Below are 130,341 nucleotides of genomic sequence, written 5' to 3'. Positions count from 1 at the left end.
GAAGATATTGAATAAAAATAATGTACGAAAATAATGTATGAAAATAATGAATGAATGAATATAATGAATGAAAATTATGAGTGAAAATTATGAATGAAAATTATGAATGAAAATAATGTATAAATATACTGAATAAAAATAATGAATGAAAAGAAAAAGAAGAAGAAGAGGAAGAAGAAGGGGAAGAAAAAGAAAAGAATTAAAAAAGAAGAAAATGAGAAAAAGAAAATAAAAGAAATGAAAAGAAAAATAAACGAAGTGGAAAGAAGGAGGAACGAATGGAAATTCGAAGGCCCAACCTGTAAAATAGTCTAAGGCACTAAAAGCAATGAGATACGAAACAGCTATTTTTTAATCGTACAACACAACACACACATACATATACACACCGCCCCCACTCCGATCGTGCTGACGATAATAGTATCGAAAAGTAATGTTCGATTTGATACTTCCTAGAGAATGAAAGAGAGAGAGAGAGAGAAAATAGAGTTAGAGTTAGAGTTAGAGATAGATATAGAGATAAAGAGAGCACGCAATCGATATATATATATATATATATATATATATATATATATATATACTATGTAATATAATAATATTCGTTTATATATTTCTCATCGTTCGTCTTAGATCGATAATAAAGTAATCAATTATAAATATCGATTAAAACAAACACAAAAGAGAAACAAATTATTTCTTTTTTCTTCTCTTTCTTTTTTTTCATTATTATTATTATTATTATTATTATTATTATTATTATTATTGTTATTATTATTATTATTATTATTATTATTATTAATTTTTACTATCTGAAGTAATCCTTTTCCTTTAAATATCGTTTCTTTACGGACTAAGTAATGTAAAATAACATTTTCTTAATTATTGGACAGAGGTATATATATAGATACATACATATATCAAATAAATACACACACACACGCATGTATATATATATTTTCGTCGGTCATTTAGACCTTGGAACGCGATTCGTGTTATTTTTACGCTTAGAATGAAGTTAGAGAAGCGAGATTAGATGACAAGAGAACTTGAGATTTCTCTTTTTCCTTTTTTCTCTTAATCAACTCTTAAACAATATTTTCTTTTAATAATAGTAATGTCTCCTCATTCTTTTTACCGATTACATGATATATATATATAAATTTAAAAATAAATAAACAAATAAATAATAAAAAAAGAACAAAAAAATTGTCTTAGCGAAATTATCGATCAACGCAGGGGAGGGGACAGGTTTCGGTAATCCTTATTAACTATATTCCATATGTAAAAATAAAAAAAAGGAAAATAATAATAATAATAATAATAATAATAATAATAATAATAATAATAATAATAATAATATGTAATCATTGTGATAGTTGATCTGTAATAAATATAAATATCGAGAGTGGCATAAAGACTGGAAATGTTTCGTACAATGTGAATGTTGTTTAAGAATATAATACACATACATACACATAATAGTATTTTTTCGTTTTGTCATGTATTTTATATTCTTGGAGTATATAGATGATGCGTGGCTCTAACAAAGTATTGCATGTATAAATTTATATTGTTTTCTTTTATTTTCTAACAAGCGTATAAAATTACGCGCTTGAGATTTAATTAGATGATAATAGTAATACTAATAATAATAATAATAATAATAATAATAATAATAATAATAATAATAATAATAATAATAATAATAATATTAATAATAATAATAATAATAATAATAGTAATAATAATAATAGTAATAATAATAATAATAATAATAATAATAATAATAACAATAACAATAATAGTAATATGTATTTATTATGTTAAGAAAAAGAGAAAAAAAAAGAAATTTTTAATCAGCTAATGAAGAGCCGTATATTTTGTGTTTAAAGAAAAAAAAAAAAAAAAAAAAGGAAAAAAAAAACAAAAAAAGAAAAAAAGAAATAAGATCGCACAACATTCACATTGTAGGATACTTAACGAAGATACATTGCACAAGAAAAACATCCGTTTTATGCCATAAAAACAAAACAAAAAAATTCGTATAATTTTCGCACTAACAAATACACTAACGTAAAACGTAAAATATTTATTTCTTTTATACGCCGCCGATTAATTTCTTACAACAAAATTCGTTCAACAAGAGAGAAAAGAAAATAATTATATCCGTGAAAATGCGGACTGCCTTTGATTATTATAGACGAAAGAATATTTAGTAGCTTAGAGTAATGACTGTTTATATATATATATATTATATATATATATATATATATGTATATATATATATGTATATATATCTACAGTATTTACAGTCATGTAAAAATCCAGAATAATAGCGATGGACGTTATAATATGTTAATACTTTTAAGTTTTTCGCCAGACGATGAAAAAGAAAAAAATTGATAATGAAAATGAGAAAGAAATGGGGAAGAAAAAATAAAAAGAAATTACGATTAAAATTAACAAAAAGAAAAAAGATCCACCAATTGTGATGTAAAATATTGATATAATAGAATATTTATAGATACGAAGGAAGTTTTGATAATAAACTAGTCTCGAATAAACTATAATTGGTATCTAATTAATTTTTCTTAAATCACATTTTGTTTTTTTTTTTTTTAACGCACGGCTTCTTCACGACGATGATATCGGTAAGAATATTTACACGTGTGTGTACCTATTTTTTCCTTTTTTATTTTTCTTTCAATCGAAAAATGAACCCAAATTTCAAGAAGAAATCAAACTGCAAGAAAAATCGATTTCTACGTTCTACTTTATCAACGAGAACAAAAAACAAAAGCAATTGAACACAATTCTCCGAGTAATTAGATATATATATATATACACATACACACATTATATATATATATATATAAATAATTTTTATTAAAAAGAAAAAAAAAACAAGAAAGAAAATTTCTTAGCAATCATATTTAATGGATCTTCCTTTTGATGGGTTTTTCAATAAACTTATACATCCGCAAAGCCACACTTACACATATTTACATTTGTGAATACGATCACACTCTTCAATAATCTATTCTTATTAAAAAAATCCAAGTACATACTACATGAGAAATGTACAAAATTTTTCTGAGATGATTTCCTTAACGATTTTTAATATACATTAACAAAAATAATCCTTGCAATATTAACGTACATCGCGTCCTTCAAGAAAAATAACCAAAAATGAAGTAATAATGAAAAATAATCGACCAATTTTTTGTCATTAAACCAACGATTCCCTACTGATAAAACGCACGTACGTAATAGAAAATTAAGAATAGTACACACACACACACACACACACACACACACACACACACACACACACACACACAAGTCGCAGTACAAATTTAGATAATATACGTATACACGTAGAAGATACATGGGTAATATTGTAAAAAAGGAAAGAAAAGAAAAAAAAATCAAAAGAAAAATAAGAAAAAAGAAAAAAGAAAAAAAAATAATTCGTATTCCCCCCTCCCTCCACTTGATTACCCCGCCAAAAATTTCATAGTTTAATTATCTTTTTATTGGCATACATTTCACGGATATAAACGATTCATTTCTATGGTATAATTAGTGTCGCGAGGAGAAATATAAATAAATGAATGAAATAGAGAAAAAAAGGAAAGACAAAATAAAAAGGAATGAATGAAAGAAGATATATGATTAGCCTTCGACATTGGACATATACTTCCTAATAAGATAATTCACGATGCGTGCTATCTAACTCTCTATATACATATATACACATATTACGATATATATGTATAGTACATATATATATATATATATATATATATATACATATATATATATATATCTCATGTAATAGAGTTCATGAGCAGTGTCCTGCTTATAAAACGGCGATGGGTCGGACGTTGGAAAATGTCTCTGATAACGAGAGAGCAGCACGTGATATAATAATTAATACGATTTTTTGGAGAGGGAACACGATGATTAAGGGTGTAAAGGACACTTTGAGAATGGTGACGCTATTAGACCATGGAAATTATTTCTACGAGAAATAAGATCGTTTGATTAAAAGAAAGAAAGGAAAAAAGAAAGGGAAAAAGAAAAAAAAAAAAAAGGAAAAAGAGAATACTCTAAAGGAAAGGAAATCGATCCTCGCGTCGCTCGACAATTACTCGCCTGTAAAATTTTTGCTTCTTTAGCAGAGTACAATGCCATTTATTTTTATAATAATACGTTTTACGTAGTATAGACTATTATTTTTATATAGAGGTTTTACCGTGCTATCGTAAATTTTATAGAGGCCTGCGTATGAAAATGAGAAATGAAAAATGAGCAATGAGAGAAATGAGAAAAGAAACGAAAAGAAAGAAAAGAAAAATATAGAAATGAAATGGAATGAATTTTTAGAAATGTGTAGAAGAAATTTCCCGCACGTACGTATAAATAAATAAATAAACGAATAGATAAATAAATAAATAAATAAATAAATAAATAAATGAATGAATGAATAATCGTCCAACCCTACCGTGTGTGTGTTTATGGATATATAAACCACATAAATGATGGTATGACACGCACTTCCGGCTTTGCTTTTGTAACACCATAAAACACCATAGACAGACAGACAGACAGAGACTTATTATGCTTTCAAGAAAAATAAAAAGTGAAAAAACATTTATAGAATTTCTGACGGGGGCGAGAGGTGGATGATAAGAAAAAGCCTAAGTAAAGAAAAAGAGAGAGGGATGGGGTCGAACCAATGAAAGATTATGTTTGTTTCGTTTTTCATTTTTTTACGGATTTACGGATTAATTGGAGAGAAAGTATATTAGCCCCGATTAACGTATAAGACAGCAATAAGACGATTTTCAGCGTGAGAAATTTCGGCAGTTAATCGATGAACTGCTTCGACAATAAAATTTGTAGTTCTCTTCATTCTTATTGGATTAGGATGACGATGACGATGACGATGACGACGACGACGACGATGATGATAATGATCACGATGATGAAGTATGTGTATAATTATTGCCGAAGTGGTAAAAGGGACTTTTTGCATGTTGTGTATTAAAAAAAAAAAAAAAAAAAAAAAAAAAAAAAAAAAAAAAAAAAGAAAAAAAAAGGAAAGAACGAAAAAAAGGAGCCGAATGATTTGTCACAGATTTGAACGTCGAATTGAATTTTATATATATTGATGAAATTTAAATAATTAAATAAAACGAAGAAATAAGAAACGCCGAATGCCGGGAAAAAGTCAAGCGTAAAGTAATAATCGTAGATATTAACGAAAAATAAATAAATAGAAAAAAAGAGGAGAAAGAAAAAAAAATCGCTGAAATTTCTGAACGTAAAATCTGATAGAACATTTTTGGGATACGAACTATTAAAAAAAAAAAAAAAAAAAAAAAAAAAAAAAAAAAAAAAAAAAAAAAAAAGAGAGAGAAACAAAAATAAAAAGAAGAAAGAAAAAAGATAAGAAATAATTATATTTTTACAGATCACACAGTTTGCACACACAAGAAGAACAAAAATATAACATACTCACGCAATAGTTACGTAATTTCCGCGTATATTTCACATGCGTGATATATGTATATATTATGCATATATATATATATATATATAAAGAAATCGTCTTCCTCCGTCTTTAATTAATTAGTTCATTCATTCAATCATATTTCTTTCCCAATTATCTTATTCACTTCGATCGTCCTATGTATAATTCTAATTCTAATATATTTTTTTTTGTATTTCTCTAATCTCCCACCGATTAAAAAGTTCTTTCCACGAATTCTTTTTGCCCTTCTTCGGCACGTATTAAATCGTAATAGTACGTAAGCGTTACTTTATCGCTAATATTTTTCTCGGGGTCTAATGTAAAAGAAAAAAAAAAAAAAAAAAAAAAAGAAAGAAATAACATGAGCGAAAACAAACAAACAAACAAACAAACAAATAAATAAATAAATAAAAGAAAATATGGTGCCTAAAGCTTTGATTAACGAGAGTGAAATTGCGTGTCGACGAATTTAACGAAAAAAAAAAAAAATTAAGGAAAACAAACAAACAAAAAGTAAATAAAAAAACAATAAAAGTAATAATAAAAAAAATACAATACTAAAACACATAAGAAAAAAAAAAAAAACAAACAGCGGCAGGGCAGATAGAGATATTCGCTATCCATTGAGGTTGGCATTTTGCGTTGCCCTGATAGAACAACACCACGATTTTCAAAAAAAAAAAAAAAAAAAAAGAAAAAAAAAAGAAAGAAAACAAAAGAAAAAAATAGAAACCACCGAAATAACAAAAATTATATACATACATACATATGATGATAAATAATTTAAAAACGATGCGTTTTAAAAGCCCAAGCGCGTTTTACATATAGAGACATGATATGTATGTACGTGAAGGATGTATGAGTAATTCTCGATGATTGTATCGTGTAACGATCAATTATGTCGAGCCAAATCGAGTGCTTAAATTCGTTCAAATAAGTTCCATTTATTTAAATAATATCAATTGTTCGACCTAAAAAAAAGGAACGACTTTAAGTAATTTGAAATGTTTGTCTTCGAATATCTATGGAGATTTTGTCTCGGTGATTCTTCTTCTCTCTTTTTTTTTCTTTCTTCTTTTTTTTTTTTTTTTTTTTAAACTAAATAAACGATGCGTATATAAAACAAATTGAAGCACTCGAATCGATATTGGGTAGGGGAATGTAAATTTCAAATACTCGTAACGCATACCCCTCTAATAATGACGTATATTCGCTCAAATACGAGAAGGTTGCGTATATAAGCGTGTATATAGTTACATATACATATGTATGCATGTATGTACGTATGATGTATGTATGATTGAGAAACAAAAAGAGAAGAGAATTAATATCTTTAGTGTATTTCGTTAAACGCGACGGGAAAGAAAAATTATTAATTATTAATAAAGAACAAAAAAAAAAAAAAAAAAAAAAAAAAAAAAAAAAAAAAAAAGATAATATTCGGAAATACTTAAACAATAACGACAAAAAAAGAAAAATAAAAGGAATTAATATAATGACAATGAACAACAACGTAGATAAGTTACACTGGTATATATGTTATGTACCTATAATGTAAGATGCGAGTAACGCATTTTTGTAATAGCGATTTTGAGGAAATTGAAACAAACAAACAAAAAAGGAAAAAAAAGAAAAAGATAAAATACTGTCGCGACATTGAAAGTGGTAAAAAAAAAAAAAAAAGAAAAAAAAAAGAAGAAAAGAAAAACAAAAAAGGAAAAAGTTGACGCTTGATATTACTATTATAGTTTTCACTGACATATCCTGGTTAAACACATCCTCCTTAAGTACATACTGCATACATAGCTATCATAATAAATACGTTAATAACAAAAAATAAATAAATAAAAAATAGAATATTTTATGAATAAATTATAAAATGATTATGATCACATTGAAATAATAATGATGCGACGACGACGACGATAACGACGACTACGACTACGACAATGACGACTACGACTACGATAACGACGACAATGATGATGATGATGATGATGATGATGATGATGATGATGATGACGATAACGATGATGACGATGGTGACGATGATTGATTGTGATCACTACTACTACTATTATTATTGTTATTATTATTATTATTATTATTATTATTATTATTATTATTATTATTATTATTACTAGTATCGTAATTAACGAGATATAATTATTTTTATGTTAATTAGTACCCGACATTAGATTATATAACGATGGTACAATTAAGGCAAGTATGTACTGTATATAACTGTCATCATTTACCTTATTGTGTATATGCAGCCCTTATATATTATCTAACATTAACTATTTGTGTTAATTATTATTACATTATGATTATATGATTATAATTATGATTATTCCTATTATGATTATTATTATACAGCAATATATCAATGCTATATATATATGTATACAACATATGCATATATATGTATATATATTTTTAATTAATATAAGAGATTATTGTTAAAGAAAGTAGACCCCCTCACTTTTAGCACATGTAATTAGAAATTGCGCGTTCTACTTTTTCGGATCGAATTCTACCTCAAGTTTATTACAATGAGTGTACTACGTAGGTGTCCTCCACGCATCAAAACTTATGTGCGCTTTTAAACCTTCCATGTATTATCAATGAAAATACATGGTATATTATTTGAAATACCTGGAAACACTATTGATCTGCGGTGACCTCAACCTGTGATAGTAACGATGGATATTACTTAAATTAAGGATTTGTTGTATTATGTTTGACATGCGTTTTTTTGAAAACACACACATATACACACACATAAGAAGAAAAGAAAAAGAAAAAAAAAAAAAAGAAAAAGAAGAAGAATTCATTTTACTATAAGCTTTTGTAACCATCGGAAATTTGATCCAATGTATCTCATCGATATCATAAAGTGTATGTAATTGATCTGATATATTGGACAATTCCTCAGGAAACATCTGCAACTTTGCCCTTAAAGTGTGTAGAAATATCTTTGTGATTTGTTCCTTGATAATATAGTACGTTAAGAAATGTAATCGTGTATAAATACGAAGTGAAATAAAAATTGTATAGAGATTAAAAACAAAAACAAAAAAGGAAAACCAACATGTAAATGACTAATGGAAGAGATGTGCTCTGTTGCTATAGTTTTATGAGTTTATGTTTAGCAGGATATTGAAAAGTTTTTCATATATTATAGCACGTCTGATTGATATTGAATATTACTTTGATTTGATTTGATTTGATTTTGTGCAAGACGTTCCTTTTTCTCTCAATGAGATATGCAGGGTCATTAATATTAGCGATAAATGTTACAATGGAGTTAATGATATTTTCAATATGTTATGTGATATTGTGATTTTAGCATAAGCCAAGACATTAACTCAAAGAAATATACTGAGGTCGCTGTAATCAATTGAACTGCTGCTAAGGTGAGGGATCATTTTCACATTTTTTAGGCCATCCAAAAAGTATCTATGCACAGATATCGACTGTTTTCAGAGAGTAAAGAACGAAAAATGTATCCAAATATTTGTCTCTGACTGCTAAAGTGCGATGTAAAAGAAATGTATATTATAATTAGTAAACAGACTACAATGTAGTTTGTTCGTAATAAAATGAACGAACAAAAACACTTGTGTAATAAAGTAGTAACCATTAAAAACTTACCATTTTTTATTCTATCCCTTTTTATTAAATTTGTATACATTAAATGTTAGTAAAGTGATCTTCAATTTTCATCAATTAAATTTTATTTATTCAATTTCAACGTCTATTATTGCATCTTCAACGATTACTTGTTCGCATGTCACAGGAACTTGTAATATGGGTAAGGGATCTGGCGATCGAGTATACATATTACTTGCAGTGTGCTCTTTCAAGTACTCACCACCTTTCTCTTCATACTCTTTACGGGTTACAAGGTATTCTGGCAGATTGCCACTCAAACCAAAATCTCTTGCACCATACCACGAATCTAAACTAGTATTTTTCGCTACGTTTATTTGAAAGTTAGAACCAAATGGTCTTATTTCTTTAAGTTCACGTTTCAGTCTTTCAAGTAATCCTGGTAAAGCTGTTGGTCCACCGGTGAGAAAAACATTGCTTACTAATCGTTTCTGTTGCTCAGGAGAATAAAGTTTTAAAACGAATTCAATAGTCTCTGCTATGCCAGCTTCAACTGATCCAATCATTGAAGGTTGAAAAAGTAATTCCGCTGCTCTTAAACGTTCTACTCCTACATGCAATTGATGGGTTTCACCAGGAATCATGGGAACGCTAGAGCCAGCTCCATCGAACTCTGGATCGTGATGACGTAGAACATCCTCAAGTTCCATTAGTTTTTCTTGCTCCAATTCTGAATCAGAATCTCCACCTTCCTATAATAGATTCTATTATTTTAACTATTCATACATGTATTCGCTTTATAAAATAATTACGAAACTTTACTAACCCTATTAATAACTTTATATACATCCCAGTCTTCATCTCTCATACCAAAATCATCGTCTCGTTTATCTTTTCTCGCTAGCTGACTAATTATACGCATTCTTTCCTGAGCCGCTGCTGTTCTACGTTTGGCCATATCTTGTCTACGTTGTCTTTTCGCCATACGTTTATCTAATATCTCTTGTCTAAAATGAAGAACATAATTTTTTCTTTTCTTTTTTTTTTTTTTGTTTCTTCTCATCTATCATATTTTTCATAGACTTTCGCACAATTCATTTACCGTCTTTTTCTGACACCAGCTATCCATTCTTCAAAGTCCTGCTGATCTTTCGGTTGAAGGCTTGATTTAATTTTTGGTTTTTGATCTTCCATAACAATGTTCTCCTCTTGCGAATTTGCAGCAACAATTTTTTGCCTGGTTCGTTCTACTTTCGCTTGCAAATTATTTATCATTTTTATTAGATCAGCCTCATTTGCCAAAGAATAAGTTTTTAATGCTTGATCAAATTCATCCGTTTCACCTTCTTCCAAAAGATCTTGTATGGCTAATAATTGATTTAATTGCTCCTCATCTTCAGCCAACTATTAAAATAAATACTTCAAATTCATGCTATGTTTAATCATAGATAAGTAAACCTAAAAGATCATACAACAACAACAACAACAACAACAACAACAACAACAACAACAACAACAACAACAACAATAATAATAATTTCTTTTACCCTTTCTTCCCTCTTCCTTGCATTAATTTCCATCAATCTTCGAGCCAGTTCCCTTTTCCTTTCTTTTTGTTGTTCGATTGTTAAACCAGGAGTACTTGCAGGTGCAACATAAGGTAATTGAACTCTTAATACATTTGCATCGTAATAATCTGGATCTGCCCACTTGGATACTACTTCTTGATAATTCAATGCGATCATGGAATGTTCATGTATCAATTCCTACAATTTATGAAATGTATGTTACAACACCTGATCAAATCTAACGTGATATTGAGATGATAAAAAAAAAAAAAGGAAAAAGAAAAATCATACCTCTGCACGACTTGGAGTTATTGCATTCACATGTACAGGATATTTAAGTTGTAGTAATCTATGCATATAAGATGTAATGTGATAACCACCGATATTAATTCTTCTAGAATTGACTGGATCCGCTTTGCCATCCAATATCGGTATTATTTGAGTTGTATGGTATCCTATACTAACTATTAAACCATCAGGAGGACAATTATTGTGCTGATATGAAAATAAGCAATCGACGCCATATGCTATGGATGGTACATTATAACATTCGAATAAAAGTTCTGCCATTACTGAAATATACATACGTATATAATAAATTTCTCCTTATTAATGTCAAATATTCAAATAAAAGCTTACAATTTCGAGAATAATTTGGATTTAAGAAAGCTTCTGTTAAAATAATTGGATGATTCACGGATCCTTCTGTATCTATTCCCATATGCGTAAAGGTATAATCGAATATTTGTTCTTGAGCTTCAAAATGCGTCACAACATTTCTATCGAACTGAGTTTTCAATTGAAATCTAACTGCCTCTATATTTGCTATGTCATTTCCTACTTGAGGCTCTCCGTCCTTCTTACCACGTTCCTTTCGGGGCTTTGCTATGAGATTCTTAAATATTAATTGCGGTTCCTTTTCTGTAGCCCAACCGACTCTACAATTGTATGAACCTACAATAGATATTTCGTGCAGAAAAAAATATTGAATCCTGTCAAATATATCCAATTGTCCAAATGCAATATTATTTCTTACCATTATCTACAACCAACGGTATTGCCTCATCCTTTATTTTATGGGGATAATTATGAATTATATCTGGAACTGCTTTCACATCCTTTAACTCGAGAACTTCCATATCCACAAATTGAAATATATTGTTAAATCACAAGAGAGTTTGTAAACATAACCTCTTCGACGTCACTCTGGTCTACTACTACAAAAAACAATTCGAAATACAGTGTTAAAAATATATTGTACATTAAGAATAGTTATTACCTTATATTATAGTTTCTCGTTGTTATATTATTTAATATAATATTCTTACAATCTTGATTAACTTTATAAATTTTATAATTTCACACAGGACTAAATAGCGAGTTTGAAACTTGCGTAATTGTACTACGTTGTCCATATTGCGATATATGTACTTCCGTTTATAATGACTCATGTAGTGATTGTACAATATTCAAATTTGTTAAAATAATTATTATTATACGATTATTTAGCATCGCTATTAATTATTCCTATGTATTTATATATCCATATTCTTTACAGCGTGTTTATTAAATACAACTGTTTAATAAAGTATTAAATATAAACAATAAAAAAAGTAAGTACAATAATAATAATATATTAAAAAATTTTGTGTCTACAACAAAATAAAAAGTAATTACTATTATAAATATTATGCAATTATTTGTTTTCAAAGTTTACCTCCTTTATCACATTATTCATTGAATTGATATTATAAATAAAATATCTCAGATAAATATGCAAAACACGATAATCTCTTTAAGTTATCTTGAAAAAAAAAAGTAATCGTATTAAATACGAAAAAGTGATTGTTGTTCGTATTTTTCTAAAAATTTCAGGCAAACTCATTTTGAATGGAATAAAGAACAAGGAAAAAGAAAAAAAAGAAATGGAATAAAGTGAGTCGGCTTCGATAGATTGGTAGATAGATAGATAGATCGATCGATCCATCGATCGATCGATAATGCGTGGAATAAACAAACGAACTAATTTCGATGCTTACACACGGTACGTACGCGACCTACGAAAGCTACAAAATACTTTTAGCTACGTGATTGATCTTTTTTCTTTTTTCTCTCCTTCTCTTTTTTTTTTTTTCAAACAAATGTAACAAACGTGATTGAAAAAGTTGCATCGCTTTGGAACGCGTTTGAGAGGCTTGAATTTCTTTTTATTTTCACTCTTAGCGTTTTCTCTCTCGTAGTTAAACGCGCGCGGGCAGGCGATCGATCGATAATAAAGGGTTCTCGAATAAAATTCTTTGAAATCTTGTGTAAGATGAAGAAAAAAAAAGATTTTAAGAAGAAGAAGAAAAAGAAAAAGAAAAAGAGGAGAGAGAGAGAGAGAGAGAAGAAAGTTTCACGAACTTGAAGCTTTCGTCGGTTGGATGCGCCTGAGCGCTTGAGCGCATCGATTTCGTACTTTGTCAAATTCTTTCACGATACTTTCACGCGCTTTCCGCTTTCGAGCTTTCGGGCCAAACTCTAACTAATTTTTCAGTATTACACGAAAATGCTAGTAGAGATATGCGACCGGTAATCGATACTCTCGAAGAACTTTTACAAAGTTTCATATATAACAAATTTTTTTTTTTTTTTTTTTTTTTATAAAAAAAGATCGTTTTCTCTTTTTGAGAGATGGCAATTACGAAAGTAGATCTAAGCCATTACAATTGTTAAATAATTCAATGCACATATTCGAAATGTACCAAAAATATTTCGAAACGAAAATATATGACTTACTATTATTATTATCATTAGAGATCATTTTCATAAATCAACAGCCCTCATTTTGTTTCATTTTTCCATTCTTTAATATTCTCTCGATTCAATTATATTTTTTATTAACAAAAAAAAAAAAAAAAAGAAAGAAAAGAAAAAAAAGAATAGTTCTTTTATTCTCTAATATTATTTGCATTTATATTAGTTATATCGATCTAATCGAAAAGTTAATAAACTTTAACTTTGAAGTCAAAGGAACGCGAGTAGATGGATCGCAATAGATCAATATTTTAGTTGGTTCTTTCTTGTTTTTCTTTTCTTCTTTTTCTTTCTTCTCTCTCTCTCTCTCTCTCTCTCTCTCTCTCTCTCTCTCTCTCTCTCTCTACTTTATTTCTTAACCATGTTTCTCAACAGACTTGTGTTGCTTACTCGCTTAACTTGTAGTCTCACGAATTTACATATTCAATGAAGCATCTAATTGTAACTTGGTATAGCACAGTGAAAATACGTGTCACTGCATTTATCATAACAAGCTCAAGAAACTTTTCACTAAACTTCTTCTCCACGTCTACGTGCTTTTACCTTTTTCTATTTTGACATTTTTACTGTTACATTTTTTTTCTCTTTCTTCTTCTTCTTCTTCTTCTTTTTCTTTTTCTTCTAGATTTCTAAACTTAAAGAATACAGTAAAATTTATTCATATTAATTTGTACATTAGACACTTAACTTCGATACTTTTAATCTTTGAAAGATTTAGAGTAAGAAAAAGAAAGGAAACGTTATAAAAGAGAGAAAAACATATAAGAATTTATCCTTAGCGAGAGAGAGAGAGAGAGAGAGAGAGAGAGAGAGAGAGAGAGAGAGAGAGAGAGAGAGAGAGAGAGAGAGAGAGAGTGATAAAAAGCATTCCTGATCAATTATATTTCCTATCGTTCTGGATTTCTTCACTCTGTCAGAAAAATTAATTAACGAAATAACTATAGCGATTACTGTAGCTTCCTTTCAGCCAATTTGTTTCTCGATATTTATTACCTTTCTTATCCTTATTTTATTTTTCTTTTACTTTTCATCCAAACGAAGGAATGTGTTACATAGATTACTCGTTCGAAGGAAGAATCGATTGGACGAAGGGAATAAATAAATAAATAAGTAAGTAAAATAAAGATGCAGAACGAAATAAAACAAAGAAGTTAATCGCGTTGCAGGTCGATCGACTTTTATCGATCTTCTTAACGTTTCTATCCAGAAAACCGTTCTTGGTTGTAGCCTGAACAAGGTAAAGAACGGTATCTAGTGGAAAAACGAAAATAAAAGATTGGAAGGTAAGAGGATTATCACAGAAGAAAGATCGAGAAGAAGGTGATGGGGGGTAGGAGGAGGAAATGGAGGTGGAGAGGATAGAAACCACCGAGTTTGTGGTGTGCAAAGAGAACGACAGAGAAAAATAACTTTATCTTCGAGCTTCGTCGTCTCGTTACATTTCCACGTTTACCAAGCTGCTGCTGCTGCTACTACTAATCGCCATAGAACGACTTTCTAAAGAAAATCTAATTGAAAATTTATGCAACGAAGTAAGGAACACATAAAACATTTTCTTAATTAATATCAAACATTAATTATATCGGGATGAGCTACTAAACTGCAACGCAACGACCTAGAGATATATATGTACGTCTGATTATAGATAAGTATAAGGGATTAATGGTCTCTCTCTCTCTCTCTCTCTCTCTCTCTCTCTCTCTATCTCTCTTTCTCTTAAGAGAGAGATGAAATTTTCTACCACGTTTGCTACCCTTACCGTCTCAACGAATTAAGTGATTAATTAAATTCCATACCGATTAAATTACATCATGTATACATTATACGTGTATATATATATATATATATATACATATATCTTATCATGCCCCTTATTTCTCGATGTATTTTTCATTAACACATTAAAGCAAAGACCAACACTCAATCATGCGACAAAAATATGTTTATGCGAGTAGACATAAATATATCGATCTAATATTATACGTTGTTATAGAAAAATTATATAAAATTTTTTATCGTATTTGATAGTTCGATCAAGAAGCATAGAACGATATTGTGTGAGAGTAAGGGTTATAGGATGATCATACTGTGTTCGCTATCTCTAATGACAGCTGACCTGATTACTCGCTCTACCAGTGACTCTCTCTCTCTTTCTCCCCTCCATTGACTGACGAATTAGTCGGTCGTCCACGTCTATTCGCGTAACGTCGCATCTAGGTGTATAGGTAAGTACTACTCCTCTTGTTGGGAAACAATAGGAACCCAGAATCCCTCACAGAATCTCGAGACTTGGGCTTTTGAGATAGCGAGAGATAGTTGGTGAAAAGAATAGTTGAAACAGGAAGAGAAAGAAAGAGAACAAGAAAAAGAGAAAGGCAGGTAGATGAACTGACAGACAAACAAACAAACAAACAAACAAACAAACAAACATACAAAAAAACAAACAAACAGACAGACAGATGCAACAAACAGACAGACAGACACAACAGACAGACACAACAGACAGACAGACAGATAGACAAGGGAACAGACAAAGACAAATTAGATAGACAAACAGAAAGAGATAGAGAAAACTCGATAAAACAGAAAATCAGAGTAGGGGAATTCTCTAGAGGGGTGGAGTCGGCACGAAGGGATAAGAAAATAGGGTGAAAAGTGCGATAGGTGTGGGTGGTAGGTTCCCGTAGGAACAACTGGCTGATATAAATCAATGACCGATAAGATCTCCTGTATCTCTCTCTCTCTCTCTCTCTCTCTCTCTTTTTCTCTCTCAGAAAAAAGAGAGAAGGAATAAAAGGTAGGAATAGCTCGTTGCTTTCCTCTGTCTTGCCCGGTTTGTTGACTCCAGTTGTCTTACCTCTAGTTGTTGGTTGTTCTTGATTCTTAGGTTCGAAAAGGAAAGGAGTTGTTTGGTCTTTCACCAGAGAAAGGTGGATCCCTGTTCATCGCGATAATGCCTCCTTTAAGGAATTATTTGTCGGTATACGCCTTTCTTAAGAAAATTCAACTGCCTCCTGTTAACTCCTCTCTCATTCTTCCCTTCATTCTTCTATTTCATTGTCAACTCCTTTACTTTTTCTGCAACCCCTTTCCTTCCCTCTCTTTCTCTCTCACACTTTCTTTCCTTCAACTATTACCTACTTATTTTAACTATCTTGTCATCCTGACAAATATAGTCCTTGATTTTTTTCTTTCGTTTATATTTTTTATGGGGATGGTATAATCTGCTAAATATATTATATTTAACTTTACAACACTTAGTAATTTGTTTTCTAATATTCATGCTGGATTCACATATGAGAGATTGTTTCTTTTTAATGTTCTTTTTTCTTTTTATTTTCTCTGTGTCTCGAGGGTTAAAAAAAAAGTTGATCGTACAATAGTTGCGATGATTTCTCGTACTTTCCTCAGATTTTTCAACGGGAGAAACGCTACGAGGCTTCGTTGGCTGATTGGTCGCTAGTGTATATACAACGTACGCATATGTAGATCGTAGATATGTAGAATTTTCACGCTGTGGTTAACAGCCGCGAGATAACAAAAGAGAGAGAGAGAGAGAGAGAGAGAGAGAGAAAGAGAGAAAGAGAAGTGCACGTAAGCGGAGGTCAGATAAAACGCAAAACATCGGGGCTGACACGCAATTAGTGGCAGCGCCGACTGCAAATCGTCGTGACGCAAGTCCGGCATCGCGGTCCTTCGGATTTACCGCTCTCATTCGTTCGCAATTTCTCCGCGAGTTCCGCAACATTTTGTTTCTCGTTTTTTGTCGAGTTCTCCGATCGATATCCCCTCTCTCTTTCTCTCTCTCTCTCATTTTCCTTCTCTTTTTTTTTAACTTCGAAAAAGAAAAAATGAGTTTTCCTTCAATTTTTTGTCTCATGATATACATATATCAAGTTTTATATTAATCTATATTAAAAGACCAGGATAGAAATATTTGTAAACGTTCCTCTGAATATTATATTATAAAAATATTAGATCAAGAGGAATTTATATGTATTGTAATTTGGTATCGATATTGTTCTGCGTTATTTTTCAATATTTTCTTTTTTTTTTATATTTTTTTTTCATTCATCGTCGACCACGAGTTATCATATATATAAAGGACGAAGGCAACGACGACGTTAATGGGAATCACGATTTCCATTAATGACAGAACCAGTAGGAGCAAATTCGTAGCACGACGTCGTTTTCCTTCTCTTCGTCTCTTTGCGGAGAAATTTTCGGAAGGGGTTAGGGTAAGAAGGATAAGGGTAAAGGTAGAGAGGTGTAAGGGTAGGTAGGATGATAAGGGAAGAGGAAGAGGAAAGTAATCGAAGCCCACCAAGAGTAGAAAGGATGAACGATTCTCGGTAGAGACATTTGAATTATTGTTTCTCCTTTCGCTATTCAATTAAGGGAAAGATTATCGGCCCTTCGAAAGTTACAATCGATTCTCTTGCAGCCGCGCGAAGACGCGAACGTTTGCTTTTGATATATAGGCTTCTCTTTCTCTCTCTCTCTCTCTCTCTCTCTCTCTCGTTTCTTCCTTTCTCTTTCTCTTTCACTTGTGAAAATCGAATCGTACCACCGTATTACCGGATCATTTATAATCTTAGCCTGGTTGAGAGAGTTTTGTTACTCTCTCTCCTTCTATCTATCTATCTCTCTCTCTCTTATTACTTCCTTTCTAAATGATTTTCTTGCTAGGACTTCGTTCGATTACTCGATATACCAACTAACATTTTCATTTCCTAAATGGATACTTCGAATTGCTTCGAAAATCGAACCAAACGATGAAATTTTACGATTTTATAAATTTACGATTGCAAAAGATTAGAGTTACTTCGAACACAATTGTTCAGACTTTTGGAAACTTTTATATATATATATATATATATATATATATATATATATATATATATATATATATATATATATATATATTTCATAAGTAAATCATCGTAGATTAATTAAAAGATCTCCCTGATAAGCCAATTAAAAACTCGACGTACTTACGATGAATAACAAAAGCGTAGTTTTTCTTTTCTCTCCTTTTTTCTTTCTTCTTCTTTTTTTTCCATTTTGTTTCAGCCGTGCCTCACAAATCATTGTCAAACAAATATTTTACAAGCAAATATTTTCCGATCGTATATAGAATGAGCCCCTTTACACGATACTCTTCTGCTGCTACTACCATGATTTCGTTAACATTGTTGTTTTTTTTTTTTCTCTAAAATGGAACTTAATAGAGAAAGTAAACATTACTCGCTCGTGGAATTCATTTTATAGTGCCAAAAAAAGGAACGACAAGAAAAAGAGAAAGAAAGCGAGAGAGAAAGCAAAGAAAAAAAAACAAATCTATAAAACTTACAGAAATAGTATCGTTTTCATTACTTGAATGAGTTGGACGAGGAAAGAAAGTATAAAAGAATAAAAAAGAAAAAAAATAAAAGAGAAAAAAAAGCAAAAGAAAAAGATAGAGAAAGAGAAAGAGTTATCAGGATCGTCGCTTGACACGAGACAGAATGACGAAGTAGAAAAGCGACAAGAAACTCCTAGAGATTCACCTAAAGAGAAAGAAAGAGAAAAAGAGAGAGAGAGAGAGAGAGAGAGAGAGAGAGAGAATGAAGGAAAGAGAGAGAAATAGAAAGACAGAAAGAAGAACATCTCTGTATGCGTATCTGTATGTGTATGTGAGAGAAAGAGAGTGAGAGAGGGAGAGAGAGAGAGAAAGAGAGAGAAAAAGCCAACCAAAGTGAGAATCCTTCTCGTCGTACTCGAGTCACGCACGATCGACGAAATCTCGGGCGTTTTTCGTGAAAGCTCACATTTCTTTCCTTTCGTTTTCTTTCTTTTTTGATTTATTTTATTTTATTTAATTTTTTTGTTTTTGTTATTCTTTTTATCTTTCCCTCTAGAAAGGAGTTCGACCTTCGGGAAAAAGACTAAGCCATTAAAAAATAATCTTTTTCATGTATACGTAAAAAAAAATTACAGAGATAACGATTTAACTTAACTTTTCTTTCCTTTCCTTTTTTTTTCCCCTTTATCAACGTTGTTATTTCTCTCTTCGAAACTTTAACCTTTTAAACGCGTTCGTGGTAACGTTTTAATCGTTAACTGTTACGTGTTTTCTAAACGTGAAAACTTTATTAACCTATTATAACCGTTCGTATTCTAAGCTCTTCTATTTTTCTCTCAAACTCCTTTTTGGACTTTCCTGATTACTCTTTTGCGAAGCCACGTTTTTCTTGGCGTGTTTTTGAAAAAAAGAAAAGAGAGAGAGAGAGAGAGAGAGAGAGAGAGAGAGAGAGAAACCTTTTATAAAAGTGTTCTAACTTGAAAGCAATTCCATGTGTGTAACTATTACTTTCATGAAAAATATAAAAACGAAGTCGACGAAGCACTTTTTAAAATAGTTACATACGTCGATCGACTCGTTATATCGAAATTATTTGCCCATCTTGATAGAATTTTGATTAATATATATTTCGTTAAACATTTATACGAATTCGAATGCAGTATATACTCGTTTACGGTTGGTCTAACTGGAACTTTCAATTTGTTTGTAATTAAAATCGAGCGAGAGAACCTTCTCATTGAGAGATTCACGATTTGATCTTCCTTTCTCTCTTTTTATCTTTTGATGTTTCAAATATTTTATTCGGACTTTTCCAGGAGTTCACGTTCAAGTACGTCATTGTTTTTCATCGCGACAATTTCTACAAAAATTTCTGCTTTTCTGCTCTCATTCAATGCCGATTACGTCTTCCTTATTTTATTTCTTTTTTCTCTCTCTTCGTTCGTTTACCAAAAGAATATCGCATCGGTTCTCCCGTTTCTGTTAAGTTATTTCGAGCCTAGTATATTATTCCTTCATCAAAATAAAATAATAAAGGAAATTCAACGAAAGATTCTATGCCTTTTAATTAATTATCTTTTCATGATATCTCCTAAATGGATTTAATTAAATAAATTTCACCATCATCTTCGTCATCATCATTTTCTTCTTCTTCTTAATACTTTATAATAAAATTTAATTGTTGATTAATTCGTTTGTTTGGATCATAAAAAAAAAAAGAAATAAAAAAAATCCAAAGAAAAAGAAAAGAGACAAAGGAAAAAGACAAAAGTGCGGTTGTGTAATCAATATTCGACGATTATCGTTTTCGATATCTTTCGAAGCACACACTAACATAACTCGATTTTAACGATCGACTCTTTTACGTTCAGAATTTCGACCAATCGCGTTTCATTCGAGCGTCGCGCGATTCTACTAACGGGGAACATCGGGACATGTGTAAAACGTCTCGTAGAGAGTGACAGAAAATGAGAGAGAGAGAGAGAGAGAGAACTTAGTAAGACCTTTAAAACGAAAACTTTCCAACGTGTTCGACGCTCCTTTCTCGTGACTCCTTACAACGACCTCTTACCTCTTTGGATTCGTGTTTCCGAAGGTGGCACTCAAGAAGAGATAATCTGGGATTTCGGAAAGGGGTTTGCCTGCCTGCCTGCCTGCCTTTCCTTTCCTTTCCTTTCCTTTCCTTTCCTTTCCAACTTAACGTAAATCTTCGACAAGTGAAAATCGTTACGAGATCTTAGTTGCATCATGATCGATTTTATATCATGGTATCTATATCTATGATCTAATCATTTTATCTCTAAAGTGATTCGAGTGAAAGAATGAAATTCAATTTAATTTCTTTTTCAACCAATTTTTCATAGAAATACTTGATAATTTTTCTAAGCAATTTCTAATACGATTGAGACCTATTATTCGTCTTTAAAGAAAACTATTATCAATAATATAGGATGACAAATTCTCAAAATTGCCAAGAGATTTCAAGACGAAATAGTAAGTTATACGTATGATCATTGTTACTATTCTTATTCGAAGTTAAATACATATTTTCTCAAAGACGTATATCATTGATAGAACGAAAAGGAAGGAGATACTATAATAAAGAACGAACGAGTAATGCACGAGTGATCGGAAAAGTATCATGGACAAAGACAATAAAATATTATTACGACAGATTCAGATATTATTATTTCTATATTGCAGAAAAAGTCGATACTTTCATTGCTGCTATTTGCTTGTGGATCATCAAATTATATTTCTCTTTAATGGGATATGGATCGTAAACGAGATCGATACAATGATCGAGGAGTGATCATCACTATCAAATAAATTGTCTTAATAAATTTTCTTATTGTCAATGCATATTTATATGATCTATTACTTTTCATTAAAAGAAAATCTAATGTAACCTGTCAATCTTATTTTTAAAACCTATAATCCGTTTATTATACACTTATAAAAATCAAATGAAAGAGAAACAAATGCATGAATCTATAATTTTACGATAATCGGATTGGGGTGATAAAACTTTGATAAAAATCTACAAAAAAAAAAAAAGAAAAAAATAAATAAATAAATAAATTAAAGAAAGAAAAGAAAAATCTAGGCAAGATTAGAAGCTCCATCATTTGGCACATATTCATTGTCTACGCTTAGTTCTTTCGATTTGGTAATTTGTAAAAGTCAAAAGAGAATCGAATCGATGTTAGAGAAAATAAGTCTACGGTGAATTCGCGTTCGTTTCTCCATTTTCTCACCATTTACAAAAAGAGAGAGAGAAAGAGAGAATTTTTCTCTTTCGTACATTTTAGCCATTGCACACACAATCCAATGGCAATTCTTTCCATTTCACCATCGCACGTTTCTTCCTACACTCCTGTTGGGAATCTCACGTCGCGGAAAGTTAAGATATTCACGAGTCGATTGTAAAAGATGCAGTCCAATCTAGATGCTAGCGAACTCCAACCATCTTTCTCTTTCTGTCTATTTTTCGTCCTACTATAGTTACAAGAGATACACAGAGAGAACTGCAAGATTTCCCCCTGCCTCCTTCTTTTCCCTCATAAGAAAAATCTCAAGTTATATCAAGAAAAAAAAAAAAAAAGAAAGAAAGAAAACCAAGAAAAAATAGAAACAAGAAATCTAATTTTCTTATCGACCTACACACGTTAGGCTAATCCTGACCATTTATCACTGTTCTCTGTCTACCGAATTCGAACGATTCTCTCTCTCTCTCTCTCTCTCTATCTTTTTGAATATGTATAACACATAGTAAAACTCATTCGAGTATGTGAAACACATAGTAAAGCTGGCGAGAGATATAAAGGTTCGTTCGAGCAACGAGAGAGAGAGAGAGAGAGAGAGAGAGAGAGAGAGAGAGAGAGAGAGAGAGAGAGTAAACGTTGTTATATTCCATAGGGAAAAAATCGACGCGATAGAAAAAGAGCTTCCCAGTATCCCAGTATCCCAGCATCCCAACATCCTCTCTTCCTCTCTCTCTCTCTCTCCCTCTTACAATCCCTGTAGTTTAAACCTTGCTACTTTCTTCTTACAATCCGAGTTCTCGATCGATTTCAACCACGCTCCTTTCGACGAACATTTTCACAGATGTATATCATTCTTCTCGCGCGTTTTTTTTTTCCTTTCTTCCTTCTCTCTCCTCTTCTATTGTATGAAATGTGTGTCAGGTCGACGAGCCATCTACGCTTGATGACCGTAACGACAACGAAAGAAGCGCTTCTTCATTCTTTTCTTCTTTATTTTTCCCTTTTTTTTTTTTTTTTTTTTTTTTAGTTCAATCGAATCATTGGACCTCTTATTCAACGCGGACATATCTACTACTTTATATCGATCGATAATGGACTATATCAAACACAGATAGGATTATCTTTTGACCTAATTTTTTTTCTCTCTCTCCTCTCCTTTACGCAAGGTTAACCCTCACGAAAAGAATCCCAGAGAAAAGAATTTCAAAGGATTCTTGCAAAATCCTATTTTACTACTTTCTAGCGCGATATCATCGAAAAGAAAATATTTATATTTGTTATCAATTGATTATCAATTTCTATCTTAATGCTATAGAATGGAAAATATAAGAGAGAAAGAGGGAGAGAATATGATAAACATATAAATAAATCATTATATTTCAATGAAATAATAAAGTACATTTGTGTTAAGTCGATGAAAATAATTTAATAGTCAATCAAACGATACAATGGGTGCCGGATTTGTTGACGGAAATTGACAGTCGTGATTTTGTTCACAATGAAGTACGATAGACAATCTCACGATTGACGGGTGTGAAACGATCAAAGCGTATGATTCGTATAATTTTTCTTTTTTTTTATTTCTCCTGAAAAATTAATAAATTTATTAAATTAATTATTTTATGATTTTATTGTAAAGTTCGGAGGTATAATTCTGAACATTTCTAATTAAGGAAGATAAAAAAAGATCCACAAATTATGCATTAAAAGACGAATAAAATCGAATGAAATGAAATAAATTGGAAATTTGTTGGAAGCTAGTTCGCGAATATAGCAAAAATATCATATATAGATAACATATATATATATATTGTATAGATATACGTAGATACGTAGTACCTGTAAAATAAGGGAATATTTTTCTTTCGAATTTATCTCAAACGATTTCACGTAGTTTTACCAAGGGAAATTCGTAATTCGACGATCGATCGATATATGTTTTTCCTGCTCGATTAAGCCGTGCCGTGCGTATACACACACAATATACAGTTTCAAATTTGATTTTCTTGCCATTTTAATACGTTTATATATGTGTGGTTGGCGGTTCTCGACGTTTACCACCGATAAATGCCGCAGTTAACTACAATTTTTATTTTTACGTTGCACATTGACTGTGTTAGATACGTTGCTTGAAACCCACATTCGATTGGCAGCCAATAAAGCGATTGTCGTTTTAATTTTCGTTCTTTGCTTGCTTTTAAACTACTTTGTTCTCTATCTATTCGAATCGAAACGATATCAGTATCAAAAAATTCCAGCCAATTATTTCGTAAATAATATAGAAGAATTAAATCTCTTTAGAAATTATACGTACATATATTGAATTACTAGCTTATTTTTGATCTCTACATTCTATTCATATTCTCTCTCTCTCTCTCTCTCTCTCTCTCTCTCCCCCCCTCTTTCTCTTTCTCTGATTCTGGCTAAGCCTGGTCGATTCGATAATTTATCAGGATCATTTTGGTACTGGTCGAACGGTGGTACTGCTGGAGCTTGGTCGAATTTATGATAACGATAACATTGAATAATTCGCGGCGAGCATTGATCGTAGACCGGTCAAAGCGAGAGAGAAAGATAGATGGATACGGTTGGATAGATAGATAGCTACACACACACACATACAGAAAGAGAGAGAGAGAATAGTGCGTGTCTCTCAGCAAACTCGTAATTTTGCTGACAGTGCAGCAAAATTAAATAAAAGTTATTGCTATGGCCTTCGTTATCTCATGGATATTATATCGATAATTCTCTTTTTTTCTCTTTTGCAAATGAAAATGGACATATTCGATGATGAGTAAAAAAAGAAATTGATATATAGATATAAGTGGGATGGATGGTTTAACAATTGTTTTTATTCATCGATTTTTCATCACGAAATTAATCATTTAAACTGTTGCCACGTTACAAATAAATTTGAATGTGTAAGACTTTTGTAGAAAATTCATTGACCTATTATCATCATTCCCTCTCTCTCTCTCTTTTATTATTCTCTTTTGTCGTCTCAATTCGTTTGCAACCACCGTGGTAACTTTATTCGGTTTACGGATATCCCGAGCTCCTCGTGCCGCGCTTTTCAACGATAAAATCTGAGAGGAAAGAGAGGGAGGGAGGGAGGGAGAGAGAGGGAGAGAGAGAGAGAGAGAGAGAGAGAGAGAGAGAGAGAGAGAGAGAACGATAAGGCATACTTTTGAGCCTCCCTTCTTCACCCTCAAACCCCTATTGCATCGTCCTCTCTGAGGCAACCCGTTCGACATACTTTTCGCATAGTTTCCTTCTAGTAACGCGAGTACGCACAATCGCCGTATCCGCGTAGTACTAGGATTTAAATAGTTTCTGCAAAATTTCAAGCCGAACGAATAGAAACCGTAGACATCTTTCTCTCTCTTTCTCTGTTTGTCATTTTGTCTCCTTCTCTCCTTCTCTACTTTACTCTACTTCATTCTACTCTAATCTAGTCTAGCCTACTATTCGTGGCAGGCTTGTTTTTCTTATGATTTATATATATATATTTTTTTATTTTTGATTATATTTTTAATGCGTTCCTTTATACAACGTAGAAAAAACGGACAAGTTTTTTTCACCTGTTAAAGTGTTAAACACCTAGTTATGTCGAATAATTTTTGTTTACATTTTTTCTGTTTTTCTTTTCTCTTTGTTTTTTCATGCTTGTTAAGAAACAGCGGAAATAGTAAAATGACGATTCTCAATTGGTGTTATTTCAAAAGAAAAAGATATAAAATATAAAATATAAAATATGAAATATAAAATATATATATATATATATACATATTTATATGTGCGTTATATATATAGATATACAAATAAATATAAATATACATATACATGTAATTTCTATCGGCCTTATAACATCAAGTACTTTTGCATCACAGCTTTCTCGGTAAGTCAATGAAATTCCCCTTTTATTCGGTGCTCGACCAATCAACTCATCGATGTTATTACTCGATGTCACTCGAGGTACGGCTATCGATTTCGAATCACACTGGCAGTTCGACGGAGAAATTTAATTGGGGGCCTCGTAATTCCCAGCTCAATTCGAGGTCGAACTGCGAACGCTTCGTGGCTTCCTCCTTTATCCCCCTTTACACAGCTCACCCTATTCGACAACATACCCCTGTACGATTCAAGCCCCGCATGGCCCCCGTCCAGCTTCTCTCTACTTGGATAATAAAAATTACCTTTCGTCGTTGAGCCTCGTGAAAAGTTAAAAAAATCAAGTGCGTTCAACTTAAGTTTTACGCACTTAAAGTTTTCTTTTATTTTACGAAAGTCGATTTATTATTTTATTCGGCTTTTGTGCTTTTATTTTTATTTTTTTTATTTTTTTTTTTAATCAGCTTACTCCCGTAGCTTTCTCTCATTATTATGATTATTATTATTATTATTATTATTATTATTATTATCATTATTATTATTATTATTATTTTTATTATTGTTATTATTATTGTTATTATTATTGTTATTATTATTAACAATGAGAATATTCATATGATTATTCATGCATTGTGAACGAACACAAGAATGTGAATTTAATTTTGGTCAATACGTATGTTAAATATATATTATATATTGTTGCGGTATGTATGTGAGAGCGATGATTCTGTATTATATTATTTTGTCCGGCCATTAAAAAGAAATATGGAATAATTATAAATGACCATTAGAAAGTGATACTTATTGTTACAGAAAAATTAACAGCATCATTTAGTTAGTATATTAATAACAAATAAGATGATTAAAATGGATACACTCTTTAATGAATCCAAAAGTAAGGATAATTTAATGATGCCCATTCAAATAGAATATATGAATCTTCGAAACTACAATGGGGACTGTAACCTAGACTCGATAATGATGTTAATTGGAAACGTACGTAATTATCAGATGCATTGTCTGATCGAGTTCCATTGACGGGCACTACGCGGTATATAGCAACACTATGTGAAGAGAGATGTTGTTCTCAGTATTGATGATCGATCTTGTCTTGAGGTTAATTAGTTCGTCTTATAAAAATGTTTATATCATCGCTGATCTGTGAAATAAAATTAACAGGAAGTAAAAGGAAGGAAAAAGAATGAAAAAAGAAAAAAAAAAAAAAAGAATTGATTTCATCGTAAAGCAACAAAGACTTTGTCGAATAATAATCGTATAAATTTTATATCATTTTAGAAAAGAGGATTTTATTTTCTACGTTCTAATTAATTAAATACTTTTTGTTTTCTTTTTCACTACAAATCCCTCAAATAAAAGCCGGAAACTCGTTACGAATTTCTTCCTTTTTTCGTGTAAAGTAAAAAAGAAAACAAAAGAGAAGCAAAAGAATGAAACGAAACGAAATATCTTTCGGGTTAATATAACACGTGGAAGAATAAACTTTTCCTACAAAATTAAAATCTACACGTTTGATCTCGCGATAGGATACATACATATATATATATATATATATATAAATTTTTTTTTCCTCGAATACATACGTTGATAAACCGGATAACGATGTGCATGAGATTGCACACACGGTATGTAACTGACAGCGATGCAAGAACGGACGAACAAATGAACGAACAGACGGACGGACGAACGAACGTGTGTAAAAACAAAAAAAAAAAAAAAAAAAAAAAGAAAAAAAAAGGAAAAAAAAAGGAGAAAAAAAGGAAATAGGATTTATTATAGAAATCGTAATAAAGGAATAGCTCGAACTAGAAAAATAATAAATCCTATCGGTCACACGACTATCAGGTATTGAAGAAAACAAAATATTAAGAAATTAAAAAGATTTTTCAACAATGGAACGGAACTTTTTCTTATTCCAATGAAAAGCAAATTTTAATTTCTAATCTAAATCCATAGATACCACCACATCACAGTTCTCTCTTACTCTTTCTTCCATTTTTTTTCTCGCCAATTCTCTCGTCACGTTCTCATTTTTTTTTAATCTTCTTTCCTTTTTCATTAACGTATGCAGCTCGTCGTTTCGACGTTGAAAAAGAAATAACGAAAAAAAGGAAAAGCTGAAGTGGGGAAAAAAAACATTGCTAGAGTACTTTGGTTGATCTTGACGAGAAAAAGATTCTTCGCGCTTGTAATATAAACGCATATATGATGCTGGTGATGATGGTGGTGGTGGTGGTGATGATGATGGTTTGGTCAAAGGAAACAATGCAGCCTTTCCGTATATTGTCAATTTGCAGGAAATCTTTATTACTATTTAAATTCCTCTTCTTGTATACGATAAGATTAATGTGGCATTAAATCGCGGAGGAAGGAAGGAAGGAAGGAAGGAAGAAAGGAAGGAAGGAAGGAAGGAAGGAAGGTATATGTCGATGAAAAGAGACTCGAGGTCGAGGTTATAAGCTTGGCAATGCGAAAGGTTGGTAAGGGGGCTGCGGGGATCATTTAAAGTGGATTTAACGAGAACTTCGCATATCGCAAGATGGGACGAAAAGAAAGAAGGAGCATGGAAGGGAAGGGTAAGGCAATCGTGGAAGAGAGAAAGAGAATATTATAAAGATCCACAAGGAGGAGTTCCATCACCTTTTATTCTAACCGACCTTCATCCTCATCCTCCTCCTCTTCTTCTTTTTTCTTTTTTCTTTTTTTTTTTTTTTTTTCTTACTTTATCCCAGCTTGAAATCGTCACTTCGAAATATTTAAATCTTTCCATTCTTCTCCGTCAATCTCTCTTCTCGTTCTCCTTCACATTTTTCCTTCTTTCTCTTTCTCTGATGCGCTGATCTTTCTGCTCGTCGGATTAACCGGACGATATTATTCTTCAATTTGGATTAAATTCTTTCCATCGTCAACCTGAAAGACTTTTCTTGATCCTTCTCTCTCTCTCTCTCTTTCCTTCTCTCTTTTTCTCACGCTACGTTGCGGTGTCTACGAAGAGAGAGAGAGAAAGAGAGAGAGAGAGAGAGAGAGAGAGAGAGAGGTCGAATCGAAAAATGCTGGACCATAGCTCGAAAAGTCGGATTGATCCCGAACTACTGGCGGTTTTCAACGTTTTCGCCGCGAATTCCATGCGGATCGTAAAATCCTACCGAAAGATTTGTAAGTAGGGAAGTGGGAAAGACGGGGATGGAGCTAAAAATGATCGTCCTTCGTCGGATATAAAGGAGAAAAGCTCGAGTAAAGAGTGAGAAAGAGTCAAAGAATAAGAGAATAAGAGAGAGTAAAAGAGAGTTCTTTAGTGGAAACGTAAGTCGTTTTTCTTTTGCCACTCGTGATATATTTAATCAAAAGTGAGTACGACCACTTTGTGAGCTGACTCGACTATCTGCTTTGATTTATCCAGATGTAGAATTTCTCGGGTAATTTTATCTTAAATTCTATAACTTTTTATATCAGATGGATAATACATTTTCTATTTTCCTTAACTCTGATCGTAATTTATCCGTTTATTTCTTGGACAACAATTGAACTTTTCTATAGAAATTTCCAAAATTCTTGCGGCCAATATTAGCAAGCCAAGAATATTCAAAGTATCCAGTTGAGATAATCTTCCTTCTAGTTTCAACATATATTTTCAAAGTTATTTCTTCCATCAGAGAATTTTACTTTTCGCTACAAATAAATCGATTATTACGCGTCGTCATTAATGAAATTCCCTTTGAGATTGTATTCCGCATCTTCTCAATCAATGTTATATGTGTTGCAAAGAACATATAACATTAAGGAGATTAATAACTTCACTGAAATGCTACATTTACATTTAGATTTACATATATATATATATATATATATATATATATAATCCAGATGATTTTATCGAAATTCAACGATATGTTATGATTTACTTTTCAAGTAATTAAACTCACTTGCAAATTTCTTGTGTAATAGAGGCAAAACACAATGTACTCTAATACCAGTTATTATCAAAGTCCATGAGAGAGTGAGAGAGAGAGATGGCGAAGAAGAGGTATCTAGGAAGGTGCCTTGTTAATAATCGGAATTATATTGGCAAATACCACGACTATGGGATAGAACATAATACAACGTAGAACCTTCGACCTCGTAACCGGAAACAATGGTGCGGTTGGGTCAGCCTTTGCGATAGCCGTTGAGAGCTATCGATTTCCGAAAAGCACCCTCCAGTCGATTCGAGCCAATGAAAATGTTAGGTACTGAGGAAAAAAAAACGATCGCTTTTCCGGTTTTTTCTTTTGTTCAGGGTGCACACGCGTTCGAGCGTGTTCCATCTCTACTTGTAAATGTAACTGCCCCTCCCTGTCGTGGCATGCAGCCGTTTCTACGAACGTGAGATTTTTTTCTAATTTCTTATATTCCCGATTGAAAAGCAACTTTAAAAGATTTATTGTTTGTATTAAAAAAGAAAATTGTTTTCTATATATATTTATATAAATATATATTTTTTACTTTCTTCCTAGAACTCCTCTTAACTTATTTTTATTTTATTATTATTAGAGTCACGAGAAATTTCTATTTTCCATACATAAAATATTCCATTTTCTTCCAATTGGTAGACGTCTGAGAATAGTACTTGACTGCGAATAGAAAAGTCGAGAAAATTCTCGAAAGGAATTTTTTTTATTCTTTTCAACAAATTTCTGTTATAAATTCCAAACGCTGTTTTATTCTATTTCCTCGACACAAATAAGATATATAAAATGGAGTTTTTAGAGAGCTTCGTATTTTATAACATTATCGCCGCGCGTCTTGTTATTTATATTATTAATATTATTATAATAATATGAAACGCTTCGAAGGTCAAAGAAACAAGAGATAATCTCTTTTTCCAGTCGAGATATCAGCACTTGCTTCTTTGAAATTCCTCCGCAAGATAGAGAGACGAATTCTTGGGAAATACGGTTTTAGAGAGAAGATCCGCATGCAGAGTCCCTCGCGCGTGCAAGTGCGTCGCCTAAGTGATTTACATCGTTTCCCAATTTTGGGTCTCCGACAGTAAGCACGCTTAAGGACGTTATTCTATATCCCCATTTCTCTCTCTCTCTCTCTCTCTCTCTCTCTATCTATCTCTATCTCTCTTTATCTCTCTTCCTCTTTGGGCTACATAGCCTCACGTTTTACGAGATGGTTGGACAGAGACAGAGAATGGAAAACGTGATAAGGCCTTCGACTAACCCGTTGGGTTAAGGTAGATGGAAATAGAGAATGAGTGAGAGAAAGATAGAGATAGAGATAGAGGGAGAGGGAGAGAGAGAGAGAGAGAGAGAGAGAGAAAATGCAATAGTAGTAGTGGTGATGGTAAGGGTTGCATCAGAGTGAAGAAGGGATGAGGAGGAGACAGTGGATGTAGGCTTCAGCCCGCCGTCGGGTTTCTTGTAAGCCGGTAATCTTCGGTAAGTAACAAAACACGCGGCTGAGCTTAGGAGGAACGACGACAACGGTGGAATTCTCTCTTGGAAACTTCTCGTGTATATCGGTTCGTAACGTACAACTAACGTACTTGTTACTAAGAGATGTATAATGAACGTACAAATTCATAGATCTGAATCTATATTTTTACATTTGATTTTTTTCCCCATTCCCTATTTTTCTTTTTGTTGAATTTTTTAATCGATTTTTAGATCGACTTCTTTCGACGATCAACTTGTTGTTACATTTAGGTTTTATCTGATTTAAAAAAAAAAAAAAAAAAAAATAAGTTGAAACCTGAAATTGTTCGGAAGAAGATAAAATGGTGTTGAAGATCGTCGTATCGTTAGAAAAAAAAAAAAACAAAAAAAAAACAAAAAAAATAATAAAACAAAGAGGAGTAAAAAGCAGAAAGATGTAGGAGTAAGGGACGTTAAGGATTCCCCTCGAGCGTTTCCACTGGAGTTAACGGAATCTCGATAAAAAAACTTGTATATATATATATATATATATATGTATATACAGGTTAGCTAAGCTACACATAGACGTATCGTGATACCTTGACTCCCAATAGGATCGTTGGAAAAATTCTTCGTATTTTTCCAAGAGAAGAAGAATCGGCGGAACGAGAAAAGACGATTTTCATGAAAAATCGTCTAATTTCTCATAGTCCTGGAGTTTTATCGTTCGGTAGATACGTACGTACGTACAATACTCGACCATGCGTATGTGTATACGTCGAGAAGTGCTTCGTTTTCCATCTTGCGTGTCTAAAGTATCTTCCTTTTTCTCCTTCTTCTCCTCCTTCTCCTCGATTTCGTCTCGTTTTGCCATATTCTCGTTTACGAGAACGTTGTAAGAGTAGGATGTTGTTGAAAGAAGGTGCGCTTCGCTTAACGTATACGAAGCAAGAGTAAGTCGATGCAACGACCTTCGAAAATTGATCCTCATTCTTCTCTTCTTCTTCATTGTCATTTTTTATAGGACATATTGTTCGATTGGTTCACTAATATCGATGAGTATACGAGATACAACTTCTGTTAAATATTCCATATATGAACGTGGTAGAAGAAGAAATGTTAATCATTATACCATTATTATTAAGAAAATATTCCTTCTTGTCAAGCGTTTAGAATTGGCGATAAATTTGTTGACTACATTTTTTTATTATTTAACAAAAACTCAAACTGCCTGACGATTGACCGTAGGGGAACACGCATTATCTCGCTCGAAAAATTTACATAGAAAATTGGGCGCAAGCTGCATAGGGCATTTACGGGTATTTCTATGCAGGAAGCTATTTCGAATTGCTTCGAGCTAGCAGCCCATTCTGATAGCGAATAATCGGATCGTTGCGTTAAACGTTCTTCATCGTTTCCATTCAGGGTATTCTTGAACCAATTGTAATCAAGACTTTTCACCTAACTTCAAATGCTCCTTCTCGAATTATTTCATCGTTCAAAATTCAACAACATTGTTCTCTTATCGTTTTGATTCGTTAAAAGCTTTTAATTTTTCAATAATAATAATAATAATAATAATAACAACTTCTAACACAAAGTTCCTAATCGAATAAGAGAGATTTAACAAAATCTTTAAAAGACGAAGAGAGATTTTAAGCTAATTCCAAAGGATCGTTCCTTCAGGACAATATATAAATGCAATGCAAACTCGTATACAAGTCGAAGCTGTAAAGCAATGCTTTTGTAACTAGCAAACAGACGAAGCCGTAGAGATGCAATGGTAAACGCGACGGATTATCCAGGTCATTGCTTAGTGAATCTAACAGATCCTGGCAAATCGCCCTCGTTTCCCGAATTCTCGTTATACAAAGAGGAAGAGAGAGAGAGAGAGAGAGAGAGAGAGAGAGAGAGAGAGAGAGAGAGAGAGAGAGAGAGAGAGAGGGAGAGAGAGAGAGAAAAAGAGAAAGAACGATATTTAATACCGAACGATTCGGTAATATGAACACAGAGAGAAACGTGTAAACACCATTCGGTTGTTTGTATTTGGTGCTTCGTTGCATCGATAAAAATAACATAGAGCCAAGAGCAAAAGCATGCTAGAGTGTAGTTTAGCGAGTAGACCGATATCTCTTTTTATTTCCAATTGTTAGAAAGAAATGCAGTAAAGCACCTTTAACAATACATAGCTATATATTCATTGCAACAAATAAATACTCTATTATGTCTCTTTGCTTTTATCTCTCGTTTGTTCTTTTCTTTATTATTATTATTATTATTATTATTTTATTTCATTTTATCTTTTTTTTTTTTTTTTTTTTTTTTTTTTTTTTTTTTTTTTTTTTTGTATGTTTAGTCAGTCACGACCTAAATCCCCGAGAAACAGAATGATTATTCCTCGACTTAATTTTATCAAAAGCACGTTCGCAAAATAATCGAATAAATACAGAACGAGAGAATGGGAATAGATTGTTGTAAGTACATCAAAGAAACCCACGTTAATCATTCAAACGTGCGATTTCAAAAGCTCGTCACGTATTGTTCAGTATGTGAACATCGTTAATGCATTATGAAGCTCGATAGAATCTCTTTAAAGCTTGGAATCCCAGAGAATAACGAAAAGCTAAATTGAAAAGCTGTATATTATTGCAATTCAATAATAAAAATTCTTGCCTATGAAAATTTAGCAAAGAGGTTTCGTAAGAATATTAATGTATCTGTCTGTAGAAATGATGAGCAAAGAGAAAGGAAAGAAGAAGAAAAAGTAAGACAGATAGAGAAATAGTGAGAGAAAGTTAAATCTGAAAATATTCAATATAGTAAATGTAAGAGATAAAAAGGGAGAGAAAATTTTATTGGTTATTGCAGAGTGCGATATTAATCTATGTAATCATTATCTTTGTTATCGATCGACCAATGTACATATACATATACATACACATATATATGTATATAGTATATAGTATATATATTTCTACCAGTCTAACCCAATTTCCCTTATTCTGACCGAGCACACTTCGAAAATCATATCCCTACTCTTACACATGGACAACCTCTACCACCATCCTACTTTTCTCGTGTTTGAGAGGTGTTTGCATTCCGGAATCAATTGCGTTAGAGATTACCGCGTTTGATTCAATTCCGAGTTCTCGTTGAGCTTAATTTATTATCGTTTCGCCTAACAGTTGAACTGTTTGCGTGCTGTGTATATATATATATATATATATATATATATATATATATATATATATATAAATATATATACACACGCACATATACATATACACATATACGTACATGTATCTATATGAAAGTGGCATGTGAATATTACGTATGCACGCACGTATACACGAAATATGAAAAGCATGAGGGTGGTTGTTAGAGTGCAAACGTTAAAACAGCACGTTGATTTTCGAAAATTGCCGTCATTGAAACGTGAAATTGTAATTTTATAGATCATTCATAAATTCGATCTTCAATCCTCTATATATAAAAAGCTGTTGTAACTTTGAAATTGCACACCCATAGATTTATATTTAAAAAAAATTTCCTTTTACTTTATCTCGTTACAAAATTTTTTTTTGTCCCTTTTCGAATACTGAAAACCATCATATTATATAATTGTTTTCTAAGCACAAGAAAAAAAAAATTGAGTTAGAAAGGATTAATAAGATATACCAAGTCTGAATAATTGATGTTTGATAGTTTATTTTCTTTTCGAGAGAAAATATTAATTGATTTCGATCGAATCTAACTGGGTGCAATTATAATTGACTGCATAGGCTTTCAATTGCTAGACGATCGGCTTCTGGTCGGACGATCAGCGAACGTAAAACGAGGTTATTTCGATGGTGCGAATATTATCGCAGCAAATCCGAAAGGTCTATTGTTCTATTTTCACCGTGATATCGTGATATCGTGATATCGTGCACGGCTGACGATCCAATCACGCAACGACGCGTACTGGCGCGAAATATCGTCAAATCGTACTTCTCGTTTCGTTTCGAAACTTTGCCCACTTGATCTCGGGCTTTAATGCGATTTATGAACGGAATACGCTTCGACATAATTCGGTCAATGCACGATATTCTCGTTCACAAATTATACCAAAAGAAAAACTTTGGCGAAACTTGAGAAAAGAAATTTGTTTTTCAAATTTGAGATAAGTTTGACCTTAAAGTTGCTTTAATATTCCGATCAAATACTACCACTATTTAAAAATAAGTTGTTTGTGTATCTATTAATCGTACATTAAGTTATCAGTTTATTAAGTATTATACCGTACTTATTAATATCAATTATTTATTATTTAATTATTTATTGTTAGTGATAAAATAAAAGTATATCCTAGATATATTTAAAAGACGTAAATTTAGGGGACGTACATCGTCCGTTTTTGACTAGAAAAGAGAGGAAAGAAGACGGGAGTGAGTTCTTCCTTGCATCGCAATGCGGAATTGCACGGGGTCGAGAGGTTGACGCGAAGTCCTCGGCAATTAACACCAACGTTTAATTAAGCATCCCCCCATAGCTGGGTAAGCGCAGACGCTTGATATTCTCACATAGCTAAAGCAAAGATATATCGTTACTACTAACGATTATTCTAGGAGACAACGACGGTAGGACCTCGAGACTCCTAGAGGTTAAGGGTCGAGTCTGTCTTTTAGACACGTTTGAATTAATGGAGCTCAACTTCAACCCTTTATCCTTGAATATTTTCATTTATCTGTTTAATAGTTAACTAACCCTTGGATAATAAAGATTATACATGAGTGAAATTTCATCCTAATATCTTAATTTATTTATCAATTAAGACTTTGAGATTGAAATCATTGCTATATACATTAAAAAAAATAAAAAAAAGTAAAAAAAGAATCACTCATTGTTAAATTAAAACTGATAAGTTTTTCAATAACATTAAGAACAACATTAGAATGAATTTTCATCAATGATAATGGATTCTTTTTATCAGATCTGACAAACAATTACTTTAGCCTAATCTTATCTATCATCTATTCATAGTACTATAAATATATTTTCAATAAACAAATCGTCCATATGATTAAATTAAATTGAACAGTTCCATCAAATTTATTAGTACGTGTAAATGTTTCCTTTGGTCTTGGCATTTTATGTCCGTGAGAATACCGTAATAAAGTTACGCTAGATTGCTTTTCTAATAGTTATCGTAATGTTAATTAACGAGGACACGGTATTTACACGATCAACGTGTTCGTAAGAGATTACACATTGGCCGCGATCACAGTTGAAATGTTCGACTCAGCCTCTATGATGCTGGTAATTGTCGTATTTACTTTGGCAAACGTTTTGTAGTTACTACTACGTATTGATGTTTATCAATCATTAGCATACATACGTACATACTTTTAAGAAAGATTTCTTTCTCGATATGTCATTCATTTTCTATACGAAATAATCGATTAATAATAAACAATGACTCGATGTATAATATTAAGAAGAAAATATCTATTAATAAACCAAATCTCTATTTATAAAACAAAGTAATATTTAATAGGAGAAAATAATTGATTATTTCTATGATTTCTCTTTATGTGATTCAATCATTTTTATCATTTATAAAGAAAACAAGGAGCATTCGCATAAACCCGAGAATTTGGAAGTAGTTTCGTATAAGAAAAAAGAGAGAGAGAGAGAGAGAGAGAGAGAGAGAGAAAGAGACTAAAAAAGGTAGAAATTGACGAAGACTGTTAAGATCTTTGCTAAAGCATGTGCGTCCCAAGCACGGAACCCATTGAACAGACCTAAACAGCAATAAGCGAGCAATAAAGGATACTTTATGACAATCAGGGGAGCAGTTCTACCATAACCAACCGTGATTTCGATGTCGAAGGAGAAAAATAATCGTCGAATCCCTTTTCCCGGAATGCGATCACGCCTGGCCGATATTTTTCTTTTCTTTTTTCTCATTTTTTTTCTTCTTCTTCTTCCACTCACAATGGACAATCCCCATGAGATTTTATTATTTTTCTTCGACAAATGTATCCACGAATAATCCTATCAGAATTATTAATTAATTAACTACAACTTGTCAAGCTTCTTTGGAAATTGATCCGAGCGATAAATTAACGATTAACATTAATCATCTCAAAATTTTCTTCACCTATATCCACTTTTATCTTGACAGAAGTAAAAGAAAGAGAAGAAGGAACGTTGAACGAAATAGAGGTAGCAGCTGGAGAAGAACATGTAAAGTGGTAAGGAAGATGTATTTCTCGAGTTTTCTGTATAATGATATGCGGCATGTAGGTTTCTGAAGTACCGTACGTGACATGAGCCCTTAGCTTTTTCAAGAAAAACTGTTGTTACTTTTCTTTCTTCTCAAATACGACATGAAAAACAAACAAATAGTTTAATGATAATCCTGGGTGAGGCTTGTCCATGGATGATACTTTTCATTCACTTCAGCGTTAAAATAATTTTATCTTATACGATTGTTCCTTAGAGATCGTTTATAGAAAAACGATCAATGAAAATCTCTGCCTGATATCTTCGACTTTGAAAGTAATATCGTCAAGTAGTGAGAACACGATTGACTTTTGAACGGTGTTGGTTGGGTTTACTTGACAACCAAGTGAAATATCCTGAAACAGAAGGACGTGACAGAAAGGGATCGACTGTATTCCTATTTGTGTGGATGTGTCCATGTATATATATGCGTACTGAGGTGTTCCTGCGTAATGCGCATCGTGTGTCAGGATCAGCCTGTCCATAACGCATCCCCGATATCTCTCGGCGTATCGGAGCTTGTGTATCTAAATGAAGGATCGGCTGGGATCAAGAGGGATAGTGAATACTGAATCAGGAACATGTTCGTTCCTCCTGCCTTCTCTCTCTCTCTCTCTCTCTCTCTCTCTCTCTCTCTCTCTCTCCCTCTCCCTCTCTCTCTCTCCCTCTCCCTCTCTCTCTCTCTTGTTTTAGTCTGATATCTGTCGGTTTGACTGTTACAATCTCTTTCTTCCTCTCTCTCTCTCTCTCTCTCACACACACACTCTCTGTGTCTCTCTCTATCTCTTGAAATTGCCATGACACCTGTATGCTCCTCAGAATTTCGAGATTAGATCGTTCGGTTTATGATCTTCATGCGAATCGGCTTATGATCTTCGTGTCAAGATCACGATGAAAATCTCCTGACGATTTAAGCTTTAAATCTCACTTGCAATCTTTTATTCTTATTCTTTTTTTATTTTCCTTTTTTGTTATCGGAATATATCGGAAGACTTTTTTGTTGTCCATAAATTTATAATGTTTTTCATGGATTTTTATTTCTCGTTGAATTTTTTTTTCGCCATTCTACGGTACTTTCCTTTAAATTGAATGGGATCTCATTGAGTTTTTCCGATTTCTGAGTTTTTCCTTAGCGTCTATACTCTTTTTCTCGTCGAAGGTACGAAGCAAGAAAGGATCCCTTAGGCGATAAATGCTCCAAATGAGAAAGCAGTAAGGTGCCGGCTCAGTTTATTTTGTTAATTAACTACGTTAGATATAAATCGAACATGTATTTTTCTAAACGAATTCTTTTGCTATTCCACAGAAATGAGTTTCGTGGGATAATGTGACGTAAAAAGAAATATAAGTGAGAAAGCTAAAAGATTGCAAAGGTATAGAGGATGAAAGTGGATAGAAAAAAGAGGGAAATGAATACTCGATAGAAAAGAGAAAAAAAATTTCGAAATAATTTCATCTTTTTATCATGGATTAATCGAGTTATATAATATGAAGAACATAACTATGATATTCTTTCTCGCTTTTATCTATCCTACATTGGATCGTCATGATCTTAACGAGTGTTCGGTTTCCCGTAAAGTAAAGTAATCAAATACACATTTATCGAGAAATATCAATTTTACAAGTGACGTTTCTTTCGAAGCAAATCGTTCGGCCGCGAAGATATAAATTCTGATAAATCGTTTCCCGACGATATTCTATAACGTTCTCGGGAAATCTTCCGTGTCTTGAAAAGACACGGAAATGAAATCAGAAAGAAATAAAATAAAATAAAATAAAAGAAAATAAAATAAAATAAAATGAAAGAAAAGGAAAGAAAGGAAAAAATAAATATAAAATAAATAAATGATCTTTGATTTCGATGATACCTTAACGAGAAAACGTTTCGTACAATTGACACAACACGGCTCGTATAAAATTCATTTCAATCTAAAGTTTATTTCGCAAAGCGGACGTCACATAGAGTTTTTCATCGAATGTAATTTTTCATTTTCTCTCGCTTTGCAGACAGATAATTTTCAAGGTTTAATACAAGTACGACAAAATTTCATTTCATCGGTATGCATTTTGAATAATATCGAGAAATCGCTAACATATATATATATTCTATAAAAAACCTTTTATGAAAAAATTGCATTCAGAAAAAACACGATATTTTTAATTAATAAACTCATCGTTGAGTCATTTTTAAATGTCATCATATATTCTAACTATTACGATCAAAATCTCCAATTTGACCTCCGAGGTTATTTTGACTTTTAATTATTGTAACAAGTGATCCGAGTTATCAAAGTATTGACGAATGAACAGAAAGGATAAACAAAGAGCAAAAACAAAGGAAAAAAAAAAAAAAAAAGAAAAAAGGACTAATAAAATATTTTTTAACAAAGTTACTCCAAAAATTTTCCATTTTAATTGATTTTTTTTCTCTTGACTTTCTTAATATTAAACTACCGCACAAAGTCGAATAAGTTGGCAATACTTGGTCGTGTTATATAAATTGTAAGGCTGAAATCTTCGAGGAAATCTTTGAAAAGTCGAATATTCGAAGGCGTCAACGAGAGGACGAGTTGGAATTAACGACGCCGCACCGTTGGTATTTCGATGCGAACTGAGAGAGAAGATAAGCAGTTAATCCATTACCGGTTAATTGAAGAGAAAGTAAAGAACTATTTCTCTCTCTCTCTCTCTCTCTCTCTCTCTCTCTCTCTCTCTCTTTCTATCTTTCTATCTTCTTCTTCTTTGCTAGTTAGAGTCACCAACTAGAGTACACCCTCTGAGAGTCGAGATTAATTTATAAAACAAAGAGTATAATTATTATCGCGATAGTGATGTAAAGGAAGGAGAGAGAGAGAGAGAGAGAGAGGGAATGGAAGATAACTAGAAAGTTAAATATAATAGTTGAAGGGATTTTAGTCTGTCAATTAAAACTTACGACCTCGTGCTTATATATATATACATCTATTCTCCCCTCTCTCCTTCTCTCTATATTCATTCTTTGTTCATTCTTTCTCCATTTATTTAAATCACACATCTCGCAACTTTCCTCTTTTATCTTAATCATTTACAACGATATCTTGGAGTGACTTCTTTCATATCGTTATAATAGCTTGCCTTAACTCCGTTCTTTTAACTTGCTTAATAGTTTAGTACATATTTGAAAGAGGGAGAGAGAGAGAGTTCTTTTTTTAGTTTATTATCTGGGTACTCTCTAAGAAATCTTGCAGATGAATAACTGGAAAAAAAAAAAAAAAAAAAAAAAAAAAAATAAATAAATAAATAAATAAATAAATAGAAAAAAAAATAGAAAAAAAAATAAAAAGAAAAAGAAAAAAAGAAACATAAAAGACGAAGGAATTTTAGATCACTGTTCTTTCATGTAAATTTCAAAAGATTATTAATTTCTTATACATCGTATATCGAGGAGAAACTTAAAAAAAAAGAAGACTAAATAATTCACCAATTGTCGTTTTTAAATTCAACCATAAGAGAAGTGGTTTTTTACGAGCGGTTTATAGTCTTTTACAGTTCCGTCTTTTATTACTCGTACTTGCGAAGTGAAGAAAAGAGAGAGAGGGAAAGAAAGTGAGAAAGACAAGTATAAGGAGAATCAATCGGACATCGTTTCAAGCGAGAAACTCTTGGTTATAGCTTCCTGTATTTTAAATTGTACGATCGTTCGGTCGTCTTGGCGAAGGCATTAAAAAAAGCTCTCTTTCAACTTTCGAGTATTTCGAGAATCGAGAATCGAGCCTCAAACGGTACGGTCTTTTCGATTTTACGACCTCGTTGATACGCGCTTATACCTTTACCTCTTTTCCTTTTTTCGCGATACAAATTTTTTATACGAATGTACATACACGGAAAAGAAGCCAAATATGTACTTTGATTATCATCGAATATAAACACAACATGTAACTATAAATGATCAATGGCAAATATGAACAAAGTTTATCTATAATTAATTTCATTTTTTTTTTTTACTTAATTTATGTAGCTCGTAATAATATACTAACGCACTTTTGATTTTTATTTCGATTTAACATTTTCGTTTCTTATATAATAATGGTACATTTATTTTCAAGTATTCCACATATTTATTAAATATAATAAACATCAATCTAGGACATTTTCATGATTTTGGTAATTCTTTCTCTATAATTAGATCTCTCTCCGTCTAATGGGATACCTTTGGATTAGAAATAAAAATCACAAAATTATAGAAAACGTTAGAAGGCAGGCCATCGATCGGAACGTCGTTCTTATTTTTTTCTAGCCATTAAGATTATATATACATATCTAGATCAAATCGCTATATTATAACTAAGAAAAAAGAATTTGTGCGGAATTATAAAAATCCTAGCACGTCCTTTGAAAGTGTCTTGATGGACAGCGTAAGAGCGAATGTGCTTATCTCTAGCGAACAGTAAAACGAACGCGTTGCTTTTCGTAGATATGTAACGTCGGACCGACGAGAGAGAGAAAGAGAAAAAGAGAGAGAGAGAGAGAGAGAGAGAGAGAGAGAGAGAGAGAGAGAGAGAGAGAGAGAGAGAGAGAGAGAGAGAGAGAGAGAGAGAGAGAAGGAAGGTTGTATGTTAACGATTCGCAAGAGGCCGAGTGTGTTTGTTGCGCGATAACGCGTGGACTTGGCGAACGTGTCGGAGAGAAGGACGATGATAACAGAAAATACGAGATTTTTTCGTACTCCCTGTCTCTATCTCTCTCACTCTTTTCTCCTACTTTTCGTATGTTCGTGGATAATCACAGTCCTTTTCAAGCTTCCTCCAGCATAGCTAAATTTAATCTTGCTAATGTTTCTCGCGTATCAGATTCATTTTTTCTTCTTTTGTTTAATTTCTAACTTGAGACTTGGAAAAGAGAAGAAAAGAGAGAGAGAGAGAGAGAGAGAGAGAGAGAGAGAGAGAGAGAGAGAGAGAGAGAGAGAGAGAGAGAGAGAGAGGGAGGTGACTTGTCCTCGACAATTTCTTGCCTTACAATTCCAAAGCAATTCGTAGTTTTCCAATCAGAAGAGAAGGAAGACGTGCATGGTCATTTTCCATTGAGTACGCGACTTGCATTGTGCTCGACGAAACCGGAAATAGTCGATTCACGGAGACCCACTTCGTGATAGGAGACGAAAGAAAAAAGAAAGAGAAAGAGAGAGAGAGAGAGAGAGAGAGAGAGAGAGAGAGAGAGAGAGAGAGAGAGAGAGAGAGAGAGAGAAGAGAAGAGAAAAAGAGATGCAGCAGAAAGAGACAAAAACTTATGCAATCTTTCTCTCTCTCTCGCTCTTTCATTTTCTTCGATAGAGATATTGCCTCTATTGTTCTTTTAATGGCTAAAATCAAAGTTTCTCTCGGCGAAGCTAGAAACACGTCAGCTAATTTTATCTTTTCTCTCTCTCTCTTTCTCTATCCTATAATCGAATCTAATAATGGATTCTTATCGTGTTTGATATGAGGAGGAGAACTTATTCTCGTTCTTTCACCTTTTTTATTCTATCATTCGTCTAGAAAATTGTTCGTACTAGATCTTTTAAAATTGTATTATATACAGCATCACATACTAATACGTGTGTCCTTTTTTCCTCGATGATACATATGTAATTCCTATTATATACTAAATATACGATAATGTACGCACGCACGCACGCACGTACATACACACTTTTGGATCCATCCTTTCTAGCACACATTATTGTACGTTATGAGCATGTTTATGCCAGACTTTTTGTTTTATTGTGCAACCCGGTACACGGGATATAGCGGAGCTTAATGAAAGCCGAGCGCGTTCTGTAGAGCTCGTGGAAAGCACGCTAACTAAACGGTTAAAATAGCATGACCGTTAACGTAGTCATGGAACGTTGATGAATTCGGAGTCCAATTCGGTTGGTGGATGAACAACAACGTTGGAAACATCAACTTCTTCATTAACAAGAGAGTCTTTAGCAATATCGTTGGACAAACACCATCGAGAATAATTAACTAACTCTAACTTTGAATTTTTTTCGTCTTCAAATAAAAACCTAATCTTTGGATATGAATTAACGATTAATTTTCTAACGAAAAAAATCAAATAAGATGTACAAACATCAAATAAGAGTATAATTTTAAAAATATTTTCGTGTATCAATTATCTAACACTTTCAGCGAAAACTCGACTCAACGTCGTTCTCACGTGTTTTCATTTATAAAAAGCAAGAAAATGAAAAAAGAAAAAAAAATGTTGGAGTTAGCTATACTATTTAACTAAAGGAAAAAGAATCCAATTAAGACAAGCTTCGTTAGTCACGTAGACATTCGCCGTTTCGAGTTTCCACTCAAAGATAATGCTCGAACTCTTTCTTTCTCTCTATTTCGTTCTGTTTTTCTCTAGTTTCTCTTTCTTCTTCTTCTTTTTTTTTTTTTTTTTTTTTTTTTTTTTGAAGGAAAGTAGATTTTAATTTCATCTACTGTAGAACTCGTAATGCGGTCCTTAATGATCCATAAAAAAGTTGCCGCTACGATCAGCTTACTTCACGGTCGATGATCGTTTGCTCATCGAGAGTATTATCGTGAGAAAAGAAAAACTTTTATTCATCGTGCTCTCTCTTTATTTTCGGTAAAACCTTTTTGAAAGTCTAAAATTTTTGTCTAAGAGATTCGTCGAAACTTCCCGACAATGGCGAACGATCATTTTTCTTGATAAATTTTTTCTCAAAACTGGGAATATGATGATTCGACTTTACGGGAAAAAAAAATCGAGAGCATCATATGAAGAGAGCTTTATATATTTATTATGACAGGAAAACAAAATGCGTCTCTGCAAGCAGTAAGCTCCGAATAATATTTCTTTCTCTTCCTTATTTCTCTTCATCGAAATATTACATGAACTTTCCAAGATTCGCTAGAATCGGAATAAAATAAACCGTGAAACGAGAGAGCCAAAGATTAAAAAAAAAAAAAAAACAAAGAAAAAAGAAAGAAAAGAAAAAGTAAAAAGAAATATCACTTATTCTCGTAAATATTTCAATATTCTTATACTAAAAAAGATATCAAAAATTATATACTACCAGACAGATGCAGAATAAAAATAAGAAAAGAAAAAGAAATCGAAGAAAAGAATTCGATTCGAAAAAAAAAAAGAGAAAAGAAAAAAGAGAAAGAATAGGGTACATATCAAATAATCGCGAGAAGATTAGACCAGACTGTTTTACAAGTTGGATTAGTCGATGTTTAGCGCGCACGTGCTTTGATTTCGAAGCTTCCTCCGAAGGCAACGTCGAATGGAAATGGAGATTAGATCGAAACATGGATGGAATTGGGTGAGGTAGCTAGAGGATAGGTTCTCGATGCTAAAGGACTAGAATGTTAGAAACTGACTAGGGGAGAGAGAGATAGAGAGAGAGAGAGAGGGGGGGGGGTGGGAGAAAGGGGTATATGAAGAAAGGGAAAATGATGATTGGAATATAATTATACACTTACAAATTACTATTTTAGATTAACGAAAATAATTTCGTAAGGAATATAATAACAAAGGTCTAAAAGTATTCAATTTCTTCAGAGAAAAAATCGATAAAGTCGAATCACCTCGAGCTTTGATCTTGCCGACGAAAAGAAGCATCTATAGACCATCTTTCTTTCCCTTTTCCTTTTATCTCCCACGAAATAAAAATACAAGCTGCGTGGAATTTCACACGGCAATAAAAGTGATCTACATTTTGATCGAGCCGAGTCGAAGCCTTTGACCTTCGGTAGTGTTGCGCATGGTAAGGACAAAAAACAGAGAAAGAGGAAAATAAAAAAGTAAAAAAGAAAAAAAGAAAAAAAAAAAAGGAAAAAACGAAGGGAGAAAATTGGAATAGCTAGTGGAAAGAAAGAAGATGTTAGGATAGATAGGAGAAAAGAGGTAGATAACGAATAAATGGAGCGTGGAGAGTTGAATGGCGATCATGGTGAAGCTAGAAATGCATTGGCCGAGTTTGCGTAACCAATCACCTCGGTGGTACTCGTGGTTGATAATGCGTGGATCTCCCTTTGACTATCTTGATACAGCTGCTGTGCAATTTTACTATTTCTCGTTTCATCGTTTGTTCCTTTCTCTTGTCTTTTTTTCTTCCACTTTTTAGGCACGCCCATAACTTCTGAAGAAAAGGGACTGTTTTTGAATTCAAGTTAACAGGAACGATGAAATTATCTGAACGTATTGTTTAGTTATTCAACTTAATCCAAAAAATAGGCCGAAAGAGATACAAAAAGACATCATAGAATATAGTTAATTTTGATTGAATTTAAATGCAGCCATTGGCTCGACATTACTTGCGTTATTTTTTTACTTTTATCGCAACTAATATCGATTTCCAGGTCTCACCACAAGGAGGTTGCTGCATACGGAGACCCACGGGCTAATGACTCTAATTATTAATATGAATTACTTTACTGCCAATTGTAAAAGAAAATCATTATTATAATATATATCCAATAATATCCAATAATAATTACTATAATTTGGAAAAAGAAACAATATCAAATCGCGAAACGAATCAAAAATTTTTTTCTAATTAATCGAGATTAAATAAAAATTTATGAATTCGTTTGTAATCGACCTGCTTACCCGGTAAAGAATAGAGCCCTTTGTATGGAATTCTATTCCCATTTTACTAACGTGTAATATTTTGATGTACTATAGTATATATACTGTATAATATCTATAGTAACCACTGATATATTTATATATCAGTGGTTACTATAGATATATTTATATATCAGTAGTTACTATAGATATAGTCTATATATCTTATTTTAAAGATCATGCATGACATTCAATTTTGATAATAAAAGTATATAATATTATAAAGACAACGACTCATTATCTGAAAAGCAATAGAAATATTATCTTATTATCTAACATATAATTTTATGATGTAATTTCTTCATATTGTATAAACAGCACAGCTATCCGTGAACGTAAGACATCTGAAATAATTTATAATTAAATAAGAAGCAATCAAAATTATATGTCAATCTTGGATAATTAATCAGCAGCCATCTGTAAACATTAAAATATCATAAAAATCATAAAATATTAAAAACATTTTATAATTTTTATAATATTTTAAGAATTATATATAATTCTTATTTATAATTATATATAATTATAATTATAAATTTATAATTATAATTATATATAATTATTAAATAAGAATTATATATAATTATTAAATAAAACTTATATATAATTAAATAAGAAAGCAATCAAATAATCAGTGAATTTTGTATAATAAATCAGCAGTCATCTGTGAACATAAGAAATTTATAACGTTGTTATTTTCTGAAAACAATAAATAGTTCCCAATTAAATATATATAAAATAATTATTTCACACATATAAATATACACATACACACACTCATTCAATCACTCACACGAAAACAATAATAACGAGAACACAGATCAGAAAGAATGGAATCGAATCTTGCCAATTTGACTGATATTTCCTGAAACAGAAATAAGCTTTGTTTAGTTTAATTAGAAATGTTTTCAGTATTTTAAATAAAAAAAAAAAAAAGAAAAAAAAAAAGAAAAAAAAAGAAAAAAAAAGAAAAAAGAGTAAAAAAAGAAAAAAAAATTGCAAACTACTTCTCTCTTGCATTTCATTTTCTATAATTCCAATTTTTTAAAATTTATTATTTATTCACATTCTTCTTTTGGTTTGACTTTTTCTTGATTAGAGCATATGGAAAACCTGAAAAATAAGTCAATTTTATACAATGCATTTATAATGTTTATTAATTTATTTTTATATCAAATATGATAGTATTACAAACCTTCAGACATTATTTTGAACAATGTCATTAATATCAATTGATAAAGAGATATTTGGACAATGTTGTTAATATCCATTGACAAAGGAATATTTTGGAATATGTAATCATGAAACTTTCAAATAAAGCTCACTGTAACAAAAAACTATATAAAAGGGTATGTGTGGAAAGATGAAAGTAGTATGTACAATCCATGGTTAAATATTTTCACTTTTGATAATTTAATAACTATAAAAGTCATATTCTATATATTATATTGTATATATTTTTAGCCACAGATTGTAATGCCGAAATACAAAAAACAAATAATAAAATGGCAGAAAATTAGCCTTTAACATATCGAATTCTCAATGCATTGGAAAATTTGTTTTACCTTTAAACAGAAATACGAAATTTATTATATAGCGGCTGCTTTTATGTGCAAATATATAAATAAAAAAAGAAATGACACATAAAATTGTCAATTGTTTAATAAAATTACAAATATACATGTTGCAAATTATTCAAGACACGTTATGAAAAAAAAGAATTGTGAATATTTCACAATAATTAAAAATTAATTTAAGTCGCGCTATAATCAAAAAAAAAAAAAAAAAAAAAAAAAAAAATATATATATATATACTGCCCCTTATGTGATGTTACAAAATGCATACACAATTTTGTATACCGCCATAACCATATCCATAACGAGATTAGATCTATATTTAATTGATAGATTACACATATTTTATTTTATTACGTTTATACTAACGCGAAGTACGCAGTTACATCAAGTGTCTAATGTATATAGTACATCATAACATGCACATATTATATATAAGATATTTTTTAATCTACTAAATTATAAAAAATATAACACAATTTCACAATTTTAAAACCATGTATTTTATATGTTTAAAAGAAATAGTAATGAAATATGAAATTTGAAAGAGAAAAATAAGAATTGAATATAAAAATATTAAATGTATTAGAAACAAAATAGTTTTAATATATTCTTGTAAATTTATTTTATGAATTTATTTTATCGTCACTGCTTGCTTTAATAGATCCTAATTTTCCTAACTCCATCAAGTCTTATAGATTTTTAATCAGAATAATTTGAATCTATGTAATAAGATGATGATGATGATGGTTACAATATATGAGTCGCTTTACAACTCATTTATTATGGTTATTGATTATATAGAATTATTACTTAATAATAATCATATAAAAAATTTAAAATCATTCTGACAGAAAAGTCTATATGCTTGAATATCCAGGTGCATTCCTGAATGCATGCCTGTTCCTATTCTAAAGTATTTTCATCCCCACTCCTGAGTGGGGCAGCCTTTTTATTCGTTTTATTTATATACCAAGATTTATGCATTTTTATTTCAAAAAAAATTATATTTATTTAATATACGAATACACATTTCTTAAAAAATCATTGTCATATCATTCATTATTTCTTCTCCACACTTATTATAAAACTTTAATTTATATATGTATATAATATATGTATAATAAAAATATTTTCTCTTGTATACTTATTAACTTCTGCATTTCATATTCATTCCTTGATGTAATTATGGAATAAAAATGCATACCCTTGACATATTTTATGCACTCCTGAGTGCAAGGCTGTTATATTTCTGTATCATATCGCACGCTTAGCAAGATTTATACATTTCTAATCAGATTAATTCAAATTTTCTTTATATTCATTTGCACTCTATTTAAATATAAATAAATTATTGTATCAGAAAAAGTATGAAATATTCTCGATTTATTATTAGATAAATTTTGTTCCTTTAAAATAATATCATAAGATTAAAATGTTTAAATATTTATGTATTATATACTTTCATAAGTGCATTTCACATTGTTTTGATTGTTCTGAAGGAGAAATGTATATCCTTGCTATAATATATTTATTTGCATTCCTGAATGCACGCATGTACTTACTGTGAATTTATCATATGCACTCCTGAGTGCAGGCAAGCCATTTTAATCGTTTCTCTTATATATCAAGACATATGCATTTTTATTCCAAAAAATCATGTTTCTTTCATATATGTTTAATAATTTCTTAATAATCTTTATATCATTTATTATATTTTCTTAATATTTCTTATGAAACTTTTATATATATATGTATAATAAAAATTCTCTCTCTCTCTTTCTCTCTCTCTCTCTCTCTCTTTCCCTCTCTCTCTTTCTCTTTCATATTTACTTATTAAGTCTCTCATTTCATTTGTTGATAATTTTGAAATACAAAATGTATATCCTTGACATATTTTATTATGCACTCCTGAGTGCTGGCTGCCATTTGTTTCATTTCATTCATCTAGCAAGATTTATATATTTCTTATCAGAATGATTCAAATTTTCATTTCATTAATTTGCACCATTTAAATATAATCTAATTATTATTATTATATGAAATAAAATGAAATTTTCTCTATTCATCGTTAGATGAGTTTAATGTATTGAAAAAAAAAAAAAAAAAAAGAAAAAATATCAGTAGTAATTAAAATATTTATATGTTTGTCCATTAAGTACTCTCCTTAGTGCATTCATTCATTCATTCATTCATTCATTTTTGATCATTCCAAATGAGAAATATATATTCTTACTATAATACGTTCATCTGCATTTCCTGAATGCAGGCATGTACTTACTGTGAATCTATCATATGCACTTCTGAGTGCAGTCATGTACTTACTGTGAATTTATCATATGCACTCCTGAGTGCGGTCATGTACTTACTGTGAACCTATCATATGCACTCCTGAGTGCAGGCAAGCCATTTTAATCGTTTCTCTTATATATCAAGACTTATGCATTTTTATTGCAAAAAAATAATGTATTAATCACTTCTGTATGATTAATTATTTCTCTTTCATATTTATTATGAAACTTTCATTTATATATATGTAGTATATGTATAATAAAAATACTTTCTCTTGTATACTTATTAACTTCCTCACTTCATATTTATTCATTGATGTAATTATGGAATAAAAATGTATAACCTTGACATATTTATATGCACTCCTGAGTGCTGGCTGCCATTTCTTTCATTTCATCCATTTAGCAATACTCACACATTTCTAATCAGAATGATTCAAAATTTTTTTTATCCATTTGCACTATTTAAATCTAAGTCAATTATTATTATATGGAATAAAAAGAATTACTCTCTATTTATTGTTAGACAACTTTAATTTCTTGAGAAGAATATTATGAGAGATAGAAATATTGGTTCATTAAGTATTTTTATTAGTGGATTCATTTATTCATTTCTTTTTGATCATTCTGAATGAGAAGTGTATCCTTGCTATAATATATTCATCTGCATTCCTGAATGCAGGCATGTTCTCCCTCGATGAGTTCATCAAGTCTTGTAGATTTTTAATTAGAATAATCAGAATAATCAGACTAATCAGATTGATCAGGATAATCAGAACAATAAGGATCAAACTATGAAAGAATAATGACGATGATGATGATGATGATCATGATGACGATGATGATTACCACATATGAGCCATTTTACAACTCGTGGTTAATGTTTTTACCGCATAAGGGCCTTTGAGCGACCCGCGGTAGTGCTGTATTGACATGTAGGTATGAAATATGTATATATCTCGTATATATACATACAAATTATGCAGTTATGAAAAGAAAGGGAAAAAAAAATATATGATTATTCTGAATTAAAAATCAACATGCTTGGGTATCCAGGTGCACTCCTGAGTGCAATGTTGCTGCAGGCCACGGATGTCCACACAATATTTAACGAGCGTGACTCTATTTTTCTAACTAAAAATCTACTTTAAGAAAAGACTCTACTTTAGAACTTTAAAAATTCAATGACTCTAATTTAAAAAGAAAAGTGCAATGACTCGACTTTAATTCTAAATGAAAAGAGAAAGGACTCGACTTTAATTAAAAAAGGAAAAAAAGAAAAAAAAAATGCAAAGGACTCGACTATTATCCAAAATGAAAAATTGACTCTACTCTGAAAAAATTCAATGACTCGACTGTAGTTCAAAATGAAAAATTGACTCTACTCTGAAAAAATTCAATGACTCGACTTTACTTTAAGAAAAAATTGAAAAGACTCTATTAATTAATTAACTGCAAAAGCTTGACTCTAATTGCAAAGATCCTAATTTTTCACGAACGCGAGTGCGGAATACCGTAGTAAGGAGATGGAATGGTCCATCATCTCCATTCAGGAACAAACTACTACGAGCATAAGTGTCAACGTGGTAAAAGGGTAAATGGGATTTTGATAAGACCACAAGCCATTAACGAAGAGTTCGACATTTTGACTATCTTTGAAAAATGACTTGTAGTCGATAGTTGCCCTCTTGAGCCACAGTTTGTGGGGGCCTCTTCGGCATAAAGCCTCTTCTTGCTTCGTGCCCTAACCATTGCATTGGAGCATTCCCTACGTGCGACGCAAGATAAGTTTACGCATCAAAAAACGCCCTACCGTTTGAAACAACGCACCCGCAAAAATTGACATGCCGCAGTGGATTATATTATAAGAATGAAATCGTCCCTAATCTAAACCGACCTAATTCCGACCTGATCATCTCACCTTACGCAACAAGGCTCAAACCACTCGTGTTAACGCACTTATTGAACGAGACGCAATAGTCGCAAGCTAAAGGGAGTTGGGAAGTAAACAACACATCGGCTGTTTTTTTTTGTTTTGTTTTTTTTTTTTTTATTACTTAACCTAACGAGCGGTAAGTGCTTGCGACGTAAAGTATCGACTTCTTCTAAATAATATAACCACTGTTGTATGGCAAAATTCACGAATGAATCACCCCAAACGGCACTGACGAATCTCAACACGTATTCTCAACTGCGTTTTCTACTCTACCTGGGTGCGTCTCGATTTTCTAACGATCTTTATTTATTTATTCATTTATTTATTTAATTAAAACAAAAAAAAAAAATAGAAAAAAAATAGAAGATTCATATATAAATATTTGAATTAACCCGTAAAGCTATCCTAGCCTGTGGACAATCAATGGACTCCAAGAATCCACCAACCGTGCACAAGTACACAGGCACATTTAATCGAATGCTCCAGCAAACATGATATTCATTTTAATCGTTGAATCTATTAAAAACTAAGATTAACTGCTTGCACTTAAAAGAGGAAAAAAGTTTTGGCAAAAAGTTAAAACCACGAGAATTGTAATGTTTCCATTTTAAGTATCTAAGTAGATTCTAATTTGAGCAAAGGCTCACACAAACGGAGGAGGAGGAGGAGAAGGATGATGATGATGGTGATCATATCATAATAGTTACCACGTCGTGGTAAAAGTAGAGTTGCAAAATATCTTAAACAACTCTATTACATTGTACACCGCATAAGGGCCTTTGAGCGACCCGCGGTAGCTGTGTTGACATGTAGGTATGAAATATGTACATATCTCGTATATATACATACAAATTATGCAGTTATGAAATTTCAGGATCAAAAAAAAAAATATGTAGATTCATAAATATTTCAAGAATCGCGAAGTGCAAGCGTTAATTTATAACTAAGTATCGAACGAGTTCAAAATCCTTTGCTAAATTCAAAAGATATGGAATCTAATGTTCTCATTGAGTGCAAAGTTTTTCGAACTGTTTTATACTGATATATCGCGCGATGCAAAGTGTCAGCAAAGAAGAAGAAGAAGAAAAAAAAAGGGAAAAAAAAGGGGAAAAAAAATAATTCAGACATGCTGAATGATTGTAAAATTTGCTGAAACTTCACGAATCCCCGGAGACGGGACTTCCCACTCCTAAGTGAGAATCGGATCCAGTGTCTTCCGGTCCCTACCTACTTATTTAAAATAAATTTTGACATTCACTCAGAAAAGATATGCTACCTGCCTGCCTATCATCTATATTTAAAAAGTGCAAAGCATTCACACCAACACATACACTCCACGGTTCTCTCACATTCCACCAGGGTGCAAAAGCCTACACTAGAGAGTATGCCCCGGGGCACCTCCGACACCCCAGTTCAAACGCGTATTGTTCTAATATATTAGGAGTACGTACCAATTGCTGTAATCGACTGCCACGGCTAATGATTATTGCATATATGACTAAAGCAAAAATACTAGTACATACTAGTATATACATGAATACTAGTAATATATACGAGTATTTCAAATTTACCACAGAAAAATGTGGCAGCTATGCAAAACGATATTAATATAATAAGATATTTATTTATTTATTATTAAGTAAAAAATTATCGCGAAACGATGTACAATACACCACCTAAAACGCACATACAAGTGCAAGGTACATCGTGCAATCACCAGCACAATGACAGCCGCCAAAAGGAAAAAAATTAAAACTAAACCCACGCAGACCGTTTCTCACCCATACGAGTAACACCTGGGCAAACGCATAGATGAGAACGCAGAAAGCATGGGGGGGAGAAACGGGTATTAGTATAATTAGTGCTGAAAATCCTGAACTAAAAAATGATTAACTTATAAACTAGGCCTAAACGGGCTGTGACTCTACGAGTCTCATTGCTTACCTTATTAGCAAGGACTCAAACAAAAGGAGGAAGAGGGGGGAGGGAGATAATGATGATAATAATTATAATAGTTACCACGTCGTGGTAAAATTAGAGTTGCAAAAAACCTTATACAACTCTATTACATTGCACACCGCATAAGGGCCTTTGAGCGACCCGCGGTAGCTGTGTTGACATGTAGGTATGAAATATGTATATATCTCGTATATATACATACACATTATGCGGTTATGAAATAGGATTAAGAGAATATATTTATAAAAATGTTTAATTTATTGAAATATTTAATTTATATAAAAAACAACCTCGGACGATTCCTTTCATCAAATGGCTGTTCTAATGAAAGAACGGGATTATGATCCACCACTTGATTGACAGAATCTATCCGTCGCGGAAGGGGTTTGTCTTCTTGCTCATTTTTTGATATCGATATCGATATATCGAAATATCGAAGTAAATCGCGATTAAATAGACTAAGTACGAAGCAATGCATGTAACGTAGACCACGTTATATGCTTTATTTGAACGAAATCGGGTAAATTAATGCCCGATTTCATTACTAATATCGCGAGCAAAGACGAAGAGAGAAAAAAAGTGCTAATTAATAGCACTGTTAATTAAACGATATTGAAACAAGAAGACCCTAGCCTGACATCTATATAATAATAATAATAAAAAATTCACAAGAAAAGAGCTAACTACACATGTAGGGAACCACTCGTGAATAAAATCAAAGATCTTAATCACGGCCACTTATGCTCGTTTTGGACAATAAGACATTTACGAATACAACCAGTAACCCGTGCCGATATGGACCTTTCATCCTCGGCATGATGGGCACCAGAGGAACTTAAAATTTTTCACTTACTACTTAAGAAGTTCTGCGATGGCTCCAAAACACTCGTCCCCCTCGACGTAGGTCGAATGATGTCGTGAAGTTGGTTGAAATTATTGTTGGAACGTTGAATCGTTGATTAATCTGTAATTAAAAAGAGTCACAAAAGACGTTTAATTATATGCTCCATATCAATGGAATACGTTCAATGAATGAAAATGATTGAAAAATATGATTTAAACGATGAACGAGAAGTAATGATTAGAATGAAGAAATGTACTAACGTGTGATTGTATCCAGACGAAGCTTTACATTCGTCGATAAAGATGATGAGGATGAACTTTTATATTCACACTTTCGACCAGTACAATATTTTTCGCAACGCAATCCTCTTCCACCGAAATTGGCCGAAAGTGTGTTAATGATTCTAACAACACGGCGAACAAATAGTTTTAACAAGAATATGAAATAAATTCTTGCTTTTTGATTGACTAACACGACCGAAAATTTCCAATCGGCGAACAACACTGACTCTAATTCGCGATTTTATATTATTTTTAAAGCAACCAATACGGCTGCAAAACAAATTACTTCGCACAAGCACTGACTCTAAGATCGCATTGCTCGCGATCGCAACTGAAGACCTGTTAAATAAAAATGGTTAAAGCAAGCTATGACATTTATAATTCTACAATTTATATAATATTGAAAATCGTATTATTCAAATCCCATGGTCTAAAATCGTAAAACCGAACTACCATCTTTTATATGTATTAATAATAAAAAGGAAAAAAAAAAAGAAAAAAAAAAAACAAAGGAAAACATTCAAATGATGTAACTGCGAAATTTATAACCTTATATTAAAATAAATAAAGAAAAAACAAACGATAACAATCGCGTTGCATCTATCGTTTAAAAATAGATATGATCGCGATAGGGATATGCTTACAGAAGTATATTAATTGCGTGGATACCTATAAATTGAAATAGATATAGCATTAAGGTAAAACTAGACAAGGAGCAATAAAATGAAATTATGATATTGATTGAACGATTAAACGTATCTTGAAATTATATTCTATATTAATTAAACGCGTATTTCATTAATCTCTATACTTTTTAATACTCTTTAAAATTCAATAAAACATGTTTGGAAAAATTTTCTAATGCATCGAACGTCAGCCATTGGCTCGGCAGTGCATACGTTGCATAATGTAAAATACATAAACGTATGCAATACCGATTACCGGATCTCACCACTTGGAGGTAGCTGCGTATAGAGATCCATGTTTAAATTTATTCAGAAAAATAGAAAATGTTATATAATAAATGTCCTGCATATTATACAGCATATTAAGGAGTATAACACGACAAATGATTTGTTAGAATTAATATTTAACCTTTTATCAGTTGAAATTTAGTTTAATATTTTTGAAGATGAATTTACTTATCTATATGCGAAGAGCAGCAGAAAATATGTCACAGTTGCTATCGAATGCGTCGGTCTTCACTAATTAGTTGAATACGATGAATAGCAACCTGAAAAAATTCAAGAATATTATTAATATTAAATGTAATTAAGTGTATTTATATATATGAATATGTATATCTATATATATATATATATATATATATATATATACATATATAAAATGTGTAATGTGATCTGTATGTGATATTCAATACATAAATGCTATATATACTGAAATCTAATATGATATAAAATAGTATATATATAATGTTTAATTTGATCTGCGTATTCAATATATAAAAGCTATATATATTGAAATCTAGTATGATATAAAATAGTATTAATTAATGGAATTAATAAATCAAACTTATAAAACGTTTTAATGAAAAGTTAGACGACTCGGAGTTAACCTAGCAGGAGCAAATTTTAATACGTCTAGACAGCTACGTGTATCAATGAGAACTACATGAGCGAAAGTAGGGAAGAATGAGAGAAGTCGTGGCAAGGACGATCTCTCGATCGTCCTCTGTTTCGTTTACATAGGCTTCTCTCAAGGTCTCTTTGTTTTGTTGTTCGTTGGAGACTATTCATTGTCTAGGATGTTTCGAGAATTGATGTTGGGAAACTAAAGTTATTATCTATATCCTAATGTTATCTTTCTTTATTAAGAATCTCGCTATGTGCGTATATAAGTAGACTTACGTGTGCCTGTACGATGATTACGTCATTCCTAGGGTAGCGTAGTTTTTTCACTGCGTAGTTTGTAGGCTCCTTAAAAGACTGAAAAATATTAGATCGATATTAATACAATATAAAATTAATTATGTGCGTGTGTGTATGTATGTAGGAGGTATCGATATGTATATCGATATGTAAGAGAGATATCTATATGCATATATATGTTACGTGTGTGAGTGTACTTATATACATATATATATATATATATATATATATATATATATATATATATGAAAATCGTATATAAGACGAAATACATCTAATACGATTAATCAATGCAAAGATTATTAATTAGAACATAGTTAGAAGACGAGAAAATTATCGATATCGCGAAAATCGAACTGGAAAATACCAAAAATATGTATGACGTTATAGCTCCGTGGATGAAGCCAAGACGCAAATTTTATTTTTGCGAATATCTTTTAAATGCGAAGATGGCCAGACTTGCGAACATTCACACGTGGAAATTGCATTTTCGCCAATCGATTGGTATATAAAATATGGGTGTACCTTAGAAAAAATATACTAATTACCTGTAAATAATGGGACGACAGATCTTTCGTTAAGACACGACCACAGATGAATTCAAAATGGCGGAGTCATTAGTAGAAAGGAGACCACAGTGGTCCCGCGCATGCGCAGTGAACCACTTACGCAATGGCCACCTGCAAAACTTTTCATTTTTCGATTTATTATACGAAAATATCGAAACAATAAAAATATGATATATGAACTTAGAAATTGTCAAAATGAATACTTTATTATTCCAAACTATGATAATTAATCATTATGAGTCGATACTTATAGAAACAGCGCTGAAAATATGAAAAAAGTGGGAAGGAAAATATTCACGAACAAACTTGCGATTATTTTCTATGCGAGTATCTTTTATTTTCGATACAATTACGACTCGTTAACATTATCACTTGGAAATCATTTATTTTGCGAGTCGATTGGTATATTGGAAGATCCTGTATGTTAAAAGATATATTAATTATCTTAATAAGGATATATTAATATTGTGACAAAGATCTTTAGCGTATAGAAAGAGCCTTGATACTTTACAATAATATATCGATCAATAGAATTGATCGATATATTAGACGCGGAACTATATATGAATTAATTTATTATTAATCGATAGCGTGAGATTAAATAAGTATTTTTCTTACTTCTTTATTCAAATCAATTTTCGTTCTCTATGAAAGAAAGGTACACACATACACACAAGCATGACGTCACACGTACGTAGCTTTCTTTCTTCTTGACGTCGTGAGTCAAATCAGATACAATAATTTATACATTAAGTGACAAAATAATTCGGCTTTATTTCTCTGTTCGTTGTACACGTTTTTCGTAAATATTGTGAAAAGAGAATAATTAGGATAATTGGTAACGATACATATTTAGAAATAATTAATGAAGTATTTAAATAAGGTATTATGACTCGAGAGTAGTCGTTAACGTTCGGCCGGTCTTTCTCTTTCTCTCGAAAAAAGTTGCAGTGAAACGTATGAGACAAATGAATAAAATTTTTGGTGAGAAGAAAGAAGATTTTCGTCCAAATGTTCGAGTGTTACTGATCTGTATAAAGTGGCCTAATGATTTACATAACTTATTGGCAAAATCCTGATTTCTATGCAAAGGTAAGCGACAAAATTCTTTTGCTCTTACAAAGTACTGCGTACATGCATACGAGTATGACGATGGAAAATGTTTGTAGAAATTTGTTTCTATATATAAGTCTATATATGTTTCTTGTCTATATATATATATATATATATATATATATATATGTATATATGTATCTGGATATATATACATGCATTCTTAGAAAGGTCCTGTCTTCCTATTCCAATCAGGTTCGTAGATAATGTATTTTACTTTTTCCGAAAAGAAACGCATAGCATTGAGACAAGAAATATGGACAATATATTTTCTGTTATAGATTCATCGTCACAAAGCAGAAAAATCGTATATACACGGTGTTCATACCTAAAGAAAAAACATCGTGTGTCATCTCTCGAAACGCCGGCAGTTTTGTCGTAACAAAAGTAGAAGTAATAATTTAATTGCTGCTCGATAATGCATACACATTTACGCACTACATTAATTTGATTTGAATTATTTAATTACGAATCATTTCGAATTATTTCGAAGGATACAACAGAATTTTACTTTATTTACGTATTAATGTCATGATTAATTCGTGGCAAAATTTTATTATAATTGGTAATTGCAATATAGGTTATTAGATATTACAATAATTATATGACATCAGATAATACATAATAATATATTTTTTATTGATTATGATAGCTTCGATCAAGTCTTATTACATTAATTCGTGACAAATTAATACACCTTGTGATATTAAGTTTTTTATTCTCTTTTTTAGAAACGAGAAAATATATATATATATATATACATATATAACGTTCGTGTCGGCTAAATTGGCTATTTAGTTTCTTGCAAATTGGCTAATAAACTTGGCTAATGTCTCGAGCCAGGTAGTCTTATTTCTTTCTTCTCTTTATAAATCGACTTTTATGTCGTCGTTAGATCGTTTAACATCGATCTAGCGATTCGATTTCATCTCAAATTTTTCATTTGTTTATACAGACAAATTGTCGTATCCTAGAATTACTTAAAAAAACAAAAGTGTTTCTTCGAGTTTTATGAAAATGAGTATGTAGATTTATTGTTTTATATATTTTAATTGTTCCGTAACCGAAAAAAGAATAAATATATATATATATATATATATATATATATATATATGTATATATTATAAATATGTATATATACACACGTACACATATGTATATATTTACAGGTACATGTTATGCAAATATTAGAAGCGTGAAAAAGCATGGTATCGTACGTGTAATCGAGGTAGGCGAACCAACGAGAGAAAATCCAGGGAAAGCTCGGGACTATGTGCCGTGGACTAAAGCGATACCAGCGATAAAAATTGTAATTAATCACTCGTTACGTGTCCTGAGCACGCGCGAGCTCGCTCGCTATGAGCATAAATTATCGTTGGCATGGCGATTTAAGCCGGCTTAATAGGTACTCGATAAAAAATGTGATCCCATTGCCTTCTACTACTTTCTCTACTATGTACAGTATCGAAAGTTAGAAAGAAAGAGGTAAGCTTTAAAAAAAATTTATATTCAGAAACGATATGTTAGATGCCGGTATATGCTTTTTCTATCAAAATGGTAGCAAACTATTTATCATTAAATGCAGGATTTTTTTCTTTTTTCTTCTAATACACACACAGATATATATATATTTCGATCGATCTAATCGTAAATAAACGTCGGCGATACAATCAGCTATTTCATTCATATCGAAGATGGGCAATTTTTCATTGGTCAGTTTTCAAAGAGCATGGAATCTCGTCGAAATATTATTAATTGGTATATTCGCATTTCGATTGGAAAGAGAGACGTGATAATTTTTTGTTTCATTGAAATTCCCATTGCTGTGATTTTAAATCTGCTTGAGCTGCGTAAATGCTTAGAATCCATGCGTGGAAAATGTCAGTCTGTATTTACCGATTCGAATGCACTAGTTAACTTCTCTCTCTCTCTCTCTCTCTCTCTCTCTCTCTTTATATTTTCCAGAAGGTCCTGGCAAGCTCTATATCTTTTAAATACTCTCCATTGAAATCTTGCATCGCCTCCGGGGAATACTAGTTGAATAATAATTCGAGGGTTTCATCGTCGTCGTCGTCGTCGTCGTCGTCATGGTAGTTGTTCCCGTGTCAGTCGAGCAGTTTTGCATTTTGGAGGACTGCAAAGATGAGTTAGAAAGGGTTAGGCGAGATAGATAGATAGAGAGAGAGAAAGAGAGAGAGAGAGAGAGAGAGAGAAAGAGAGAGAGAGACATGAGATTTTTACGAAAGTTTCGAGCGTTAAATCGTTTCTACGCTTTTTCGAGTTTCATCGTTTCACACCAACACATAGATGATACCATCGGAACATCCAACGTGCATCTAGCAACGCTTCGAAGCTTGTAGAGAAAGAGAGAGAGAGAGAGAGAGAGAGAGAGAGAGAGAGAGGGAGGGCAAGTGAGAGGGAGAGGGTGAAATGGCTTTTAGTTGGCAAGCAGTGGTTTTATACCGGTCGTACTTTCAACCCTTTCGTCGTCGTACCTGCGAAATTTTATTTCGATGCAAGCTGGATATTTTTTGTTTCTCTTTTTTACTTGTTCTCTTCTCTCTCTGTCTCTTTTTCCCCCCTCTTTTGTTTTTATTATTATTTAATTGTTTTATTTTCATTTCGTTAAAAATCAATATCACTCTTAAGGAAATTGTATTGTTTTTTATTTTCTTTTTTCTTTTTTTTTCTTCTTAAAGCAATCAAGATCAAATTTCTATTACCAACACCATCGTCAAATTTACGATTGAATCGTAATACATAAATATATTAGATAGGATAAAGTTGTAGCTTTAAAAATAGATATTGTTTAGTTATTTCGATCTCATTCACGAGCTTTTCTACCATTTTCTTGAACGAATAGGATTGCAAAGTATTTCCCCCAAAACTTTATTTTTCTTTTTATCGGGAAATAGATATTCTCTAGGAGGAAATATTTATTTTTCTTTTTTTAGCATAAAAGAAAATACAGATAATCTATATTCTATGTAATACTTTTTAGTACTCGATTGTTTCTCGTTTCTCATTTTACCGATCTTTTTTTTGCTTCCATTTTTTTCTTTTCTCTTTTTTTTCCTTTTTTTTTTTTTTTTTTTGCATCGGACTCTACTTGCATCCTTACGTCCTTTGACGTGTACGGTTCTCTTAATTAAGAAAAAGGGGTTATGCACCGTCTCTTCCTCTCCTCTCTTTCTCTCCCTCTTTGTGTTAATCCAAGCGACATTTTCTATATGCCTATATATATTCGTATACATACATATATACATACATACATACATATATCATAAAAATGTGTAACCACCACACGAATTTTATTTCTTTCTTTCTTTCTTTCTTTCTTTCTTTCTTTTCCATCCGCAAGTCTACCTCCACTAGCACCGTCTTTTGTCATTTCCTGTTTGTAAAAGCAAAAACGTAGGCAGCTTTATCCTCGTGCTACGTTAGAAGAAAACGAACGATGATTTCTTTTATTCTACTTCGCGTTTCTAACGCGCCATTATGTCTATGCAAAACTTTCAACGTGGCTGACCTCGCCCTCTCTTTCTTTCCTTTTTCAACAACCCCCCGACTATTTCTTTGGTTTTCTCTCTTTCTCTTATGTACGCACATGCACACACATGCACACACACGCACATATATATAGACTCTCGATTTCCTCTTCTGTGGGAGCTCGATGCCCATATTGTGTGAATCCTTTGCGGCGAGTACGAGTACCATCGTTCATTGTGGTTGCGTAATAAACGTTGAACTCGTTGCGGAGAACGAACCCTCCGCACGGAAGCAACGTTTCTATTACGTTCGTAGTCGTCGTGGTAAATCGAAATCAAACCCTCCTATCGAAATGCATCGTCATCGAACGATTTTCCTAAAACAAGCCAATGAATTACATGTTAACAGGTTATTCGTCTCACACTACGTTAAATTTTCGAATTACATCGATTGTAATATATATGTGTGTGTGTGTGTGTGTGCGTCTGGATGGGTGGGTGTTTGTAGATGAGAAATTATACAAGAAAATTGTCTTCGAATTTAGCAGATAATTGTTAAAAGTATTTATCAACCATTATGCTTGTTGAAGTATCGATAAAATCTGTATCGTAATTGAAAGATTTTTGAATCTAGAAAATGCATATAATATGAAGGTCAAAGGTAAAACGCAAAGGGCAGTCAGGGACAATTTATCATCCCTATTATCCTGTCTCTGACCTCCCTGTTTATTCGCTCTCCTGGGAGTTTCAGGGTGAGACCTATAACGTGGATATTCGTCTCCCCTCCGCTCTCAACAATGCAGCCCTTTCGTAGGGAATTTTGGTGTCGAAGTAATATAGCTCAACGGCGAAGCCCATCTGCAGAGAGAGAGAGAGAGAGAGAGAGAGAGAGAGGGAGAGAGAGAGAGATCAATTGAGTGTAGGTCGATCGCTGTGTTCCGTTCGCGTCTCGTTGATCGCTTATTGCCAAGCAACGTTCAGAACTGGATGTTAACGAGAGATCCTTCTCATCGATTCTCTTCACTTCTCTATGTACCAACACAATACCCTTCTCTAGCGTATTGTTAATAAACACTACTGACAAAGACACTCTCTTACCTTTCGTCGTTCGCTTAACGCGCCAAGTGCCTTAATTGATTGCAGTCGAATTTGACACACATACGTATGTGTCGATTTTTAAAGATCTTGATAGTTTATTCTTATTTTACAAACGAAAGATGTAATTTAAAAAAATGTAATAGACAAAAATTCTCTGAATGAGTATTCAGTTATTTCCTATTAAGAAAGAACATTCTTCTAAGCATATACGTATATATATATATATATGAATGAGGTATAATTATTTCTGTCTAGTGGAGTGAAAACCCTCGAGAGGATATTGGTCTTGTTAATCCATAGTATTGCATAAATATTCAACAATCGGATTATACTCACTTGTAAATTACTGTATACGGGACATAGGAATACTTAATGAAATAGAAATTACTTACTCACGGACGATCTCTTCCATATCGTACCACAGTCATACTTCATTCTTTGAAAGTTATAGACGTTTACGATACGTATTATTTTGTGACTTTACGATTGATGACGATTCTTGGTATATCGCCTTATCAGGATGCGGAAACATTTCCCTCGAGCTATGTTCGCTACTTCTCGTCGAAGGATTCTCTATCATTTTTCAGATAAAAATATGAAACAATCGATTCTTTTTATCATCAATGTGGATTATTATTTTAAAAATATTCTTCTGTTTGTTCATAAATTTTCCCCTCGTTCTTTTCAAAATGTAATTTTTATCTTTTGCAACTCACTTTTGACAACGCATAACGTATGATTGGATGCATTTGGAGAATTTGAAGGTATTAAAAAAATTAGGAAAAAAGAAGTAACTTACACGGTGATTTTTGGAAGTAAGTCATATTATTTAATTACAAAATAAAATATTATCTTTTTTCTTTCTTTCTTTTTTCTTCAAATATTATTTTTCTTTTCTTTTTCCACAGTTATAATGCATGTACATCAGTAGGATGTTACTATTTCTTGCACTAGCGATAATCTAATTGTGATATCTATCCTCCGGTATTTGAGTTAGAGATCACTATTATGGACAGACAATGAATGACGAAGTTTGCAGTCGGTAGAATCCTCCTGCGCATGCTCTTCGAATAATACAATAATGTAAGACAGAAGAATCCCTCGTGTAATCGTTGGGAAGAAACATCTGTTTCCCTACTTGAATACACCTTTACAATATTGCGAGGGAAACATTAGACATTATTTAATTGCCCGAAGGGGAAGGTATGTGATACTGTAGCGTTCAATCAATTCGACGTTTAAAGTATTATTTTTTTCCTAGAATTTTATATCGATTATTATAGGTAAGCAATTTGAATGCGTAATGAGGCATTAGCATTGGCGTTAGCTTATTATTTTGTCGCGAACAACAAAAGGAAACGTTACTATGTCTTCGAGAAAAATAAACTATTTCAGTCAGAGTGAGCTTATAAATCAATTAATTTTATTTATGATCGGCCTAGGACCTTATGAAAATTCGAAGGAACGTATTGTTCGAATATGTGCGTTAACTTTGTTCTTTGTTCCTATGTTCTTTCATCAGGTAAATTTTATTATTTGTCTTAAACGTTTTACCTTCGTCATAATTATTATTGCAATCGATGGAAATCCAGTATAATTTATTAAAAAAAAAGAAGAAGAAAAAAGAAAAAAGTTGATACGTCTTTGAAAATAATAAATAAGTTATGGATTTAATGGAAATGTTAAGAAAAAATCTCTACATTGACTTTAGATTTATCAATTTTGCACGATGGACTTTGAGATGAATTTGACTATTAGAAGGATGCAGTTATTTTTACCCTGTCTGTGTACCATCATTACTTATTACACCGTTATTTATAATTTTACAACCGTTCGTACTTCTTTAGATATATTATTAGAATAATCTTAATAAGGAGAAAGATTAATTTACTTTACTTTTAGGTGAAGCTAATTTATGCACATCTAATGAATGATTATGAACAGCTCTTGGATGATAAGGAATTGGATATTGTAAAAAGATATAATAAAGAAAATAGAATATACATGTTACTTACTGCTAGTAAGTATGCTCGAAAGATCTGTTCGAATGACGATGAACAATATATTGTAATTGTATTACACGTAACGTTGTTACAGTCATCTTCAATATTTATCATACTTTAATAATTTATCCATCCATGTTAAGTGTGATTTTATACCTCGTCGGTTTATCGGGCGATACTCAATTAATATTGCCAATACCAGTTAATTATATAACCGATTCGCGAGTATTTTATGGTATCCTTATTTATGAACTTATAGGACTTACTGCCTTAGCTGTGATAGCATTCGTGACTTTCACAACATATTTGGTATTAGTACAACACGCATGCAATCAATTTAGCATTCTTATGTATGTACGCTATAATTAAGAAAAAAAGACTTATTTGGAGTAGGTATCATTATGTTTGCAAATGTGTATTAAAATAGAATTATTTCAGAATGAAGACACTGCAACCATTTAAGAAAAAACAGAATTCTATCGAACAGGACTTTTATTATAGTGGACCTCAGAAGGAGCACGATTGGATAGTCGATATAATAAATCGTCATATAAAGACCACGCAGTTAGTTGCCAGTTATTATTACTTTTTTTTTTGTTTTTTACATTAAAAATTCGCAAGAGTGTTTTATCGTACATTTTCTTTTCTTTATTATCATTATTATATGTTATTTTAATTCATTTTCTCTCCTTTTTCTTTTTTTCAAGGTTCATTGATTTGATAAATTCTTTATCCGAGATGATTTATTTAATCGAAATTTTCTTTGGGATGATTATAATTATTGTTGATTTTATTTATGTAAGTAATAGTTTCAAATTAGTTGTGAATATATCATGGAAAAAAGGAAACAGTCTTGCATTTTGCGATTATGATAAGAATATGTTATAGTAATATAGAATCTTTTGTTGTATTTATTTTATAATAAGAATAATTTGTTCTTGTAGACATTTCAAATTGTATTAGAAAATACAAGCGAAACAGTAGCCTGTTGTATCTATATCGTTACATCTCTATTCCTTATATACATCAACTTTTATATTGGACAAAAGCTCTTAGATCATAGTAATGCGACTTACATGGAATTGTAAGTTTTAATGCCAAGTACCAATCGTTTAATTTATTTCAAATTATTACACTTATAGAGTAATACTAGAAAATTAATTTATCGTCGATAAATTAATAGTTAGACCATAATGAACATAAAAGATAATTCATTTGAAGCATTATATTAAACGTGACTAGTTAATAATTATTCAAATATTAATCGTTTTAGGTGTAAAGTTCCCTTCTATGCGCTTACCGTCAAAACTCAAAAGTTATTTTTATTCATCGTAGCAAGAAGTATGAAGTCAGCCGAGCTTTCAATAGGAGGGTTATTTGTATCTTCTCACGAAGTTTTTGCAGCGGTAAATAGCCTTCAATTATCGAGATATTAAGTGATAATTATATTAACGATGAACTTGTTATTTCAGTTAATACAAAAAGCATTTTCCGTTGCTACGGTCTATTATAATATGCAATAAGCTTAAGTAATCTCGTAAATAGTGCAAATATTAGATATCAATCTATTAGAATGATTACTTCCAGAAAAAAGAAAAAAATTAAACGTATACTCGCTTGTAGTAAATATCACGATGATATAGTAAATATTAAAATGTATAGTATGCACGTCTTTCATAGTATTCACGTTCACTACCTTTTTATATGAATGTGCTGTAGCGTGGTTGGACAACAAATGGCAAAGATTTCAGTGAAATGAATCTACTGTGCATGTCGTTTTGAAGTAAAAGTAGAAGGCGCAACAATTCTCGTTTAATCGTCAGGAACAAAAACATCTGTTTGTTACTTACGTGGGAGCTCTTACCACTGCGAAGGAAATGCTAGATGTACTGTAATTATTTAAATGGAAGAATGATTATAAAGCCGTATTGCATCGATTATTTTTATGTCGTTTGCTATACTACTCTAATAAAAGATAATTAGAAATGCATAATTGGAATGCAAAATGAGAAGGAATAACGTAGAAGTTGTCTTTTACATTGCTGTTGAAAACTTAAGACAGATTGAAATTTTCTTTGCGACGTAATTCGGAGCTCTTAAAAGTAACGAGGACTATACTGCACTATGGTCGAACAGCGAGTGGAAGGTTTCGAGCTGACTGCGCATGTTCTCTTTGAAAAGGAAAGTAAAATATCCCTCGGTTGATCCTTGGGAAGTAACATCTGTTTCCATACTTATAGAAATTGTATAATTCTCCAATTGGGAAGATATTTCAATCGATTTGAAGATTATAGTATTATTATTTTTAATTATTTATTTACTTTTCTTTTTCTACAAAGTGTTGCTGACTGTTGATTTTGCTAGTAATATTATCAGTAATACTTTCGTCATGTCTTCGAAAGTTATAATAAGTGACATATGCGAATACTACGATTTGAACGAACGATTGTTACTGCAACTAGGTTTATGGCCCTATCAAGAAAAATTTGATAAGTTCCTTCGAACGTTTATCGTCAATGTATCTTTGCTCGTGGCCTTTTTAGTTGAGGTAAATCTAATAACTTCTTAAACCTATCTTTGAAATTATTTTCTTTCACATTTATATTTTACTTTTAGTTTTATCGATTCTACATCTCCGACTTTGATATAAAATCGATCGAAGAATTTCAGATATTTATAACCCTTCTGAGTGGCTCGTATTGTTATTATAACGCCATATTTCAATTCGAATTGGTATGTATTGCAAATATTATATCGACGAGGGCATTTGTAAAGAGAAAAATGAAAATGTTTAGATGAACTTTACAGATGAAGAAACTTCTTGATCATATTATATTCGATTATAATCACATATCGAACAAGCAAGAAATAATTATTATGCGGAAATATGCAAAAGAAAACAAACAATTCGTTGTAATGATTTTATGTAAGTACAAAAGAACGTATCATTTCGTGAATTTTTAACAATCAATTTTATTTCTTACTTTTGTCGTTTCAGTGAGTTTTTATTTGTACATAATTATCTTAACGTTTCCGTCTGCATCACACGTCGTTTTATATATCACCGGTGTTACCAATGATACTCAATTGACCTTACCAATTGCTATTGATACTATTTTATTCGATAAAAGGTTCTTTTATCTAATATTTTTCATTCAATTATTTATATTATGGATCGTAACTACAGTGGCAATCGTAAATTTTACGACATTCTTGTTGTTATTATCACATGCATGCGCCTTATTAAGTATCGTAATGTAAGTATACATAATCGAGAAAAAAAAAAATGTCGACATTTCTATAATGATGTTTCGATTATTATTCGCACTACATGCAACAGATTTAAGATTGATCAACCGTTGAAAAAAAATTCACACGAACTTTCGTGCAAATGGTCTTCTATAGCAACGTGCGATGCATACAATTGGATTAAAGATATAGTGACACATCATGTAAATGTTACGGAGTATGTACCTTAGAAATTTTATCCTTAATATATCCGCGCTGTTGCGCTTAATATTTCTTCTTTTTGTTAATATTATCTTTTCTCTATTTTCTTTTTCTTTTTTTTTTTTTTTTTTTTCTTCTTTCTGAAGATTCATCGAGCTGCTAAATGACTTATGTGAAAATATATATTTAATTGAGATGATATTTAGTATGTTATGCATTATCATAGATTGTATTTGTGTAAGTAAAATTTTAGAAACATATTAGAATATATTTTAATTCTATAATGTTCATATTTCATTCTTGATGATATTTAAAAACATTTGGGAATAGTTAAATTGTCTGGCTTTAGCTATTACAGATCTCTGACTTGATAAAAAATATGAACAAAGCATTTTTATACATTATTTATATTGGAGCATCTGTAATTACCTTTTATCTTCATTGTTATGCCGGACAAAGATTATTAGATCATAATGCAGCACTTTTAGAGAGTTTGTGTGTATATCATTTTTTTTACCATATATTATTAATTAATAGTAATTATAAATCATTCAATATTGATAGATCTCAAATATCGTTCTATGAACTTCCGATAAAATATCAAAAAGATTTATCAATGTTATTAATGAGAAGTATTAAACCATGTATGATTTCGTTCAGAGGAATGTACATAATTTCGAATGATTTCTTTGCACGAGTAAGGATTATATTATTTTTAATATTACATACATGTTGTGTATTAAAAATGAATGTATTCTTTTAGGTCATTCATACATCATTATCCTACGCAATGGTGTACCATAACATGTGATTTTTGCATTGATGCAAGAATAACAAGGAACGTTTGCAATATTTAATGTATTCTTCAACTTGCATAATACTTATGATATTTATTGTTAATATTATATGAAAGTAATATGAAATTATTATTATTATATATATATATATATATATATATATATATATACCTTGTGATATTTTCGATGGGGGTAAATCTTTCGTGTAATTATTTTTATCTTTTCATTTCAAAAAATACGATTATTTGAACTTATTATTGTACACCATTATAACATATCATTAGTAGCGACTTTTAAGAAACATTAAGATGTCTAATATGAATTTACAACATATTTCTAAAGATGGAAAAATTATTTATAACAGCTTTAATGATAAGCTTAAAACCATGTACACTTTCGTCCCGCAAGAGGTTTGCATTAGTAATGTATGACTTTATTTTAAAACGTATAATTCAGATTTGTCTCGTTGAAGTTTTCATAATTAAATTAATTTCATTTTTAGCTCATACGTAATGCGTTGTCATATAACTATATGGGGAGTGTATTCTGCACGGAAGAATAAATCATAGAAATAGTCACAAGAGGATTTAACGCTTATGGCTTATCTTCTGTTGAGAGAAAAAGCGTCTCCAGGAACTTCGAGTATTTGCATTTTGAAACTTATATGTTAAGTCATTTTTTGCAATCTCTCTTTACCATCCCTTTTTTTCTTTCCATATAATACGTAACTTACTCTGTTGAGATTTATTAAACCATGAAACAACTGCTTGTAAATTATAATTTTCGAGCTTACAATGAAAAGTTATACGATAATAACTCTTTCTGAATCTAACCATACCATATTTTCCAGTGTCTCTTTCCAAATGTCGACTCCTCGGTTCTAGAAAAAGAAAAAGTATAACGTTCTCTAACGTATGATGGACAACAGAAAAAGAGTCCTGCATTGGCGTGCATGCGCAAGGACAATCTATATAGATGTTACACAAAGGAAGGATAATGAACTGCATTTAGCTGCTCGCTTAAATGCTGAAAAAGAGCAGCACCACTTACGAATTCGATGCAGTTTAATGTTAGAACCCATTTCAATTTTGCACGGACGAAGAATTGTTGTTTTTTTTTTTTTTAATTATTGCCGTGATAGCAATAACTTGAGGTTTTTATATTGTCATTAATTTCTTTACGTCGTCTATCATCTCTAAGTTCTTGTTCGTTTTCTTTACACTTTCACATTTTTATTTTTCTTTTCTTTTCTTCTTCTTCTTCTTCTTCTTTTTTTCTCTTTTTTTTTCTAATTTTTAATTCGTCTCTCTTTTCCTTTCTCCTCGATCTTTGTCGTTTCTTATTATCACATACTTTTCACATTGGCTAAACGATTTATGCTTCAGTAAAGTAGCTATGCGTATAGCTAGTATCGTCTCGTTTGTATTATCGCGTGCAATTATGTAAAAACTATGCTAATAGATATTGCATAGAAAAATCCATTTATAGGAGCATAGTGGAAGGGGAAGAAGGATACATAGTTCGGCAACGAAAGTAGTTTCGAGAAGTGAGAGTAGAGGTAGGAGAAGGATTACCCTAGGAGAAACGGGGATTTCGGTGTAATGAAAAAAACTGCAAGTATTATGCAAATGCAATAATACATGTAAAATGAGCAACGCGTCGCTTGAACTTGCAAGAATTGACGTATACGAGCCCTTCTAGGCAACTTATATATTTTTTTTGCTTCTTCTTTTTTCGATTTTTAATTTTTTACCATCTAGTATACCTTCTTATCTTCGTTATTCATTGAACTTTTAGCGTTTGCGTTGATTGTCAGTGTCATAAAAGAATTGCCTTTTTCTTCTTTTTTCCATTCTCTGATCGATGGATCAATTTCTCATAATTCTTGGAGTAGTGGTATTATTTTTGTTACAATGCAAATACGATTTTCTCTCTCTTTCTCGTAACATCGATTCATAATTTAATTTAGTGAGAAAAGTTGTTTCTTTGTGAATTTCTTTTTTTTTTTTATGAATCATATAGAAAAAGGTTCGTGCGCTATGAAATACGATATGTCTCGCATGTTTGGGAAATATGACAGAGATTTCTATGCTGACGTAAATTTGAAAACGTCATTTCAATTCGAGTGACCGTCGTATAAAAGCTTCAACGAACCGTACGAGCCTGCGGTGGTCTTTGATGTTACGTTAATTACTCTTTGTTAACCTGCACTTTACCTTTTCTATTATTTTATTTGGATGGTTCGTTGTCGTTGCAATTTAATGTTCTTCTTTCTCTCTCTCTCTCTCTTTCTTTCTCTCTTTGACATTTTTATTGTTCTCGTAATCCAACGGGGTTAAGTGTGTAGTAATCGTGGAATTAATTTTAATTTCAAGAAAATAATTGATAAAAGATCAGTTCGAATCTTTTATCTTTTCGAAATCAATAATCATTTTTAACTATAGAAAATTGTTGATACTTTTTGAGAGAAGATAAAGGAGGAAACGTTATTAAGGCAGTTGCGCTTATGGAAGGGCAGAAGTGCGCGCTTGTGCTTGCAGCCCTGTCGGTCGTTTGTGCCCTAAATGTCATTTACATATTCATGCTTATAACCGGCCATTATGGGGTTGAGCGCGAAACTTGTTCACGGAGTATTCGCGCACGCGCTGCGAAAGGCAACGCGCATATCCTTCTTGTGCCCTTTCAGAGCGAGAGGGAGGGAGAGAGAGAGAGAGAGAGAGAGAGAGAGAGAGAGAGAGAGAGAGAGAGAGAGAGAGAGAGTGTCCTTTAATACCTTCTCCGGAAACTACTTGGAATCTCATTTCTACGTGGATTTACATCGGACGGAAACTTACTCTTGTAATACATTTATCCTTCGTACACTTTCGTTTACGCATCATCGATTCTCTCGGATTCAAACTATTCTCTATATCTCTATTATATTTGTTATTTTTTTCCCTGACAGACGGTGATAAGGATGATCGTTAACTTTGCTCTCGATGTTGAGTATCACTTGACAAGACTGTATCTCAAATGTTGAATGACAGTTGACGCGTGATTTTTTATTTTTATTTTTATTTTTTTTTATTTACAGGTATCAATTAAAATAGAATAGAATTTCTGTTTCCTGGTACGACATGCCGAGCAAATAAAAATGTTAACGAAGCCGAGATATGATTCATTCAGGAAATTCTTGCCAAGTTTCTTACTGGCAGTTTAATTAAGAACGATATACCCCTTGTAAACGTTAAGAACGTTATGAAGCCATGAAAGTCTCGCTTTTTTCTCATCGTTTCGGTCGCCATGGAAGACCGCGTGTTCTTCATGGGTACGAATTTCATGGCCAATTATACTCCCTTATGACGCTCTATAATATAACTTTGCTATTCAATAATATGTTATTGCTTACTACGTTGGCGATCGTAATAATTGTTCGAGCTTACTTTACAATTCATTTGCGTTGTCTCCATTTTAATATCACTTTATTAATATAATTTTTTCCATTTCTTTTCTCTTTTTCTTTCTTTCTTTCTTTTTTTTTTTTTTGTTTTTTGCAGAATACACTTTGCAGTTATTTCAATTTCACCGTTTCTCTTCCAAGTCAGTTATTGATAGGATTTCCAAGAAATATGATGGATCCTCGAAATGGCGTCGAAGAGGATATTGACGAGAGTGATATTTCGAAAGTCGATGGAACATCGGCGGAGCGAGAGTCATACGTTATAGGAGCAAATTCCAGAAATAAGAGAGACAATTTGCTATATGACTTCCGCGGAATAAAACGTAACGAGGGTGACATTTGTCGAAGGAGGATCATTTGAACTGGCTATTACAGAAACGGAATGAAACAATGGCGACTATAGTCTACAGTCTGTCTTTCCCTTTGGGAAGAAGGAAATGTCAGTTCTTATCTAGTCGAGTCCTTTAAAGGAAGAAGAAGAAGAAGAAGAAGAAAAATAAGGAAAGGAAGGCTTAACATCTGTTGTAGAAAGAAGAAGTTTTGGAGTTGAGGAAAAGAAAAATAGAAGGATGAAGCATAGAATTCCAAAAATAATTAGAGTAAAAGAAGTTCTCTGTGAAGTGAGTAATTAACTTTCAATATCCTATGTTACGACCTTATTTCACTAGTGAAACAGTCACTAAAGTGATGGGTACTCTTGTCATTTTCTTTCTAGCGACGAACACACGTTTCTCGGTTAATAAAACCTTGATCGAGCATCGACGATCTACACCAAGAGAAAAAGAGGCAGAGAGATAGAGATAGATAGATAGACAGATAGATAGAGAAGGAGAGAGAGAGAGAGAGAGAGAGAGAGCTGCGTGAAATTTGAGCTCACTGAAGTGCGGTGGCCTTCGATCCTATATTTCGTTGTTCGTCGATAAAGAGAAAGAGAGACACAAAGAGAAAGACTCGTTGAGGCTCGGCGTTCGACAATGGGCAATTTTCTCTGACCGGACGAGAAGTTTCGTGGTCAGCCTCGACTACGATTAGATAGGAACCAGGGTAATGGCGGGAGGTTCAATCTGCATTCGTAATGACGAACGTGGAAGGTGACACAGTGTCTGACCTCGGTGCAGTGACATCGGCCATCTATTAACCCCTGGAGCCATACGCCTGCTCTCGGTTCTCTGTCATGGAGAGGAAGAGAGGATGAGAGAGAGAGAGAGAGAGAGAGAGAGAGAGAGAGAGAGAGAGAGAGAGAGGAGTACCAACCAGTTGGATCTCCCTTTACCACCCTGCTAATGACCTCTTTGAACATTGTCACCATCCTACTATTCTTATCATCATTTCTCTTTTGATTCAATTCTAGATATTAAAAAAAAATGTGTAAGTATTGTTTCATGATACTTTCAACTTTCTATAATTAAAAAATGATTATACAATGTAAAACTTATAGTTGATATACTTTATACTCAACAATGGTAATCCCATTTGAATATGAACGAATAATTCATATTATGACGGAAAAGATGAAATAAGAGTTAAAAAATACAGATGTATGAGAACGTGTATGCTTTCAGAACGCTTTACGAGGAACGTTCGGGAGGATTGCTCGAAAGTTTTAGGCCGCAGAGTAAATACATGCTATGCGACTCGATGCAGTGTACACTAATGACGAATAAGAGCAAAGTTTCACTGTGGCTTCGTGGGAGTGGTAATGGTGGCCTTCCTCTTCCCACCATCCACCCACCTACCACCTTCCAACCCGTGTGGAATTCCATAGCTAATCTTAAGCAGAATTAGCTTTCCAGTACTCGATTGGAAACCACTGTAATCACGTTTGCATCACTGCATTTAATTCCGTAAACGAGATTTTACCCGTTATCCATGATCATGAGATGTATGAGGTCAGACAGAGATATCAATGAATTATTATTCTTGTGGTCAACATTGGCATTCTGGTGAGTCCTCCTCAACTTATGAGTTTTCCTTCTATCCTCGATTATATGGTTTAAACTGTTGGATTACTTGTTCCTTCTCAATCAATTGTTTGTGTATATATATATTAATAGCTTTATATATATATATATATATAAAGCTATTAATGCATACCTAGATCGATTTTGCTATCATGTAAACAATTTATTATCAATCGGCGATTGGATGTATATTGAATGATGAATACCTAATCCAGGCATCATCCTAATCCTGCTACATGATGGATTTAAATCCAAGCATATTTCGTGACCATCCCAGTGGTTGACCTATCCAATAGAAAATGGTTTTGGTCGATAGCGAGAAGGTACAAACAACGTTCAAGGTACCAAGCGTCGCTTGGGGTTGCGCTTGGTTGGCGATGCGCCACGCATCATTTGCCTCGAGAGTTAATGCGATAGCCAGACTCGCCGCTAGCCTATGAGATTAGAAAGTATAATGCTTATGTTTTATAGATTCGTGAAGCCAGCGTACGTATACTACTTTCTTTATCATATCTTGCCTCTAGCATAGTGCATTTCAATGGGAACGCTTAAACGTCTTTGTTGTTTATAGGTGTAGGATGATGCTTTTTACAAGCCAAAAGGACAAACTAGATTTTTCAAATAATAAGTATAAAAGTATAAATATAAGTATAAAGGAATAAGTATAAAATATAGAGTAAAAACATGTGTTCATCTTCTCATTGAAATAGTTCACTCTGTATACTCTAACAAATTTCTATTTTCTCATTCAGTGAATGAAAACCCAAAGTTTATCACCATATGGTACTATCTGTATTTTTATTTCATCTCTAAGTTCCAAACAAAGAAATTTACATAGCTACCTACGACAGATGCGAAAGTGGACACATGTGCATAACAGTGCGCTTTGAGCGATCCTGAGAATCCCAGAGGATCCAGTGGTGGTTTTGAAGCTTCCCTTACTTACTATCGAGAATGCACTTTTCTTGTTTCGCACTTAAGACGAGCTTCCGGATGCGAGAGCTACCATTACTTTCAATATGAACGCATATCGCCGTAAGCGGTCTCTTGCGTCACCTACATATGTTATTAAAAGCCTACAATCGTGTTATTTTTTTACGGTAATAATTATATATAACTTTGTCGAACGTTTTCAGATGATAAATTCTGCAGAACAAGTTGAATGGGAGTCAACCGATTCGATTTGAATCGAATGTAAACGTAGAAACGATCAGCTTATATGAATTTTGAACGTATTGGTCCAGCTCGAGGAGTTTTACATTTAGAGAGAGAGAGAGAGAGAGAGAGAGAGAGAAACGAGCGATTTCAAACTACCTAGGAACTGTAATTTTACAAAGTGACGTACCAACACTCGACGATGTACGCCAGTGGATGAAGGGATCGGAGCAAGGGTGCACACTGCACAACCCTCATCAGCAACGGTATTGCCGCGATAGCGGAGCTACTCGTCAAATATTTACTTTAGAGGATGCTGGTGCCAGGCAACGGGAGTATCTCAGTTGTCGAGTAGGAGGAAGGAAGAGAAAGAGGACGTTGTTGGATAGTCCAATGTGTTATACATAGTTTCGTAAAAACGTTTAGTCATTCGATATTTTAGTATTGACTATGATTTTGTTTTTTTTTGTTTTTTTGTTTTTTTTTTTTTTTTCCAATTTTCACGTCGATTACTATCGTAGATTTCTCTGACTTCGTTTGTTACTATGATAAGAAAGCTATGCAAACACGAATAATACTCTAAATGATTAGGAAACCTTGAGAACTAGGTGGATAGTCGAACATTAAATATTCAGCAACTATTTTGTTCTCTGTAGACACACCAAAGAAGGACTTTGAAATGTAGAAAGGTTACTTGTCTGCTTTGAGTAAGGATGTTGATTGGAAGGATCAAAGTCTACGTAAGTACAGGGTATTTAATTGTTCGACCATAGAAGCAGGTACTAATTCAAGTTTGAAGACTTTCTTTTTTAATTTTTCCTTCTGTTTCTCTTAATTACTAATTTCGTGTTACATCCCGAACGGTGCGTATAAATGTTACACATTTTTTTTTTTTATAAATCTTTAATCAAATCTAAAGTCTTACTATATTTTTAAATACAATTGCAGAGAGTATTTTATTCAATCTTCATCATGAAAAGTATTGCCACTAAATGTAAGTTAACAAGAAATCGATGTATTAATTATAAATAAATAGCATATTTCTTTGGCTGTGTATTAATCACTTCTTGAGTGCATAATTTTCAATATTCTTTTTATCGAGAATGAAAATTATACGTAGCAAAAGCAATTTTATTTATGTGTGTATAATCATGTTTAATTTTATATAATTTTCTCTACAATTTTTTACTTTTTTTGAGCTCTATTTCTACAGATACTAAACTTTACAAACCTATTTTCATAGTTTTTTAAATAAAAAACTATATATTTTGACAATTTTAAGGTTCGTATATTGTATTTTTAAAGTTTCGATTTTTCGTACAATAAATCGCGAAATTAAAAATTTCGCGGGTTGTGGGGGCTTGGGGGTGGAGGAGGCATTATATAGATGGCGCACTGAGCGTGTGCGAGGGGTTCACTTACCTTCCTTGCTGGTGATGAATCAGCCATTTTTTATTCTTATGTGGTACTAATTGCAATGGAGTTTCCTCATCCCACTAATTAGAGGTAATTAGTATATTTTTTCGAACGTACAATATCGTCAAATATACTAATCGATTTTCAAGTAAATAATTTCCAAGTGACATTGTTAACGTTTCGTGTTGGTGTTGAGAATAAAAGATATTTGTATGGAAAATAATTGTATATATTTGCGTATACATTTTCTTTGAGATTTTTTTTCCAACCATTTTCAGCTTTATTTCTATAGGTATCGACTTATAATGATTCATTTCCATAGTTTTAGTTAATAAAGTATCTGTTTTGACAATTTTTAAGATCGTATATCATTTTTTTTATTGTTTCGTTATTTTCGTATAATAGATCGAAAAATCGCAAACTTCGCGGGGGGCCATTACGTAAGTGGCGCATTGCGCATGCGCGATTCCGCCATGTTGAATTTTTCTGTGATACCGGTTGCATTGGAGCCTTATCATCTCGTTATTTACAGGTAATTATTATATTTTTCCTAATGTACATACTTCATTTATATATCAATCGATTGCCGAAAAGACGATTTCCACGCGTGAATGTTCGCAAGACGGGGCATCTTCGCGTTTAAAAGATATTCGCGAAAATAAAATATGACGTCATAGCATCACTCCGAGGGCTCTCCTCGCAATCATTTTTTCGTATTTTTCAGCTTTATTTTTGCGATTGAAGTGCTTTTTTTGTGTTTAAATTAATAATTTATTGATTTTTAATCGAAATCATTCAAATTTCGTATCATATTCGATTTTTGTATATATCCTGTATAGTTTGCATATACACACACATATACATGTATACACTTATCATGCATGTACATTATATATACACACATATACATGTATACACTTATCATGCATATACATTATATATACACACATAAACATGCTAATAATCTTAGTTTTTACTAATAAAGTCTTTTTATTTTGCAGATTATAATACATCATACTGTATCAGTAGATCAGACTTCAGGAGATAGTCTACGCAGTCAACTTACTTTCACCTTCTATTGTCAAGTCTGCGTTGTCATCATAATGTAAGTTTTGCTTTATATCTCTTCGCTTTAGTTTTACCTCTTCGCTGTTAATTGGATCTCTTCACTTTATTATGGATACATTAAATATATAGTAATATAGTCCATAATATGGTTTACGTATACCATAATAACAAAAATTAATTTACTATAAAACACTATAAAATATAATTGACCTAATTTAAAAAAATTTTTATTTCATATAAGAGTAAAGTAAAATTTAATAATTATTAGTACTATTTTAATCTTATTAGTACTATTAGTAATAATGATATATATATATATATATATATATATATATATATATATATATATATAGTATAATATAATATAAATCTTATTATTTTATCATGAACTATTCAATCGAATAGATAAATCTAATTAATTTTATCCTAATAAACTAAATATTGTAATATAAAATTTTATTGTAACATAACTAATTATAATAATACTATTAATAGATACTTATTAATATTTTTTTAGACAATAATAATTCCAGTTGACTTGTAATTTTGTTGTCATAGTTTAACTTCTTTTACTTCTGATTTTGATCGACAACTGAACATTTACAGGAACTTTATTTGTTTTCTTCTTTGTTTAAACTAATTTTTCTTTTTCAGCTATGTACACAAATCCTGTTTCAAGAAATATAATTTGTGATATTCTTCATGGAGGTCATCGTTCAAGGATTAATGAAGAATCTAGTAAGTATACATTTGTTAACTTTTTTTTCTCTATAGTTTAAATGATTTTTTATTATAACAATGATTTTAATAACTTGATTTTTCTTTTCCTTTCAGATAATCATTGCAATCGTGCGTGATGCATTGAATAAAGCGAGTGTTCCTTCGGTAATTAACAACAAAATCACGGAGTAGAAGCAGTGCTTGTTCGTTGATTTAGATTTATCCGCGTTTCGTGATTTAAATTAATTTTTAGAAACATGTGAACTTGAATCTACTGCGTGCAATGCAGTAATAATAGAGTCAGTGTTTGTTCGTATATAGTTTTAATTTTCTTTTTCTAAAGACTATAGTTATAGTTTAACAGTAGAGATTCGCGAATTAAATTCAGTTCGTCTCGTAATAAATAAAATAAATAATTATCGCGTATTAGAGTCAGTGCATCATGGAAGATGATCAAGAAATTAGTACACATTTTCTCTATGAAATTATTGGTAAATAATTTTTAAAATTTTATTAATAATAATTTTAATAACGATCTTGTTATGACAATAAATTTATTCGATATTTGTTTTTAGTCCTTTTCCAGATCATCAGTTATAATAATCTACAAGAATTTCAACCTACCCAATTTCAATCTACATCGATGTCTACCTACCTCATTTTCGACCAACAGCGCGGACGAGTGTTTTGGAGCCATCGTAGAACTTCTTAAGTAGTGAGTGAAAAAATTATGGTCCCTCCAGTACTCATCATGCCGAGGACGAAAGGTCCGAATCGGCACGAGTAACTGGTTGTAATTTTTTTAATTGATTATTGACGAGCACGTGAGTAATTCTTATTTTGGATTTACTCACGAATAGTATTTTTTCCTTTCTGCATCTTTTCCATTGTTTACTTATTGTGCATGCCTATTTTTATTAGCTCAGGATAGGGTTTTCTTGTTTCGTCGAATCGAGTCATTTTTAATTAACAGTGCAATTAATTAGCACTTTTTTGCTCGCGTTGTTAGTGCTGAAATCGGATATTGATTTATCCGATTTCGTCAATAGAAAAGGCATGTTATGTCGTCTATGTTACATGCATTTCTTCGTACATGGTATATTAGATCGCGATCCATTTTGATTTTTTCGATAAAAAATGAGCAAGAAGACAAGCGCGACGGATAGATTCTGGAATACAAGTGGCGCATCATGATTTTGTTCTTTCATTAGTATATAGCCGCTTGTTTGAAGGAGTCGTCCGAGGTTTTTTATTGCTGCATGAAAAATAAATGAAATATTCAGTCAATTTTGTTGATAAAATAAAAGTCTCAGTAGAGTCATTGTTTTTGTAAGAAAAAAGTCGAGTAGAGTAATTGCAAAAGAAACAAAGAGACTTGTAGAGTCATAGCCCGTAGGCCTAGTTGATAAGTTAATCATTTTTAGCTCAGGATTTTCAGCAATTAATGTACTAATTCCCGTTTCTCCCCCCCATGTTTTCTGCGTTCTCATCTGTCCGTGTGCCCAGGTGTACTCGTATGGGTGAGAAACAGTTGGTATGGGTTTAGTTTTAAGTTTCCCCTCTTTGGCGACTGTCATTGCGTTAGTGATCGTGCACGATGTACCTTGCACCTGTGTGTGCGTCTTAGGTGGTGGATTGTGCATCGTTTCGCGAAATTTTTAATCATTCACATAAAAAATATTTAATTGTTTTCAACGTCAAAATTGCATGATAATAAAAAAATCATATTTGCATGTATGTTGCTAGAGTATGCTAATGTATTAGTATCTGATAATATTTACATTTAATTGAGTTTTTGCCTTATGCAAAAAGACATCCGATCGTTATTAAATAAACCAAACTATATTTTAATGAATAAAATAATACTCGTATGTTACTAGTATGGCTATTATATACTGGTACGTACTAGTATTTATATTGAAAGTAGATCTTTACGCAATGGTCATTAACCTTGACAGTCGATTTCAGCAAATTGGTACGTACCCTTAATTAGTTAAGTATTAGAAAATACGTGGTTGAGCTAGGGTGTCGGAGGTGCCCCGGGGCATACTCTCTAGTGTAGGCTTTTGCACCCTGGCGGTATGTGAGAGAATCGTGGAGTGTGTGTGTTGGAACGAATGTTTTGCTATTTTTTAAATATAGGAATATAGGTAGGCAGGTAACATACTTAGGTGTGAATGGTACTTTATTTTTAAGTAGGTAGGACCGGTAAGACACAAAGTATAATTACCACTCAGGAGTGGAAAGTTTTGTCTCCGGATATTTGCAAGGTTTCAGCAAATTTTTACAATTTGTCAGCATGTTTGGGTTTTTTTTTCTTTTTATCCATATCTTGCTGACACCCTGCATTGCGAGATATATCAATATCGAACAGTTGAAAAGTCTTTGAATTTATTTCAAATTTCATTTCTTTCGAATCGTCAAAGATTTTTGAACATGTTGGATATTTAGTATTAAGAATATTAACACTTCGCATTCTCGTAACTTGTAGAATATATAATTCGTTGTTTATATATTATACATTAAAGTAAAATGTACATTAAAAGCAAGAAGTAAAAAAGTAAAGCCATAAGGATATATCATAGATATTCTAATTTTCTTCGGTAATTTTTAATGTTTCTATTGCGAAGTGTTAATTATAGGTTCATCGATTAGAACGAAAATCTGTTGGAGCATTCGAGTAAATGTGCCTGTGTAGATGTGCACGATTGGAAAATTCTTTTGGTTTATTGATCGTCCACAGGCTAGGATAGTTCATGAAATATGTAATAAACATTTTATTTTTATTTTTATTTATTTCTTTTTTTTTTCTTTTTTTCATGCGTCGCGCTTAGGGAATGCTCCGATACAGTGGTTAGGGCACGAAGCAAAGAAGAGGCTATATGCCGAAGAGGCCCCCACAAATTGTGGCTCAAGAGGGCAACTATCGATTACGAGTTATTATTCGAAGGTTGTCAACATGTTGTACCCTTCGTTAATGGCTTGTGGTCTTATTTTTTATTCATATTTTATTACGTAGTCATTTTGCTCGTCATTAATAATCATCGTTGACGGAGATGATGGACCATTCCATCTCCTTGGCATGTGAAAGACGTGCTACGATCATCAGATGCAACAGATGCACAATTGTTAGGATAGTATACATTTAGATATCGAGAATAATTGTATTTTTTCAAGGTATTTTAAAGATCGTGTATGTTTTATCCAATGCATATTATTTCAATGCGTTAGAGTTTTCATTCTTTTTTTTTTTTTTTATACACATTTTTTGTTCGCTTTAAAAACGTTTAACTAAATACGTATATATTCTACTGTTTCAGTAAATTTTAAGATCTAAAAATTTTTGCTTTCTCTGGTCGAGTATATTACATTCATCTTCGTGATAAATACGTTTAGATAATTTCACTTTTTGTTTCTTTTTTTTTTTTCTTTTTTTACTTTTGCTTTTATTGTCCGAGTAAACTTTGAGAGAGTCATTAACTTTTTATTCAGATTTGATTTATTTTTATAAGCAAAAGGTAAAAAGAGTAGATATGGTTAGAAAATAAAAAATGCATCTGCCAGCACGTTCAATGGACGTGCATTTCTACCTGCATGTGTTTATATGTTTTGTTTACAATTAAAAGATAATTAATATATCCTTTTTGTTCTAGGTGAACATCGTTGGATTATCTATCCTTTTCTCGTATGTTTTCATACGTACATGCGTGTAGATACGGTTTACAATTATAATATAACTAATTTATTTTCTTTCTGTTTCAGATTAACATCGCTGGATCAACCATGGACAATCCTGTTTGGTTCCGCCACGTGGTACAGTTCCTGGAACGTTGCTTTTGTTATATTGACATCTCTTAATCAGATCTTTAATCTGTGTTTCAGCCATGATCGCAACAAATCGACATCCTGAAAAGTATCTTGCACACAGGTACATTTAACCATCTATAACACTATACCACTGGTTTGTACGATTGGAGATGATATTTTCGAGGGGGTGAAATTACACCCCTGCTAGCGTTAGGATGATTTTGTACGTAATAGTTTTTACGACGTAATAATTGTATAATTATTATTTGTTTCGCACAATGCGAAATAGGATAGATGGGAAATTATGTAAATTATTTCGTAATTATTTTTCACGAATTTGAAGATTTCGTGAACGTAGGCTTGGGAATAGGATGGAAAAGGGTGGGGAAGGGAATTATGACCAAGGGAATGTTATTAGTGGCCGAGGGTAAATGTGTTTTCTCGTATTGTTGTCATGGGGAGAAAGAGAAACGAAACGCTTCGAACTTATCGATCCAGCATTATATTTCCCGCGATTAATTGTCTGGTACTATACCGAGACCGTTCTCCTAGCGTGCATTGACCTTCGTTTGACGTCGGCGTCGTTCGGATGAGCTCGCCTATGCTCGCTGGTAGTGGGGATTCGCGAATTGCAAACTCGCAGCTTTCCACCATTGCTCGCTCCGCTTCCGCCGTGTTTACTTCGTGTCAGTGCATACTCTAGTTGCGTGGTCTATCCTTTCGAATTGTCAAATGCGAGCATCGTTTTGACGTTTCTAAAGAAACGCTTTTTTACCTTCTTTTTCTACCGTTTCTATTGTATTTTTTGTCTCTTCTTCTTTTTCCTTTTCTTCTTTTACTTCTTCTTTTTCTTCTTCTTCTTCTTCTTCTTCTTCTTATTCCTCATTTTCAATGGACAAGTGTTGGAGTTCGTTCGAATTGAATTTTTGATATTGAACCTTTTAATTTTTTTGGTGACCATTTTATCTGTCGCTTTTCACTTTAATAAATGATCGAGAACGAGGGTGATAGAGATAGATAGATAGAAGAGGATTAGAAAGATGGTGCAAATTATCGGATCGATTTGTGCGTGTGTGAACTCACAGTGAAACATTCTGTGCGTGTTTTGAAAAGTGTGTGCACTCTTCTTAAATAATTAATTATTTTTGTTGTTGTATATTTTTTTTTTTTTTTTTTTTTTTTTTTTTTTTTTTATTTTATTTTATTTTATTTTCTCGAACATTGTTCATCGAGATAGAAAATACGACGGGGTTAGAACAGAAGGGTGTGTTTTCGATAGTAGGAGAATCGTGTAGACACGTCGTTCAATTTACCCGCGCAAATTCGAATCCAATCCAAGTACCGTTTAATCCAGAAGGAGAGGTTCAATCGCATCCACTGGGTCGTTGTTCTTACTCGACAATGACCTTGATGTATCTAGGCTACTGTTAGAATTCTCTCGTGTATCATTCGTACATTCGTCTATTTCATTCATTTTCTTACAGTTTCGTACAGCAATTGATTATTTTGCGATAGATTTAACTTGATTCCATTGATTTCTAAAATTTACTTGTAATTAATAGCCTTTATAGATTTCCAATATTACAAAAGATACAACGTTTCGTATTCCATCTCAGTATCGTTGAATTATTTTTCATCGGTTTATACTTGCCTTAAAAATTACAATCTCGAGCATGAAGAATAAGCAAAAATAGCAACTGCTGTAGGATTTTTTTATCCGCGTTCGTTTTATTAAAAAAAAAGAAAGAAAAGTTAATTATCGACCCAACCATTATTGTATAGAATACGGTAAAAGAGAACTTTCAGTGTTTGTAGAATCGAATATCCAACTTGTCTATTTTTTGAATGGAAAACTAGGGTAAAGAATGCAATATTTTTTTTCCCCTATCGGAGATAACAAAGAGCGTAACAGACACGTAATCAATGCATTTGCATCGGTTATGCATTTATCTATCTACGTAGTCCGTCTATACTTATATATACGTATGTATGTATATGTGTATATGTGTGTACGTATCTACACATATCGCATGTAAATTATTTCAAGGGTAGTAGAGCGCGATAGAATTTTGCAACAAGGCGATAATTCGCAATTAAAGTAGGTACTCGACATTGCTGGTCGATGAATTGACTCGTGAAAGCGCAACCACGCGAGAGTCGCTTCGAGGTCCACTGATGGAAAAAAAAAAGTTGCATTTGTCGCTAGGAAATTGGCTTCACTACGCGTATCGAATGATTAATTAATTAACGAGTACTCTTCGTGTCGGTTAATAGAAATCTCATTCGATCATTTCTATGTACGCGATAATATCCAGGAAATTTGATTGATTCGTCCAGAAGAATCCTGTTTAATTTCATCCCCATCGGATAGTCATGTACGTGCACATTATATGTATATGTATATGTATATGTATATACGCACATTGTTTTCTTGTTTTCTTTTAGTTTTATGACTGGTGAATTCCTTTGAAATCCATTTCAAATAGTGAAACGTCGAACTAATTTCAATTATCGTCGTGATATCTGAAAAAAAGACAGTGTTACTGCGATGTCAAAGTGACTGTGATAAACTTTCGAGATATTTCGATATTTTTACTCCGACTGAATTGATCGATTGACTTACTAACTGACTGACTAACTAACTGATTGACTGACACTTGAACTTTAGAGTTTCTTTTTTTAATGAGTGAGCAATGTCGGATAAAAGCAACGTCGTAAAAACAACGGATAATCCAAGACTCTGAAGTTCATTGAAAGGGAAGGAAGAAAGACGGAAATTTCTCCTGAGAAAAGGTCGAAATTGAAAAGCATCGGGGTAAGTTTTCTCATATCTGTTTAATTTTAAAGGGCAGATCGAGTTTTCTATAGTTAATTTCGCTTTGAATTCGCGTTGCATTAAATTTTCTTCGATTTATGACCGCGGACTCGTCGCCTATATTCCTGACGTTTACCAAATAATCACGTTTACCGAACGCTGTTATTCGCATCTGTTATTTTACGCTGAATTACGAGATTGCTCGTAGGAGATTATTGCTCAGCGGCTGCAGCGAATTGTTTCACGTAACAATTGTTCGAAGATCGATTCTCCGTGGCAACGTTTTACCTTTTTCTCTCGCTGATTTTATACATGTGAATATATGCGCGTATGTAGTACACCGGTGTATCAATTAATCAGTCGGAGTGAGAACTCATCAGTTTATAAATTATCATTCTTTTTCGTAGCTACAAAATCACACTCTCGAGTCTATTAAACTAGGTCGATGAAGTTGCAAAGGAAAGATAGTGTCTCGAATTCTCTTTTTAAAACCGTTAGAGACGTGAGATTTAGATGGGATCTTTATTTCTCTCTTTCTACCGTGAAACTTCATCGAAGTATCCTCTACTTCGTCTTTCTTTATCTCTCTCCTTTTTCCCTCTCTCTCCCTCCCTCTCTCTCTCTCTCTCTCTCTCTCTCTTGCTTCCTTTTACGTCTTCTGCTTTGTTGACCTATTTCAATGTTTTTTCTTCTTCTTCTTTTACTTTTTTTTTTATCTCTTATTTTTTTTAAATCCGATCGAGTTTGTCAGTTTTGTTTTGGAAAAAGCGTCGTCGACTTTGCAAGATTGATTTCGTCTTACGTGCAAGGGATAATAAATGGATAAAATGAAAGATATAAAAGTTGATATTAAGTGCGATGAACTTAAGGGAGAAAAACAACGAAATGATGTTTCAACATTTGAACTGAATTATGCCCTATATGAAGATTTTGAAAGGGAAAGGAAGGTGTTAAAAATCACGCCGCTGGCACATTTATCGATGCGTTTGCGATGTACGATATTTAACATGGGCCTTGCTTAAAAAGCAGGAGGTAAAGTTGCTACGCTCGCTGAACGTGCCAAGGCCGTTTCGAAAGAGTTACTGGCGACGCTAATATCTGTAATACCAAGCTCACGATCGTTCTACCATTCCGAAAGCTTTCCCAAAATCTGCTGCCACGGGCATCCTACTGGAAAGCATCCAAGGGATATACCTTAGCGTATCCTCGGCCCTCTCTTTTCCTCCTTTTTCGGAAGTTTTGCGGCGACGTTAAATAGGCCTCAATTTAAGTGAATTTACGATATAGCGTGAATACGAGAAATTTCGATAGTTTTTAAACCGCGACAAAATTCAAATCTCTTAAGATAAATATTCTAATACAATTTCGTTGTACTCCCATTTATATGATATAAAAGATTTACAATCTAACATAACAATTATATGTTAAATATAATGTGATTTAAAGGGAAGTAATGCATGGAACATATCTAAAGCTTTATAATTTCAATGTTGGCGTCATCGAGATGAAAGATTAGACGATCGAACACGTCGACATTTTTCACGACAGCTTTCAACGATGATAAAGTTCGCTGGCTCTGCTTTCTCACGAATATTTTATGACTTCGTCGTCTGGAATGATTTCATCAAATCGTTTTTTTTTCTTTTTTTTTCGTTATCACGTGCAAGAAGAGATACTACTATCTTTGGATTAGGTACATGGGATAATAGGATTTCTTTTTACGGTCGATATTTCGTGAGAGGTTTCATCGTAGACACCGGAAAGTTCTTTTTCTTTTTTTTTTTTTTTTTTATACAAAGAAATAGTATAATCTTCTGAATGAACTTTTTATCGTTAATTCGAATAGTTATATCGCGTGCTGTCGAACGAAGAGTCTCGAGTTAGATACTCATCCCTGTTTTCCGTATTTCGAGAGAGCGAGTTGAATCAGACAATTTTCAGAGAGTTTCCTTCGAAGCTCGAGCAAGTTTTTCAAAGTTGTAGAAAAGCGTTCGACGTGATTTTGCCTCGTCAGCGTTGCTTTCTCTGTACGTAGCAATAGACTGGTTGAATTTTCAGAAGTTTTCGAGGGTAAGAAAAATAGTTGCGATAAATATCCACTTTAAGTCTTCTTACATTCGTAATGAGAGTCTTTGAAATGAAATATTCGATCATGCTTACCCAAAATGTTTTTCAAGATTTTACAGTAAAAGTGTTAAAGTTAGGAAGAGAGAGAGAGAGAGAGAGGGAGAGAGAGCGAATGTGAGAGAGAGAAATCTAGAGAAGCTTCTCTAATTTAATTTTAGTGAATTCCCTTACGACAAGACCACAAGAGAGAAGACTCCTGAAATTCTCTTGGTGACATGAGGCCAATTCCGGGAAGTGATCATCAAGTGGACACGACAAACATATGCTTTTGAATTTCCTGGCTGTCCCATTCTACAAATAATACTGCCATCGAGCATCTTCTCTTTTCACTGAGCTTTGATCATTGGGGTCGAGCTTTTCAAATACCGGGAAAGCATCATTTCTTTTGGAATATTCGATTTATCGACATAAATTAAAAAAAGACCCTTTTGAAGAAGAAGTACCGTTATGATTCTTGTTTTATTCATCATTTTCCCGTAATGTTGAACAACATTTTTCAAATCAAAGTAATCGACTCTCTTTCTTTCTCTGTCTTCTTCTGCAACTGCTTTGAAATGTACGAATTTTCATTATACGTAAAGCTTGCAGCTTCCGAGTGATCTTTGTTGAATAGGAAATCATTCCTTTTCTCTCTCTCTCTCTCTCTCTTTCTCCTTCTTCTATTTTAATCTCTTCGAAGCAAGAACATCTTTACTCTCAACTTCTTTCTTCTCCCAACCGCAACACTTTCCTCGAAGAAGCTCTCTTGCACATTCACTTTGAAAGTCCAACGTTCGAGATAGTTCCTCCCTTCGTTTTACCTACGTCGATTTCGAAGCAATTTTCAGCGAGCTTCCGGTAGCTCGCGACTTTTCCTATCTTCATTCGACCACTACGTCGACTTCTCTAGGGAACTTCTTCTTCAACCTCTACGATCGCACTGAATTACCAATGAACATTCTGATCACGTGCTTTTTCCCTGCAATGAGAATGAGTGAAAGGGAAATAGAAAGAGAGAAAAAGGGAATGAGAGAGAGAGAGAGAGAGAGAGAGAGAGAGAGAGAGAGAGAGAGAGAGAGAGAGAGAGAGAGAGAAAGAGAAGGCGATAGGAGAAAGGGATGAATCGAACAAATAAAAAGAGAGAAAAGAAAAAAGAAAAAAAGTTGGATGAAAAGTTAGCTAGTGATGGTAGGTTTTAATTCGATCGCCGGTCTCTCCTATACAAGCTTTGTATTTTTTTTTCTTTTTTCTCTCCACACTTCTTTTTTTATTTATTTTTTTTTTTTTATCGAAATGCATGAGCTTTTAAACCTTCTCTCGTAAATCGGTCGGTACTCGCGGTATGATTTTTTTTCTCATCCGATTATTTTATTTCTCGCGCGTTCATTTCAAGCTAAACCTTGTACGTTTTCTATATAACGATTACAAGATATTTAAAATATTTTGAAATAAATAATCGAATACATATATTATAGTAAAATAGTAATTTCATTTATTTGTCTTTTTTTTTTTTTTTTTTTTTTTTTTTTACAAAAAGGACAAATCATAAAGAAATATAAATCAAGATAAATACGATGTAATAACAATGAGAAAAAAGAATAGAAAAATTATACATCGAGCAAAGAAAAGGAACAAGATAAAAAAATTCAGGAAAGGATTGAAAATGGCTTGGATGCAGTTACGCTCGTTATCCTTGAGATTCATTCAAGGTAAAATAGGAAAATAGTGCGATAGTGATGGTGTTAGTGGTGGTGGTGGTGATGGTATTTCGAGACTCGCTTCGTGGGATGCAAGCCTCGACGGAAACGAATCGATCTACCAGTTTTGCGGCGAACCTGTCGCTGTCTGTTTTGTTTTCATCGTTAACGTTGTCGTAACGTTACATTGTGGTTGTTTTGTTATTATTGTCGTTGTTGTTACATTCTTCCGTTGTTATTATTAGTTCTATCGCAGAGACGTTTTCGTTTCAGAAAGAAGCTGGGAAAAGGTGGAATAGAGAGAGAGAGAGAGAGAGAGAGAGTATCGACTTTTGAACTTTGGATATAAAGCTCGAGTAAAGAAAGAAGAGAAGAGTACTCTCGCGAATATATTCGATGCGCTTTTCGCGTGGCTATGTGAGGGATGTTACAGGGTAGGAAGAAGAGGGTAGTTCGATCGATAAATGGACATTAATCACGTAAGATTAATGGCATGACGTTTTCGACGAATTTATGCTGGATAACGCATTTACCCGTTTGCCGACGACGAGTTCGCTGGTATTATCTCTTGGAGAGATGTATGTGTATGTCTCTCTCTCTCTCTTCCTCTTTCTCTTCCCCTCCCCCTCTCTCTCTTCCTCTCTTTACGCATAGGGGATGGTAGTAGTATTGGTGGTAGTGGTGGCGGCGTCGGTGGTTCGATCGAATCGATAATTGGCGGAAAGTGAGCCCCGGGTATATCGACACCCACGACTGTTCATTAAGTATTTATTACATATCGAGTAGGTCGCATTGTTCTCGTGCTCTCTCCTCTATTTATTGTTACCATCGCATGCACATATAACGTGCATATCTATGTGCGTACTTATGTACAATGCGCTCGCGCGCTCGCACGTATTATATCGTGGTTAAATCTGTGGAATCATAATCTCTTAATAATGACACTATTTCCTGATAACAGGTGGTTCAAGAGAAACACTGAGAATCTTTATGAAGTATGTCCCCTTTCAGGTGAACAAATTTTATGTTTCCTTCACTACCATATTTTAATTACATTCAATTGACGATGCTCGGAATATATAGAATGTTTTTAATTCCATAAAAAATACGACACGTAACCTTAAATATTTTAATCATTTTCTTTTATTTTTAGAAGGAGATGGGAAAATGGTGACTTTATTTCTTTCGTTTTTGGATCGTCGAAAGTCCACTTTCGTGTTATGAGCAACATTTTCCCTTTTATCGCACTCTCCTCGACGTTTTCGTCGTCGTCGTCGTCGAAAGCCTATTTTTCAGTGATAAACATCAGTGATGCCTTTTTCGCGGTTCCTAGCACGCGAGGCACGTCGACATAAATGACACTTTTCTCACGAAGCGTTTCGAACCCGTGGAATCCCATAAGGCGCTTAACCTTTCGACTTTCATCGCTATTCCAGGCTGGTGCATCTCTTACATGCCGCCCACGGCATTTCTTCCTTTTTCGGACGAACCCTTGACTCTCGTCTCACGACGCGGACGCCACCCTTCTTGCTCTTAGTACTCTTATCTTTTCATCTCGTTATCACGACCGTTTTAACCTTTTTTAACGCCTTTCTTTGAACCCTTGCTTCTTAATCTTATCATTATTTTTAATCTTTTATTGATTCGATGAAAAGAGAAATGTTTGAGTGTATAGTAAATATTATATCGTAAATTCTATACGTATATGTATATATATATGTGTGTGTGTGTGTGTGTGTGTGTGTGTGTGTGTGTGTGTGTGTGTGTGTGTGTGTGCGTGTGTGTGTGTATCTGCAGAATAAAGTAGGTCACTCAAATATTTTTTACAAGATTTACTTAGTTTTATATCTTCTTTTTAACATGAAAAAAAAAGTAAAAGATATTTGGGTTAAGTCTTTCATTCTTTTTGTATATCATATTCTTGTTAAAAAAATAACATCACCCGATAAAATATTAGATAGATAATACCTATTGATTTATGCAGGATTGGCAAAAGCAGTCAACGTGTTAAACAACAAGAGCAGAGAATGTTGGTCGTTTCAACGGTAAAACCCCAACGGAGTTTTCATGCGTCGAATAACGTGATGCTAGAATACAATAATCGTGCTTTATCATACTGGTTTAGCAAGAATGAAAATTAATTCAACGTGTGGTTTCCCTTCGACCGAGTAGAATTCGGAAATTATTCTCTCACACATCATATCTATTTTTTTTTTTGTCATTGCCATTTTTCTTTTTTTCTTTTTTCTTTTTTTCTTTTTTTATTTTTTCTTTTCTTTTCTTTTTCTTTTCTTTTTTTAATAAATTCCAGAGAGTTCTCAAGCCCACATTCGCGTGGCCACGACGGTGGTCTTCGTGCGGTCGCATCAGCGGCCATTGCGTGGAATATCCGCAAGGTCGATGGAAGAGAGAAGGGGGGTAAGCGGAAAGTTTAATTAAAAAAGTGCCAACGCTCGCGACTTTCACCCTTCGAAAGTTTTGACTCTCGCACTCTGTTCGCGAAACGTTCCACCTGTTCTTTTTATTATTTTTTTGTTCGAGTTCTCTTCTATAGTATCTTTTTACAATAATTCTTTGCTATATCTTTCCTTCGTTTCCTCCTTTTTTTTTTCTTTCGTTTTTGTTACTTCTCCTCATTTTGTTTTTTTTGTTTTTTTTTCGTTTTTTTTTCCTTTCTTTTCTTTTCTACTCACTTTTCTTCTCTTCGTTTACCACGTTGGCTATGATTCTCGAGGCTGAAAATCGTTCGTCCAGAACAGAAATTCTCTTTTCTCTTCTCTCGTTTTTTTTTTCACTTTATTTCTTTGCTTTTTCTTTTTCTTTTTCGTTAGAGAGTTCGATAGACGCTAACGAGTACCGCGGTTAAATTTACGATTCCCGTTGATTAAACGTAGTCCACTAATTTGAAAACCCTCTCAGCCGGTACTCTTCGATTTACGTTCTTTAAACGATCGTCTCGGCGTTCACCATCGGCCTCTCGAAGGATTTTTATCGTTAAATGGCACGCGCTACTCTCTTACCATCGATCCGTCTCGGCTTTTCGAACTTTCTCTATCTCGATAAGTCTTTCCTCGTGTCGAACGACGATCGTTTCACCGGCAATTAATTCTCTAAACAAATAACAACGATATATATATTACCACCGTTGGTTTAAAACACTAAAAACACGTAAATTCGTACAGAAGGTATTTCATTTAAAATCGAATACTTGAATATTTCTCTTTGATCGTTCGATATGAAACCAATTCTACAGAATAAAAAATTGCATCGATTCGATTAAATTATTTCACAAATTGTTTATAAAAGTTTTTTAAGTTTTTTTTTTTTCAAGTTGCCAAGTATTGGTTATCTCGAACTAGCTAACGTTAGATATTGTCCACGAGAAGTATTATTAAAATATGAGCGCATTCGTCGTGTTTGACTTGCAGAACGTAAAGTTTCTCGGATACTGGAGATTGTTTGCATATGTCGGATATATTTCACATGGAAAGGATTGGAAAGAGAAAGAGAAAGAGAAAGAGAAAGAGAAATGAGGCAGAGGAGGTGGGGAAGGATGAGGAGAGGGTTGGGGAAGGTTGGGAGGTGATGTACCGTTGAACGAGTTAAAAGCAAACTATATGATTTGACAACTGGGTTAGGTATACCGATGAAAGTAACGAGTTACGATATTACTGAAGTTTCTCTCTTTCTCGCACACTCAAGTACATGCTTCGTGACATCTATATCTTCCTTTCTCTATCTGCTTTTATATTTCGCACATTGTTCGACGCGACTACGGAATACCAACGAACAAACTCGGTTAGAAGCATTCGTATGTACTTGTAACTCGCAAATGGAGATGGATTATTTAAGTCGCACGCTCGTTTCTGCTCCTCTCTCTCTCTCTCTCTCTCTCTCTCTCTCTCTCTCTCTCTCTCTTTCACTGTTTTTTTCTCTTTCTATTTTGCTTTACATTCGTTTACAACCTACAGTAGGATTTTTCAAGTTTTTCGAGATGTTTTAAAGTATGCGATGAGATAGTTATAGCACAGACTCTTATCGATCGTAAAATATAATTGTAAAGTGCGATGAAACAATGTATGATCCTGAAAAACGTAGGAACGTCAGGAGGAGATGGCCTTTTCCCAGTATCCTTCCATTATTTTCAACTTAAGCCGACGTCGAGAGTGCCGCGTTGTTATATTTATGTCACTAAAAATTGAGAAGGGAGAGATCGAACGAGTGCACGGGACGAATACAAAGGAGAGCTTGCAATTTCGCTGATGGTAACCGTAGGTCGGAGATCGCCTAAAAGCTCGGCTCGTAGATCGTAGCATGTATAAAAGCATCTTTTCGTATATAGTACACCTCTACCTATACATGCATGTTAGTATTACATATCGTCTATATATGTATGTGTGTATGTATGTATATATGTTAGGGGAACAGATAAATCGATAGTGAAGTCGTACTTTCTATCAAGTGAATTGGATAAAAGATCCAAACTTTTGGATCAAGCTTTAAATAGAATTTGATATTAAAATCGAAACTAAATTTTATTTAATAGAAGAAAGTTTAATTGTTTTAATTAATTAAGTAATCTCTTTGACAAGATCGAAAGATTGTAATATTTCATGATCTTTTATCCATATCATCAAGATCCATATTTCTCTTTTTCATAAATTCGTTCTAAATTCATCGTGATCGACGGTGAAAATATAGAAAGATGTTTATTACTACGATAAATGCCTGGCCTAGATACGTGCACGTCTCGTTTCTCGTACGATAAACGAGACTGACGCGTGTCAGGATTTTATCCTTCCTTTTCTTCCTCTTCGCTTCTCTTCCCATATCACTCTCTCTCTCTCTCTCTCTCTTTCTCTCCCTCTCTCTCCCTCTCTCTCTCTCTCCCTCCCTCTCTCTCTCCTTCTCCTTTCGTTTATGTACACGCTAGTTCGCTTACCTTTTACTTTCTCAACGTTATATGTAGGTATGTACCTACATATTCCTTTCACATGCAGCCCCGTCATTTTACGATGCAACGAAAGCACAATTGTTCCGTCGGTCTGATTACCGGAGGATGAGATTTTTAGTGGAATCGAAAGACACGTAACGAGTGTTTCTTTTTCGCGTATATCCCCAACGCGATCGTTGGATTTATTCGGATCATACATAGTGACGAATATCTTTAAATCTTTCGATAAAAATGTTTAGATATTGAAACTTTTGTCTTTTCATTTGAAAAATATTTTCTTCGTATATTTATATCAAAATAAGTCTCGTAAAATTGATCGTTGCAAATTTTTACCTTTAAATTCTAACGATATGACTTTTTCTTTGGAATTGCGTGACTAGAATCACTTTTCGTGAAATGTCGAACGTGTAGGTACATTGTTTTCTTACGAGCGAATAAAAGGGTTTGGGGGGTGGATGGTTGTAGGGAAGCGAGTGTATATAGAAAAGGGATGGAGGACTTTCGACCGTTACTCCAACAACATCGTCGTTATCGTAGTCGAAAGCTTCGAACTTCCTATCGTGGGTAGGTTCTTATTAGACGCGAAGTCAAGTAACTTTCGGTTGTAACGCTTGCTTGGAAGTTCGTAGCTCTGATGCAGTTAAAAGTTGGTTGGATAGTGAGAGAAAGAGAAAGAGAGAGAGAGAGAGAGAGAGAGGGAGATAGACAAGAGAATGGAAGGGTCAGGTGGTACAAAATGACGCCATGACCAAACTTATAAAATTCTTTATATAGTACAAAGTCAATTGAGAGAAATTGATTTACATCCCAGTTATTTAAATCTCACGTAAGTAAATTACATGTGTTTCTATATACTTTTTATTACTCTTGCATATATTTTTTATCTCTCTTTCTCTTTTTTTTCTTTATCGCATAAAAATTATAACGTTGTAACGTACGGAAACATAAAATCGCATGGCTTGATTCAGTATAATTTTCACCATCGGTAAAAACATAAGCAGAAACAAGCCTTTTCCGGTCATTTCTGACTTCTATGCCGTAGACATTTGCATTTGAAATCGGAGATGAGTTGAGTTTGTATAAAGCGTTGCCTCGTTCCGGCGCTAACTCGAAACATTCCTAGCTTCTCCTTGCATTACATGAAGAGACGACGTGTGAAGCTAGAAAGAGAGAGAGAGAGAGAGAGAGAGACAGACAGACAAACAGAGAGAGGGAGAGAGAGAAGGATTGAAGCAATTGAGAGTACGAGAGAGAAAGAGGGTGACGAGAGAACTTTTCGGCTATTTGCTCATTCTATCTCCCTTTTTCTCTTTCTCTCTCTCCTTCCCTTTAACTTCGACGATAGAGAAGAGATGAAGGAGGAGCACGCTTCTCATTGTTTGGTCCTGGAATGGATGCGAGCTTGATGGAATACAAAATAGAGACGTGACCTACCTCGATCGGTGGTACCGAAGTAGTGAAGGATACTACCAAGGAAATAGAGAGAAAGACAGAGAGAGAGAGAGAGAGAGAGAGAGAGAGAGAGAGAGAGGGAGAGGGAGGAGAAATAAAGAAAGGACTGCAGAAGAGGGGTAGTCATAGCGAAGAAAATGGTGGCTCGAAATAAATAAAAGGGGTGGAAAGTGTAGTGCTCTCTTGGAGACTAGAAATGGTGGGAAATAGAAAGAAGTAGATATATACATATACATAGAGATAGAGAGAAAGAGAGAGAGAGAGAGAGAGAAAGAAAGAGTGCATGCTCTATCCTCTCTTTTATCTATTGTTCGAACCGCAAGAGCACATCTTTAATGGCGTGAAGTTCCGCCGGTAGTAGCCTTAGGGTTGCCGAGTTTTATCGTGGCATAGTCATCGACTTTTCGCAGCAATTTTTGAGAAGCTTCTACTTTGGACAACATTTTTCTCTCTCTTCCTTCCTATATGTATGTATGTACGTATATATGTTATATATGTGTTGAAAGTCAGAGTGAACGAGTTCGTATACGTGCGTAAGTGTTAACCTTAGTCATTTTGCTTCTTCCAAGCTTGCTCTCAACGTCATCGTATACGGGGCTCACTTGCTGCTCGCCTTTTGCCACGAACGTAGCCGACGTCGTCGCCGTCGCCGTCACCGTCGTTGTCCTTTGTCGCCATTCTTGACGTGATTGCCTCGTCGTCGTCGTCGTCGTCGTCGTCGTCGTCGTCGTTTTCCCCTGCCTTACGTTTTACGATGGACGGCCAGTAGTCCAAAGTGATATGACGTCAGCTGTTTCTTTTGTTGTACGTCAAGCAGTTAAAGTTGACCGGTAACATGTGGCTTCCCTTTTAGATTTCTTGATTTTGTTATTATGAAATTTCATGCTGGATTTGTTTATATCTAGGAAAAAAGAAAAAAAATCATCTCATCATTTTAATTCCTCTTCCCTTTTCGATTCGTAGAAACTTCTTTAATGATTTTCTTTTGCTTCGTATTTTGTTGCGGTCGGTACGTGATTTAATATTCCATCTGTGAACGACTCCAAATAATTTCATTTGCGTTAGGATCATGGGTAATCAAATTCGCTTTTGTAAAGTGTTATCCTACCTGCCAATCAGGATCATGTCTTCTTCTTTCCGGCGATCCGTTTGCCGATAATTTTAAATCAATTAAACTTTCGGATAGAGATCGTCCGATCGTTTCGATAAATACGTAAATTCGTCTTTAATTAATTCGAGTTTTTAACGAACTTTTATTATCCATTTTGTTTTTATCTTTTTTCAGCCGATTCCTTTTTTTTTGCAATGAAATTCGTATCTCGATGGAGTGTTAGATTAGAACCCAGAGTAGAATTTTGAGAAGTCTAGTATATTCACGTAAATTCGCGACCTTGACATTTTTGTTAGATTAAGCCATTAACAAGCGCTAGTTCTCTCTCTCTCTCTCTCTCTCTCTCTGTCTCTCTCGGAAGAGTCCAACTAGAAAATTGTATTATTCCAGCCGGTAAGAGTTGAAATTTTCCCTTACCTCTCGTTTTTCATTGCGCCATTACACCGCTTATTTTCGTTTACGGAATTATTCATCAACGCGGAAACGTATATCTCTCCTAGCCTCTGTCTCTAATTCGAAGTGGAAGACGGAAAATTCAGAAAATTCGTTTGCGCGAGACACGAGCCTCGGTCTTTCCGCCACTCTTTCAACTAATGAGTAACGAAGAGATAGAGATAGAGAGAGAGAGAGAGAGAGAGAGAGAGAGAGAGAGAGAGAGAGAGAGACTCGATGGTCCTCTCGCTGCTTCGCAAATAAAATTAAGTTTCCTTCTGATGGCTACATCGAAAGCGTTAGACTGTATTAGCGGTACATTAGTCTCGAAAAGGTAGCATAACTGTGGATATGTAAGATTCACGAAAAAATGTCACGATTAAACTATAATTTCGAAAAAAATATCAAATCTTTTTTTTTTTTTACTTCGTATGATTCTTTCTTTGAAAGGATATTCTCTTATTTTTTTGTATAACCAAATTGTTAGAATTTCGATAATTGTGCCGGGCGAATAATTCGAGAACAAAGGCCTTCTACATTAATCCCTTTTCAAAGCAAATTGTGCCTTTCCCCAAGCAAACCTGTTATGCATTCAATTGGAAACTGGATATTCACAAAGTAACAGTAATAATTTGACTTTGATTATACTATACATTATCTCATGATATTATTTCCGACTAATTAACACAGTGCGTGTAAGTGATTTTTAATTTTACGTTTATTCTTGTTAATTGTAATTGAATAATATACTATCTTCTTTATCCACCGTTCATTAACATTTGACATCTATTTATCATTTTCTCATATTTTTTTATCCTTCATGACAAAAATTAGATTACTTATTTTGTTTCCAATTCATATAGAGATGGGAAAAAAAGAAGGAAAAAAAGAAAAAGAAAAAAATGATAATTTGAAAAATCGATCCCACGAATCATAAGTACTTGAACCGATTTTTCGAAATTATCTTCGAGCTCGTGTACATCCACGATATTTCTGCATATGCGGCGAGGTAAATGCGGTACTACGTAGAGAGGAGAAAAGCTTTTGGAAACGAGGTGAAGCATTTCGAGAGCGCATCGCTCTCGTCGTTGCTGGAATTTTCGGTTGGCTTTTCTCGAGGACACGTTCAGGTTTATTCGCTTTATATTCGCCTTCCAACTCGCTAAATTATTGAATTCATTTCTACAGAAGCTTCCGGACTAATTTAAACGACCTCTCCTACTTTTCTGTTCCTATTTCTCTTTCCCTCTCTCTCTCTCTCTTTCCTCGTTTCTAACGCCCAAGGCGATCCTCTATCCGTTTCCTTCTTGGATTCTTCTTCGTTCGCTATCGCTCTCGTCATTTTCCTTAACTCGACGACTCGCGTTAAAGGCATCGCCTTTCTTGCCCTAGGCACCATGAGTTTTTCCACGTCTAAGTCTCCTCGGGGAAATATACTCTGACTTTTCTTTCTTTCTATCACTCTTTTTTTTACCTCTCTTCTTTCTCTCTCCCCCTCCATCATTCTCTGACAAGACTTGATAGAACACATAAGAAATGTATGATAAATCTCATCTTGTCGTCGGTTGTATCGAGTTAATCAATTATTTAGCATAACCACATAGTTTGTCGACGATTTACACGTTAAACATTCACGAAAGATCTCTTTTAAAATAAAATAAAAATACTATATAGTGATATTGAAAATTGGAAGAGAAAGGGAGATAGAGGAAGAAAGAGAGAGAGAGAGAGAGAGAGAGAGAGAGAGAGGGAGAGAGAAAGAGAAGATTTTTTTTAAATAATCTCGGTTTTTTTTTAAACTTATCGCGTTCAGGACGAGTTATATGTATTTTTAAGGATTTAGGAAATTTGTAAGATCATTTTATGAATTCGGTATTGTTTAATCGCTAAAGCCCTAAAAATATTTTTCAGGTCGTTTTATTAATATCATCGAAGATCGTGCTCTTCTGTGAATTTATTTTTCCTCTTTCTCTCTCTCTCTCTCTCTCTCTCTCTCTCTTTCTCTCTCTCTCTCTCTTTCTCTTTCTCGTAAGAGCATGAGTTAACGAAGGAAAGGCAAACGGGTCTAGCTTGATCCAGTTTATTCGACTAATTAAATTTCACAGCTCTTTGGCCTCCTCTCTCTTTCTCTTTTTCTCTTTCTCTTTCTCTTTCTCTCTTCGTCTTTCTTTACACACGTTGAACCACCGTTATCAATTTCCAACGTCGTTCGAAGCGAAGACACGAGGAAAGTGGGAAGGGTTAGCTTGGGGTGTGAGAGGATGTTCGTGGTGTGAAAATTACGATCTCACACGGGTATCTCCTTGTTTTTCCTCGTGCTTCGAACACCAAACTTGCCCTTCGGCTTTGAACTCATTTCTATGAGAAAGGGAGAGAAAGAGAGACAGAGAGAGAGAGAGAGAGAGAGAGAGAGAGAGGGAGAGAGATTCCATCGAATGAGCACGTGAGCGTAGCCGTATAAATACGTTCGTTAACGCGATGTAAGAAGTTAGCCGTGGCAAAGGTGAGCAAGCGCGAAAACAAGATTGAAACTCCCAACGAAACGTCGTGTAAATTCATTACAGTACCTACGTACACATACTTAACTCATCCCCCCTAATATACACATACATCCATACATACATGCACACCCATCCATTCTAAAGTACAGTTACATACCATCGTGAAGCCTCGATTTTTATTCTTTTGAAGAAATACCAAGCCGTGTTCGTGTTCGTGGATGAAGGGATGCTTTGACATCACTAAAAGGCAACCGTAACGAGTAGTCTGCTGATACCTTTTCTCTCTCTTTCTCTCTCTCTCTCTCTCTTTATCTCTTTCTTTTTTCCGTCGTTGAATTTACCTTTGAATTTCGTAGCTTTGCCCGAACACCGCTCGGAGATGCGAGAAAAACGTTTCTCTTTACCTTTCTGAAATTCTTTTGGGAATTCGTAGATATATAACCATGATCGCTAGTAGTTCTTTTTTGTCGATCGAAAAATTTGTTACATTTTCTCATTGATTGATTGATTGATTGATTGATTGATTGATTGATTGATTGATTGGTTGATTGATTGATTTATTTATTTATTTATTTGCAAGCAGCGATGGAGAACAAAGATCAACAGTGGAAAGGGGAATGAAATTTGAATATTTAATGAAATCGTCCAAGATATAGGGATGAAAACTGTTTAATATTCAGGAGAATTGAACGCATATGTACATTCGTCTGAATAAATCTGATTCGAGTTCATGAAAAAAAGTTATGATAAATTTTGTCCGGTCTCGTTCTTCTCTTTTGCTTTTTCTTATTCTTTACCTTCGGTATTAATAATTCAATCGCACGAAATCATGTTAATGAATTTTCAAGTTAATACTTGGCCAGGATTAACAAGTGAGTGTTAAGTTAGTTATCAGAAAGTTCTTTCTTAACATTAGCCCAAGTAATATTCTTATCTGAAATTCCCAAGGTTCTTCTTTATCTTAACCTTCTTCCCCCCATTTCTTTTTGAGAAAGAAAGAGATGAACCGCGAAGAGAGAACCAGAAGGGCCAAGAAAAGAAAATGGAGAAAAGTCAGGAGCGTGTTCTTCTCGAGAGGGTGCTTTCCAATTTCGCGGACGTTTCGTCGCGTTGAATCGTCAAGCAGCGAAAGTTTCATAGTCCCAGTTCAGGCCGGACTATTTCTCATGTCCAACCCTATTCCTTTCTTTTATTTCTTTCTTAGATTTCGTTCTCCTCCTCCATCTACTTTTCCCCACGATCCCAGTTTTCTCTTTCCTCATGGAGTATCTTTGGAAACATATCAGGGATTCTCGAGTGTATCGACTTTAACGATTCTTACCTTGGACTCTTGAAAATCTATTCGACAAACTTGCATGTATGCGTGAGATAGGATATTTCCACTAGGAAAGTTCTTGATCGATTAGACCAAAGGGGTGAGAGAGAGAGAGAGTTCAGAGAATTCGAAAGTATGCCTCTTCCCTTGTGCTTTTCGATCCACCTTCTCTCTCTCTCTCTCTCTCTTGAAGCTATCATTTTATGTCGAAAAGTAAGTTGTATGTGTCTGTTGGCCTTCTCTTTTCTACTCATTCTTCTTCATCTTCCTTCTTTCTCTTTCTTACGCCGTACTTTTCGTTCAACATCCTGATCCCCTCCTAAAGGATTACTCTGCTTCGTTTCTCTCATTGTTTCGAGGATAGTTACGACGATAGAGTCGCGTTTTCCAAGTTTCTAGTTCTGATACCAGTCGAGAGAGACGGATCGTCGAAAGACCAGAGGATCTATCGTTGAAGTATTCTTGAGTTTATAATAGTTACTTTCTTTACTGAGAGATATAAAAGTTGAGAGTAACGAAAATAAAGATATATATATATATATTTATATATAATACATATTATAAATATGTTTAAAAGTAATGTATGCATTTTGTTTATGACTCATAGGACTAATACTATTTCGTTTGGATTGTAAATGTAAGAGTATTCGTGCCATAGGAGAATACGGAATTGCCTTGCTAAGTATATGTCACAGAAACACATACACACCCATACACTTCCGCACTGTTCTCCGGACATCGATCGTTACCTTGGACCAATGGATACGTGTGCTATGCTACCAAGGAGAAGCGTTAATCAGGTCGCTTCTCCGTGCAATTCTAGCTACCGAGAGCGTTCAATTCCCGTGTGAATTGTTCCTGAGGTACGGCTAATACAATGCAAACTATCGGAGAAGATGCGGAGGAAACGGGTTGACGCGCCCAAAAGCTTCGAGTTCATGTATCAAATTTGAAGCAAAACCATTTAAAGCTATCAAAACTTATTCTCTTTATCTTTCTTTTTGTTTTCTCTCTCTCCCTCTCTCTCTCTCCATATATATGTGTATCCATATATATATATATATATATATATATATATATGTTTAAACTCTTTGTAGAAAGGTACGCTCCATTATTTATTATAAATTTTTCACTATATAAATGTTTGATTTATATATGGTTGGATATATTTTATACTTAATTATTTTATCGTTAACGGATCATAGAAGAATATTTTTCCATGAAATTTTCTTTTCATGATGATATTGGAAATTTATTGGTTCTCTCTCTCCCTCCCTCCCTCTCTTTTTTATTCTCTTTTTTCCCCGTAATTTCATCTTCTTCCTTTACGCGTAAAAAAATGTTCCGAGCGAACTCGTACTCATCGAAAGGACGGATAAAACGAAAGCAAATCCTTTTTTTTTATTAATCATTAATTAAAGAGCATGCTGATGTTTGGAACACGATATTATTACTCCGCTGTGTATTCGCTTTATCGTGATTTTCTTCTTTTTTTCTCTTCCTCCCTTTTCTATCCGGTCTTTTTTTACTTTTTTTTTTCCTTTTTTTTATATAGTATCAGGAGCAAAGTCCTGTTCGACAAGTCGTGAAATTTTTAGCCGATGAAAATCCGACGTTGCGGATCGAAAATAATTCATGCGTTAATATAGCGTATAGAAGCTACACTCGCATATTCATCAAATATATGATATGTCAATTGGATCGAGAAAATGATTCGAAATATTTTTAATTCGACTTACCTTTTTTTCTCTTTTTTCTTTTTATAGCAAACGAACATTTACATATTCCTTATTACAATTTTATCAAATTATGTCGATACCCAATTAACATGACATTTCTCATAAAAATTCTTTCGACGAAAAAGAGTATTTTGTGTGTGCGCGTGTGTGTGTGTATATATATATATATATATATATATACATCAAAACAGTTATCAAAAGTATAGAGAGGAAAACACGTAACGGAGATATACGTACGTACGAAGAGGATGAAGGAAAGGAAGATAATAAAATATAGGAGAGCAAAGGTTACGTTTCAAGAAAAAAAGTGCATCTTACGCGTAGCGTAGTAATCAGGATGCCAGTAGAAGAGTCTCGATTGGAATTGGCCGGGTTTAGGGATCATTAGTAGACGTGCGCAGATACACGTAGGTAGATGAGTAAGCTGATTGGATTTATCGGATCGGCGAATTGCCAACGGAGATTGCTAAGAGGAAGCAGTTCTCTTTCATTTCCTGTTCTTATCCGCTTCTTCTTCGTCTTTCTCTCTTCCTCTTCCTCTTCCTCTCCCTTTGGCTCTGTCTCTTCTCCTCTTCTTCTTCTTCTTCCTCCTCTTTTTGTCGATTGGTTTTCTTTCGTTGTACACTTCTTTCTCTCTTTCTCTCTCTCTTTCTCTAACTCTCGTCTCTTCTTGATTTTTTTCTCCTCGTGGACTCTCGATAAAAGTTCAATAAACCCTCCAAAGTCGTCGTAATCCCCTGCACTACCGATAATCCTGAGCTTCTGTTAATTTATTATTCGTGGAAAAGGGTGATCAAGGTAGCAAAGAGAAGCAAGCAAATCGAGTATCGGCTCGTTCTTTCGACGTTTTGCACTTTCCGCTTAGCTATCTTGGATATTGTTCACGATGAAAGAATAAAATAGTTGTATAAGAAAGCGAAATATCCTCTGGTTAATCGTAATTTTTCTTTTTCTCTCTCTCTCTCTCTCTCTCTCTCTCTCCCACTTACTACTTTATTTTCTTTGTTCTCTCCTTTCTCTATTTATTCTTGCTTGGTTTCTTTCTCCTGGGACCGTATTAAACTTTCGTGTGTGTCCTGTAGGTCGGATTTTTACGAGTAATCGAAATACTTTGTCGTAGGAATAAAATATTGCGTTGGATATGTTCTTTATTTTATCAGTAATATCTTTGAAAATTTATGGTTGCATGTTGTTTCATACATGTATGTACATGTAGGAGAGAATTTTTTTCTTTTTTTATGGCTTATTATTTATTCATACCATCTTGATAAAGGTTCATTGAAAATTTAATAGAAAGTATTTTAAACGCTAATTTTATCGAAATTAATTTTTTTTTTTATGCAAATTCATATTATTTGATATATTGATTGAATATTTTAGTAGAATTTTTTATTTATGTTGTTCACGATACATGATTATAATTCGGTAGATAATTTTAGGCAAATGGACATACACAAAATTATGTATTCTCTCGTTTGTATTTCTATAGTCATAAGCACGACTCTTTATAAGCATCATTTTTTTTTGAAACCACCAACTTCCAAGTTTTTACACCCTCGTAAACTAGTCCGAGTTATCTCAGTTTCCTCTACCATTTTGTGTCCTTTTCTTTCCCTTTATTTCTCTCTCTCTCTCTCTCTCTCTCTCTCTCTCTCTCTCTGCCCCTCTTTCTTTCTCGTTTTATATTATACAAACGTATATCCGTGCATATTACAAAACAGTTTTATTATTTTTCCGCGGAAAGAAATAAAAATGAAAAAAACAGAGAGAAAAATCGGACAAAAAAATTTGTCCGAGTAAAATATGCAAAAATCGAAAGTATCGAAATTAATAATTTTAAGTGGATCGTCAAAATAAATGGTTAAGTTTTTGATCTCAAACTTAAAAGTTAAAAGATCCTTAAAAGAGAGTAGAGATTCTTCTTCTTTTTTTTTTTCAAGTTGTTCTTTTTTCAAGCAATCATGATATCGTAATTACAAGTCGTATAACTAGACTCTCGAATATATAGAATGCTTCCAGTACACGTCGTAAATAATTATTTAGAAAACGAAATTGCATCTTAGCACGAAGGCTACTTTCGGGTCGTTAGTTCATAGATAGGTAGGTATAAGTTACATGTACATAGTTCGATAAGAATCATCGTAGTTTCGTGAAATCGTTCGATTTCGTGCCTGAGAAATAATTGTCAGTAGGAAAGAAACAAATAACAAGGCTATATAACAAGGCGTGCACGCGATCTAGTATCGTAAATTTCTTTTTTGCAACTTCCCCTTCTCTTTCTAGATCGAGCTTATCGAAGATTCGTGGAGTTAGGGTAGTCGATTCTGGCATACATATATTCATTGCATTCTTCAAATCCGAAAAAGAAAATGACGATTTCATTGCTCGTTCACACGCGATTTTCAAATTGTCCGAACATTTCGCGTGCACGGCCAATTAGAGTGTTTTTAATGGTCAAACAAACAACGATGTCGTTTCTCCCTCCATCTCTCCCCTCTTCCCTTTTTATTCTTTACGTTGAATTGGCTCGTATCGACTCGAGCCCGTACAACGAGCTTTTACCATTTCACACGATTTTTCATTCGTTTGTTCTTCAATAAAATAATCACTAGATCAAAATGATACTTTTTATGTCAACCAGAATAAAATTACTCTGTAATGTTATTGTTAATGTGTTTTAAATATTTTTAGATAATTGAATATATATATTCGCATAGAAAATGTTGATGTTAAATATATTATATAATTCAGATTTCGAATGATAATTGGAATATCATCAATAGGTTCTTTAGGTAGAATCTTGAATTGAATGGGCTCGTTTGCCGAGACGAATCATTCGCATAAGTTATCGGTCTGCTGAGTTCCGAAGATGTTTTACCCTCCTCCTCCTCCTCCCATCGATCGAGAAACACGAAAACCACGTATGAAGGAGGACGATCCACGAAAGTCTTCTCATATCTAAGCAAATGACCACGATGAGGGGCCAGACTTGATGCGAGTTACTAGAAAGAGAAGATGGTTATGGTTTGGACGTTACGAGCTAAGAAAAGATAGATAGATAGATAGATAGAGAGAGAGAGAGAGAGAGAGAGAGAGAGAGAGAGGGAGAGAAAGAGAGAGGCTAACGTTTGAGGACATTGTCAGGTTTGTGAGGCAGAAAGAAGAAGACTTGAAAATTCTAGTGTCTTGCTCGACCATCAGAGTGGATCACAATTGGATACTAGGTAGCCTTTTTTAGGTTAGGCGAACACTAAAATTCAGAAGCTATCTTCTACTCTCGAGGGTTTTTGGTATTTTTGATCCTTGGAATTCTATTTTCACGTGGTATATTCGGTACCCATCGAAAGCTTTATTCCTCTATCGCGTAACGCCGGTTTTCTTGTTTTTATTCTCTCCTACTTTTCCTTCCGTTAGACGAATGAAATGAGATCTTGGAGTTCTTTGAAGAGAAAAGGCTCGCGTCGCTATCCCAGTGAAAGATATTCTCCTCTTGATCGTCTCGAGTAACGAAAAACTTTATCATACTTCTTCTAAATGCCAAATTTGTCTTTTCTTTCTGCCTCTCTTTTTCTCTTTCTCTCTCGCTCTTTTGCCAATACACTTTTTATTGTGAAATTATTATTTCTCATACGAATTCGATGCATATAATAGATGTCCTTATGCTTATGCTTTGACGATTATGAATAATTATTATTTTTCTTTTTATGTCAGGTAAAAATACATCTTGTTATCTCTTTAAACTGGTACTCATTCGTTTGTATTTTTTATCATTGTCGTAAGTTTAGCCGTTTAAAGTATTGTGGTAGTAAGTTTGGTATAAATTCACGAGTCAACAGTTTCCTCCGCGAACTCTTCCGCTTGATACAGCGTTTGTTCACTCCCAAGATGCTTGTTTTTATATCGGCCAAGTCGTACGGTAAATCAGTTTCACCCTTATATCGGAGAAACTTAGGAACATAGCTTTTTCTAACGCTTACGACACCTTTCAACATCGAAGATTTCTTGCTTATTATTGTAAAATGATTTTGATATATGATGATCTCTCATCAGGTGATATGTATATAATTTTTTATAAGAATTTTATCTCGTTAATTGCAGTGATTAGTTCTCTCTCTCTCTCTCTCTCTCTCTCTCTCTATATATATATATATATATATATATATATATATATATATATATATATATCTCTTATGTCACCACATACCTTTGCTGTCCACCTCCTATCGCTGTCTCCCTCTTGGATCCCATTGATTTTCAGGATGTTGGACATAGCTCTCGGTGGCTTCCCGCAAATAAACCTAATCACGACTAGAGTGTCCTGAATTGTCAAGCCACTTTCGGGAACAGTCGTGTCAAGCCTCAAATCAGATTAGTGTTCTAATCAATGAAGCGACACTTGTTGACACCACCGAGAATGATTACGATGATCGCAATGATGTTCGTGTTAGTTTGGAATACGTATTAATGTAGTTATTATTTTTCTTACGTAAAATCTTCGATGTATTTTTATTTTGTCTCGAAATTCTTCGAATTTCTTTTATTTTTTTATTTTATTGTATTTCTTATTTTTATTTTTCTTCTCACTTTCTTTTAGCTTTCTTATTTCTTTTCCAATAGTAGATAGTAGTAGTCAAAGGAAAGGAAAAACTGAATCGGAGTTCGGATAAAGCAATAAACGAGAAGTAGAAAGTAAATCCCAGCTATTTGCCGGTGATTTTGAGACACCTTAGAAGTAATACTCGCTAGAAAGTTTAGATTTTCTGGGCACGCGTTACGCGAGTCTTTCCAAACTAGGTTCTTTAGATGCCTTTCTGGTGTGAATAGAAAAGGAGAGAGAGAGGAGGAGAGATGGAGAGAGAGAAAGATATAAAGATCTTCCCACAAATGAAGAAACTTTTTTGTCTTCTTAGATCGACAGGCTTCCCTTTCATCCAACATTTTTATCACTTTTTCTTTTCGTGATCCTCGAACATCAGGCATTTAAGAAAAATCTTTGTATTCCGGGACAATTGTGAAATGATTAAAGTCCGTAAAGTTTTCTGACTGGGTTTTGAAGATTGAAAAGTGTTAAGTTGAATCAATGTTCAACGAGGCAGCTAATTTTCAACAATTATGGATAGCTAGTTAGCTGAGTAGAAGCTTTTCGTTGTCAGAAGCCGTAATATCATTCAACTCGACGCTGGTAGAGCATCGTTCGAAGTTTCTCCCGCCAATAGAATTTCATATTCGTCCCAATTATGCTACAGCATTCGTAGCAAGCGAATCGATCGTTGTTCCGCTTCCTACGTATTCGTAGATGTTGCAGTTCTATTTCGAAGGGAGACCGGGAGAAGAGAAGTAAAGGAGGTCGTGTGTGTGTGTGTGTGTATGTGTGAGAGAGAGAGTTGGAGACTAGGTGGACCCGCATGTCTGCTATTTGATCCAACACATTCACAGAATTTACCTTATACTTGCAAATGTATTCTATGGATAGGTTAGCATCGGAATTAGTAGTCTGTTTCGACAATTATGTGGATCACCTGCACAAAGACGGTCTCTTATTAACACGGAAATTATAAAAGACATGATAGAGCATCGTTAGATGGCAGAATACAAATTTCAAGAAAATTAATATTCGTTTTTCTACATAATAAATTATCTTTATAATTTCTACGTAATAAATTATCTTTTCTAAGATCATTATATTCTATCTGAAACGTTCTAATTAGAGAAAACTTTTGTCTTTGCTAACGAGCACGTTTCTCTCTCAGGTTGACCTTTTTCCTGAAGTCCTTAACGTTTCTAGAGAAGGTTAAATAACAACTGGCAAGGAAGTAAGGAAGCTGTGCCAGGGGTTCTTGTTTGCGTTCTAACCGCAGGTCCAGGCTTATCATTATCAGTTTTACCAGTAGAATAGTTTATCAAGGTGCAAGGATGGTGATCTAATCGGTTAGCAGTAGTAGTCGTCCAACGATGTTATTCTGGCATACGTTCAAGTAGAGTTGACGTTTAGAGTGAACTAGTATACGAAGTGGAAGGAGAGAGAGAGAGAGAGAGAGAGAGGGAGAGAGAGAGAGAGAGAGAGACATAGACTGTTGTAAGGGGGACATGAAATTATGGTGTAAAAGAAAGAAAGGACTTTCACGCCTTCGACCTGGCATCGAGCCCGTCCCATTTGGAAACGACCTGAAACAAAAGGAACCTACGATTTCTTGTCTTTCTTCACGAAGTTGTTGTTCGTTATCGAGACAAAACGTTTTGGAAATCTTTTAAACATTTTGGCACATGAACTTACTTACTCTCCTTTCATCCTTATCGTTACAAAGATTTTTTAAGGTGTTCTTTTTTCTTTTTGTTGCCTTTTTTTCTTTTTTTTCTTTTTGACTTATAGTCATCCGAACGTACTTTTAACTATCGCAAAGTAATGGTTTTTATTTATCTCGAAATAGTCTGAGATAGTCGATAATAAGTCAGAAGTTATGTTTTTCATTCATAAAAATATGATTATATCTATCTTCTAAAAGATGTTACATTAAAATAGGAGAAAGAGATGGAATATGCGTGCGTGTGGGCGTGCGCACATGTGTTCCTTTGGCAATAGTAGTAGTAAGCAAATCGGTGGATCTCGATGAATCAATTGCATTCGAGTAGAGGAGCGATCGGTAGGCTTGGACTCTGGAGTCTCTGCGGGAACCTGCACGATCCTTTCGATGATGCATTGGAATCTCGATAATTTCCACGATGCGATGCCGCCATTCCACTAACGGCATACACACGCTCTTACTAAAGTGTTGTGCTCGTTCGTATACCGAAGCAAGACTCGGACTACGAGCTTTCGTTTCGTTCGAAGTAGCCGCGTTCGTTGTTTCCAGATCAATCGTTTCCTCTACTATTCGATATTCACCTATATTCACCTGGGTTACGCATAACTAAGCATTCAAGATCGCTCGGCCGGCTGTAAGCCAAAGAGAACAACTATAGGCATCATTGCTTTCAATAGTCGATATCGATTTGATCGATTTTAGTGGATAGGCTTGAACGGACTCTACGAATTAACTTCAATATAAAGGTATATACCTTTTTTCTTTCTCCAAAATATTCACTATCTCTGTCGTTTAAATAATATTAAACAATTTTTAACAATGAAAAATAGTGTTGAATGAAGAACAAACAATTTCTATTATTATTATTTTTTAAATATCTTTATTAGTGTTTTCATTTTTTTATGATAAAGTTTTTAAAGCATTTGGGTGTTAAAAAGTTCCATTCAAAGGATAATTCTTTCATACGCGATTTCATTCTTCTAAAGAATTTCTCGAGAAGCCATTCGACGTATTATCGCGTATTCACATAGGTGCAGATATACATACATACACACACACACACACATATATATATATATATATATATATATATATATGTATGTATGTAGGTGTGTACAATCATAGAGAGAACTCTTTCTTTCTCTCTCGACTATAGTCAGGAGAGAGCCGTGCTTTTTTCGAGCTTATTTACCCGGCAGAACGTATACACAATGAAAGCGTACGCTCGTATCTCCAACCAGTCTTCTTTCTGTTCGTTCGTGGCGAGCTGGTTGAAAAGAAGATCATGGCGTAATTGAAGGAGAAATCTGTTTTGAAGATATTTCGAGATCGTTCGTTAGAAAGAGAGAGGGAGAGAGAGAGAGAGAGAGAGAGCGAGAAAGAGAAAGATATTTTGATGTCTAGAATAGACGAGGGGAAAAAAAAGAAAATATAATGTCATCAGATTTTGACGACTATCGTGTTGGAGAATAAAATACCAAAGAAAATAAAAGAATTTTCCTTTCAATTATATCAATGAAATGTCAACATTTTTATCAGAAAATATAAATGTAAACAATCTTTATTTGAAGATGAAACGCCGTAATGTTTTTTCTTTTTCTTTTTTTCTCTTTTTTTTTTGTTTGACGAACAAATGTTGAAAAGTCAAAAGAGAATGAATGAAAGATACCGAATATAAAGGTATAAAAAGCGAGACAGCTGATAATGAACAGAAGAAAGACTTTGTTTTTTATTTTTTTTCTCCTTGTTGATATCATTGAGAGAGTATTGAAATGAATGCAGACAAGTGTCTCTTGCACTACGTCGTGTAATACGATGGGGTGACCACTGTTTGCATCCTATGTGCACTATATCTTTTGTTCTGCTGAATGAATCAGCCGTGTTCATGTTGCAGAAGAATTAACATCACCAAGAATAGAATTTTCTTTTAATGTCATTTGATTTATATCAATTGACGTATAATTTTATAAATTTGTTTTTCGTTCAATTTATAATACTTGTTTCTATATTTTGGTTAACAATGTTAATCGCTAAATTTTATATATTTAACCACATTATTTTTATAGTTTTATTATTTTATTTTCATAAAAAATGAGTATTTTTATTAACAATTATTAATCGTCAAATAACATCACCTTTTATTTCATGTCGTTATTTATTTTTATATGAGTTATTGAAATTGTTTTGCTTGATATTATTTAACTTTTAATGTAATTCATTTAGAAAACTTAGCGATGTTTCTGTGTGTGTGTGTGTGTGTGTGTGTGTGTGTGTGCTTCTCGTCGATGATTATCACGATCAGTCAAGACGTTAATTATATAAAAATAATTGTTCTTGAACACCAAAATAAAATGTTCTTTAACACTTAGATTCACCATTGATTTTCTCGTATAACCAACGACGAATTCCTTCGAGCGAATCTTCGTTCCAGCATCTAACCATCTAGTTTCAAGCTAGATCAAAGAGATTAATTGATCCTCTCTATCTTGAGCCATCCTAGAAAGCTCTCTTCTTCTCTCCCTCTCTTTCTCTCTCTCTCTCTCACTTTCATATCGATCGATGTCCTCGAAGACAAAGAAGAGAAATTCCGTTACGTTTCTCAGCGTTTCTCTCTAACTACTGATTTATAGGCAAGGGGTTAGTTGATGAGGGTATAGGGGGTTGGTGGGTTGGCTTGATTCGTTTTTTGAAAGGAACTTTGGTATGACGGTCGTTAGAGAAAAATCGTCTTCCTTTCTACCACACGTTAAAAATCGATTCTTTAATATACGTATATACATACCATATACATATACAACATTTCATCGTAAAGGAATATAGAACGACGATGAGTAGGAGCGGCGTGGGTCGTGGATAGGAGCGGGACGATGGAGGGGGAGGACGTATAAAAAATAGATCAAGTTTTTTCATCGTAAATATTTATTCGTTTGGAAAGTATACTCGTGTCGGGTGATTTTTTTGCTCGCTTGCGGAATGAGGTCGTCGATTTTTGTTCGTTAAAATCGCACCAACAAGAGAGTTTTTTTTTTCTTTCTTTTTTTTTTTTTTCTCTTTTCTTTTCTTTTGTCAGCGGAAAAAAATCACATAGATATTTACATATGTATGTATACAGAATACGTACGTACGTACATATTCTTCATCGAGAAACGATCGAATTCATAACGAAATAAACGCTCGTTTTAATCTGGCCCCGTGCAGAGGCCCATCCTCCTATGAATAATTAGCTAGGCGGCATATACGCGTGCTCGCGCAATTAGCCTGGTATTCGCTGAATTAATCACGAGCAATAACGTGAACTTAATTATGCAACCACTTAGAATATTAAACGTTAAGGTCGTCGGCTTGACGTTTGCAAAATATTTTTAGATAACTTCCATTTTATGTAATATATGTATATATATATATATCATCAACTGTAGATCACTCATCTTTTTAAAGATTATTTTATCATCAAGTAAGAGAAAAAGAGAGAGAAATAGGAGGGGGGGGAAGCGAGGGAGTTATTCGCGAGAACAGACAGCTGGTAGTTATATAAATCATTTTGGAAAAACAAGAGAAGAAAAAAAAATACGTTCCTGTAAATACAATAACGTCAGTATTTTTACGCTACACGATCTTATAAGCTCATAGGGATAACAATTGCGTCGTTTATGAGCTGGAAGAAGAAGAAAAAGATTAAGTGAGAGACAAGGAGGAAGAGAAAGCGAGAGAGAGAGAGAGAGAGAGAGAAAAGGGAATTACATCGAGGATACTGGATGATTAATTCTTCGAGCTTTTACCATTATGTCTATGTTTAGAGCTTGTTTTTTTCTTTATTTTTTCTTTGCTAACAATCGTAAATATTTATGTTTCTTTTTGTCTCTATTTCTATCGCACATACACATGTGCAATTTCAGACGAGATTGTTAATAAGAAATACGCAAGCGATATTTTCTTCTTTTTAAAATGCAGGAGATTTAAGATAAATATTATGCGTTTCACCGGCGAAGAAGTTGGTGTTGGAATTAAACGATAAATTTGACACCGTTATAAGCACTTCACGAGAGATTATTGCCAGCTCGCCGAGCAAGAGAACATTTCTATTTGTCACGAGGGTTATATGATATATTTTCCTTCTACCCTCCTCCACCCTTCCTCGTGTAAATTAGTTTTTTGCGTGCAAGGGATTAGAGATTAGAGAAAAGTTAACGACTGCGGAACTTGCGTGTCGTCGATCGTGAAATAATCTTTGCTCCGGTCCTATTATGACTTAGCTTCATTAATATTGTTATTATAATTATTAGCACTGTTCATTGAACGCGTTATCGTACGAGGGTAACTTTAATTTTACCACTTTTATCTTATATGTATATATAATGTATTCCTCGATACGTAGAAGGCTTAGCTTTCTCCTTTTTTGTTATTCTTAAAAACTTTCTTGATAATAAGAGGAGTTTGAGGGAAGGCTGATGTAGTAGGATTCGTGATCGTTGAAATAAACTACTCTCGTTTGAATTATATTCGAGCAACGACTGACTAATTGGCCGTGGGTTATGCGAATCGAGATAATTCGTGGCTTTGGTAGAAAAGCTAATCATGCTGGCAGTTTGTTCCTCCAGTTGGCTTTGATATTTTTCGACTTGAAAATAAAATAAAATAAAGTTAGACTTCGTGCGTCTACGTTTATACATTATTCAACGACTCCTTTTCTTTCGACTCTAAGACGAGAAAGTAATCCTTATCGTAAAGTTGACCGATCGAGAGACAAGGAAACGCTGAAATGTGCACTGTAGAGAGGAAGTTTACTGATAGTAGTGAAGAGAGTATACGAGATCGTTGTAAAAAGCTAGGAAAAACTCACCCTCTCTCTCTCTCTCTCTCTCTCTCTCTCCTTACACGAAGACTTTTCGTGATGTATTCACGTTACTGCCATTGTAATAAAATTTTTCTTTTTATTTATCCTTCAACGACGAGATATAAAGTAAATGGAAATATCAGAATACTGCATTTAGGATGAAAAGAGTTTTTCTTTCTCACGAATTGATTTGAGTAATATTGAAAAATTAAACTAAGTGATATCTATAATCAATTATTATGAAATTCTCATTTTACGATTATCTATCATTGATTTATCAATGATTCATATATTACAATATAACGTACATAAAGTCCGTACGTATTAATCATACAGATATATCTGTACAATCGTTTCTATATATATATATATATATATATATATATATATATATAGAAACGATTGAGTGTGTATTTGGTAAAGAACAGTGACGATTAAACAAATATTCTGATTGGATGAATATTTAAAAATATAATGGAACATTATGAGCTTTTAATTTGACGCGCGAGTTTCTATATAAAATGCTTATTGTAAAACTTTAATATAAAAAAAACGTGACGTTTCACTTTTTTTTTGCTTTTTTTGTCTTTTTTTTTGTTTCTTTTTTTGTTTTTCTTTTCTTCTTCTCTTTTCTTTTCTTTTCTTTTCTTTTCTTCTCGTTTTTAATCACGTAAAAAAAAACTTATGTATGCAATGTCGTTCCAGTTTCTTCGTACACGCTGCGTTAACTCTTTTAATAAATATGCAATTATTCTCAACATTAATTAAAATTTGCAGAAACGTATGAAAATTTTGTTTGGCGTCTACGAAAGCGTGAAATACGAAATGGGTACAATAATTATTTTCTTTATTTTCCAACGAGAACGTTTTCTTCGTAGCTCCTCAATTCATGCAGCTATATTTCGACCAATGAAACAACGCATCGCAATTTTGTTATAAATGATCAGAAAATTGGAAAACAAACGAAAGAAAACGACGTACGGAAATATAATTAAAAACAACGTCACGTTTGACAGGTCAACGATGGAAGAAAAATTTGTCGAGTGATCGAAATGATTTTTTCAATTCGATAGAAATCTAATGGTACAAATTACGAGTACGAGTTTAAGTTTTATCGTCCAATTGTGGAGAAAAAATTTATTATTTGGCGTATGGCGCGGAAAAATAGTAGAAGGAAAGCTAGAAAGCTCCTCTCAAAACACATTAGAAGAAAATGGCAGAAGACGAGGCCGATGAAAATAGCCGCTCTTATCGTGTCAGCGATACAAGATCTTCGAGAGACTAAAGGATCTACATCTAAGAAGATTATAGCTTATATTAGAAGTTCTTCTAATTTGCCTGAAAAACGTGTTAAGAGACAGGTTAATCGTTATGAAATTTAATAATTTCTTATAGTTACTTCTTTTTAAACTCACTTAATGATCTAAAATATCGTTAGAATTTTATCATGAAAAAAAAAAAAGAAAAAAAAAAGAAAAAGAGAAATAATAATTTAAAAAGTACATACTAGATATTTAATAGATATCACTTACGCTAATAGAAGATTTCTTATCGATTTGAATTATTCTAAAAAAAGAAAACTTCTTATCTCTCTGTACGATACTTATCGTAATATATGTCGTTCACACAAAATACACACGCACACACGCATACAGGTAAAGGCGGCATTAAGACGTGGTGTAGAATATGGAATTCTACGAAGATATCGAGGACACTATTTTCTGCCTATCGGCAACGAGGTGGATCGAGCGAATCGAATAGCAGTTAGATTTGCCAGACTGCCATCGCCTCGGAGACCATCCGCAAAATCGAGAAACGTTGGCCTTCGCAAAATGCCAGCCACGAGGGATCGTAAGAAAGGGCGGGGACGATCCGCTAACAGAAGTGGAAATAGCGTTGCCGAGGGCAAAAGCCCAAGAAAGTCACGTTCCCTTCCCTTCTCAACGGCAACGACGGCGACGAGCTTCGTGGGAATACAGGAAGCCGACGACATTTCTGTCGAATAAGACGATTCTAGACGTCGATAAGGACTTTTCTAAACTTGCAGATTGTTGTACTTACATTTTGTAAACGTTACTTATAAACTCGTATTTTCTTGTCCAAATCGAACTTAAAAAAAAAACAAAAAAGAACAAAAAGAAACTTGTTTTTCTCGACATACTTTATATACACACACGCACACACACACACATATATATATATATATGTATATATAAAGGAAAAATCAATTTCTCTTTTCTGAATGGCTCGATCGTTTTGATAGAAGCAGCCACTTCAATATCTATCGGCTCTATCGGCTCTTTTTCTATTATAACTAAGTATCGATCGCTAGCATCGGCTTTCATCCTTCTCCACGTTCGGCACGTAACCGTGGAATTAAGGCGAAATGAGAGACGAGCTTTTTTCGTAAATTGCACCGACGGAGGAGACGCAAACTCCTCGCCTGCCATTTATTAAAGTTAGAGAAGGCACGGTTCTTCCTCCTTCGGCCCGATAAACTTAATAGCTTCCAAAATTTACGGGGTTTGGCAAACGCTCCGAGAAAACTTCCCTACGACGGCTTTTCTTTTCTTTTCTTTTTTCTTTTTTCTTTTTCCTTTTCTTTTCTTCTCTTTTCTGTTTTCTTCTTCTTCCTTCTTCTTTTGTGTTTCTTTTTTTTGTATTTTTTTATTTCTTCTTTTCTTTTTTTTCATTTTACCCCAGCTAAAGTCTTTAACGTTTTTTTTTTGTTTTTATTTTGTTCTTTAATCTCTCACGTTAGTTAATTTTACAAATTGATTTTACAAATCGATCGTAAAATATCTTTTAGTTTAGTAAAGAATGAAGGTAACAAATGTGAATTTTTCTTTTTTTTCCTTTCTTTTTTTTTTTCTTTATTATTGTTAAAATATCTTTATTTGTTATATTTTTAATGAAAGCGCAACGGTACGATTTATAAAAACAAATTTCGAAATATTCGAGGAATCCCACACGGATTTTATTCAACTCACTGGTAGCCGATCTATAATCTCTGAAAACATGGTCGTGCGATGAACAACGTGGACGCAGAGGACAATTCGAATCCGTTTAAATGGTAATTCAAAAAGCTAGTTGCCATCTAGAGAGAGAGAGAGAGAGAGAGAGAGAGAGAGAGAGAGAGAGAGTGAAGGAGAGAGAGAAAGGATCCCTTCATCGTCCACTCCATTGATTTTCTCTCATATTTTCTCTCTCTTTTTTTGTTGGAGGGGTCTCGTGCGAATTCATTTATGCAATCGATCTAAAAGCATGATAGATTTGATAGAATCCTTCAAAGTTTCTTTTTAACTTTTCACACGTTAGAGAAATAGAATTTTATTGATGTACAGAAACGTAACGCATGGGAACTATTAGTTGGTTCCAGTGTGAAACGTGCTGAATGGCGATTCGCATTAGTCTTTGTTTTCTACTAGCTATCGAGCAAAAGAAGTACCTCGGAGAATAGCATGCGTCAGATGCGAACGTAGAGATTAATGGCTGGATTTATCATGGTACTCTCGGGAGGAGAGGAGAGGTGGGGAGGATGCTTTTTGTATTTTTATTTCGCGCTTCATCTTTAGAGAGGAATAAAAGTTTTCGACACTTCTCTCGTAAGAAAGACCTATAGGATCTTACGAGGCATATTTTATAGATAATAAACGATTGAAATCTATGATAATATTATATATATATATATATAATGATTAACATATTAATCAAACGAAAGAAAGTTAATCGAATACAGTATAATTTGACACTATTAGTAAAGTAATATTCGTTGTAGGAGAAGTAATCATAGAGATTATAGACTTTAAATAGGTAGGAGATAAACGTAGAACGACGTTGGCTTTCGAGTTCCCGGAAAGCTTTGTGGCTTTTGGAATTGTAACGACGTGGCTTGTAACGAGCGATATAGTCCTAACGCGATACCATTCTACGGTTACATGAGCACGAGTGAGGATCGCTCTGGTACAACTCGCTAAGCCAATCCTGTAGGAGCCAATGCCATTTATTCGCGGATGTATGTACTTTAATAGGAAGCTTACGAAATTGTTGTTAATTTCGTTTGATAGAGAATGAGGAAGGAGGAAGGAAGACTCGATATCGATCGAAATTGTTAATAAAGAAAATAGCAGTAGATAGTAGATTCCGTAGATTAAGTCATTTCCGTGAGAGTTGAACATGATTCTGCTGTTTCAACTATCTCAAATGTGCAATGATAGAAATATAGCATCTGTTCGTTGGAGTGCGACAGATACGTAGATAGATAGGTAGAGATAAAGATAGAGATAGAAACAGATAGATAGAGAGAGGGAAGAGGTGTAGTAAATGGCATTAGTTGAAGTTCCACAGAGCTTCGTGGTTCTAGAACTGCAACCGTGCAGCTCCGACTGAATGATGCAATCCCTGCCTCCCCTGTTTCCCTCCCTCTCTCTCTCTCTCTCTCTCTCTCTCTCTCTCTCTCTCTTCCTCTCTCTAATGCATGTGTTAGAGAAACCGTTGTCTCGTACTCGAGCTAGGATGTTGGAATGGGAACGGCAGTCGTGTTTGACCGCAAAGGTATACGATGCTAGTCTTGAATGCAGCTCGTTGCACTCGCGATTGGCCGAATTAATCGATTCCTCGTGAAAACGTGTCGGCCGATCGGCTGAGAGGTGCTACCAGAGGCAAAGAGACATTTGTGTCTGCGTTCTCGTGATACTCTTGACGAGAATTCGACCAACGGATCGTTCTTGTTACTAACATTGTCAAGATCGAAAGAGATCAACGAGTCTTTTGAGCCGACCAAGATCTAGATTAGAGTCAACGTTCAGATTCGATCGAATTGTTTCATAAAATGTAGATTTACTTTCAATTTAACAGGACTCCGTACGAACGAATCTTTTTCCCTAAGAAATTTTCGATCATCAATTACGATCGATACTTTAATTTTCAATTTATTTATTTTTTTCTTCTTATTTCCATCTTAGAAATTCATCGAGGAAGTATTTAAAATCTAGAAATTTTGGGGTTGTTTCTAGGCTAACTATGACTAGGTCGAAAACAAGTAAAATGTAAAAAAAGTCAAATGAGAAAAAAAGAAAAGAGAAGGAAAGAAAGAAATAAAGACAGAAGCGCATAGAAAAGTAGAACAAGAAAGAAAGAGGGAGAGAGAGAGAGAGAGAGAGAAAGAGAGAAATAGAAAAAGAGGGTGTAGAGGATAGTTTGGTAGGAAGGGAAGAGGAAACATATTCTCTCGAGCCAACTACTTACAACCACCCTCCAACTCTCTGACCACCAACGACTATGTTCGAGCTCGGAGCGCTGGTTAGCACTATCCACCTGCATTATTCTTATTTGTTCTCTTTTCTGTTCCTTCTTCCTCTCTCTCTCCCCCCTCCTCTCTCTCTCTCTTTGCATAATTGTGGGCGAACACGGAAGTAAGTAGTAGGTACTCGGTAAAAAAAAGAAAGAAAGAAAAAAAATACATGTCGTACAACGTTGAAGAATATACCGAAATAGAAATGAGAAATAGTATTTTATTGAGACATATAATAATGAGAAATGTATGTTTAATTGAAATGATTGTTTATATGAAAAATATTTAATTACTTATGGATATTAAAAGTCATTCAATTTGATGTAGTAGCATCTGAACAATCTGTGCGATGTTTATTCTTTTTCTTTTTTCTTTTTTTTTTTTCTTTCTTTTTAATCCCTCTGTACTATAGATGTATGTTATACGTGTTAGTTAGAACACTTGGACAGGGAGAGCTTGGAAATGGGGAAGTCTGCTCCCTAAATTCTCTTAAGCTCGTTGAGTGAAAAAGGAAAGCCCAAGGAAAGAACTCCCTGATTTATTAATACCCTCTCGGTTTTCACACATTCGTACCTCTTCGGAGCTTCTATATAATTACGCGCGCTCACACACATACACATATTTAAGAGAGACTCTCCTTAAAGATAGTTCTTTATTTATCCAACCAAAATTAGGATGGTTAATTAATTTATTTATTTATTCTTCGTTCTTCCCATTTTAAAATTAAGTGTCTATATCATTTCTTTTTTTCACATCAAATATCCCTTTCCCAAATATTTGTATGATTCATTCAAGCTTTTTAATGTTACACTATGAATTATTTCTTTAATCTTGGCGGACGTTTTATTGACGCTAAATAATGATACGTCCGATAAAGCATATAACCTTTTTTACTTGAAACGATCGAAAGTGGGGAAGTAAGTTTCATAACTTTCACAATAAAATCGAATAAAGTGCCAATGGATTTTAATGTCTTTTGAGGGCATGAGCTTGTTGGTTAAATCGATATCGAATAAAAGTGTTCTTTTTTTTTTTTTTGTTCTCTTTTATCTTCTTCCTCCTTTTCTTTCTATTTCTCTTTGTCGGGAACTTAGTTAGTGATATAACTTTTTCTAAAACGGTCACGTAATTTCCATTGGCAAATCACATTTGTCAGTCCTCCTTTTTTCACTAAGTTTCTCTATCTTTCTTTCCCCCCTCCCTCTCTCTCTCTCTCTCTCTCTCTCTCTCTGTCTCTGTCTTTTACTCGTATACAGCATTCCTAAACAGACTAAGGTATTTCCTTTCTCCTCTTCACCACCGGAATGTAATAACTTTGGCGTGACGGTGGTCGTAGCGACAAATAAAACGTTGGATGCTGTCTTCAAATCGACTTTCCGCCATTTCCCATCATGATAAGATACCGAATATCGAGCGAGAAATTTTGAAGAGAGACGAAACAGCACTTTTCATATTTTCTCTATCTCTCTCTTTCTCTCTCTCTCTCTCTCTCTCTCTCTCTCTCTTTGTTTCTTCGTATTAAGTGTCAAATAGAAAGGAGATTTTTTTCGTTTCTTTTTTTCTACATTTGAAACGCATCATCATTTATTAATTCTCTTCTTTAACAACGTATGTATTCCAGCCGTCCATTTTGCTTGGCACGTTGAAGCGATCTTTTTAAACTTTCCAGAAGTTCCGTATTTCTTTTCACTTGGCGTGCTGGCCTCCAACTTGATGGAGGGAAAAAGATAAAACGTGAAAAATAAAAAGAAGTCTTGTAAATGGTGAGAGAGGAAGGAAGAAGAAAAAGAATATGAAGAAGAAGAAGAAGGAGAAGAAAAAGAAGAGAAGGAGGATGAGAAAGAGTAGGAAGAGGAGGAGGAGGAAAAAGAGAGAGGTTATAGAAGACTCGAGGGAAAGGAGTAGTAGTAGTTCCGGAAGTTAGTAAAGTCACGGTGGGTTGTTCTTTGAAAACCGGAAAACCTCCAAATCATTATCGACGTTTCTTGATAAAAGGAATATTTAATTGCTTGTTTCTTATCATTCTTTTTTTCTTTTTCTTTCTTTCTTTCTTTTTTTCTCTGTCCTTTTCGTCATTAAGTTGTGACGTGACAAAATTAGATAGATCTTTTAATTATTTATCGCATAAGTAGTATACATTTAATTATCTATGCAATTATTTATCATATATATTATTGTGTATTACGTATCGTAGTATATTAGGTATTTAAAAAAGATTGATTTGTATTTCTTTTTTGTTTTTTTGTCTTTTTTTTTTTTTTAATAATGTATTGCACCGTACGTAGGATTTACATAGATGTAATGTAATGACGTATGATAAATGTGTAAATCTATATAGAGTATCTCTGTCGTCAGTTGCCAACCGTGCATCTTCTCGTATCGGTGAAACGCGTATTTCAACGTGTCCAGTGTTAGACAATCCGGAGAACGCGGAAATCTAGGGTGATGAAGGGTGATGTATGGTCTATGCCAGAGAATGATGGAGCGGAAGTCACACGTATGGCATCCGTCAACGATCCAGATATCTCTCTTCTTGCTTTCCTCCTCTCCCACTCCCTTTCTCTCAATCTCTCTCTCCCTCCCTCTCTCTCTATTTCTCTCTCTGTTTGTCTGTCTGTCTGTTTTGTTCTCGTATTATACGTGGCTTATTAACCATTACCGTACAATGTTATCCGTTGCCAGTATCCATTACAGGATTATATGATTAATTAGTGGAAATCGACGTTACCGATAAAAGATTATTTCTGAAATGTAATTAATTTAATTAGCGAGCGGTGATGGTGATGATGGGGAGGGGGGAGGGTGAGTTAGGGAAAAAAAGGAACGATATATATTTTCGTACTCGTATGGTTTAATTGGTATAAATCATTAAATTATTCGATCGAATGTAACGAACGTGTTTTAACTTTGCTAGTTATCCCAACTAACGAGAATAATGATATAACTGTGGTTGCCATGAACGATTTATTAAATAATTATTGAAATAATTAATGAAATTTATTTGCACGCGTTTAAGCTATTGGATATGGCGAATCGAAATATTCAGGAAGAGGGATCACGTAGTCTGTTCGTATCATAAAAATCTTTTTCCCTTTTAACGCCTATCTCTAGCTTTCTCTTTCTCTTGTTGGGGGGATGACGAATCGCGTTATGGAAACGAAACTGCAGCGAAGTACGAACGTTTCGGCTGTTCGTTTATGCAAATTGCCACTTAAAACAAGGCCGGAGGAAAATCGTTTGGTGGTTTTCACCTCGTTCGCTCAGTGTAAAATACATAACGAGAGAGAGAGAGAGAGAGAGAGAGAAAGAGAGAGCGGAGGAGTGAAGGGAGCAAAAATGGATGAAGGAAAGGGAAGAGGAGAAAAAGTGGTAGAAGAGCTTATAGTTTGGAAATGGCGAAACGAAGCAGCACTAAAAATTCGCTTTGAAATACGTACATAGATACGTATAGGTAGGTACAGTTTTTACATGAACGCATAAAAGCATTCTTTAGAAACATTGTGTCAGCGATGCTCTTCTTTTCACATTTATAGTAAGTCCTTATCAGTCGATGCCATATCGTAAATTATTTTCTAACATTTAGATTGTCGATTGAGAAAACCCTTATGCCTTTGTTCACTTTACTTCTCTCTCTCTTTCTCTCTTTCTGTTGATGTTGGTATCAGCAAATGGGCAATATAAAAATGTTGTTAACGAAGTTAACAATCTTCTCCCTTTTGTTTTATTTTCTTTGAAAATAAAATAGACGATAGAACGTTGATTTCATGTTGGAATATAAAAATAGATTATTTTTTTGTTTGTTTTTTTAAACGATAGATATATTTTTAATTCTCTTCGATAGTTCGTGGCTTTTCACTGATGCAATTGGTACGATGTTTTTCGTATATGTCGATATGGAGGGAATAAAAATCGCAGCTTTGAAAATACATTACGATTCGAAACGTGGAAATGGACGAATATTTGCAACGATTTTGTTGACGGTAATATTATAAGATTATAATTAATGTGCCAGCTTTGAGGATATATGTTACATTATTTTTATGGAAAATATTTTATATTTCTTTACGTTTATTTCATAGGGACATTTCTTTATTGGACAATTTTGTTGATGATATTACATATGTTAACTCAATTTCTCTCTCTTTCTTTCTTTCCTTCTCTTTTTAAAATCCGAATTTCGCAAACATATAAATATCAGATCGAACTTCAGCGATTCTTCGTGGAATATAACAAACGTTATCTTTCTCTTAGTATATTCTCTAACGACGTCTGAAGATATATCGAACAAGTCGAAACGAAGTTTTCTGACATTGTTTTTCACGAAGAAAAACGCGTCTCTTATATGTGTGTGTGTGTGTGTGTGTGTGTGTATTTATATATATATATATATATATATATATATATATCTATATATACTTATATCTATATATACATATATCTATATTTTTCTATCTTTGTCTAACGACTGCAACCACTCGCACTGTTGTTTCTGTTATTCTCAGTGTGCTTTTCGTTCCGTACATTCTCGTTGATATAATATACGATAGCTCTTCTCTACGATCTACAGGAGAACGAAAAAGGGAGAATGAGAGAGAGAGAGAGAGAGAGGGAGAGAGAGAGAGAGAGAGAGAGATAGTCGAATGGATACACGGACTGAAAAGAGAAAAAGAGAGAGAGAGAGAGAGTGGGGGAGGGAGAGAAAAGAGAAAAAAAGAGAGAGAGAGAGCATAGGTGAATTCCGCAAAATTGCAATTCCACTGGCGAAATGGAGTTTTGGTATTTTATCCGACGTATGCACGCGCGAATTCGAAGTGAGAATGTTCACGGGCTGCTCGGCCGTCCGTCATTTGAGTATGCCGGATATCCTGGAAAAATTTTGAATAACTGCCGTTAGCTATGGGGAAAAAGGATTTCCTTCTCTTGGCATGAGATGAAGGACATGCCGGAACTTCCAACTGGATTTTTTCTTTCCTTCATATATTTCTCTTTTCTCTTTCTTTTTCTTTTTTTTTCTTTTTCTTTTTCTTTTTCTTTTTTTTTCTTCTTTATAGTCGGATAGATTTAAGAATATCCTCTATGAGGATAGTTCATAAAATGTAATATATGGTGAGACGTTTAAAAAACGAGAATACTATTGTTATATCAATATCTTCGTATAATCTAATTGTTTTATTTCATTATTTAATTACAAAAGCATTTAAAGGATGAGTCTTTTCCATTGAGGAAAATATATCGTTTTCTTTTTTTCCCCATTCTTTTCCTTTTTCTTTCGCTATATAATTTTTGTGATCAATGCTCGTGTATCAAAGTCATTTCTAAAGGAACGACATATAACGCAGAGAGATGGAAAGAAAAAGAAAGAAAGAGAAAGAAAGAAAGAAAGAATGAAAGAATGAGAAGAATATAACGCGGTCCTTTCAACGATCATTCTTTTTTCTATCCCTTAGTCGTCTTAGTAACTCGGTCACTTGGCAATTTTGTTGAGTGGTCAGAACGACTTTCGCCTTGGAGGCTTAAGAGCTTTATCGTTCGCATTTTGCACCAAAAAAGAGAAAATTTCAAATTTCTCCCTTTCTCTTTCTCTCTCTCTCTCTCTCTCTCTCTCTCTCTTTCTCTTTCTAACTATTTCTTTTCTTTCTTTCTCCTTTCAAGCGTGATTTTAACGCATCGAATTCACCAAGATAGAAAGTTGGAACGATAAACGACGCGTGGACCGATCGCCAAAGGAATTTAAAAGTGTAAGTGTAAAAATATCGATAAAAGACGAGAGAGAGAGAGAGCGAAAGAGATTATTTCTATCGTTAGTGTTTTTCGAAAGCTCGAACGAAAGGTACGATTATGGTACGTGGTATTCTTTAACAATTTCGGATAACAAGCAAGAAAGTTTGTTCTTTGATCTCTAGGACGTTGGCGCCGAGGGCTAGTGCCTTGACGAAGGGAAAGAAAGTAAAAAAAGAAAATAAGGATGGAAGGAAGGAAGAAAGGGGAAAAAGGAAAGAAGAAAGAAAAGGAGAGGAATGAATAAATAAAGAAAAAAAATGAAAAAAAAAAAAAATGAAAAAAAAAAAATGAAAAAAAAATAAAAAAAAAAATAAAAAAACGTTTAACTCTGAGAAAGGAACTAAATAGAGATAGAGGGGTAGAAGGCGAGGGTGGGAGGGAGGAAAAAGATAGATCAGACTCGTAAGATTCTAGCCCTTATGTTAAGTTTATGAAGGGTACAGCTTGCAAGCATGAAAATGTCTAAAGAGGTAGAATAGCTTCGTTGGACCAGAGTGGAAGAACGTAGGAGAGAAAGGAAGAGAGAGAGAGGGAGAGAGAGAGAGAGAGAGAGAGAGAGAGAGAGAGAGAGAGAAGGAGAAGATAGGAAGAAGGCTAAGCTCGTGTAAGCTGCCTGCGAAATTATGAGAGGGATAATGCTGGAGATCTGTTATGGCTGAAGATAGCCCCGGCGCCCGACTGGAATGTGGCGCGTGCCCCATTCCTTTTTCTTGCTTAAAATAAAAATGAGTACCCTCGTCCTATCCGTTTCCTTCTCCTCCTCCTCCTCCTTCTACCACTCCTTTATATCCTTCCCTTTTCTTCTCTATTCCTTCGTATGTTTCTTTTTGGATTACGCTATACCTTCCATAAACGGGAATGCTCAGCATCGTTAGAATCTGCCCTTTATCTCGAATGGATCTCTTTTATTTTTCTCTTTCTCTTCCTTTTTCTTTTTTCTCTTTTTATCATCTCATTCCGAGGAAATATATATAAATCATAATTTGATTAAAATGCAAATTATTGTTTTATTATCAGTTTTTAACATTTTACAAAAAAAAATTTGGAATGTAATTGAATGAACATTTATAAGCTCTGAATTTAACTCGTTGGACACTGCTTCGTGGCTGTTAATATTAAAAATGTAAAAATGAGAATGACAGGGCAGTTTCGTTGTTTCGCATTGTATTGGAAAAAAAAAAATTGTTGAAGAGAATGGAAATAGAACAGGAAAAATCACAATTTTTTAACATGTTTCTCATGAAAATGAGATTTTGAAAATAGTTATTCGAAAGCAATTGCAGTGTAATGACAGGTGTGCAAACACGGTACCACTTTTTTACTTTTCATGTGAATTTCGTGAGACTTTCGTACTTTTCTCCAGGGGTTGGACGGGGCACGACGGGCCAACCAACTATCAACGTATCTATATATTTCGAACGTAGCGGCACCTTGCTGCAATAGCGTCATAAATTGCTTTCATTGTCCCGCGGTAACACGCTGCCACGATCGCGCGAATTTTCGTCTCTACCAACTCGAAATGTCGAATCTGTATATTCTCACTTTTTCTCTTTCTTAGAGATCAATGTGGTAGATATGCACAATACAAGTATAAAGAGTATTTCACAATATATCTTGTAAATTATTAACGACAGCAATGATATCCTTCAAATTCTGAAATATCATTCCTGTTTGGGGAGAAAGAAAAGAATTGAACTTTAAAAAGACATGAAAGTTTTTCAACGAAATATTTCAAACAAAATTTGCCTTCATTTAACAAGGTTTGTTTGATTGTAAAGAAATAAAAAAAAAAAAATTTAACGAGAGTCGAATTATAAGATAGATGATAGATAGATAGAATAGAATAGAACTATGTGTCTCTTTATGTTCAATATTGTGCCAAAAAGATCAAGAAAAGTTTTGAAGTATAGGTAATGATCATTAGAAAATGATTCAGAGTCTATAGCAAATCCGATTTCTCTACTCTTTTCTTTTCTCTCTCTCTCTCTCTATCTCTCTATCTCTGTATCTGTTTCTGTCTCTTCTTACAACGAATTTGAAAGGGGTGAAAAGTGTGTTATAGTGAAACAGAGAGGAGAGAGAAAGGATAGCATCTGTTCCTGACATCTCGTCAATACAAGCCGAGGGTGTTGGAACAAGATGGATAAGTGCTTTGATAGAAAATGACAGAGAAAGTGATACACTTTTTCTTACAGTCATCGATAAGGGGAAAGAGAGAGAGAGAGAGAGAGAGAGAGAGGAACATCCCCTTTACATTGACAGCGAATTCGAAATCGTAGTCCTTTCATATTAGATCTAAGTTATTATGTGATTTATATGAAAACAATTTGACAGATCTTGGTAATCGTAAAATGATTGCTACTCGTATAATTGATTGGTAATTGCCTTCCCTTTCTCTCTCTTTCACACATTTAAATATCCTCTTGTTCTAATTGCTCATTTCTCTATCGCACATATCGTTTAATTAGAGGAGATGTATATATATATATATATTTATATTTATATTTATATTTATATTTATATTTACATCAAAAAGTTTCAATCTATCGTCGATATTTGATTTATTACAAGATATTTGTTTATCCCATTTTTCATGAATTTAAAAGGAGTTTCATAAATAGCTTCGATGACAGCGGTTCGTTCTCAATATAGGAACATTTTGTTCTCTTTCTTTTTCTCTTTCCATCTCTCTATCCAATCAAGGCAATCGATTAGTATATGCGCGCACGTTGGTATCTCGTTTTCGTACTCTGTATGACACGTCCCATAAATTGTTATACTTTTCTCTCTCTTTCTTTCTCTTTTTCTCCCTTTCTCTCTCTCTCTTTCGCTTTGCGTTTCGATGGGAAATTCAATTTTCTTCGTGACGAACGAGCGTGTTTCTCTCGCTGGACCCGAGCGCGTTCGTTCCACCATTCTCTTTCTCGAATCTTAGTTTTCTTTTTTCGCATCTTCATTTCCATCTCTTTTTTATCTCTTTCTTTCTTTCTTTCTTTCTTTCTTTCTTTCTTTCGTTCTATTTTTCGAGAAAGCTAGAGACTGTAAACTGCAATAAAGGTGCTAAACCAAACGTCGATGAAACACTTGTTCGGTGTTATTACAAGCAACCATTTCCATTATCGTTTCACGAAGAATCGATGTAAATTCGTAATAACGTAACATCGTAGCTTTTTTCTCTCTTTTGCTTTCTCTCTGTTCCTTTAAATTAATTACTTATTCCGCGCATTCGTGGTCGTTAAAATTTGTCAAGGCAAATGTCTTCCCAATTTAAAAGTACAAAGTCTTTCGAGTTTAATTTCTCTTCTCTTCGTTGTCTATCGAAGAGATGTGTAAGAGCTTCTTTTAAAAGTTCGTAAAATAAACTTTCCTTTTGTTGTTCTCACTTAGTGTCTTGGTGAAGGGATAAAGGAAAGATTTGTCTCAGTTTAAATGGCCACCGAAATAAAGGCAGTTATCTTGGAAAATAATCTGTCTTATTGGATGATTCCGTATTTTTCTTATCCCCTTTTATTTTTTCTTTTTTTTTTTTTTTTTTTTATTCCTCAATCGTAATAAAATGATCCGTTTATGGGAACTTTTAATGAAACAGATTCCAAAGCTACGATTAGGATATCGTTATCTAACGTTTGGTTATAACATCACGTCGAGGATCATTTTTCATCGGACTTCTCGAGTTTACATTTTCTGTTTCATCGCTGAAATTGTTTTTTCTTTTCGCCGATAATATCACGTTTCTCACTCTCGCTCTCTTTCCCTCCCTTTTTATTTTCTTTCACGATATCGTAATTCATATGAATTTCACGTAATCTTGGAATTCTTTTGAGAATTCAAGAGACTTGGTATTTCTTTCATTTCTTTTCCCTGTTTTTTTTTTTTTTTTTCTATTCTTTTCGATGAAACATTTTAATAGAGTATTTAGATTTATTCGATGTGTCTCATGTTAAAAGATCAAAGCTCGTTGATTGGTCAGTCAGTAAGCATGAGGACACGTGTGAAAGCTTTTGAGATATGTACAAAGGTACCTGTCGACGTGATGGCACCTAAGTAGTACACCGTAAGTGCTTCGTATGCGTCTAGCCGGGAGCTTTCATCGTTACTACTTGAAAGTCCGTGACTTGCATCGTAGTAATGACGACGACGACGACGAAGACGAAGACGACGACGACGACGACGACGACGACAACGACGAAGACGGCGACTTTTTAACTATGGCCAACGGTTTCAAACTCGTAACGTTTAAACTTTCCACCACGGCAATTGCGAATTCTTCGTTATGGAAAGTTTTGCGGTTGGCTTCTATACCCCTGCGAAAGAATTCTTTTACCATTTTTTTATTTATAACAAGTAGAAAAACAACAACAACAAAAAAAAAGTAGAAAAGGGAAAGAGAAAAAAGTTACTCTAGCTGGGGAAACTTTTCATCGGTGAAGGATAGACGGTGAATAATTAAAAAATGGAATTATATCATTATAATAAGAAAAGATTCTGGAAAATTGCGTTGCTTTTTATTATAATACTTGAGAAATAGGAAAATATGTTTTTATATAATAATTAGTAATATTAATTCATTAGAGAAATAATATCAATGATATTTTTTTACTTTATAGTACGTCGTATATTATAATTCGATAAAATATTCGATGATTCTGAATACCGCGGGAAATCTTGTCTCGCTTCGATATCGATTTGGAGGGTGCCCCGACTCGATGATAAAACGACCATCTCTCCAGGATGTTTTTTTTTCTTACTTGACCGAGCATTCGAACCCTCCTATAACATAGTTTCTGCTGAATAAGCTATGAGCGAAGTGAAATAATGACACACGAGAGAAGAG

The 130,341-nt window shown here is 33.5% G+C and overlaps 5 protein-coding genes and 3 long non-coding RNA genes across 23 annotated transcripts in view; 7 read left to right on the top strand and 1 right to left on the bottom strand.

Moving 5' to 3' along the window:
- Positions 1-9,178: 9,178 nt before the first annotated feature.
- Positions 9,179-46,071, bottom strand: LOC124955962 (actin-related protein 5). 7 transcript variants are annotated; one of them, XM_047511181.1, is made up of 9 exons: positions 45,683-46,071; positions 45,275-45,433; positions 11,759-11,939; positions 11,362-11,676; positions 11,014-11,294; positions 10,702-10,920; positions 10,257-10,558; positions 9,981-10,161; positions 9,180-9,906 (listed from the first exon to the last, which is right to left on the bottom strand). In XM_047511181.1, exons 3-9 carry the CDS (start codon positions 11,859-11,861, stop codon positions 9,283-9,285), a joined length of 2,025 nt encoding a protein of 674 aa, XP_047367137.1. In that variant the 5' UTR covers positions 11,862-11,939; positions 45,275-45,433; positions 45,683-46,071; the 3' UTR covers positions 9,180-9,282. The 7 variants fall into 7 exon arrangements, with proteins under 7 accessions (XP_047367140.1, XP_047367137.1, XP_047367138.1 ...); XM_047511182.1 differs by lacking the exon at positions 45,275-45,433 and adding an exon at positions 27,020-27,178; XM_047511184.1 differs by lacking the exons at positions 45,275-45,433; positions 45,683-46,071 and adding an exon at positions 12,002-12,275 and having other exon boundaries at positions 9,179-9,906; positions 11,014-11,249.
- On the top strand, positions 17,434-21,770 carry LOC124955963. 4 transcript variants are annotated; one of them, XR_007103034.1, is made up of 4 exons: positions 17,434-17,870; positions 19,419-20,038; positions 20,734-21,355; positions 21,437-21,770. It is a non-coding gene; the product is annotated as an uncharacterized LOC124955963 (long non-coding RNA). The 4 variants fall into 4 exon arrangements; XR_007103036.1 differs by having other exon boundaries at positions 17,436-17,870; positions 19,419-19,855; XR_007103037.1 differs by lacking the exon at positions 19,419-20,038 and having other exon boundaries at positions 17,446-17,756.
- Positions 46,072-58,603: 12,532 nt separating the features above from the next.
- Positions 58,604-66,958, top strand: LOC124956112. Of its 4 annotated transcripts, XM_047511514.1 has the most exons (11): positions 58,604-58,752; positions 59,943-60,258; positions 64,357-64,562; positions 65,071-65,190; positions 65,262-65,379; positions 65,457-65,712; positions 65,801-65,926; positions 66,070-66,160; positions 66,307-66,446; positions 66,636-66,768; positions 66,835-66,958. In XM_047511514.1, the coding sequence occupies exons 4-11, from the start codon at positions 65,089-65,091 to the stop codon at positions 66,883-66,885; spliced, it is 1,017 nt and encodes a 338-aa protein (XP_047367470.1). In that variant the 5' UTR covers positions 58,604-58,752; positions 59,943-60,258; positions 64,357-64,562; positions 65,071-65,088; the 3' UTR covers positions 66,886-66,958. The 4 variants fall into 4 exon arrangements, with proteins under 4 accessions (XP_047367470.1, XP_047367472.1, XP_047367469.1 ...); XM_047511516.1 differs by lacking the exon at positions 64,357-64,562 and having other exon boundaries at positions 65,622-65,712; XM_047511513.1 differs by lacking the exon at positions 64,357-64,562.
- Positions 66,959-67,680: 722 nt separating this feature from the next.
- LOC124956068 lies at positions 67,681-68,841 on the top strand. The gene is made up of 5 exons (XM_047511439.1): positions 67,681-67,910; positions 67,979-68,095; positions 68,171-68,288; positions 68,361-68,619; positions 68,703-68,841. The coding sequence occupies exons 1-5, from the start codon at positions 67,752-67,754 to the stop codon at positions 68,839-68,841; spliced, it is 792 nt and encodes a 263-aa protein (XP_047367395.1). The 5' UTR covers positions 67,681-67,751.
- Positions 68,842-72,794: 3,953 nt separating this feature from the next.
- On the top strand, positions 72,795-74,407 carry LOC124956118. Its single transcript, XR_007103111.1, has 3 exons — positions 72,795-72,916; positions 73,146-73,668; positions 73,764-74,407. It is a non-coding gene; the product is annotated as an uncharacterized LOC124956118 (long non-coding RNA).
- A 230-nt stretch (positions 74,408-74,637) lies between these two features.
- Positions 74,638-77,108, top strand: LOC124956117. Its single transcript, XR_007103110.1, has 4 exons — positions 74,638-74,991; positions 75,225-75,495; positions 75,581-76,044; positions 76,146-77,108. It is a non-coding gene; the product is annotated as an uncharacterized LOC124956117 (long non-coding RNA).
- A 6,050-nt stretch (positions 77,109-83,158) lies between these two features.
- LOC124956111 overlaps positions 83,159-130,341 on the top strand; it is a 178,293-nt gene continuing 131,110 nt past the window's right edge. For 2 of the 4 annotated variants that reach the window (XM_047511508.1, XM_047511506.1), the window contains exons 1-2: positions 83,846-84,287; positions 85,621-85,990. The gene's annotated coding sequence lies outside the window, so the exon portion shown is untranslated. Of the gene's footprint in view, positions 83,297-83,845; positions 84,288-84,994; positions 85,551-85,620; positions 85,991-130,341 lie in introns of those variants that run through there. The other 2 variants (XM_047511507.1, XM_047511511.1) reach the window with 2 other exon arrangements.
- Positions 115,146-116,875, top strand: LOC124956113. The gene is made up of 2 exons (XM_047511517.1): positions 115,146-115,794; positions 116,089-116,875. The coding sequence occupies exons 1-2, from the start codon at positions 115,585-115,587 to the stop codon at positions 116,437-116,439; spliced, it is 561 nt and encodes a 186-aa protein (XP_047367473.1). The 5' UTR covers positions 115,146-115,584; the 3' UTR covers positions 116,440-116,875.

This window comes from Vespa velutina, chromosome 20 (assembly GCF_912470025.1).
Source record: "Vespa velutina chromosome 20, iVesVel2.1, whole genome shotgun sequence".
NCBI classification, from domain to species: domain Eukaryota; kingdom Metazoa; phylum Arthropoda; class Insecta; order Hymenoptera; family Vespidae; genus Vespa; species Vespa velutina.
Note: the sequence above shows the minus strand (reverse complement) of the source record. Positions and strands in the feature narration are given on the sequence as shown.

Coding starts and splice junctions, on each gene's coding strand:
- LOC124955962 (XM_047511181.1), bottom strand. CDS start 11,861: ATGGAAGTTCTCGAGTTAAAGGATGTGAAAGCAGTTCCAGATATAATT. Junction 10,921..11,013: donor TAACTCCAAGTCGTGCAGAG/GTATGATTTTTC, acceptor CATAAATTGTAG/GAATTGATACATGAACATTC. Junction 10,162..10,256: donor GCTGGTGTCAGAAAAAGACG/GTAAATGAATTG, acceptor TCTTCATTTTAG/ACAAGAGATATTAGATAAAC.
- LOC124956112 (XM_047511513.1), top strand. CDS start 65,089: ATGGACTTTGAGATGAATTTGACTATTAGAAGGATGCAGTTATTTTTA. Junction 65,713..65,800: donor AATCAATTTAGCATTCTTAT/GTATGTACGCTA, acceptor GAATTATTTCAG/AATGAAGACACTGCAACCAT. Junction 66,447..66,635: donor AATGCGACTTACATGGAATT/GTAAGTTTTAAT, acceptor TAATCGTTTTAG/GTGTAAAGTTCCCTTCTATG.
- LOC124956068 (XM_047511439.1), top strand. CDS start 67,752: ATGTCTTCGAAAGTTATAATAAGTGACATATGCGAATACTACGATTTG. Junction 67,911..67,978: donor TCGTGGCCTTTTTAGTTGAG/GTAAATCTAATA, acceptor TTTTACTTTTAG/TTTTATCGATTCTACATCTC. Junction 68,620..68,702: donor GCCTTATTAAGTATCGTAAT/GTAAGTATACAT, acceptor TACATGCAACAG/ATTTAAGATTGATCAACCGT.
- LOC124956113 (XM_047511517.1), top strand. CDS start 115,585: ATGGCGCGGAAAAATAGTAGAAGGAAAGCTAGAAAGCTCCTCTCAAAA. Junction 115,795..116,088: donor AAAAACGTGTTAAGAGACAG/GTTAATCGTTAT, acceptor ACACGCATACAG/GTAAAGGCGGCATTAAGACG.